This window comes from Sorghum bicolor, chromosome 7 (assembly GCF_000003195.3).
Source record: "Sorghum bicolor cultivar BTx623 chromosome 7, Sorghum_bicolor_NCBIv3, whole genome shotgun sequence".
Lineage (NCBI taxonomy): Eukaryota > Viridiplantae > Streptophyta > Magnoliopsida > Poales > Poaceae > Sorghum > Sorghum bicolor.
Window position 1 is genome coordinate 55,908,390 of NC_012876.2, and position 123,177 is coordinate 56,031,566.

The following is a 123,177-nucleotide window of genomic DNA, read 5'->3' on the forward strand; positions in this document are numbered from 1 at the left end:
GATGGAGCAATCGGCTGCGTCGACACCTACGTCGGGGATTCGCCAGATCCCCACATCCCCAATCCCACCCTTGACTATAGAGACCGCCAAGGGAGCGTGGACATGACCGGGAAAACTTATTCCCCTGCGCCACCGCCGCCAACGCCTCGCCAGCGACGCCAGGAAGACAAAGCCGCAAGAGGATGACACCTCCCCAGCAAACCCTAGACCTAGATAACACACTACCTAGTCTATGCACAGCCGCACGGTGATTCACCGGTCCATCACGCTCTCTGACACTTAAACGGCCGCCGGAGAGGGAGATGACCGGCGAAATCGCCGCCGGAAACTCACTCCGCCTCCTTTTCGCCTCGATGTACTGTAGCAGTGTGGAAGAGACGAGAAGGAGGAGAAAAGGGGTGGCTCACGTACTCTCAAATTGGTCATGCATGATATAACTCTACCTATTTTTGAACAATTGAGGATGAGAGGTAGGCATGCTCTCCCATCCTGCATGCAAGACTGGCCCCACATACTTTAAATAGATGAGCTCCAACCACATAAGCACATACCCAGAATAGCAGAAGCTATGAAAGCCTGCGCTCTCACCGTGCATGCACACATGCAGCTCTTTTTTTTGTGACTGCACACATGCAGCTCCTTTGCCCATCAGAGCACACCACCGCTTGTTGTCCATCTTTTGAGCCAAACTTCATCTTCTATTTTTAGCAGTAGTCACCATGCAGCCGTTCTAGCTCCTTTTAACTGATTTCAACTGGTTGTGACTCCTTTAAGCTTCTCGCAATTGCATTCACTTGCTTGCTCTGCTTCTATCTTGTTTCAGCTACTTGCAAAATCTTTCCACTTGGACAGCAGTTCACCTCCTATGAATTTTCAGCACTACTTCAAGTCTTTGTCAAAGTTGCTAACTTTACCAAAATATTCCAAAATAAATTGGACACTTATGTTAGCTTTTATAAATATTTTTTCTGTGGCTTTCTCATGTATCTTACCATATCACTAAGTGCTAGGTATATGCAAATAAGACTCATACTTAGTGACACTAGATAACCATTGCAATTAAAGATTCCTCTCTTTATAGTATGGTTATCTACCCTAAATCAACTCACACCCTCTATGGTGTCTTGAGTGGCAAAATAAAATGACCTTTTTAAATATACCTTTGCCTTGAGCTTATTTTGTTTTTATCTTTCTTCTTTTCTAAGTTGGAGCACTTGAATATTATCTTTTGGTTGACTCCATCACTATGACTATCATCTAGCTCCATCACTTGATGTGTACGAACTTATCTTTGTATTTCACTTATGACAAAGGTTAATTAGTACACTTAGATTTTATCAATTATCCAAACCAAACTAGGGCTTTCATCGTGGGACCACACATCCGAGCACAGTAAGGGCACTCCTAATGCAGGAATCACTATAGCACAGTAAGGACATTAAATATAGATAAAAAAATAACTAATTGTATAATCATGTTTCTTATTTCTTTTTCATTTTTTATTTTCGCACATGATGTTCTATTTTTATCTTTTTTTTCTTTTGATTTATGTTTATTATTTTCGTTTGTATCTTTATTAATTATGTTTTTCTTTGATTCTTTTTTTATTTCTTAAATTTTTATTTTCTTTTTTCCCTTTTCTTGCATCATTATTTTTTGTTTTATTTTTTATTTTTATGTGTTTTTTATTATTATTATTAGTATTATTATTATTATTATTATTATTATTATTATTATTATTATTATTATTATTATTTATATCTTTTACGATTCTTTAATTTTTTGTTTTCTTTTCTTTTCATATTATTTTTATAATGTTCTATGTTGTTGTTTTATGCTCATGTAGTAATGTTCTATTTTCATTATGTCCACGTGGTATATATGTAATGTTCCATGGTATATATAGTGATGTTCACTTAGTACACATATGCATGGTGTTCTATGATGTATTTAGTGATGTTCACGTAATATATATGCGATGTTTTGTAATATATTTAGTGATCTTCTATGGTGTATTTAGTGATATTCACTTACTACACATGTAATGTTTCATAGTATATTTTAATATGCTTAAAAAGTATCTATGTTTTTTAATTTTTCTCTGTTACATGTTTTTATTTTTTTCCTTATATTTTGCTCTAGATTTTACATCATATATTTATTTATTTTTGTGTATGTTATAGTACAAATTTCATGAATCTAAAACTAGAATATTGTTCTTCTAAACCGACAACATTTTTTATAAAGCCAAAACAATATTCTCTGAACTTAGAATATTGTATCTGCTCAATAAAAGAAAATATTCTATCTTTATGAGATAAATATTCATTAATAATTTTTTATCTATGTGAGATCTTGTTTTGAAGGATTTGTTGCAAGAAATTTGATGGTATAATCAGAATTTAATTTTAATGTTTAGCTTAGAAGTTATATCTTTTTTAATTCATTAAAAGTTATTTGTATGTATGCATGAGTAGGACCCATGTGATGGGACAGTTGTCATCCGTCTGTGCGTACGTCCTATTCTATTTGCCAATGCGAGTTTTTTAGTTCCCAAAATTTTTTGGGTGAGATCACTGTAGTATTTTTGTTTTTATTTGACAAATATTGTCTAATTATGGAGTAACTAGGCTTAAAAGATTCATTTCATGAATTACAGACAAATTGTATAATTAGTTTTTCTTTTTGTCTATATTTAGTACTCAATGCATGTGTCGCAAGATTTGATTTGACGAGGAATCTTAAAAAAAATTTGATTTTTGAGTGAAATAAGGTGCCCGGGGGGGCTCTTCGCGTCCGGGCGGCCCGACAGAAACCAGTCGCGGATAGAATTTTTCATTTCCCAGAGTGCGATGTCGTGTCGGAGAGAGGAACCTCCGCCATGGCCGCACCCTCCATGGCTGACTTCTCGGCCCCAGGCCTATGCCGAATCCGCGCGTCAGGGGAGGGCCTCATCCTCTTCCCCACCGGTCAGAGACGAAGCAAGTAGAGGTGCGACGCGTGGAGATGAGGAGGGGGCGAAGATTCCAGAGCATATTCGAGGGCAGGAGGAGGTGATAGAGGAGTTTTTTGGCCAGCTGTGGGTGGTCGACATGCCGCCGCTGCGGAAACCTAGGTTTCGACCCTCCTCCACCAACAAAATCCCCTCCTCCAACTCCGACAATCGTCTCTTCTAGATCCGGCGTGATCTGGTTGAGTCGAAGCGCGTCTCTCCGACGGATTGTTTTCCAGTCAGCAGCAAGGATAGGATCTATAAACTGCCGGTCAAGCTTAGCTTCGCGAGAGATCTCTGGGGACAGGGAGGTGGGCGGGAATCCTTCGTCGAGATCCTCAAGCGTCCGATGGCTGAAGGTGGGAGATGGGTGTGGCAACCGGAGCCTAAAAGGCCCCTGCAAGGTCCACGTCCCCCTCCTACCCGACCTACTGGATCGCAACATCAACGATTCCCGCCGTACCAGGGGTAGAGCTCGGTGGATCAGGGGCGAGAGCATCAGTTTCGACCCCCACCACCTCGGCAACAAGGGGTTCCACAACGCCAGCAGCAACCTATCCAGCGCCTGTAGCAACAACCACAACAACCTCGGAGGGGAGCAGCGTAGGGAGGTGGCTTGATGAATCAACATCAGGATCAAGCACCGATCTTGGATCCAAGGTATCGCAAAATGACTTGTTACAATTGTGGGGAACCAGGACATTTCGTAGGAAATTGTATGAGACCTAAGATTTGTTTCATATGTGGAGTCGCGGGTCATCATATGAATGCTTGGCCGTCCTGGAAAGTTGATCATCCGATTGTTGCTTATGTGGGAACTCTAGTCATGGCTTAGGTTTTTATCATGTGGAGATACCTTCGGTAGAGTCTACTCAGTGGTTAAATTTGACCAATTGTGGTGTGGTAAGAGTCAAAACTGGGAATATTACTTTGTCAGAGTTAGAGGCTGAGCTTTCTGAGATTTACTGCAAAGAGTGGTCGTGGCAGATTAGGGAGCTTGAACCTGGTAAATTTTTGGTGCGTTTTCCTGCTCACAAGAAAGTGTCTGATATTAAAAACTATCCTTCATTCAACCTAAGGAAAGATGGGGTGCAAGTGGGAGTCTTAGAATGGATTGGTGACCTTGATCCTTTTGCTACTCTATAAGAAGTGTGGGTGCAAATTCTGGGGATTCCCCCTAGGTGGTGTCACTGGAAGGTCTTTGCTCAGATTGCTTCAGGTTTTGGGCTGATGGTAGATGTGGATTGGACAACTATCTTCAAAACTTTCTATGAGGTGGTCAGAATCTAGGTAGCTTGCAGGGATAGCAGTAAGATACCTCAAGATAGATTATATGAGATGAACAAGGAATTGTTTGTTGTGTCTTTTGAGGTAGAGGGGTTGAGGAAGGATGATCCTAAACAACCTGGGGATGACAATGGAGGTGATAATGGTGATGACAAGAAGAAGGGTAATGCTGAGGATGATGATGATGATGACCTGTTGGATGATGAGGATGGTCATGCTAGGAAGGGTATGCAGGATAAGGGACATGCACCTGCTACCAATTATAAACAAGGGTCTGTTTCTGGAGCTAGAACAGTTAATATTTGGATGGATTATTCTGACGTGTTTGGTCAGGAGAAGCAATTGATTGCTTGCATGACTAATATAGAAAATGGGATGTCAATACTGGAAGTAAAAGATGTGCAAGACCATCAAGCTACCATTGATGGGGAGCAGATGGTTGCTGAAAATATCTTGAATGATAGCAACACTTGTGGGGTCATTGATGATACCTCTCCTGTTGCTGAAATAGATAGCTCTCAAGTTGGTTTTAACCAAAATGTTGTTAATATGGATATTGAGAAAGAAATCAAGACAAAAGAGGTTAAAGATGGATTGTTCCACACACCTGAAGCTTATCTGAGTCAGCTTTCTGATTGTCACTTTGGAGGGAATAAGTTCTACCAGCTGCTTAGTGAAGAATCAAATCACTCCAAATGGGAAGAGTTTAGGAGAAGAGCACAATCAGAAAACATGAATGATGAATGCACAAATCTGCTAAGGAGAATGGAGCTTGAGGATTCTGAATCTGAGGAAGAGTCACAATCTGGAATATTAACTGAAGGGGAAAAAATCTCTCTGGAAGAGCTTATAAATGATACAGGAAGGCAGATTTCTGATGGGAATCAAGAAGATTACAATGGAAAAGAGGGACACAAAACCTAGGGACTGGAAAATCTGAATGAAGAAGGAGGAAATTTACAAGCAAAAAAGAGGCAAAAAAGACAATGGGGTCCTACCATCAGGGTGGACCGTCCCAGAAGAGTTCCTTAGGATGGGAGGACTATTATGCAGAGAGCACAAGATCTCAAAGAGAACAGAAACACGATCAAAGGTATGACACAAAAAACTTCTTTTGCTTTTGAGAGCAATGAAGTGTTATTAAAAAAGAGGAGTCTGTAAATTTGTCCTTTGGTAACGATACTAAAAAGGTTAGTGAGATTTTGGATAATTTGAAAAACAAAGAAAAGAGGGATAGGGAGAATTTTGTAAATAGCAATCCGGAGGTTAACCTCCCTGATAACTTAGATATTGCTTTATCAGTTGAAGATTTTCCTCTTCTGAATGGGTTGGCTACTGATCCTTTAAAGGATAGAGCTATGGATAATGCTAAAACTTGGGTGGGAGTAGCTTCTGAAAGCATAAGGAATAATTCTGAATGTGTGAAAAATGATAGGTGCATTTTCGAATATTAGGGGCCTCAATAAAGAGGGTCGGCTTCAGTGCCTAGCAGATTTTGTTAAAGATAACAGTTTAGATTTTGTGGGTATCCAAGAGACAAAAAAGGAGACTTTTAATGAGTCTTTTCTTTCTTACATCCATAAGGATTTTTTTTGGCATTCCCTTCCGGCAACAGGTTCTGCTGGGGGGATTTTGGTGGGTTTGAATGATAGAAAATTTGAAATGTTGGCCTGTATGAATGGGGAGTTTTGTGTTTCGGTAATGATTAAGAACTCTGTTGATAAGTTTGTTTGGAGACTAATCGTAGTTTATGGTTCTCCATATGAGTATGGAAAGTTGAGGTTTATTCAAGAGTTGGAAACCTTCCTAGCTAACTGGGATGGTCCTACTGTTATTGGGGGAGATTTTAATTTGGTTTCTTGCTGTAAGGAGAAAAATAATGGCGTAGTGAATGTTAAATGGGTAGATTTATTCAATGAGTGGATTAATAGGAATGGTTTGATTGAGTTGAAACCTTCAAATAGAGTCTATACTTGGACTAATAATAAAAAACAACCAATTATGGCTGCAATTGATAAAGTTTTCTGTTCCAGTAACTTTGAACAAAAATTCCCGCTTGCTTTTGTTTCAACTAGGGCTAGGGGACATAGTGACCATGTGCCTTTGATTTTGAATCTGAATTGTAGTGAAAGGAAGAAACCTAGTATCTTTCGCTTTGAAAAGTGGTGGCTTGAGCAACCAGATTTCAAGGATTTGGTGGTTAAGGTGTGGAATACATCTTGTGCTTTTACTGATCCAGTGGATGTGTGGCAATTCAAACTAAGGCTCCTTAGAAAGAAAACGAAAGGTTGGTCCTGGAATAGGAATGCTGAAGTAAAGAAACTCAAACAACAACTCCTTAAGGAGTTTGAAAATTTAGATATTAAACAAGAAAAGGGTTTTTTAAACCAGTGTGATAGGGATAGGATGGATAGTATTAATAAAGACTTAGAGGCTTTGTGGAGGCTAGAGGAAATTAAAGTGAGACAAAGATCTAGGGAAAAAAGAATCAAGGAAGGAGATAGGAACACTGCTTACTTTCAAGCAGTGGCCAATCAAAGACATAGGAAGAAAAGGATTCCAGGATTGGAAAGTCCTGAGGGGTGGATTGAGGAGAATGAGGACATGCTTAAGCATGCAGTGTCTTTTTATAAAACTTTGTTTGGAAAGGAAGAAGAGAATGGAGTTACACTTAGCCATGACTTCTGGGATGAAGGTGAGAAAGTTTCTGAGGAGGAAAATGTTATGTTACAAGCTCCTTTCTCTGAAGCTGAGGTTAAAGTGGCAGTCTTCAGTTCTTATTCTGATGGTGCTCCTGGGCCAGATGGGTTTCCTTTTCTGTTCTACCAGGTGTTTTGGGACACTATTAAAAATGACTTAATGAATTTAGTTAAGAATTTTGAAGATAACATGTTAAATCTAGACAGACTAAACTTTGCTATGATTACCCTTATTCCTAAGGAACCTGATGCTAGAATCCTGAAGAAATTTAGACCTATAAGCCTCCTGAATTGTAGCTTCAAGATTTTTGGAAAACTTTTGAACAATAGACTGATCAAGGTTGCAAATCGTCTGATTGCCTCTAACCAAACTGCTTTTATTAAAGGTAGATACATTTTAGAAAGTGTGGTGGCTGCCCATGAAATAGTCCATGAGGTACATAGGAAGAAAGATTCAGGTGTTATTCTTAAACTTGATTATGAGAAAGCCTATGATAGAGTGAGTTGGGATTTCCTTGAGGAAATGTTAAAATCCAGAGGTTTTGGTGATAAGTGGAGGTGCTGGATTTCAAAAGTAGTTTGAGGTGGGTCTATCTGCATTAGGATTAACGATGAGAATAGTTCCTTTTTTAAACCTGGGAAGGGGTTAAGACAGGGAGATCCCCTATCTCCACTCCTTTTCAATTTAATTGTAGATGTTTTTACTAGAATGCTCATGAGAGCTGCTAGAAGAAATTTGATCTCTGGTCTACAACCACAAACTGAACCTGGTGGTATTCTAAGCTTACAGTATGCTGATGATACCCTGCTCTTTCTTGAGAATAGTTTAGAAAAAGCAGTGAACTTGAAATGGCTCTTAGTTTGTTTTGAAAATTTGTCTGGTATGAAGATTAACTATGATAAGAGTGACCTTTTGGTGTTAGGTATGGATGATGAAAGAGCTAATGAATTTGCCAAAATTTTTTGCTGTAAAAGGAGTGAGTTTCCTATAAAGTATTTAGGAGTTCCTTTGCATTTTACTAAGTTGAAAAGAGAAGACCTACAACCTGTGATAGATAAAATTATAAAAAGGATTGCTGGCTGGAAGGGCAGACTGCTGAGCTATGCTGGTAGACTGGTCCTACTTAAGTCTTGTCTAGCTAGCATCCCAATATATCTTCTTTCAGTTATTAAGTTTCCTAGATGGGCTATTGACATGATTAATTCCCACATGGGACATTTTCTTTGGAACAATACTGAGGAAAAACATAAGTATCATCTTGCAAACTGGCAGTTGGTGTCCCAGGAAAAAGATATGGGGGTTTAGGAATACCTGATGTGAGAAGTTTGAATTTGGCTTTGCTAAGTTCCTGGATTTTTAGGTACCATCTGAATAATGACTCTATTTGGACAAAAATTGTTGATTTCAAATATAAGACTAAAAAGCCAAATATTTTTTGCTACTCTGAGGTAGGAACTTCACCTTTTTGTAAAGGTGTCATCTGGGCTATGCAGGCAGCACATATGGGTGTGAGATGGGTGATTGGGAATGGAGATAAAATTCGTTTTTGGGAAGATCGGTGGCTTGGTAATACTTGCCTTGCTATCCTTTTCTGGCCTCTATATGTTATTAATGAGCAACATGGAAAAACTGTTAGGGAAGTTTGGAATGGTGAAGAGTTGCAACTCTCCTTTAGGAGAGATGTCTCTGAGAGAATCATGGGTATGTGGGAAGAATTAAAAGCAGCTGTGCAGAGTATTACACTCAATGAGGAGGATCAAATACTTTGGACTTATAGCTCCTCTGGAAAGTATTCTGTACAATCCTTATATGCTATAGTTAAGCATAGGGGTGTGGTCCCGATCTTTGTTCATGCTGTTTGGAAGCTGAACATTCCTCCGCGAGTACAATTCTTTCTCTGGCTTTTATCTAATAATAGAGTGCTCACTAGAGATAACCTAGCTAAAAGAAGAGAGGTGAATGATCCTACTTGCTTGTTTTGTAATGAGAAAGAGTCTATTACACACTTGTTCTTTCAGTGTTGTGTTGCCAGAAATGTTTGGGAGTACATATCTGGTTGTTTGAACAAAGTAGTGGGGGCTGATTTTGAATCTGTGGCGTCTTTGTGGATAGCCAATAAAAAGTATATGGTGTGCAATATTGTTACTTCAGCAGTTATCTGGGTAATTTGGAAATTGCGTAATTCTTTGTGTTTTCAGGGAATACCATGGAGTGGAATGAAAAAGGTGTTTGTTATGCTGGGAAGGTTGCTGAGAAACTGGTTGCCGATGTTCAAACTGGAGCTTCAGGAAAAGGTGGAGCGGGTGATCTGTTTGGTGGAGAACGAAGCAAGCTTAGCCCCGCGGATCAAGTGGACTGTGGATTCATCAGGGTTGGATCAATCAAGTGCTCAGCCTTTGGTGGTCTCAAGAGATATGTCAACTCTACAATGTAATAGGAATTAGATTGTGGAGTGAGAGTGTTTTGTTTTGGCGACCGCTGTTGGATTGCTTTGTGCTCCTTGAGTAGGGCTCTGGAGTTTTTGGATTCGCTTTTGTGCTGTTGAACGCTTTAAACTTGTTAGCTTTATAATAATAAAGCTGGGGAGACCTTTTATTAAAAAAAATTCATTTCCCGCGCGTCCAGATATGCTCCTGCGCGCTGGTACTTTCAGCTGACAGCATGGCCCACTGTATATACATATGGTACCTAAACTTAAAAAGTTTTAGCGGCTCAACTGAATATTTAAATTATATTCTGATTATGTCATCATTTTTTTTACGATAAATTCTTTAAAACAAAATTCCACATAAATATATTTAGATAAAATTTTATTAATAAACATTATTCTGTAACAGTAGAACATTTTCTTTTATTGTTGAAAAAACGATGTTCTAGGTTCAATAAATAATGTTCCACCTTCACAATAAAAATGTTAAGTATTCTAGTTTCAGGGATATTATAATATACATAAAAATAAATATATAATAACATAAAATAAAAAATATAGAGCAAAAACATAAGAAAATTTAAAAACACATAATTAAAAAAAGCATCACATAGATACTTTTCAAACGTTCTAAAATATATTGTAGAACATCACATGTGTACTAAATGAACATCACTAAATATACATACACCGCATATATCTCTCCTATATAAAAAAACGTCACGAGGACGCGTCTACCATCGCATGGTGAAGCCGTGATGAAGCCTTCTCCTCTCTCCTTGCCGAATCAGTCTCCGCATCATCGATCTGGTGGAGCTCTCCTGCCTCCCCAACCCCAATGGGCAGCTCATCCCCACGCACCCCCGTCCCCTCCTCTGCTCCCAGTCCAGCACACCAGCAGAACACCATCACTGGACGCCCTTGAGCCCTCGCCTGCCGAGGATGTTGCGTGCGTCGCCGCTGGTTGAGCGGGAGGGCCGAACGTCTCCCATTGCAACGCCCTGCGCCGCCGCTGCCCGTGCACGCCCTGTGCCGCCGCTGACGCCCACGTGCGCCCCTGCCCCAGCCAGCGAGCCACCGCCGGACCGTGGCCGGCCACCGCCCACGAAGCCTCGGGCCTCGGACGGAACCCTAGGGCCCGCTCATCCTTCCTCCACGGTGGCCGACGAGGAGCGGCCGCATTCTGTGGAGCAGCAGCAACAACCGGAGGACGCCTCGTACATCCATCTCGACCCCTTGCCCTCTGCAACTGCTCGAACTTGCTGCTGCAATTGTAAGGTTGTTGTTCTGGCCATGTATGTTCATTGTACTTCGCAATTGTAGCCTTTCTTCTCTCAATGCAAGACACAGATCTCATGCGTGTGCTTCATTTCTGAAGTAGTATCAAAATCATAGAGAATTCCTGTTGATTTCTCATTCCGTTAGAAACTCTAGTTGCCTGTTAACAAACAAATATCTGCCAGGACCCCCAACCTGTTGATTTCTCAATGCAAGATATTTAAGTTGTTCCTTTTCTACCAAGTTAATAATATGGTTGGTCTTACTATATGAGTGTTGTGTAGAAGGGAAGACATTGCCGTAGCCAGGAGGTGTGGAGGGTGCAGGTTGGTCCTATCCTGTTATCGTTGTCCCTTTGTTCATATAATTGTCTCCATTAATCTCATCCTGCACATAGTCAGTGGATGAATCGTATCTATTTTCAGTGGATGAATTGATTAGAAAAGGTTATCTTATCTTCAAACGTTAGCTTGTCTTTTTGATTTGCTTCTGTTCAGTTCAGTAACAATTTCATGAACCGAGTCACATTTTTTATGGCCAAATTCAGATAAATATTGTCTTTTTCTTCATGTCTTTAGCTTTACAGAGGACAACAATATTATGAGTATGGTCCATTGTCACTTTTTAGTTCTTATTATTACTACTGCTTGCGGCCTGTTTTCTTAGACCAAATGAGCTAACTCTATTTGCCTGCAACTTTCCAAACAGGTGATCTATAACAGCATAGGAAGCACATCCTTAATGTGATGCACAATAGGGAGATGAATCCCGGGCCTGGCCAGAGAACATTAGTAAGTCTGCGGATCACTCTTTTTCTATGCTTTTTCACAATGGCACAACGAGCTGCCAAAGAGCTTACTTGAGCTTTGACCGTGAAAACTAGCCTATTTTTTTAGGTAGGGCTGGCTGCACTTAAAGAAAACCAAGCTTCAAATGATTTGCTTCATTTTGAGATTGTTTGAGATCGATAGGTGCGCCAACTCCCATCTTTTTTCTGTTCCAGCAAGGAGAAGCAAATGGACGAGGATTGTTCCTTCTTTCCCTGCATAGTTTAAGTGTTGAAAGGGGTAACAGCACGCCAGCGAACCAATCTGAATGCACTGTGCAGCAGGAGGCAGCCGTTGAAGTATATTCTGCTATCTGCATTTCGGTGTTGCCTTGATATTTTAGCCCTGTATCTTCATACAGTTGCCTTCTGTTGTCTACATTTTGGTGTTGCGCTTAATGGGACCTGCTGTTGTTACACAGGAAGGTCAATTGACATAAGGCAATGCTTGTCCTTACACACGAAGTTGAATTGACATTGTCATCAATAGGCGCAACTCATTTTCTTTATAACTTAAAGTTCATTGACATTAAGCTATACGCCCATCCATGTGTTCTCCTATTCACCATGATGCTGTTGGATTAAACAGCCATAGAGATGCCAACACTAAACTTTTACATTAGATTATTTGTAATGACTCAGTTCATGCACTGCTTGTGCTCCTTGGCGTAAGTATAATTTATTTTTTGCATTAGGCAGCCGAGCTTACATATCTAGCACTTACAAGATTTTTTTTGTTTCTTATCAGGCATGCACAATATCTAAGATATCTTATGGCTATTTGCTCCCTGCAATAGTGGCACTTGCATTGATATGTAGTCTGTAGTACATACACTTGCTCAAATCTTGCAATCTCTGAAAACATAATCCTACAACCAATAAACTCCTGCAATGTGACAAGCAGAACAAATTGGTACTCGATAAAACTAGATGTGTTCCACACACTGGACTTTATTTTTGATGCTATATGATTTTCTAGAAACTTAACATGTTCCAGACCTATTTTTTTCTTTAATTTGCAAATAAAGTAGTGTCACAAGTTTAAGATAAAGACATAAAGTGCGTATTTTTTTGTTTGGAGAGTTATCTTTAATACTACTACCACCACTTGCTTTTCTTTTCCTGCAAATCGTTTTTTGAGATGCTTTGTGATGCCTGAGAAGAGAGTTTAGAAGAGAAAATAAGTCATGTGGCAAGGCACTTGTCTTTATAAAGGATTTAATGTCTCTTTTGTATTGTACTCCCTCCATCTAAAGTTGAGCATGCAGCCGCAGGCCAAAGGCACGGCTAAAGCACGGTGATTTGGCCCGGCCCGAGCACGGCATGGCCCGATCCTAACCGGGCCCGGGCTGGCCCGAAGCACGTAGCATTGGGCCGACCCCTCGGCCTGTCGGGCGGCATGGCTCGACCCACTTTTAACAGCAGGCACGGTGTTGGCCCGGTATTAGGAAATTTGTAAAACTTGAAGTATCAGGTTCTGTGACGTGTGAGACTTTTAACTTTTGGTAAGTGAAATATAATCTGTGAGTATATTGTGTTATGTGAATTGTGAAGTATTAATGTCTGTGACTTGAATGTAATTGACTTATGCTTTGTTAAATTCTGTATTAAATTTGGTGTTTTTCATATAGCAGGCCATGGGCCGGCTCGAAGGACTATTGTGCCTCGTGCTTTTTGGGCCGGCCCGGGCCGTGCCTGGGCTGTCAGGCAGGCACAGTGGCCTGTAGAAGCACGACCTGGTGTCACGCGGGCCATACGGGCCTGTGTCGTGCCGAGCTAGGCCGGCCCGTTGCTCATCTTTACCTCCACCCCAAATTATAAGGCCAAGAATTTTGAAAAGTTAAAACATCTTAAGTTTGACCAAATTTATATAATAAGATAGTAACACTTATGATATCATTTGAGTATCATTAAGTTCTTCATTTATTATATTTTTATAGTATATCTATTTAATTTGATAAGTCTTTATAACTATTTCTGTAACTTTGGTCAAGGAGGTTATTTGACTTTTCAAGATTTTTAGAATGACTTATAATTTGAAATGGAGGGAGTATGATACAAGTGCTTGGTGATCCGTGTCTTTGTGTATATACTATCGTGTGATATTCACCACGACAGAGCATTCTAGGATTAACTCACAATGGTAAGCCAATAGAGAGCTCGACTAGTTGGATTATTCATTGAGATTATATGAACATTGGGTTTGTCGTATGTTGGATTATTTATAAAGATGAATTATTAGACTTTAAAATTTAAAATATAAAGATGTTTTATTTTGTGTAATGACTTAGGCCTTGTTTAGTTCCTTTCCCAAAAGTTTACATCATATCCTATCGAATATTTCATCATATGTATGTAGTATTAAATATAGACTAAAAAATAACTAATTACACAGATTGTGACTACTTTATGAGACAAATCTTTTAAGTCTAATTAGTCCATGATTTAATAGCAAATGCTATAGTATTGGAATATTTGCATCACAATTGTCCATTTGTATTAGAATATTTTGCTTCCGTTGCAACGCACGGGCATTTAACTAGTATTATATAAACATCACTAAAATACATCATAGAATACCAGATGTGTACTAAGTTAACACTATTAAATACAACATAAAACATCACTAAATAAATTATAAAACATCACATATATATTACGTATATATCATAGAACATCACATGTACACTAAGTGAACATCACTAAATATATTATAGAACATCGCATATGTCACACGCGAACTTTGCAAAACATAAAACATTACATGTATACCATGTGAATAAAAAAACATCACCAAACATCCTTTGTATGATAGGAGAACATAAAAAAATCACATGTATACTACATGAACATAAAAAAAACATAGAACATCATAAATAAATTCAAAATAAAAAATGAATGATGCATGAAAAAGAAGAAAGAGAAAAAATAAAATAAAAAATAAAATGAAAAATGAAAAGCATAATGAAAAATCACACGAAACAAAAAAGAAACAAAATTAAAAAAAATCAAGATTCAAGATAAAAATATTAAAAAGGAAAGAAAATAAAATAAAACAAAAAATAAAAAAACATTAAATGGAAAATTAAAATAATAATAAAAATCACTTAAAACAAAAAAGAAATGTAAATAAAAATGAAAATATAAAATAAAAGGAAAATAAAGAAATGAGAATAAGAACAAAATGGAAAACAAAAGAAACTAACTTACCTTCCACATGAAGCACCAAAAGAAAAAAAATAGATATAAAAAAAGAAAAGAAAAGTTAAATAAAGAAGAATAAGAAAACAAAGGAAAGTAACGTACTACGTGGGTGGTGGCGTCGACTTCCGCGCCGTATGCTACTCATCCCCCGCGCCTTATTTTTCCAGCTGCGCGTCGTTTGGCCGATGCATCTGGTACGAGCGTTCAGACGCGATGGTTTCCCGTTAAGGAGGATGTAGTCGGATTAGCATTGGGCCTTGTTTAGTTTAAAAAAATTTGCAAAATTTTTCAGATTCTTCGTCACATCAAATCTTTAGACGTATGCATAGAGTATTAAATATAGATGAAAATAAAAACTAATTGCACAGTTTGGTCGGAATTGACGAGACAAATCTTTTGAGCCTAGTTAGTCCATGATTAGACAATATTTGTCAAATACAAACGAAAGTGCTACAGTATCGATTTTCCAAAAAAATTTGGAACTAAACAAGGCCTTAATCCACATGTGTTGGGGTGGGTTGAAACTTAAATTAAATTCCACTTTAATTCACTCCAATACATGTGGATTAAGATGAATACGACAACATCCAAACAAGACCTAAGGTGGGTAGTTATATATGTAGGCGGGAAAAGTATACAGAAAATATAAGCAGTAAGTTATGGTCAGATGGACGGACCCTAACACTCCATGGGATTTCCGCCAATGCAAATAAAAGCTAGCACAAGTCTTCGGTCTTTCATTAGTTTGCCTAAAAATTATTCCCTCCATCTAATATATATTATATACACACAAACTTTTTATATTTAGATTTAGTCTCGGGCAAATTTTGGTCAGGGAGCGATAGGAAATTTAGTCCCCTACCTAGCAGGTTTTTACAGCTGTTGGGGACCTTTAGTTCCGGTTGCTGATTCCAACCGGTACTAAAAATTGCATTTCAATCCCGGTTAGAAGACCAATCGGGACCAAAGGTCTAGCCAACCTTTTTGTCCCGGTTTGTGGCTCCAACTGGGATTAGAGATTTATTCTTTAGTCCTAATAAGCTCTACCAACCGGGACTAAAGGTCCCCACCTGTATATATACCTGCTTACACTGTTCCCCCATGACGAGACTAGGTGGTCAAATCTCGGTTGCCTGCTTGTGTTCATCTTGTTCTTTCTTGGGGCTAAGGCTAGACAAAAAACTCGTAACTCGCTACCTTGCTCGTTAATAGCTTGGCTCGAACTCAACTCGTTTTATAATAAGCTAACTCGTTTTATAACGAGCCAGCTCGTGAGCTGTTTGCGAGCCATAATAAGCCAGTCAATTATCATTCTAGCAACTAAAATTAGCTCGTCTATATGTCCAAATATTTCTCAGTAGCTCGACCTAGCCCATTCGTGAATCCCTAACTTTATCCATCAATAGATGATGCTTAAACTGTATGAGTATGACTATCATATAGTCACAGTCGTGGTCGTAGTGGGCTGGCTGGACAAAACTCTAGTTTGTTTATTGAATTGTTAAAGCTATAAGTATTTTGTTTAGTTCATTTTAAGTATGTGTATTTGTTGCTCAATTTTTTTTATACATTTATAGTCTCTTTGTATTATGTTTTTATGATTTGGCTCGCGAGCCAAACGAGCTGCTCAAGCTCACTAACGAGCCGAGCCGAGCCAGCCTTCAATCTCGTTTGTATAACGAGCTATAACGAGCCGAGCTATAACGAGACGAGCTATAACGAGCCGAGCCACTAACAAGCCGAGCTGGCTCGATATCCAGCCCTACTTGAGGCAGCAAGTTCTTGCTCTCGATCGTCACTAGCTTCATCTCCAAATCTTCCAAAGGTTAGCAACTTCATCTTCTAATATAATATTTCATTGATAATAATGTAGATCGTTTGATGCTTCTGTAATAAGCATAGAAATATTCAAATATGTGGTTTTTAATTGTATAATGGTGGATTTTATTTTTATTTATGCATCATTTGTAGATCTTTGTTTCCTAGATTATGGATATGTGGTTGGTTTTTAAGATTATGAAATATTCAACTATATGTGGTTATTTTAGATTATGAATAAGCATAGAAATATTAAAATATGTGGATTTTAATGTTTTTTAATTATGAATAAGCATAGAAACATTTAAATATGTGGATTTTAACGTTTTTTAGATTATGAATATGTTGTTGTTTTCTAGATCTTTGTTAGCAATATTATTTCTTCACGAGAGTTAATAATCATTCAAAAAATGTGCAAAATGTTTAAGTTTACTTGGCATGCATATATCTCATGATGATTTATTGTTTATATGTTTTTCTAATATATAATATTGCATGATATATTTATATGGGGGTTCTATATTTATTAAGATGTTTTTTTAGTTTTTTTAGTTATGATGAATGGCAGTGGATCACTTCCCCACCCACATGCACTAGGTTTTCACCCTAGCGATGTTCCATTCGAGTCATCAGTAGAAAGGGTCCTCCGATCCCGCATAACCCAGACCCATCAGTTGTATGGAATATTATAAGTTTTTGTATGTTAATATACTTTTTGCTTATATACATCTATTCAGTATGATTATTTAATATATTACATACTATAAAAGAAGTGAAGTGGACCATGCACTATGGTTGCTCGGGGTGTATGACATCTTCGAGAATATGATCTGTCAGGAGGCGAATGGAGGCAAGATATGGACGTGCAGTCTCGCCTTCGACATCCCGTTAGGCACAATAATTAGGTGCACCAGCAAATCGGCCAGGTTGGACGACCATTGGTGACCAAGATTGGTGCCTAGCTCGAAGCCGTGCATCTTACTTTGCAGGCACTTGAGCGGATTGAGAACCGTATTCCTGGTCCCAAATGAAGATACAAGTTTTAGTTCAGCATACTTTGAATGTGCTGCTAGTAAGCGAGAGGCAGGTGTCATTCAACTTTATGGATATATGGCCTTGTTTAGTTCATCCCGAAATTCAAAATCTTTTGAAGATTCTCCGTCACGTCAAATCTTTTGGCACATCCACGAAGCACTAAATATAGAAGAAAACAAAAACTAAATGCACAGTTTGTTAGTAATTTACGAGACGAATATTTTGAGCCTAGTTTGTTTATGATTAGATAATATTTGCCACAAACAAACGAAAATGCTACAGTACCAAAATCCAAAATCTTTTCGGAACTAAACAAGGCCGTATGGCATGTATGATATGAGAGTAATGCTTATTTATTTTTATTATTATATGAGCGCTTCCTGATACTTTTTTGTTTGTTCGCTTGTAGTATTTGCTCCATGACTACACCTATGTTGTATGTGGTTTGCATCCCATTCTCGTACAAGCTCTGAATTGATTAGGGTACTGCTAGAACTTCATGGAAGTGGTGGGCCAGAGCAGTGGCGGACGGACGGGGGGCTGGGAGGGCTGCAGCCCCCCTCGTGGGCCGAATTTGTTTGGAGCGGGTCTTCAGTCCGGCCCAAAAATGGTTAACCCTAAAAAAACACGACGCCACGCTCCCGCAGTCCCGCTCGCATCCCTCACGGCCGCTCGCCCGCTCCCGCTCGCATCCCTCGCGGCCGCGACCTGTGACGCCCGCTGCGCTGCCCCCGCCCCGCTCTACCGCCGCCACCATTGCTGCCTGGTGCCCCGGCCGGCTCTTCCTCTGCCCCTCCCCTCTCCGCGCGGCCGCCACCGGCCACCGCTGCTCCACCTCCACGCCTCCGCGGACCGCGCCGCCGCGCCGACCGCCGGGAGCCCGGGACAGCGAGGGAGGCCAGCCCCTAGCCGGCAGCCGGCCAGCCAGCGCCCAGCGGCCACCGGCCAGGCCAGGCGCGGGGCGCCCACTAGTGCGGCCAGGCCAGCCAGTGGCCAGCACCCAGCCAGCCAGCCCTACTGCCCTAGGGTTACGCAGTAACGCAAGCAAGGTGAGAAGATCCCTCTGAATACTGACTAGATTTAGATTGAGGCCATTACTGATTTACTGATTGGTTTGAATTTATAGAATGGAAAAATATTTTTCTAAGAAAGATGATTCCAGTAAAAGAGTCGAGTTGAGCAAAAAAGACCCCGTATTGAGCTTGATACGAATGATATAGTTGCTGATCCAGGTCTTAGAAAGCCAATTGATGAATTTCATCCAGATATTAGGGATGATGCTAGGAGAGCATACATACATATGGGTCCATATCAACCAAATTGTGAGTATGAAAAAACAGGGGTAAAACTCAAACCAGAGGTTTTGTTAAATCATGGTTTTCTCAATTTGATTGGTTATAGTACAGTCCTGCCAAGAATGCAGCCTATTACTTTTATTGCTTCCTCTTTAAGCCACCAAAAATAAGTGATTTTGATAATGATGCATTCAACAAAGTAGGGTTTAGGAATTGTGAAAGATCCTTGTTTGGTTTTGGTAATTGAGTGACAACTTAGGTGGACTAATAGTGTTTATGTGAGATATACAGGAGATTAGTCCACAGGTGATGATGTGATGATGGAGGAGCTCATTGCATATGAGACATGACATGGAGTCATGTGACCAAGGTGGAGAAGATCAAGATGAGGATTGGCTCGATGGACCAGTTGCAAGAGTGAAGGGCAAGTCAGAGCAAGACTTGGCGCCGATGTACCGAGGCAACAGTGAAGAGCAAGTGAGGTCAAGATCGATGAACCAATACGGTTACGTGATGATATGAAGTGGATCATATCATTTGGTGATTGGTTGGTGCATGTGTTGCATCAACATTGGAGGAAATGGAATGGAAAGCGCAAGGCAAAGGTATAACCTAGGGCATTTCCATTTCACCGGTCATAGGTGTGTAGAGAAGTTTATGACCGGATTTAGGATAGATGGCCGTACTATCAAGAGGGGCAAACTTGTTTGCATATCGGTCATCTAGTTCCACTTGAGCGATCTAACTTTGCATACGTGTTAGGATCGAGTGGCATGGCAAGTTGAGAGGCTAACTTCTTTGGGAAAATGTTTATGAAAATGCTAACACACATGCACATGGTGGTGTACACTTATTAGTGTTGGCACACTTTACAAAGGAGGTGGAGTTCCTAGGGTTGAGAGGCGTGTGGGTTCCTCTCTCCGTCCCGCCGAGCTGCTTTTGAGAAAATTAAGTGCATATTTTCTATTGCGCCGGTGGGAAATTTGGAGAAGTTGCGGGAGTGCACTCACCGGATGCTGGTGTTGGCAGCACCGGACGCTGGTCCAGAGCATCCGGTGTGGTGTCTATGGCGCAGGTGTGCAGAGTGCACCGGATGCACCGGAGTGAGTCCGGTGTGCGGGCGGTTTAGCGACCCTCGCTGCGCATGAGTCCGGTGAGCACCGGACGCTCAGGGTGCGTCCGGTGGCACGCGTCCGGTGACCCTTCGAGTTAGCGGAGCTCTCTGCGCACGGGTCCGGTGTGCACCGGACGCGTCCGGTGTGACGCAGTAGAGCGTCTGGTGGTGCTGTGTAGGCGCGTGTGCGCAGTAGCCGTTGGCGGCAACGGTCGAGTTCAAACGGCTAGTGACATGTGGCTGACGTCTGAGCACCGGACGCTGGGGGTTGAGCGTCCGATGGCTCCCTGTGAGCGTCCGGTGCCCTCGTGTTTTGCACAGTGAAGGGGCAACGGCTAGTTTAGCCCTTGGGGCTATAAATAGAAGTGGTGGCCGGCCTTGGCTGGTGTTGAGCACCCTTGGGACTTAGTGTCTATGCTTGGGGAGTGCTAGGAAAGCCTCTAACTCACTTGTGCTTGCAAGAGTGTGAATCAATAGCGAGTGAGTGATTCTAGTGCGTTGCATTGAGAGATTGCATCGAGTGGCACTAGGTGTTCGTGTTGCAAGTCGATGGTGCTTGTTACTCTTGGAGGTTGCCACCTCCTAGACGGCTTGGTGGTTTGTGACTCCGTCGAAGCACGCAAGGAGATTGTGCGGTGCTCCGGAGAAGAGATTGCGAGGGGTACGGTGCTCACCCCGCGGGGATCGCGAAGAGAAACTCTAGTGGATTGCTTGTGGCTTGGAGGATCCCCATCTTGAGAGTGGATGTGCGGCACCCGTTGAGGGTTTGGCTTTGGAATGCCAATTAGCTCGTGATCCATCAAGTGGGTGTATCGCCACAACAAGGACGTAGCTTGGTGGCAACCAAGTGAACCTCGGTAAAAATCATCGTGTCAACATTGTCTACTCTTCTCGGTGGTTTGCATTCGCTATACACGAGCTTGTATTTACATTCTTTATATACTTGTGCTTGTGTAGTTACTTTTGTAATTAGTTAAGCTTGTGTAGCTTGCTAGTTACCTTCTTGCTTGTGTAGCTAGAAGTAGTTTCCTTGCGTGGCTAATTCGGTTTGTGTAACCTTGTTAGTCACATTGCTTAGTTTGTGTAGCTAAGTAAGTTGCGCTCTCTAATTTGGCACTAGTTGCCTTGTTATTGAGCTTGCTAGTGACCTTAGGCTTTGTGCGCTTTGCCTCACTAGTTTGTGTAGGAGCTCCCCCAGTTTGCAAAGTACTAGTTGCATAGGTTTGTGTGACCATGCGTCTTGAATTGGTTAGGTGAGCTCTTGCTAAGGTAGCACCTTGTTTTCTTGTTTAGGATCTTTTACAAGGTGCTAGAGAACTTAGATAGAGGGGTGTAGTCTTGGCTAGGCCGATAGATTTAATTCCGCATTTATTTCGGTTAGCCGGTGCGATATTTTTTAGAAAGGACCATTCACCCCCCCCCCCTCTAGTCCGCCATCTCGACCCTTCAAATTAGAAAAAGGGAAAGGCTTCTTTGCTCAATCATGCTCAATCAATAGGTGGCTATCATAGTGCAGCAAGAAAACGAGCAATTGATTTCAACAATCAGAGGCAAAGTCTACAACATGTCTGGACAGTAACAACTACAGCAGAAGAGGAGGCATATAAAGCTTGTTTAACCATAATGTTAGGCATTGCTAGATTTCTCCTTTTACAAGCTCTAGCATTTCGTGGACACGATGAGTCTAAAACATCAAAAAATAAAGGGAATTTTTTGGAGATGCGATTGGTATAGAAAGAAAGACAGTAAAGCTGCACTTGTGACCGGTGAAAATGCTCCAGGGAATAATCAAATGAGTTGTCCAACAGTTCAAAAAGATTTGGTTAGGGCTTGTGTAGAGGAGACAAGTGAATTAATTAAGAGTGAAATTTGAGATCGTTGGTTTGCAGTGCTCGTCGATGAAGCCCGTGATGCATCAATTAAGGAACAAATGGTTGTGGTTGTGAGGTATATACTATATGTTTGTGTATTTCATTTGTTCTTTTTTGTTGTATGTAATTAACACTATGTTGCTTTTTGTTTAATAGGTTTGTCAATGATAAAGGAAGTGTGATTGAGAGGTTCCTTGGCCTGCAACATGTTTCTGACACCACATCTTCTTCACTTAAGGAAGCATTAGTTTCTATGCTTGGAAGATATGGGTTATCTATAGCTAAGATTAGAGGACAAGGATATGATGGAGCCTCAAACATGAGAGGGCAGTTTCATGGGTTACAAAGGCTAGTATTGAATGAAAATCCATTTGCTTTTTACATCCACTGTTTTGCTCATCAATTGCAGCTTGTGGTAGTTGCTGTAGCTAGATGTTGTGCTTCAACTGATGATTTCTTCAATTATGTCACTTTGGTTGTCAATACTGTTAGTGCTTCTTGCAAGAGAAAAGATCAACTTCTGCAAAAACATCATGATAATCTTGTTGAGCAATTAGATAGTGGTGAAATAACTCCTGGAAGAGGGAAAAACCAAGAAACTAGTCTTGCTAGGGCTGGTGATACACGATGGGGTACACATCACAAAACATTAGTACGTCTTATGCTCATGTGGGAATCTGTGCTTGAGGTGTTAGAGAATATTAGTGATGATGAAACTGATGGAGAAAAGAAAACTTTAGCCTCCGGATTGATAGAAAAAATGGAGTCATTTCAATTTGTGTTCATATTGCATCTTATGATTAAAGTATTGGGGATAACTCAGGACCTATCACAATCTTTGCAAAAGAAAAATCAAAACATTATTCGTGCAATAGGATTGATTGGGGCTGTATTATTGTTTACGGTGATGAAGATTTTGACACTTGTATTGATCTTGGTAGCCTTGCCGAGAAGATGGTTTTAAGTGATAGACATACATATTTTCCTTTGGTGTATCGCTTCATTGAGCTTGCATTGATATTGCCCGTGGCAACAGCAACTGTTGAAAGAGCCTTCTCTGCTATGAATATTATCAAGATCGATAGGAGAAATAAGATGAATGATGATTGGATGAATGATAGCATGATATGTTATATTGAGCGGGATTTGTTTGTATCTATTGAAGATGACAAAATTTTAGAGCGCTTTCAGGGCATAAGAAATCGTAAGATAAACTTGCCACGCAAGGTCCCAAGGTGCGTATTGTTTTAATACTTTTCTTTTTGCTTGTTATCTTGATTATTGAAGAAGTGTATGACATTTGCAAATTATGTAGCATTGAGGGTGGCGGTTCAAGTCGTATTAGTTCAAGTGGTGTCAATTCTTAAGCTGGAAGACTCCTTGTATTTGGTACTTTTCTATCCTTAATTCTATGTATCTTTGACTTTAACTACTTTGAATCCATATCACATTATCAATCTAGGTTATATCTACTAGTATACTGTGTCTACCGAGCAAAACTTTTGTTCGCCTTGTTCTTTAGCTCCCCTGGTCCGTTTCTGGATCCGCCACTGGACTAGAGGATAGCTGACATCCAGCATTACGTGAGAATGACGCAGGCCCCTAATATCGTCGGACAGAGATTCAGTAACTTGCCTTGAGCAAGTCACGACGTAACTTACCTTCTTCATCCATTCTTCCAAAGTCTTGTTTAGTTCAAATTTTTTTTATAAAATTAAAAAAATTCAGATATTTTCCGTCACATCAAATTTTACAGCACGTGTATGGAACATTAAATATAGATAAAAAATAATTAATTACACAGTTTGTCTATAATTTGCGAGATGAATCTTTTGAGCCTAGTTAATCTATGATCGGATAATATTTATCAAATACAAACGAAAATGCTACACTATCTATTTTGTAAATTTTTTTTGGAACTAAACAAGGCCCAAATCAGATCCAGTGGCTCAAAACAGATCCAGCCCTTCAACTCATGAGACTTGGTTGTATTTTCGGACATAGATAGTAGATAGCAGCATAATTCATAGTTTCAAAAAAAAAGAAAAAAAGTCAATAATTTAGGTCCATAATTCAGATGGACATATACATAGCAGTTTAACAAAGCACAATAAAATACAAGTCCAATCGTAGACTAACTAGACTCAAAAGATTCAGTGGCTCGCAAAATTATGTAATTAGTTATTTTTTATGTATAATTATTTTTTATCTATATTTAATTCTTCATGCATGTGTCATAAGATTTGATGTAACGTGGAATTTCTGAAAAATCTAAAATTTTACAAAAAATATTAGGAACTAAATAAAGTGTTGGAGGAATGAATGTAGGAGGTAAGTTACATTGTGACTTGCCCAAGGCAAGTTACTGAATCCCTGTCCAATATCGTCGATAGTCCGTCAGTAGGCTACATCTATGGGATACCATCTCCTTGGCGTTGTGAGGCAATTGAGAGTGCTATATATGGTCCGTGGTTACACCATCCAGGACATGCGCTACTTGCAGTGGAGAAAGGATAGGTTCGCAACCGGTGATATTTAGGATTCTATGTGTTAGTTTAGTTTTACGGTTACTTTAATTCGAATGGTTATGTACTTTAATTAGGATTATTCATATGGATATTTTAAGGCAACTGCTCTGATACTCTCTTTTTTCAAAATTTGTACGGATCTCAAAGCACATAATTGAAGAAATTAATTGTTTTAATATTTTATTACATCCCGTCTGGGCTCAGCCCGTCCAAGCATAGACCGGGGTCCAGCCCATCCAATCCCATCCTCGTAGCTCCGTTAGCCATTGCAGTGGACGGCATAGGGCAACACAGGGTGTTCAAGAGATCGCGAGCATGGACTGCAGCGCCGCCGCGGAAGTCGTTGAAGACGCCATGTCACCGGCCAGGGGAGGCGCCAGCCCTCAGCCTGTTGTGCCACCGGTGGTAGGAGGCGCCCGGCCGCGGCCCACTGCGACACCGGCGGCTGGAGGAGCTTGGCCGCGCCTCGCCAAGACACCGGCGGGGGGAGGCGCCGCCCCTCACCCCGCCGCGCCACCGGCGGCAGGAGGCGGTCGGCCGCGCCTCGCCGCGACACCCGCCGCGACACCGGCCGGGGGTCCCTCTCCCCGCCGCGCCACCGGTGGCAGGCGACTGATATGCTACCACTGGATGTGAAGAGTACGCTTACAGCACTTCTTGTAGTGGATGTTTTAAAAAAAATCTTGTACTACCGAGACTTGCAGTGCCATTGCGCGATGGTCTTTTAGTCTGCTTCTAGTTCAGTAATAGTTCCGGGTTCCTGTGTGATAATAGGTTCGGTTTAGCCTTTGAATACATATATGTTCTTTGGTTTGAAGTCTCGGCCTTCCCTTATATTGTGAGGAGATACTCTGCTACTGGATAACTGGTTGTCTATCACTGAATTCTCAGATTGCTGAACTGTTTGCACGCAGCATGTTTTATCCAAGGTCTTTGCTTACATATCATCACACAGGTGGAGATGATAGCTGTGTGAAAAATAAGTACGAGCAATACTCATCCATTTCTTGCTGAATCAAAAAACATGACACCATTGCACTGCAGATGCCTTGCTGTGTTTCATTTTGTGTCTTCCACCGTTGTACAGTTTGTTTCAGATTTCAGGATTTTAGCATATAGTTCACTGAATATTCAGAGTTTGAGTTTGTAAATTTTGTTCTCGTACTGCATCACTTGACACAGGTTTCATTTTGTGAATTGTATTTTTCGTGCAACAGTGAGGAATCCACTCAAGAAATCATGAGAGCAACAGATATAACTTTTACTCCAAACTGAACACAAATGAACATTTCCCATACCAACTTACATCTGATAAGAGAAAAAAAAAAGATGTTACTCCTATCTACTAAGGCAAAGATCCATGGTACTGAATATTAGGAGAAGCTGAAACTAATAGTTTTGTTACAGATCATGGAACACAAACAAATCACAAGTTACACCCAGAGGTGAGCAAAGCTTGCAACAAGCATGAGTCGATAGAATAGCATTCCATCTGCATACAGAGCTAATTGAGGCCTCGTTCGTTTGCTTGGGTTTCTTTCCAGCCCCTGAATCTTTCCAGGCCTGGATACGGTGGATTCAGGTGTGTCACTCGTTCCAGGCCCAGGATAAACAACCAGGAATTAATTGTCACGGATTTGGCACAACAGCCGTTCGTTTCAGCCAGGAATAATTGCACGGTTCTGTTCGCCCTTTACAGCCTACTAGGACTGCAGGCTATGGCTGGTTTTCTCTATGCATTCCCTACAGATTAAAAGCAACATCGTGGTTGTAAAGAGCAGCTCAACAGGCTCAATAATTATAACTTGACGTAAACACTTTGACAGCAAATCAAGGTCACTTGTTTGACAGCAACTTGACAGTATACATTAGCAGCTAGTTTGACAGCAACTTGACAGTAAACATTTATGTACATGCATGAAAAGTAAGGAAAATGAGAGAGAAGTAGTAGACAAGTAGCAAACAAAAATAGAGTCTTTATCAATACAAAATAGCAACATCCTTTCATACTTCCAGTCTTGATCAAGACATAGACCTTAGCCTCCTGCACACTCAAACCTGGTAGCCAAAAAGTTCAACATCAATTCCAGTGACACGACAATAGTATTTGGATTCATAATCAGGAACAGTGACAAATCTGGAAAATGATACTATGCATGGAAATAGAAATATGATACAATGTCCAGGTTAATTTATCTTTAGTTCTTTACCATCAGTTATGCATTGCTAAATGTAGAATAGTGAGCAGCATACGAAACCAAAAACCAAACTCTTAGTCTCAGTTGCTAGAATGCACATGGCCATCTATTGCCTAGAAATTTAAAGCCACGCTGTGTGCTAATAAGGCCGGCATAGATTCAGCTCGACCATATCTATGTATATTTATACAGAAACCAAGTTCAATCAGCAGGTGTTCAGTTCAACTATATCTATATATATTTATACAATATCTAATATCACTAGCTCTTTCTTAAGTAAATAGTAAGAGGTAAATAATGAGTAAAAAGGCCACACAAACCATCAATTTTTTCCTAGCTAATTCGTCGAACAAAGCTACAAAACAAATAATCTACCAACAGTAGCACTGCTTCTAGCACTGCCTCATTGGTACAGGTACCAATGATATTCTTATAGCAGCACGACATGGAGCAATAGTGCCTCTTATATTCTTGGTACAAGAGTGGATAGTAGACTATGCCTACTTGCAAGGTCCAACTTCAGTCATCATTTACACATACTTGCCCCCTGAGATAGTGTACATAAGCATGCACAGGAGCACTAATATATATCTAAAAAGAGTTTGAGGAGGGAAAGGTTAAGCTCTGCAATGCACACTTTGTGAAGCAAATGGTTGTCTGTCTGAAATATAGATTCTCTGAAGAACTAAAAATGAGCAGACAGACAATTCTTCTGCCCTTCCCACATTGCATCCCTGCTGTGCAGACTGCGACAAACTGAATATTGGACCAGAGATCCTTGTATTCTACAGTATGAGCAATGTAATCAAGTATAGTATATGCTAGCATCCAGGTCTCTCTGCTGCTTTGTGATGACCATCTCATCAGGAAGGAAGCTTAGCAAGCACAAGAAAGGGACCATGCCCCATCCTGAATCCTGATGAGATAAAAATTCTCAGGAAATGGTTGTTTTCTTTTTTCTCTGTGTATTTCCTACTCTGTGCTTGCTAAGAATTTCCGGTGAAAGTCTAACTGCAACTTTCACCGGTTGCATTCAATGACCAATAGCTGACTATTTGTTTAAGCAATACTGAACCATATGTACGTGTACGTATTGGATTGGAGTAGAGCTAGCTAGCAAAGCATTTGAATTGCTATTGCACCAGGGCATGCCCAAACTGAATCTATCCTCCTACTCCTACGTACGGTCCTACACTCAATCACGATGGACATGGTCGCGACAAGGCAGGGGTCTACGAGGAGAGCCACTATGCCGACGCGTTGGGTAGCCGGCTGGGCACAGGCTGGAAGCTCCACCTCCTCATCGGGACGGATCCACCTTCTTGTCAGGTTGGCACCGACGAGAACCCTAGCGTCGGGGAGAGGCAAGGGCGATGAAGACAAGGGCGATGCCTTACCGGCGAGAAGGTGGCGGAGAGCGAGGACCTTCGATGGGAAGTGGTCGCCGTTGCCTTCGCCTTTGTGCCGTGCTGTCTCATCCCGTGCTGTCTCATCCCCTGATGCGCCGCGTCGTCGCGTCCCTCAAATGCGCCGTCACCTTCCCTTCGTGTCGCTCCCGTCGCCCAGGATAAGTTCCGGACCTACGAAGGTCCGTCTCCGTTCCGGGCCAAAGAGGAGGAAGAAAGATCGGGATTGGCCCATTTTTATTCCGGACCATACACAACCGAACGTCCAATCTTGGCCCGACCTGACTTCGAACCGGGCCATATCAATCCAGACGGATCAAGCCACATTCCAGGCCGTTCCAGGCCTAAACGAACGAGGCCTGAGGTGGAAGGAATTCTGCCGCGAACCTTGCTGCAGGAATCTGCAAGGGATCAGCGATCGTCGCCATTCTGCAAAGCCGACAGCAGCCTAGATACCGGGGCGATCTACCAGTTGCTGAAAGCGAAGGGCCAACCAAATGATGCGAGAGCGACATTTATCTGGCAGAACTCAGCGCCGCCAAGGGTCCAATTGTTCATGTGGCTGCTACTTCGGGGCCGTATCCAGTGCCGCACCATCTTACTGAAGAAGAACGTGGTGCAAGATGCGGTTTGTGAGGTATGCAGGGAAGCAGAAGAGACCCCCGAACACATAATCAGTGGGTGCACAATCAGCAAGCAGTTCTGGGAAAAACTGGGGTTCACGGTAATAATCGGAATGCCTGTTGACAGCATCCACAACTTAACACCCACAAGCACAATCCCTACTCAGGAGTTCTCAACTTTTGTTGCCTTCGCCTGCTGGCAGCTAAGGAAGGCCAGGAACGCCGCAGTCTTTCGGAACGAGCTCAAAACACAGGCACAAGTGTTCGCCGAATGCAGAAACACGGCTATGCTGTGGCGGGCTAGAATGCCGAGACGGAAAAAAGGAGTTGCGGATCAATGGTGCCAACTTTTCGAGATGGCTAGACAGCCATAGATGAGGTTCATAAGGTCCATGAGGTCCACAGCTTGCCAGAACACCAACTGCGTGGCTCGGCAACTTTTCTTTCCTACTATTTTGTAATATTCTCCGATGTCATATGTAAAACTATTCCAATGGGCCATTTCGGGCCAATAGTAATATTCAGGTGGGGAACGCCCGTGACCTTAAAAAAAAGTAATCAATAGAGTATGAGTAATTTAACTTAGAGGATATGTTACCAGGGAACGTATCATGTGCCACTCAGCTTCGTGTACAACCTATGCAACTATCAATTAAGGCCACAGAATCTAGATCTAACGTCTAAGGTTTTTTTCACTTAAACCCTCCCATTTGCATACACATGGGTTTGATTTAAATCCACATGTGGAGGGGTTTAAGTGAAAAAAAACCTCAGACGTTGGATCTAGATCCTGTGGTCTTAATTGGTGGTTGCATAGGTTGCACACGAAGCTAGGTTGTATATGATACGTTGCCATGTTACCAAACCAAAAAGTCATCAACGGTAAGTTCTAGTCCAGTTCATTCATGGTTGGCTTCAAAGTTCAAACTGACGGTAATAATAATTCAGTTGCTCTTATGTTTAACTAAACTCTAGGGACACATCAGGCTTTCATTCTTCTACTTATTTGGTTTCTGGCATGACTAGAAATTCATTATGGAGTTAACTTGTACCTATAATGGATCTAGTACGGTGAGCCTTTAGTCTTAGCCTATGCTGCTTCTCGTGAACAAGGTCTGTCACGGCCAGTAGTAGCCGCCGGAATACGTAAAGAAAACAATTTGCCGGAATACATAAAGAAAACAATTTTTCCATGGATATGAAAGATTACTTTGTTCCCGGAACTCGCCCCATCTGTAACAATCACAACTACTTTGAATGGGGCGGCGGCATTGGGTGAGCGGAGAGAGGCTTGGATGGCCTCGGCGACCTGGAGTTGGAATGCGAGGTCGAGGTCGGAGGCGGAGATGGCGGCGGAGGATGCGAGGGCAACCTGCTTGTGGAGTGTGGCCAGGTCGTCGCCGCCGGCCATCATGTGGACTGGTTCGTGCGACGGGAGATCAGGATGAGTAGCGATGGCTGCTAGTGACACCATCTCGGAGGCACTAACGGAGCCAAGCCGATGGGCTGGACCCGGGTCTTTACTTGGACGGGCTGATTCAAGTTATTAAAATAATTAATTTCTTTAATTATGTGTTTTGATATTCGTACAAATTTTGAAAAAAGAGAGTAGCGGAGCAGTTGCCATATTTTAATTATATTTGTATGGGCAAGTTATTTATGTTTTATTAGGTTTAGTTGTGTGTGTACTTCATTCATAATTGGGATCCGTTGTTGTTCGTTTAATTTTTCTATCTATAAATATGGCCACTCTATGGGAGAAAGCCCTTCACATACAAATTTTATTACACGTGGTCAACAATAACCTACTCAGATAAAGGTCTTTGTTATCGTATATGTAATCTTATTGTTAGGTCTTTGTTATCGTATATATGTACTTTTCTCTTATACTTTGACAAATGAAGAAATAGCCAAAACAAAAGTTATAGATCTCGAAAGGTTACACAACTTTATAGTTGGCAATTTTTGCATTTGAAGTCATCCTTTCAAGGAAAACTATGTTTCAATTTCTCGATTTTGAATTTTGAATTTTAAAATGGCCTGTGCAATTATTTATGAAGCACAAGTTAAGTTATTTTCAACTTGAATGTCTATAAATAAATACTTATATGTGTGGTGTGCAAGGTGAGGGAGGATAGTTTGTTAATACATAGGAATAGGGATGAAAACATGATAAGAAATTCCATGTCGATGGACACCGTTTCTCTTTTTCTTTTTGCTGATTGTTTTCATTTTGTCGGTGCTTACCTAAAATAGGGTAAAAACGGGAAGAACATGGAGAAAACAGGATCGAAAACAATTTGGAGTTTTGCTGATTTTCTGTTCTATCCAAAGCTTAGGAAATTTGCTAGTGATCGACACCCTGGCTAGTGGCTAGCTTTGTATATATCTGACATTTCAGTTGGCTGAACAAGGTGGGACAGACCGTTACTCTCACCTTGGTTCATTGTGCCGCACTGGGTGGCAAAGCCAGCACGCCATGTGGATAGGAAGTGCTGGATGGTCGACACTTCTTTTTTTCCTAAGCAGGATGGTTGGACACTTATTGGGACCTGCTCGGCCACAAAATTTATTTTCTTTTATCGAGTTTGTTTCGGGTTCGCGTGTATTGATTAGGCACTATAATATTTTATTGTCTATTATGTCAGTTTTTCCAAGTAACCGTCTTCAGCCTATTCGCTTGGCAGATAAGCCATAGCTAAAAATATTGTTCGCTGATTTATTGTTAGAGATTCGGCAAATAAGCTCAAGTGTTTCCTCCAATATTTTATCAGATGAAACTCAAACTGGTTGGGATGATGGTTACATTTCAGTCTCTTTCTACTCTTGAGGTATGCTTTAATTAGTATGTTGATATATCCATTTCTTCTTCCTAACACAATAGTTATTGGTCTTTGCAGCCCAATGAGGAAAGTGGTGTCATCAAGTTGAAAAGACCCAAGCAATCACTACCATGCGTACATATTTGCTCTACAATCCCTTCTGACACAGTCTCATATTTTTGTATGAACCAATTGCGTTTGTCAAGTGAGCAAAACGTCGACTAAGATTCTGATATAGTACCGCTTTTCTTTTCTGGACAGCTTGTGCAAATAATAAATATTTCGAGTCAAGATATGTGATAGTCTCTAGCCTATGTATTCATGTGATGCCAATGGATGTAACATTCCTATCTTGGTGCTTGTTAGTTTAGCAATGTTTTAGAGCTTACTGTGCGGAAAAGAATGGCAAAAAAAAAAAACGCACTCACACGCCAACGTTGTCCAAACCCAAACGTTGTAGAGTCTCCAGCAGGTAGCTCCAATTGACCATGCATGTCAAAGGATTTCTAAATGTCCAGCATCATGAATAAGGCGAATGTTTTTTATTTATTTATGTAGCCTCCTAACATTGTCCTAGTCCGAGGCATATAGAAAGTTGTCATGTACTCCCTCCTTCCCAAAATAAATATCATTTTCATTTCTCGAGAAACAACTTTGATTAAATATATATATTAAAAATATTAATGCTTATGATATATAATTAGTATCATTGGAAAGATCTTTGAATCTAGTTTTTAAAAAATTTATTTGGAGATATAAATATTGCACATATTTTCTATAAATCTAGTTAAATTTGTGACACGAAAATCTAAAACGACAGTTATTTTAGGACGGAGGGAGTATGCTTTGCTTTTTACTTAATGCACTTTGGCATTTTGACAACAATGTGTCACTACCGAAATGGTAGAATTCTCCTAGTATTTTTAAGTAGTAATAAAACAATACCACTAGTCATAGCATATGAGAATTCTCACTAAGAGGCACTTAGTAGAAAAGTTTATACTAAATTTTAAATAGTAAAATATTAGGAGAACTCTACGTTACTAAGAGAATTAAAATTCTGGTTGTGCATCATGCAGAGCCTCCAACTTGGAGAAAATTTTGGCCACGCTTTGAATTAGGTTAATTGGCCTATTGTCATTCATACGCAAGGCGTCCAATTTCTATGGAAGGACCATGAATCAAGGAGCTCAAAGGTGTCCAATTTTCTAACACTTGGTCCGGACCTGCCGATTTGTCTCTAGGCATGGATCAATGGATAGATCTATGCAAAAGTTATTATGTGATGGCTACGCAATCGTGCACGCGCATGTGCCTGACGAAGAGGAAGAGGAAGCAGGTTGTGCCACCATTAGGAAGAAGAGGAGGGCTCACCAGCGCCAGGTCAGAGACGTAGAAGATGACGATGGCGCGGCTAGGGTTTTGGTGGCCGCACCCCACTCTTCTCTAACTCCAATGGCCTTAGAAGAGAAGGAGGCTCCAGAAAGGCAGATCGGCTAGGCGATGGGGACAGCAAAAAGCGGCTTAGGGGCCCTAGCGATAATGGAGGCGGCCAGTCCAGGAAGGGGCTAGGGCGCCATGGCCAGACCTCACCATGGCGAGAGGGGAGGGAAAGAAGGCGGTCGTGACAGGAGCGAGGACGATGACGGTGAAGCCGAGGCGGGGATGGGGGTGAGGACAGCGTCGGGAAGGAGGAAGAAGAAGAGGGGCGTGTGGAAAAGAAAGACAGGGCAGTGGAGACGACGGGCACGAGGTGGGAGGCGGGGTGCGCTACAGAGATGATGGGGGTTTCCTCAACGTAGGTTATCTTCATCCATATATTTAGGCCTCGTTTGCTTCGTTTTTGTTACTGTCTTGGAAATGTTCTAGGCTTGAATAAAGTGGTTCTAGGTGTGTCATTCGTTCCAGGCCTGGTTATGTTCCAGACTTAGGAGCATCCGTCTCCATTCCAGGCCAAAGAGGAGGAAAAAAGTCTCAGATTAACCAGTTTTCATGCTGGGTCGTATCTAACCGAACAATTATTTTTTATCTGTCCTGACTTTAAGCCAGGCCTATTCGATCGGCGTGGAAGTTTTGGAACAGGCCAAAACAAACGAGGCCTTAAGAGCATCCCAACCGTTTGGCAAATAGGTTTTGCATTCATGTATTTGCAAAAAAAATTAAAAAACACCTATCCAACGGTTTGGCAATTGGGCTTTGTAATTTTGTTAACTTGGCAAATAGATGGGAATGACTCCCATATATGCCAAGCCCCTCCGCGCTTGGCATCGTGTTTCTCGCGCGAAATCTATCGCCCCCGCGCGTGGTCGTGAGACTACTCCCTCCTCTCGCCGACAGATTTTCTTTTTTGCCAAGTGATTAATACCAAACTATTAGGATTGCCTCTTTTCACCTTTGTCATATTTATTTAGGACTTGGCAAACTCCCTCATTTGCTAAACAAACTATGCAAAACGGTTGGAATGCTCTAATCTCTTCTTGGGAGAAAAAGGGTTTTCCAGCGACGATAGGTCCGCAGGCAGGTGCCCAACCGATGATCAATCAAGAGTGAATGGCCAGGCTTTTGTTGTGGACTTGTGGTTGACCCAAGTGCTCCCTGAAGTAATCATGTGTAGCCGTGCATCGAGTGAAGGACAGGGGAGCCAAAAAAACAAAAAAAAAGCACAGAATACAGCACAAATTTGTCCATGGGAAAATATTGCTGAAATACTGAACGTCTCTCATCTACTATCTCTGCACAAAGTTCTCTTCCCGACTATTTTAATTTGTTCCTTGCCAAATTAAATAAGCTCATACAGAAAATTTTATGATGCCTAATGTTGCACAACTTATGCTTATTCCACGAACACTATATATAATAATTGTATAGTAGGCTTCTCAGCCTCAGATTTGCACGCATATCAGTATTCATTCAGGAAGTCAAGCACTCCGTGATCAGTCGGTGGGCTCTGTCCACTCCGCGATAGCCAGGGTGTGCCGCCCGCCACAAGCCACGTACTTGGCCTGCCACTGCCCGTCGGGGTTGCTGCTGCTCTTGGGCGGCGGCAGGTCGATGGGCACTTCCATGGGGTGCCCCGTCGTCACCTTCCTGCCGTAGCCCAGACGGCCATGGTCGCCCCTCCCATACTGCCAACACCAAAAGAGATTCACCATTAATATGCACGGCAAAACTCCATAAAACTATGCGTAATGCAGAAAACGTCAATAATGCCTCAACTGGGGTTAGTGAAACTTGGGTAAAATACATACAGTTGATAACAGTCATTCTTAGAACATAAAGCGATGCATCGTGTTGTTTAAAAGGCATATCCAAAATCTTCCAAGTATTTCATATGTAAGAAAATAGAAAACCTGGTCTGTTCATCCTTGTCTCAACTATGGCCATGTTTTTTCCCTCAGGAAGAATGTTCTATAGCTTGGCTACTGACCACAAAATCAACAATGTATGTGATCATGCTTGTATGGATTCAGACATCCTTGGGTTCGCTCCAGTTAAAATTGCTTTAATGCACTTCAGGATTTTGCATAAATTTTAGATTTTTCTATTGGTGGTATTCTACTGCAAAGACCATAAAAATGGTCAAGTGGCCAGGATCTTCATTTTATATGTTGGAGCCCTGAGCTAGAAAAGATAATGGCAAGGCACATGGTAGGATTGTAGGGAGTAGAAGACAACTTCTACTTACAGAAAACATCCGGCCATCTTGAGTTAGCGCAACTGAATGTGTTCCTCCACATGACACCTGCAAACATGCAAAATGAGCTCTGCTGCGCAGCTTGGAGAAGAAAATTGTTCAACCACTTCAGGACCACAGTCCACAGGAAAGGCTAATGCAGCTGAAGCCAACAACATCCCAGTAATACCAAGGTCTATTACCTGAACAATATTTTCTCCAGCGAGGAGCTCAACCTTTAGGGGCACCATGCGACTACTCTTATCATCTCCAAATCCAAGCCTCCCATGCTCTCCTCTCCCCCAAGCATACACCTAGAGAGACCAAACAGCAACAAAGACTTTTAGTCCTAAGAAAGTTGGTGCAGGTTAAGAGAATAAAAAACAAATTATTTGTGTTCAAGTAGAAAATGATGAGTGCCAAAAAAGAATATTTTACAATGCATCGAGATTGGATCAGGTTGATTTGTGCAACTCATGGGCCTGCTCAGCTGTGCTTTTGAATCAGCTACAGCAGTTGTTGCTGCTTATTTTCTACTACAAAGAATAGTAGATGCAGGCAGGCTTGCTGCAGCAAGCAGTTCTGATCAGTCTGACATATATAATAGAGGCACCTAAGTGCATATCTGCTTTGCCCAGTACAGCATATATGTTTGTCACATGATCCATCTTTCTAAATAAACAACCACAAATCCTCAGTATTGTCTATGTAAGGAAAACCCTGGAAACAATCCTAGTTAATTTCAGATCTCAACATACACCTCAGTATGCTCCCCATCACTGTCTACCCCTATGCAATACAATATCTAGCCTGCAGTGCCTTCGGTTATCGTCTTGCCATTTATTGTGTTCAGTGCCAGTCTTACTGCGTTAAAGCACATGTTTCCATGGCATTAATATTCGTTTTTAGAAAATGCAGAATAAGGTACAGATGGATCTGAATCAATGGAACTCAAGCCAAACTTAGTCTGTGCCTTTTTTTGGAACAACTGCTGACTCTGTATTCGGTTAAGATGAGCTCAACACGGTCAACACACTCCTCTAGGTTACTTTCATTGTATAATGTGTATATTTCCGGTGCTCTCTAATCTGGACATCTTTAAAGCATGCCCTGAATAAATAGCAAGAAAATGAACTTATCTGCAGCCCAAAATAATATGTCAACAGCTTTCATGAAGTTAATTTCCTAAGCACAAAAGAATAGCCTGTCCCTCAATATATTTGTGTCAATCTGGTGGCTTGGCAGGATAAAACAGCATATAGTAAGATGGTAACCCTGAATTCAAGAATCAAGATAAAGGAAATACCTCTCCCTCTATAGTTAGTGCAGTTGAATGCCAGCCTCCAGCAGCAATGTCAACCTGCAAATGTAAGATATTGGAGTATATGCAACAAGTGAGAAATCAGGAAAGCAGTGTGCAGATAAATTATCAATTTATGCCCATGCAGTGGTGTCCTCAAATAAAGAATCGGATGCCATTCTTTGCATAAGCAACATCAAACATTCAAACATAGTATTCCAATTGTGCAATGATTATAACTGGATGTCCCGAAAAGGATGAAGCTTGTCAGATGAATGAAAGCTAAACCAATGATAGATCGAGCTCAGGGAAAAACAACTAAAAGTTTAATTTCTTTTTTATCTTGGTCTGTCATCCTTACATAAGCTCATTTGGCAATGGCTTGACAAACTTTTTTTTTAATAAATAATGCCTTGAGAAACTCACTGATGACAAACTAGTTTGAAAATGTATCAGAAAATCAAAGAGAAGAAATCAATCCAACTCACCAGTGAGAGATCAGATAGTCCTTCGACACGTATCGGCTGTGATCTTGGTTGGGTATCTCCAGTCCCCAGCTGACCATACTCATTACTACCCCATGCCCACAAAATTCCATCCTCTGTTAGTGCCAAATTATGGAATGCACCTACAGCAATGACCCTCACTTTCTCAAGCCCTTGCACACGTACTGGTTTAGATATTTGCTTGCTGAAAGAAGACCCATGCTCAACATTAGAATCAAGGAGATAATAGAAGAGTAAACAAAAAAAAATATTCATCATAAGGCACCATACATATCGCCAGGAGGCCATGGCTGTCCCCATGACCAGACGTGACCTTCTTGAGTCAAAACCACTGAATGTGTCCCTCCAGCAGCTACCTAGAATTAGCAAACGAATAAGCAAGCCAAAAGCTAACGAACCGAAATCACGAGTGCAGCACAAAAAAGTTGCAGCATCCTTTCACGACAGGAACATGCGAGAGACACTATAACTACTCCAGTTCCATTATATAAACTATCCTATATGTGGTTTGTGATCAGACTACTACTTTGGCAACAAAGCATATGCCAAAGTGACAACACTATCCAAAAATTGTTGGATTCCCTGCAACCAATGCACCGAACCAAAATTGCTAAAGTTCCAAGAACATTCCCACTGGTGCTAGCTACTTGCACAAAGCGGGAATCCAATTCCACTCACTTGCCGGACTTTGAGCTTGGGCGCGCAGCGCCTTGGGGTCGGGATGTCCCTCCAGAGCGCCCTCGTCCCGTCCTCCGTCCTCTGGGGCTCCTCACCGCACTGCCCGTACTCGTTCCCCCCTGCACACAATCCACGCACATTGCATCAAAGCAACCAGAAAATCAGTCACGGGAATCGCGGTGAAGAAGCGGGTGCCCCTACCCCAGGCGTAGGCGCGCCCCTTGTCGTCAACTGCGAGGCAATGCCACCCGCCAATCGCCGCCTGAATGAACCAAAGAAACCATAGGCCTCAGAGAGCTTGTTTCGTCAGCACAGCAGCACACAGGCACGAACCTCGCAGGTAAAGCGGAAGAACTGAGGCGCACCTGGACGATCTTGACACCCGCGAGGTCGTTGACGGGGCCCGGGGAGCTCTCCGTCTTGGTCTCCGGCGGGTGCCCGAGCGTGCCGCGCTGGTTCCACCCCCAAGTGAAGAGCTGCATGCGCGCGGCAAGGAACCCCAAGCAAAGCAACCGGGTCAGAACAGAACAGAACAGAACAGAAGCTCGCCAGGAAATGAACAACAAAGCAGCGGCGGGTCGGGGAAGGGGAAGGGGAAGGGGACGCACGCGGCCGTCGTCGCAGATGGCGAGGGAGTTGCGGCTGCCGGCGACGACGGCGGTGACGGCGTAGGGGGCCAGCGCCTCCACGCAGTGGGCCCAGTCCTTCTCCTCGTTCCCTCCCATGCCCAGCTGTCCGTCCTCCCCGGAACCCCTGCACAGAATGAGAAGGAGAGCAATCAGTTCAGCGGCCGCCCCGCCGCGTCGGCGTCGCGAGGAGAAACGGAGTTCCCCTCGCGCGCGCGCGCGAGAGAGAGAGAGAAGAGAACGCGGGAGAGAGAGAGAGAGAGAGAGCGCACGCACCACGCGAGGACCGCGGTGGCGCGGGGCGGGGCCGCCATGGCTGCGGTGGGAGTGGCGGCGCTCGGTGTCGGCGGGGGCGGGCAGCAAAGCAAGCAGCCGACGCACGCGGGTGCGGTGCTGCGGCGGATGGAGGTGGGTTTCCGTGCGCCGCGCAGGACAAGCGCTGAGCCCCCCGCGTGCGTGCGTGCGTGGCTTTTGTGCGTGGCCTGGCCGAGTGGCCGTGCCGTGATTTGGGCTCTTGTGCCGCGTGCGTGATTTGTGCAGGAAAGGAAAAGGATGGGTGTGGCGGCAGTGGGCAGGCCTATCTTTCTGGGCGAGTGTCCGGTCCGGGCCGGTCCGGTGCGGTGTGACCTGCGGTTCTGGTTTTTTGTGCTCGGCGCAACAGGTTTTCCATTTTCTTTTTCTCTTTTTTTTTGGATCCTGACGTGGAATCCACCGTTCCATCCACGTCTTCTCCTTTAAAAAAAACATTGTCCCTGAGATACTTCTTCAGTCCTACTACCTTGGTTTCAAATTATAAATTATAACGTGTTTTGTCTTTTTCAGATATATTATTTTTACTATATATCAAACATAGTGCATATTTAATTGTGTAATAAGAATTATAAATCTTGAAAAGCCAAAACATTTTACAATATGAAATTAGAGCAGTACAAAAAAACATAATTTGATAAAAGAGGGTAGCGGGCCATAGAGGTGTAGCCATTGCTAGCTTGGGTGGGTTGCAACTCAAGATCTAGACACTTAGATATATCGACGAACACAGTCCTTGAGAAAAAAAATGTGGGAGAGAGATGTCTACAACGAATCGACGACGGCAGACGTTATGGGGGAGAGGATGCCACACAGCCACCATATGTGTTGCGGAACGATGATGGACGAGAGAGTACAATGTTGACTGTGGCGTGAGGTGGTGGAGGAAGTGGAGTGTTTGCGTACGTGTGTTCATAGAGGTGAGTGTGTGAGCGTAGTGAGTGTCTGTATTGTACTATGTAATTCTCAATAAAAAGAAAGAAAGAAAGAAATGTTGATTGGAGTAAACTAGAGCAAAAAATTCTATTAAACCACATGTGTGGCAAGTATTTGAAACCTTTGATATCATATTTTGCAGACAATTGTTTGTACTATAGCTCAAGCTCTGATTCTGTCAATAAATTTGTAAGAATGGTAAATATATTCTCGTGCAGGTGTTTGTTCTCCTCCATCAAAAAAATCCTCCCATCTTTCTCCTTAGCTTTCTTGACAATATGGAAGAAACAATTGTGATGATTAGTGTTTGACAATGTTTTCCTTATAGCATCCCTCATTGCTAAATCTTCATCTGTGATTGTAGTTTTAGGATGCTTTCCTCCCATACAAATCAGCATTATCTCAAATAGCCATTCAAAAATTTCTGTAATTTTGTCCATTATGAAAGCACACCTAAATAGACAGTTGTCTTCATATTAAGTTATGCCGACAATTGATGCAAAATTCCATACTGTACTTGTTAATGTTGTTTGTTGTATCAAAACTTATAGTCTTTGTTTCCAAGCGGATGGTTATGCTCAAGATTGAGTCAAGTAACCGTACATACTCCTTTCTTTAGTGTCACAACGATTGTTTTCCCTTTATTTGGTACTAGATTGGGCGTGGGAGGTGTACCAGAATTCTTTGTCTTATTTTTTTGTACTTTGCATTCCTACCAAACTTGTTAAACTTTAGTGTCACCCTTGTTACATTGCCATTTTTGTCATCTTTCTTATCCTTGTATGGATGCCATCTCACCATTGAAAATCCTACTATATATGCATAGTCATTGTAGAAAGTATACGCGTCTTCTGATTTTGTGAATGTCATACCTAGCCAAGGAACTTGTTTGCTAGCATGTCCTTGAGACAATTGCTCCTTCAATACTAATTGCCCTTGGTTCTTCTAATTCGCTAAGTTTGAGTCATTGCCTTCACTATCTCAGCTCATGCATCTTGATCTCCTTCATTTACTATGTTTTTCTTCATTGTCCATATCATTGTCAAATAGTGTTACTGCTTTTGTGTCCATATCACTGCCCCCCAGGCCTCCCTTGTGCCTGTTGGTGTTGCTCCATGACACGGCATGTGCGCCCTTCTCCGCGACCATTGAAACCGGCAATGCATAGTGCCCGCAACCCACTGGCTTCTCTCCGCTAGTGCTAGGAATTCTGTAGTTGAGAACAGTGCGTTGGAGCTGTGGTCATGGCCGGAAGGAAGAAGCGACAATGGAGCATGGTGTTGTTGTTCAGGCACAAACGGTCTTCGCAGCAAGCTGCACAAGCACTCGATTTCAGATGCCTGAGCTAGGCAGTTGCTCATGGCAGTAACCAAACACACCTCAGGCGTCAGTCAGGCTTGCTCCTGGCTAGGCAGATCATAATGAGGGCAGCAACCAAACATGCCCAACAGGGGCGGATCCAGGATCATAGAGAGGGGGTGCTCATATTCTTCCTTTCTCTCATGTTTCTTTTTTTCCTGCTCTTTTCTCCTTTTCATTCATAGTTAGAAATTCAAAAGATGCTCCATGGAGGTTCTATGGACAACATGGGGATAGGGAGTGTTCAAGCACCCCCTAGCCCCCACACTAATTCCGCCACTGATACCCAAGTGGTCCATTATCTCTTTACTTTCTCCTTTTTCGTTAATGGTTGTTTATTTAGTGTAGCATGCATTTATTGCGTTTAGAAGAAAATGTCTTGTTGGTTCACATATATTTTTTTGTATAGTACACGGTTTTTTTGCATGAGTCAAATTGTTTTTAATTCGTTTGTGCATATTATTTTTAATTCGTTTGTGCTATATGCAGTGATCTTCTTAGCCAAAACACTGATTATATACAGTAAATTAAAATTAACCAGATTACTTCATGTTCATTCTCAGAGCAAGACTATGCCATTTGATTTAGTAGATAGTTAATTATACTTGCTATGATTACTGTAGGTGTGGAGGCAGTGTAGACTGTGTAGTTATAAGGTTATTTTTAGTGAGGGTTTCATGATCTAGTTTCCAACACATCTATATAAAAGAGTTTCATCCCCATAAAACTCTCTCTACTCTTATAAAACTTTTATCATCTCTTTCTTTATTAATATGGTGTCACATCAACGTATTTAATGTCTATAAAACTATGATAAAACACTATTAGAGCAAGTTTAATAATACAACTCACTTGCTGGCTGTAAGGTTCCTTACAGCCTTCTCCCAGCTCACTCATACAATAGTTAGCTATTCGCTATTAATACATGGCTCACTTATCTCTCACACAAAGTTTCTTGGTTCTTGTGCCTAAGCTGGTTGTAAGCTTACAACCTGCTTCTCCTCTCTCTCCTCCCTTCTCTCCTCCACCTCAGCATTTAGCCGGCTTACAACCCGCTATAATACTTACTCTTAAGACTGGCCTAAAGGAAGGAGGGTTTGTCATTTATACGCTATACAGGTCTATTTGGATCAGATCCAGGCAAACTTGCCTAGGGCGAGCGCGGCTCTCAAGGACGCCTAGGGTCAGGATGGCTGCCTAGCCGAGAAGTTGCCTTGGAGGCCACAATCCAAACAGGCATGTAAGTCAATGTTTTTTTAGAAAGACGCAAGAGCTTTGCCGTGTTTTTATTAGACGAGAAAAAAGAAAAACAGAACAGATTTACAATAGTTTATATGGCAACTCGACTTGAAACTACTATGACACACATGCCAAAAAACCGAAAGACTACTGGAAAAAAAAAGAGACAAAAGAAAAAGAAAGTAACCGGTTCCAAACCACTGTATTGCACTAGCATAAACACCTACTCAACAACATGCTAGGTCTTGTTGTCATTTGGTATTATTGAATTTCATCCTTGCAAGGCTAGGCTACTTGGATCGGTTGCAGATGTTTTTTGTTGGAAAGTTCTTCTATTGCGTTCCTTCCAGACGTTCCACCAAAAATAGATCATGACACCATCTATCTTTCTACGCTCACTTCTATCAAACTTTGCTCGGCATTTGCGCCAGTAACCATGTAAGGATCCATTCATTCCAACTGAGTTTAGCACATATAGATTGAGCCATTGTTTTAAATAGGACCAGACTTGCTTTGCGTAGGTGCAATCTTTGCAAAGATGAGTTGGCGTTTCTGGGTCCATTCCACATAGTTTGTAAATGGGATCATTTGCCCAATTACGTTTCATCAAGTTGTTGGCAGTTAGAATTTTTTTGTGCAGAAGTGTCCATGCAAAAAATTGGCATTTAGGTTCAGCTTGTGCTTTCCAAATTGGTGTCAATTTTAGCTTGCTGAAAGATCCTTCAAATTGGATGTTGTATGCACTTTTGGTTGTGTATTCTCCATCTGCTGTCCATCTCCAACGTATTGTGTCCTCACTATTTTTCTGAAGTGTAGTTTCTTGTACTCATAACCATAGTGCGGCGTACACATGCAGCTCTTGAACTGTTTGCAGCAGCAGGATATGTGCCACCCACCGGTTATATTGAAGCGCCTTCCACATCGTAATCTTTTTTCTCTTAGCTTTTCTGAATAGGTTCGGTGCAAAGCTCTTTGGCGATGTTCCCTCAATCTAGGACGATGTCCAAAAATTCACAGTTTTACCATCTCCTATTGTTACCACTGTGGAGGCCGCAAAGAGATCACCATCACGCCAATAGGCAATTCCAAGCACGCTCCTTGTATTTCCACTTGAACCAAAGCCATCGTAGTCTTAGCGCACGGGAGAAACATTCTAGGTCCAGCACCCCAAGCCCCCCCCCCTTTCTTTCGGTCGACACGTCGTTGGCCAATTTACTAGGGAGTGACCGCCAAACACTTTGTTCGGGGTCTCACCCCTCCATAGAAAACTCCTCCTTATGTGATCGATCTTATGTACTAACCATTTTATTTCTAGGAAGGCGGTCATGTGATAAATTGGTTGTGCTGAGAGAACCGTCTTGAAGAGTTTCCCTTCCGGAAATAGATAGTAGCTTCCCTTTCCATCCAGGCAATTTTGCACCTATCTTATCTATCAAAGGTTGTACCTCGATTTTGCGAAGCTTTCGAATATGGAGTGGGAGACCAAGATATTTTCTAGGAAATTTACAAATTTTCTCGGGGAAATTTTGGAGAAGTTGTGCTATGGAGTTACTATCCACCTGAATGGGAAAAACTTCTGTTTTGGAGATGTTGATTTTGAGTCTGAGCAATCTCTGAAGAAGTTCAGTAATGTGTATAGATGATCCAGTTCCAAAGCTAATGGGTCTGCAAAGATGGTCGCATCATCGGCGTAGAGGGAGCATCGGAGGTTTGCCGCCTTCGATAGGATTGGCCTAAGAATGCCTTTTTGAGTAGCAGTGGGTCAATTGCCAAAATGAATAGCAGTGGGGATAGGGGGTCTCCCTGCCTCAGTCCGCGGGCGTGTGTAATCTCTTGGGTCGGTTGGCCATTCACAAGCACCTTTGATTTTGTTGTTCCTAGTAAAGATGATATCCAATCTCTCCACTTTGTACTAAATCCCAAGCCTATGACCTCTAGCAGAAAGCTCCATCCAATGGAATCAAAGGCTTTTGAGATATCAAGCTTGATGAATAAGGCTGATCTCTTATTTTTATAGAGGAGTTGTATAATTTTTTGGGCATATATAAAATTATCATGTATGCATCTTTTCTTGATGAAGGCATTTTGAGCATTGGACACTAAAGAATTCATGTGGGGTGCGAGACGGTTTGCTAATATTTTTGTAACAATTTTGACCACGTTGTTTATAAGGCTAATCGGCCTATAGTCTGTTATTTGTGATGCCGTTTTGATCTTCGGCAAGAGAACGATGTTTGCCTCATTTATAAACTGTAATCTTGCCGTGTGATGACTGAAAAAGCTCATAATTGCTTTTGGATGATATCTTGTTTCACAATACTCTAGCACTTCTTGTAGAATAGACCTCACCTTTGCTTTTGTTGTCATTTTTTATACACTCAACCGATATCTTTGATGACACTGTAGAATGTCGCTCCTTCTAATGAAGTTGCCATAGGTCAGAGGGGTTACACGTTGGGTGCCAATGCATAACATTGAAATCTTAGGGTGCTGTTGCTTCTTCTAATGAAGTTGCAAGTACGTATCGGTCATACGATTGCGACAATACAAAGGCGTTGCCTTTTTCTGTTTTCATTGGTTATTTACTTATTTGTACATGAATTCTAAATACTTCTGTGTCAGTAGAATGAATGTCATTCTGACAGAACTGTAAAGCTATTAGCTCTTAAGCACTCAATTATATGACACTGATTGTGTGTGCATTGAAAGATGGAAACCGAGACATATTTTTGAGTAATTTCTGTTAATCTCTTTTTACGTGCATGCCTTTTTCATACAAACAGCGTGCAACGGCGCAACGGCGCATTTCTACTAGGTGATGAACTGTATTGGGCTGATGGGCCAAGGCGAGATCGCTGGGGGCTGATGGGCCCGATAGCTGCGATGAGATCAAAGCTCTTGTCTAGGGTACGCTCCTGGATCCCCTCTTCTTCCGATGCGAATTCGTTTTATTTGGTCACGAACAAGGATTGATAAGAGACCTCGTGTTTTTTCGAGACCGAAGGAAAAAGTTTACTTCACCTACTACAACTATAAAAATAGACTACTTGACACTCTCAAACTAGACTGATGTTCACCCCTTGAAGTTTCCAAAACCGCTTAAATAACCTCCTCAAGTGGTTTTTGACTAAGCTACAGTCATCATAGTTTTGCTATAGTGACAGCGGTTTTATCTTTTTCTTTTATATTTATTTCACCTAAATCTTTGAAAAAATATAGTAAATTATACAAAAATATAAAATAAAAAATTCAATTTTGTTGGACTCCACATGAGTAGATTTACACAGTGAATATATAATATGACATACTTTAGTATAAAGTTTTTATTGTAGATTTTACAGAAATAATATATCAAAATCTTCATATTATTTTCTGTAAAATCTATAGCAAAAATTTTATACTAAAGTATGTCATATTATATATTTACTGTATAAATCTACTCATGTTGAGTCCAACAAAATTAGAACACATGAGTGTATATATACTTCATAATTAGAGGATGAAATAGACTTTTTCTGAGACTGATCTATACGGATGACAAGCCTAGAGAAGAGCTGATCGATGGAGCAGAATCCGAATCATAAGACCAACAACGGGTCTTCTGTTGGCACGCCGTCCTACATCACAGATCCGAGTGGCAAGGGAGTTCCTACTGCTTCTGTACGCTACTAGATCCCCTGTTCGTCTGATGCGATATACAATTCGTTTTGGGTCCTGAACAAGATTGAAATATCTGTGCTCTTATTCGTGTGTTCTTGGTGGCGGTGACGGTGGCGGCTTAGATGGGACTGCGGAGAAACTCCGAGACCTCGAGGCTCCAACTTACCTAAACTCCAAGAGCCGCGTGATTCCGAAATCTGCTTGGCCTTTAACCAAGAAGATGGTGGTGAGTGCAGATTCCACAATTATGGAATCAATCATATAGCTTTTTCTTCACATCACCTTTAACTAGCTCGTAATGTGATGTGACCCAGAAAAACCATTGATTTTTCTTAGAAGCAGTTTGATATAACCTCCTTAAAATGGGATCCCATAGAATGGGACTTGTGTGAGTGAGTGCAATCCTCAGTTAAGAATTAGCACAAACTTTTTCTTATTTGTCGGCGTCTTAACTCATGGCTCGTTTTGCTCTTATGCTGGATTTGGTTTGATGCATAAAACCAAAACCTTTCTTCTTTTCAGTTTGTGCTGGCAGCAGGGCCACACAACCAACAAGTAGTGTCGACAGCTTCAAGAATGGGGACATTAATGTGCAATGCAATGGCTGCAGCGGCAAGAACCATCAGCCCTCTCTGGAGAATGAACATAGTGATAATGCTGCTGGGAAGTTCTTCTCTGACTTGCCTGAACTCTGTGATTCCAGAATCGGCTTGAACTCTAACCAAGAGTGCGAGTGTAAAGCCATCTTCAGGAAAGATTTTGCTCTTGTTATACTTAGAGCAAAGGCTGCTTATCAACCTCATATTAGTCAATGGCTAGATCACTTTGTGTAATTTTGTTTGTTTTTTTCCTCTCTTTCTTTGTGACATGATCTCAGTTGTAAAGTTTTTACCTTTGTTTTAATAAAAGACAGTAGGGGGAAACCCCTCCTGATTCCATCAAAAAATAATAATCCACTATGAATAAATCACTCGTCATAGCCTTTTTTGTCACCTCTTTACTCCAAGGCATCTCTTTTTAGTTGGATGTGACATATAATCTAAACCTTGTTTTCAGCTTGTGTTGGTGGCCAGGGTGATAAACACACAAGTATCGGCGATGGCCGAGAGAACGGGGACATGGCTGCTGGGAAGACGCTGCTGCCCTTGAATCCGCAAGGGATACCGCGGAAGATGTTTAGAGTTGATCGTCGTGATCAAGACCTGCTTTTACCGAACCTATCTTGGGATGAGAAAGTAGTGTTCACCAGTTGCATATCCAAGCACCAGCTATTTGTTTAGCCTTCTCTTGTCCTTATTTTACAGCGGATTTTAAGCGCGAGCCACGGTTTAGCAAAATCTCTAACTCTTATTGGCCCTTGGATCCATGAATATTATCTCAATCAAGGTTTCTGAGTCTGATGTGCCTTATCCCATTAACATATATGGCAGTGGCGAGGGATCAGGTTGACTGGATGTGTTTACTTATTCAAGCGCGGCAGGGACAATCCCCAACGTATTACAGAAGAATATTGCAAATGTTAGTAAGATTTCTAATTCTAATTAGCTGAGGTATGAACTATCAAATAGATCTACAAATAGCAGAAATATCAGTTAGCAAATAGAATACTGCTACGACGAGCCATCTATATATGTTGTCTCTAGGCACCATCTAGATCTAGACGGCCCAGTATCGCTATGTTGTGCCTAAGGGTTTGGTTTTGGCATAGGGAAGGCTGCTTGGGCCAGGTAGGTGCATCCCACCTCTAGGCAGACGAAATCAGATGGGTCTGGGAGAGCTGCCTGGCCAAGCTATTTTGTCAAGCCTCCAATGTATTTGGAGTGAGAATCATATTCACACAAACGGAGTTCTTATGTTGCCAAAAAAAAAAGGTACCCTAATGCCATAACCTGGTTTGCTCTGGGCAGTGTTTAGTTCCTGAAATGAAAAATTTCAGGACACTGTAGCACTTTCATTTATTTGTGGTAATTATTGTCCAACTATGGACTAATTAGGCTCAAAAGATTCGTCTCGTAAATTCCGACCAAACTGTGCAATTAGTTTTTATTTGCGTTTATATTTAATACTTTATGCATACGTCTAAAGATTTGATGTGACAGAGAATCTTGAAAAAAATTAGGTTTTAGGGTAGAAGTAAACAAGGCCCTGATTCACATTTCTGACTCATGGGTTGGGATTGAAGTCAGGCTGTCTAATTTATAATTCTTGGATCTTGTGCTGATATTTAAATGAACTGAATTACGTTTGACTTGTCGAGCTTTATTTTTCTGTTGTTGTTCTTACATGTTTCTGCTGAATCCCTTCGCAGGATGATACCTTAACTATGACTGGCTCGTATCGAGCTCTTGCTGGCGATGATATTATGGTTTTTGAACTCTATTTGAAGATTAATAAGGGTGATGAAGAGGCAGCTGACCAAGAGTTCAGCAAAGGTTTGATGCAACGCCATACCGACCTGTGAATCGCTTCTCCTGACTTTATCTCTCAATAGTTGCCTGAGTCAAGTTAAAATGGAGTTTAATAATATTCCAAATGCATTGGAAGCTTCCGTTGAAGTTAATATATTGAATGAGGAATCTTATTTCCATCGCAAAATAACTGCTGGATATAAGAAAAATGGAATCCTTCTGTATGACAGCAAAACTTGGTTGTGGTGGCTCCTTTTCTGAATTGCTGGCTAAGCACATTGTATAATTTAGGATATTAAACAACCTAATATATGACCTTTGATAACCCGGAATCCTTTAATTTTGTCAACACGTCTTGGAGATCAAACGCTGTGCTTTTATGGTTAAGAACAGTTTTTGTCGAGCTAATGTCAGTCCCATCTCAGCATAATTAGCAAAAATGGATCAAACAGGGGACAACAAATGATCAAGGGCGCCATTCTTTCTAGTCGCGTATGAATGCTCCTTTGCTCGGGCCCTTGGGGCGCATGATATACTACTGCTAAGAAACACAAGTTTTCATGTTGTCAATCATTCTGTGTGTGTATATATATGTGCATGTCTAAAGCCTATGAAAATTTCATGCTGTCAATCATCCTTGTACCACGAGTGATTTGCTAGCTGTAATCTAAAATGTTGGATTCCACTACTGATTCGTTTTTGAAATGGTTCTCAAAATGCTTCTCCACTTGCTGGTACAGCGACCTTGCTTTCTTACATAGACTAAACCCAACTTGTTTACCTGTGAACTGTTAAGAATCTGATATCAGGTTTTGCAGTCGAAAGACTAGTGATTCTTATTATCAAACTAGTAGTTGGTCGACTAACTTCACTATGTAGCAGAGAACTGCCCTGGTTGCATAAAGCTTCAGTTCAATTTTTACCTTTTGCCTTGCTTTTCTAATGTTGACTGGAGCAGATGTCACACCGCTGGAGTAATTTCAGTCATGACTTTTCAGACCATCTAACAAAGTCGACCTACCGAATGAGGCGGCCACTGCATGAGTATGAGCAACAAATGCTCCTCCCGATTCCAGTTGCGGGAACTGATCCAGCGAGGAACGCCGAACGCGGCGGTTAATCCGAGAGGAATAGAGTGGATTAACAAGAGCCTGTTGGGATAAGTTTACGTGTCGAATTTGCCAGCCATTTAACAGTATTTTTCTTGAACAGGACAAGCAAAACAGGCTCATTGACGAATAAGCGGACAAGCCTGTAGAGAATGCAGAGACGCTTGAAACGCAGTCCATTCTGGCTGAAGGGTACATCATCGTCTCGTGTAGTAGATATAGGTTACCATGCACTGCATGATGTGGATGCTGTGCTCTGCTACGCAATAGTAGCCCTTCCTCGACGCGGCGCTGCCGCTGCCTCATGTTTCGCCATCTCACCACCGATTCGATACGATACGACCGCCCAATTATCTCACAACCTGTCAAGACGAGAATTGAATCATTGGATGGATGATGAGCGGCGACTCAGCGAAAGGGGCCGCCGGGCCGGTGAGAAAGAAGGCAGTGGCCGAGACGCAATACCATGATGGTTCATCTTCGTTCATCCTGCTCCTGCTAGGGATGAAAACGGATCGGATCGGTGCGGATAATGTCTTTTCCATATCCTAATCCGATTTTCTTTGTCAGATTCGGTGCGGAGCGGATAATACACGGATGCGGATGTGGATACGGTTTTTTCGGTAGTCGGAATTGGTACGGATATGGAGCGGAAACGGATCGGAGACGGATTTTAATAGTCGAGTAACATGTGCATACATAGAAAATTATATGCTTGTCAAAAATTTATTTAGTACATAACAGGAATAAGCAATAGATAATAATCTTGCATTGCATTCCATGTTGCTACTCTCACACTAATAATTAACACTTAACATGATATCTTCACTAAAGAATAATAAGTTATTAGCCAATAAATAATAGCATCTAGCGAATTTCTTAATTTAAAAATTAGAACATTAAACAACTACATCATAAAATAAAATTCCTCAGCTAATAAAGTTTTTAAAATCCTAAATTCTTTAGTCTTGGAAGAGAAATCTTTGGATATCCTATTTTAAACATCGGATAATCCGCATAAAATTTGCGGATAATCCATATCCGCCGGATTTTACCTATTCCATATCCTACCCCGTATCCGCAGACAATCGGATTCGGATTATCCGTATCCGCACGGATGTTAAAAGTTCTTCTCCATATCCTCAAAATTCGAATTCGGATCGGATCGGTTCGGAGAATTATCCACACCACTTTCACCCCTAGCTCCTGCCAAACGAAACGATTGATTGATTCTCTGCTTGTTGCTCGTGCTCCTTCTGTGATCTTTTTCGTTCCTAATCGTCTCGTCTCCAAGTAATAGAGCCAGAGTAGCGGGAGTATCTCGTTTTCGTTTTGATTCCGACGCGCCCAAGAAATATCTCCGGACCGGTGTGCATGCTTCTTTTTTTTACGAGTAGAATGCAAGAGTACAGGAATGAACTCGGGTATTTCTTTATTCATTGATCACAGGTATTTATACAGTCGGGGGGAGAGGAAACTCTCGCCCCAAGTAAACTCGAGCCCACGATGAGTCGTGGGTGATATCACGGAGGTGGAACCGGTCTCGTAGTCGTGGATGATATCCCGTAGACGGTCGTGGGGGGATGTCGTAGTTAGGATAGATCTCCCGTAAGGGGATCCGAGGAGATGAGATCACCCCGGATAAAATATCCGTAACACTCCCCCTTACACTCCCCCTTGATCGAATCACTTGTTGAGATCAAGGAATCGTATTGCTCCTCCAAAAATTCCTGTAGGATAAAAATGAGAAAAAATACGTGTGTATATGTGCTATAGTAAAACTCCTTAAAACCGCTTGGGAAAAGAAGGAGAAAGTTATAGCACTTAATGATTGCCTCATTGTAAACTAATATGAGAAAACCTTTGCAGGAGAAAACTCATGTTGTAGTTTAGAGGACAATATGTGTCTTTGATACTCCCTTAAAAACCCCTGTGGGGAAAACAAGGAATATGACACTCTTGTGTTAATATTATCTCATTAAAAAAACTCCTTATGAGAAACCTTGTGAGGAAAAACTCATAGAGAGAAAAGAGTATAATATGATGGTGTAGACAGGCCAATGTCTAGGAGATTTCTCCCCCTGAACTTTGCAAATCCCTAAGTCGTCGCATACCAATTTCTTTGACACATTTTTCAAATGAGGAAGCTGGTAGGGACTTAGTGAATAGATCAGCGAGATTGTCGCATGATTTGGTTTTCAAGATATCAATCTCTCCTTTTTGTTGTAATTCATGATGATAGAACAACTTTGGAGAGATGTGTTTGTTGATATTGCTCTTGATATAGCCTGTCTCCATCTGTGTAACACAAGCAACATTATCTTCATAGATAATGGTTGGAGCTGTGATAGCTTTAAGACCACACGACTGCTGTATGTGGTTGATCATTCTGCGAAGCCAAACGCATTCACGTGAGGCCTCATATAATGCGACTATTTTAGAATGATTCGTGGACGTTGTTGCCAAGGTTTGCTTGGATGATGTCCATGATATGGCGGTTCCGTTTTGTAAGAATACGAAACCGGTTTGTGATCTGCTATTATGGGGGTCTGATTGATATCCAGCATCGGTGTATCCTATCATCTCAGAATTTGTTCCTCTTTGGAAGAATAATCCGAGATCCCTTGTGCCATTAACATATCCGAGGATCTGTTTTACTCCTGTCCAATGTCTCTTGGTAGGAGCGGCACTGTGCCTTGCTAGCAAATTCACTGCGAAAGCGATGTCAGGCCTGGTGCTATTGGCAAGGTACATCAGTGCTCCAACGGCACTAAGGTATGGGACATGAGGTCCTAGGATTTCCTCCCCCTCATCTTGTGGTCTGAATGGATCAGTGTTTAGTCCTAAAGACCGAACAACCATAGGGGTTTTGGAAGGATATGCTTTGTCCATATTGAATCTCTCCAATACTTTTTGGACATATGCAGATTGATGCACAAAGATTTCAGTTGAAAGATGCTCAAGCTGTAGGCCTAAGCAGAATTTGGTTTTACCCAAATCCTTCAACTCGAACTCCGTCTTAAGATGTTTGCATGCCTCATCAATATCTTGTTTGTGGTCGATGATATTTAAATCATCAACATACACCGATATGATGCAGAATCCTGTTTGGGATTTCTTGATGAAGACACATGAGCAATCATCACTGTTAGAGTAGCCCTTCTGGAGAAGGTACTCGCTGAGTCGGTTATACCACATTCTTCCCGACTGCTTTAAGCCATAGAGTGATTTCTGTAGCTTTACACAATACATGTTGTGATTTGCGTTTTGATTCGGTATTGGGATTCCGTCAGGAACCTTCATGTATATGTCCGAATCGAGTGACCCATAGAGATATGCAGTCACTACGTCCATCAACTGCATAGATAGACGATTTTGTACAGCCAGAGAGATTAAGTATCGAAATGTTATTCCACCCATTACTGGAGAGTATGTTTCATTGAAGTCAATGTCGGGTCTCTGCGTGAATCCTTGTGCTACAAGCCTCGCTTTGTATCTCACCACCTCATTGTTCTCGTTCCGCTTTCGGACGAAAACCCACTTGAATCCCACAGGGAATACTTGTGGAGGTGTAGGTATTACTTGTGAGAATACCTGTCTTTTTGTGAGCGAGGATATTTCTGCTTGGATTGCATCCTTCCATTGGTTCCAGTCCGAGCGCGTTTTGCACTCTGCCATGGTCTTAGGATCTGGATCATTTTCAAGGATTTCGGCAATCATTGCGGAGAAATATGAGTCGACAATTGTAGTCTTTCTATCAAATGACTCTCCAGTTTCTGCATAGTTGATGGAAATTTCATGGACCCTTTCCGATGCATCATCATTTCCCAAGATGGTCGCATCAGGGTATTCCGATGTCCCAGCATCAGTAATTGAGTGCACTGTTGATGTGGGATGTGAAGGTTGAACCTCCACTGGGTGTTTCTCAACATGAGGTTGAGCTGCATTTACTGGATCAGAAGATTTTGTCTTCCGTTTCCTTTGCTTGCTAGAAGCTGTATCCGTGGAGATAGCCGTACTTCTCCCCCTCTTACTAGGGAGTTGAGTAGTTTTGTTTGGTACCTCTACTCTTTCCGGTACATTTCTCGCTGGATTATAGGATTTTGTAACACCCTTATAATCAGTAAATGCGTCTAGCACGTTGTTTGTAATGTGTTGAAATTTTATGATTTTCTGAACTTGGAGTTCAGATTCTGAAGTACGTGGATCTGAGTTGGGTATGTCTGGGGCACCCCAATTGATTTCCTGGCATTGTTTGTGATGTGGTAAGTCTCCCCCTAATGCTGGAAAATGATCTTCACTGAAGATACAATCAGCGTACCGGGCCGTAAAGAGGTCCCCTGTGGTGGGCTCCAGATACTTTATAATCGACGGAGATTTGTATCCCACATAGATCCCCAGTTTTCTATGGGGCCCATTGTTGTACGCTTCGGTGGTGAGATCGGTACGTATGTAGCGCAACCGAACTTTCGCAGATGGGAAATGCTTGGGGGATTTCCATGTACTAGTTGCAACGGAGACGTTGCATGGTATGCAGTTGGTCGCAATTGAATCAGTTCAGCAGCGTGTAAGACTGCATGACCCCAACATGAGGTTGGTAGATTGCAATTCTGCAATAGCGGTCTAGCAATGAGCTTGATTCTCTTGATGAGAGACTCGGCTAACCCATTTTGTGTGTGGACATATGGGACAGAATGCTGTACTTGTATTCCTAAGGCCATACAATAGTCATTGAGGGCACGAGAGGAAAATTCAGCAGCGTTATCCATCCTAATGGATTTTATTTGATGTTCAGGATGTTGCGCTTTGAGTTTGATAACTTGCGCAATTATTTTGGCAAAAGCATGGTTTCGTGTCGATAGCAGAGACACATGAGACCATCGTGTGGATGCGTCTATTAGAACCATAAAGTACCTGAACGGCCCCGATAAAGGATTTATCGGGCCACATATGTCCCCTTGAATGCGTTCAAGGAAGTTGAGTGGTTCAACTTTGATTTTGAGTTAAGAGGGCCTCAAAATTAATTTCCCTGTTGCACATGCGGTGCAAGTATAATCTGAGGATTGGGAAAATTTTGCATTGGTTAGCGAGTGACCAACAGAATTGCTAGTAATTTTTCTCATCATCCCTATGTCAGGGTGACCAAGGCGATCATGCCAAGTTTGGAATGCATTGACATTCTGAAAAATTACTTTGTACGCAACATGTTGTACGGGTTTTATGTATGAATAGTACAATCCAGACGAAGTTGAGGGAATTCTTTCGAGAGTATCTCTGCCATATCCGTTATCCTTTGTAATGAGGAGGAACTCCTCATTATTTTGGTGATGGGTTTCGATATGATACCCATTTTTGCGGATATCTCTATAACTCAATAAGGTACGAGTTGAATCAGGATACAGAAGTGCATCCTCGATTGTAATCGTTGTACCCATAGGGAGCGTAATAATGGCTCTACCAGAACCTGCTATTACGGCATCGCATCCAGCGATTGTTAAAACATTTCCTTTGCTCTTTGTGAGAGTTTGGAAATATTTTATTTCCCTGAGTATAGAGTTAGTGATGCCACTGTCCACTAGGCACATTTCCTCATCCATCGGATTGACTCCCGTACAATCTATGAAAATAGAGAATATAAAAAAGAATGAAATTCTCAATATGAATATATATGAAATATAAACATTTATTGATGTTGAATTGTGCATAAGTCAATGAACATCAAACAGAGTGCAGCAAAAACAAATTGTCAATTATTACAATCCCGAAGGCGAATGATGAAACTAAAATCTCAAATGACTATCAATCTAGTTGTAGTCGCCGAACAGATCATCAGAATTGTATTCAATGATCATGTTGTTGGTGGAGTCATTTGCCATGCCATCAGGTGGAAGAGGCGCCATTGTGTTGCTCGGTCCCGCTGGGACGGGGTCGGAACATCCTGGGGCTGCCAGATCGTTGAAGTGTGCTTCAGACGGTTGTCCACCTTGGTTGGAGCGTCCTTGGTTGGAGCGTCCTCGTCCCACGGAATGCAAGTACAGTTCCACAAGGTGCTTAGGGGTGTGGCATTTCTTAGTCGGGTGGTTGTAGCAACCACACTTTGTACAAGTTGAGGACTTGTCTTTTGACTTAGAGTTGTTGCCTTTGCCCTTAGCACCTCGAGGCTTACGGGGTCCCTTGCGCTTGTTTTTGCCTTTGGAGGATCTAGGATTGCCATTCTTGTTGGCATCCTTTGGTGTCTGTTTCTGAGCATTTGCATGTACTTCGGGCAAGGGCTTGGCACCGACAGGGCCTTGATTGGAGTTCCATATGAGGAGCTCATTGTGCCTCTCAGCCTGAAGTAATGTTTTAATGAGATCAGAATAGACTGTGAATCCCCTCTCACGGTATTGCTGTTGGAGGATCATTTGAGCGGGAAGCATGGTAGACAAAGTATTTTCAATTTTCTCCGCATCAGATGGCTCCTTTTCACAAAACCTCAGTTTGGAACTGAGTTTGTGCATGGCATGGTTATATTCATTCACAGATTTGAAATCTTGAATGCGGAGGTGGTTCCACTCATGAGTGGCCTCCGGGAGAATAACTGCCTTTTGTTGCTCATACCGTTGTTGCAAAGCAAGCCAGAGAGCCCGTGGGTCCTCTTCCATCAGATATTCAGCTTTGAGATCTGAATGGATGTGGTTCCTTATTATGTATAAGGCATGGTACTTGGATGGTTCAGACAATGGAGCATCTCCCTGTTTGGGAGTGTCAATTGCCCTATACATTCCGCGTAACGATAGACTCACTTTGAGATCCATCGCCCATGTAGGGAAGTTGTGTCCATCAAGAGCTAGCTCGGCAAATTCCTTCTTAGAAGAAACTTGGGCATCTGACTCTTTGGTGGCCATTGCCTACATGTTTATTTGCATAAACTTAATTAATTGCGGGATTGTAAAATTAACAAGGATGTAATTGCATATCTATATAACAATGTAAATTGTGTATATAAAAACAATGTAAAATTGTATATTTAAGGCAATGTAAAATTGCGTATGTAAGACAATATAAAATTGCGTATGTAAAGCAATGTAAAATTGCGTATGTAAATAACAAGGTAGACTTGTTTATGTGTAGCAAGGTAAACTTGCATATGTTTTATGGTATTTTGATTTCTCATTTTGTGGAACATAGGTAGTCACCATGGAGGTGTAGACCGTTTTATATTTTCACTTTGGGATGTAGTCCTTGTATGTTTATTATTAAATTTGGGAGAGCACTTTGAGGAATAAATCCCGCAGTAGTATGAGTACTACCTTGTGGTCGCCAAAGTAATAATAAAGTAAGGTGACATCTAGTGAAAAATAATATTCCAAATAGGGAGAAAAATTGACCATAAAAATATTTACATATATACATGTGATAGGGAATTGTAAAGACAAAACACGTTCGACATGTAAATTTTTTTCATTCATAATATGATTGTGGAATGTAAAAATATTTACAATGCAATATATACATCAGTGTCTAAATTTACAAGAAAATTAGACTAAAAAGTTGATGTAATGTTAGGGAATGAAAAATGCTATGTAAATAAATAAATAAAAATTAGCTAATGCATAAAAATAAAAAGCCAATGATAACTGGCCCAGGCTGAAAGCTCGCAGGCCCCAACCTGGGCCTGGGCCACCAATTTGGCCCAATTGGGGAGGGGGGAGGAGGCCATATATAAGCCAGGGGCTAGGGTTTGCAAACCCTAACCCCCAGCCCCCAAGTCGCCGCCGCCAGCAGCCAGGGCGGCTCCAACCGCCGCCGCCGGGAGGGCGCGCCCTGCGCGTGGGGCCGCGTGGGCCCGTGGGCCCCACTTCGCCGCGCGGGCGACTGAGAGGAGTGGTGCGCGGTCGGGACGCCGCGCGTGGCCGCGTCGTGCGGCGCGTGGAGGAGCCAGGCCGTCGCGCTCGGTGGCCACGGCCGCGGGGGCAGCCGCGTCGAGCCCGCGCCGCGGTCTCCAGTCGTGCTCACGCAGAGGTCCGGCGAGCCGCTCGGCCGCCGCGAGGTCGCGCGGGGCCACGGTGGCGCCCTTCGACGCGGGCCGTTTCGCGCCGGGTTGGGCCGCTGCCGCGTCAAGGCGGCCGGAGCTGCGTCGAGTCCACGCGCTGGGCGGTGCCAGAGTCGCGAAGGCAGGCCGAGCCACCGTGGCCGCGAACCGCCGCGTCGAGTGAGCCGCGAGCGTGCGCGCCCGCGATGCTCTCTCGTGCGAGGTGCCGCCGCGCGGGGCGCCACTCTGAGGCCGCGTTGCTCGCTCGGTTGGGAACCGAGGCCGCGGCCGCGTGGTAGACGGCCGAGCTGAGCAGCCGCAGCGCCTCCTCCTCCCCCTCTCCCCCAGTGACGTTCTCAAGCCGGAGGAGCGCGTCCCCGAGCCGAAGGCCCGTGGGGGACGCTGATCCACGTGCGGCGAAGACGCGAAGGAGGAGGTGGTGGCGGTGGTGGTGGAGCAGCGAGCGCCGGGTCGACGATGTACGCCGGCAGACGAGTCGGCGCCGACATCCGCGCCGCGATGGTTGGTGGAGATGGACGGCGCGGAGGCGGGCTGTGCGCAGCCTGCTCAGAAGACGGCGTCGGCGTCGGGTACCGAATCGGCGACTGCGGCTCTATGCCCAGTGACAGCCATTGGCTGGCCACCATGGATGGTGGCGGTGGTGGGCACGGGCCATCGCCGTGGAGCGGGCACCGAGGCCGGGGTGGAGTCGGCAAGGTGAGGACCGGCGCTGGAGGCGCTGGTGGAGTTGGTGCCCTCGACGGTGGCGCCGCGGGCGGAGCCGCGGATGGCGCCGCGGGCGAAGCCGTGGACGACACCACCGAACGCCGTGACGGAGGGCCGACGTTTGCATGTCGGTTTCCCCCGAAACGACGTCGTACAGGAAAACGCCCGGGGTTCCTGTTGAGATCACGGCGTTTGCCCCGAAAGCGATAGCCGCGAGCTTCTCCAAGGAGTTCCCGGATGTCCTCCAGTAGTTCCGCCTGAAGGCGGTTGTTGCCGAAGTGTGTGCCCAATGTTCGGGCACGGTTCATCGCCATCCAGACGATTTGAAGGATGAGAGAAGCCATTGAGGCAGGATTACGGCGAGGGAAAGGCATGATTCTACCTTGGGGTGATGCCCTGGGCGAAGGTCGATCCCTCGACGATGTTCTATCCAACCGAGATATTCCCCTCTGGGGTAGGGGAGAGCGATGTGCTGATAACGTGTTACGAGTAGAATGCAAGAGACGAGAACAGAGAGGAATAGAATGAACTCGGGGTGTTTCTTTATTCATTGATCACAGGTATTTATACAGTCGGGGGGGGGGAGAGGAAACTCTCGCCCCAAGTAAACTCGAGCCCACGATGAGTCGTGGGTGATATCACGGAGGTGGAACCGGTCTCGTAGTCGTGGGTGATATCCCGTAGGCGGTCGTGGGGGGATGTTGTAGTTAGGATAGATCTCCCGTAAGGGGATCCGAGGAGATGAGATCATCCCGGATAAAATATCCGTAACAGGTGCGGCTGGCGTGCGCGTGTGAGAGAGACAGACGCGGCTTTGCTCGTTTACATGCGAAAAGGTTTTGGATTTCGCTGTTGTAGCACTTTCGTTTGTATATGATAAATATTGTTTAATTATTGGCTAACTATGATCAAAAGATTCATCTCGCGATTTACAGTTAAACTGTGCAATTAGTTTTTATTTTTATCTATATTTAATGTTTCATGCATGTGCCGAAAGATTCGATGTGACAGAGAATCTTGAAAATTTTTTAGTTTTTGGAGTGAACTAAACAAGGCCTTCTCAGCTTGGGACTTGCCTTGTTTAGTTCCCGAATGAAAAAAATTCGCGATACTGTAGCACTCTCGTTTGTTTGTGGTAATTATTGTCTAACTATAGACTAACTAGGTTCAAAAGATTCGTCTCGTCAATTTCGACAAAACTGTGCAATTAGTTTTTATTTTCGCCTATATTTAATACTTCATGCATGCGTCTTAAGATTCGATGTGACGAGAAATCTTGAAAAAATTTGGGTTTTTGGGTGGAACTAAGGCCTTGTTTAGTTCGCAAAAATTTTCAAGATTCCCCGTCACATCGAATCTTTGGTCGCATGCATGGAGCATTAAATATAGACGAAAATAAAAACTAACTGCACAGTTTACCTGTAATTTGTGAGATGAATCTTTTGAGCCTAGTCACTTCGTGATTGGACAATGTTTGTCAAATAAAAACGAAATACTACAGTACCCAAAAACAAAAAATTTTGTAAACTAAACAAGGCCTAAACAAGGCCCAGCTGGAGTGGGCTGGGATTTGATCATCATCACAAAAATAGCTCAGCTGCGGCCTGCGGATGATTGGTGAGACGAAAAAAAAAAAGCAGGCAGTGATGTCGCATCCCTGTTCTGCGACTGCGACCAAAATGTTTGTGTTCCGGCGCGGCAAAGCCGTCCTTTCGAAAGAGGGAAAAAAAATCTGGGATAAGCACACACACTTGTTGACTCGGGCGACGACTTAGACCTTGTTTAGTTACAACATTTTTTTAAAAAAAAATAGGCTCTGTAGTATTTTTATTTGTGTGTGATAAATATTGTCCAATCATAAACTAAATAAACAATTATATAATTAGTTATTTTTTATTTATATTTAATGTTCTATACATATGTCGTAAAATTTGATGAGACGGAAAATGTAAAAAGTTTTGCAAAATTTTATAGAAACTAAACAAGAGGGTTCGTTCGTTGGACGGTTACAGCGTTTTATCTTCTCATGATTGGATATGATTGAATCTTGGTTGTCAATCAAATAAAACAAAATATTTTACAGTAAAACTCGTTTTTCGTATGGTCTCTCTCGTCTCGGCCCGGAGCCGCGGACGGACACAGCACATGGGCGTCCGTCATCGCGTAGGGCATGGCGCGCGGACAGGCGGACAGGCGGTCAGGCCTGGGCCTGGACGATGCCCTACGGGGTACGGGCCTCGCCGCCGGCAGGCAAGAGACAGGCAATCCAGATCCGTGCCATGTTGCTTGCTTCGCATTGAGTACGGAGGAGGAGGGAAGAAGGGGACGAGAAGCTGCGAGGAGGCCAACTTGACACGCGAGGCGAGGCCGAGGCCGCCAAGAATGCGATGGATGGAGTCGCTCGGGGTCGGGGGCCGAGCAGCTTCCGGGCGCCTGCCTCCGTCGCTGTCTCGGCGGTCGATCCACTGTTTGGACTCCCCCCGCGCCGCGCACGCGGGCTTTCTCACGCCACGTTTAGGGCCCTTTAGATTGGTAACGAAAAATTTTTAGTGTCACATCGGATGTGTCGGAAGGATAACGGGAGGGGTTTTTAGAAACTAATAAAAAAACAAATTACATAGCTCGTCAGGAAACTGCAAGACAATTTTATTAAGCATAATTAATCTGTCATTAGCATATGTGGGTTACAGTAGCACTTAACGCTAATCATGGAGTAACTAGACTTAAAAGATTCGTCTCGCGATTCTCAACTAAACTGTGTAATTAGTTTATTTTTTTTATCTACATTTAATGTTCTATGCATGTGTTCAAAGATTCGATGGGATGGATGAAAAATTTTTGGGTGGGGAACTAAACAGGGCCTTAGTTACTTCCAAAAAAAAATTTCAAAATTTTTTAATTCTCTATCACATCGAATCTTTAGACACATGTATAGAGTATTAAATATAAACAAAAATAAAAACTAATTGCACAATTTGGTCGGAATTGACGAGACGAATCTTTTAAGACTAGTTAGTCCATGATTGGATAATATTTGTCAAATACAAACGAAAGTATTATAGTGTCGATTTCTAAAAAAATTTAGAATTAAACAAGGCCTTAGCCAGTAGTCCCTGAGTCCCACAAATAAATGTATTTGTTTCACTGTTACCATTTATGTTTGACAATTCGTTTAATTTAAATTTTTATACAAATAATAAAATAAATAAATATTATAAAAATTATCTAATAATAAAATAAGTTATGAGAAATAGATAATATTTATTAAAAAAATTTAAATAAGACGAACGTTGAAATATGAACTCAAAGAAATATAATTATTTATACAAGTCAAAGAAATATGAACCTTCTTGATATGGATTTGACGCTCACTGTTACTGTACTGCATGACGTAATATACTAGTACGTACTGTACACTAGTACTATACTTTCTACATCCAGATCAGGCAGCGTAGTCTGGACTCATACTCTACAGACAGGGACAGGTCAGTCATTGCCTCCCGGTCTCCGAGCTCCAGATGCCGTCAGATCCATATCCAACGGCTGGAACCAACCGACGAGACAGACGCTTCTAGACCAACGTCACGTGCGGCGCTGAGTTTAACCCTCACCCACCCTCACCCTCCCGGTCAAACCAACGGAACAGCGGGAAGCCTCGCCGCGTACTACGGCCCCCCTCCTCTCCTCCCCCCGAGACGAACGAAGGAAAGCCGGGTCAGAACACAACACCCCGCCTGATGGATTCCTCCTCATCGCATCGCGCCCTCCGCTGCTCTCCACCCGCCCAACCCCTGCTCGCGCGCGCGCGCCCACAGGCTGAGCCGTGGGGCCTATTCTTGCTGGACCCAGCTGTCCGTGAATGCTGTGGGTGCGAAGCGGCCAATACTAGGGCGTGCGTGGCGTTTTCCTTTTTTTTTTTTTTGGCCGTTGTGGGAAGGCGGTGGTGGGGTGGGTGAGCTGGATCCAGCTGCGATGGCGGCGACTTTGTCGCTGGGTGATCATTACGCCCCCCCGGGGCCGCGATCGTGTTGCTTGGGACGTGCGGCCATTTTACGGTTTTTTTTCCTTTATTAAAAAAAACGGCTTTTTTTTAATCTTTTTGCTCGAGCGCATCCGTGATCCCGTCCGCTCAGCAGCCTGCAGCAGGGGCGGCCGGCCTGCCGGCCCGCCGAGCAGGATCTCCTGCGCTGCGCCGCTCTGCTTCCGTGCCTGTGGTGAGCCCGTGATTGCGCCACTCAGGTCTTGTCCAAAAGATTTTTGGATTTAAGTACGGCAACATTTTAATGTGTATATTTGGTAATTATTGTCTAATTACGAATTAATTAGATTTCAAAAATTCGTCTCATAATTTATAGATAAACTATGTAATTAGTTTTTTATCTATATTTAATGTTTTATGTGTCACAAGATTCGATGTGATGAAAAATCTTGAAAGTCTTTTGTTTTTTTTTGGTAATCTCATTTCGACACGCACGAGATCACACTCTTCTCAGCCTTCTCTGGAAAAAAAACATAGAAAAAAAACTAAGATAATGGCTGTGCTAGTGCAGGCGTGGTAGTGAGGTGATCGTGCCACGCCACTAAACTCGTGGAGTAGGATCTTAATTAATTAATCGCCCGTGACATCATCGTCTTTACCAATCAATTGACCTTCAATGGTAATGCATGCGGTGCATCGTCACACAGAATACTACCACTAATCTGGTAATGAGGTGATCCACGCATTGTTACGATTTTTTTTTCAATTCCCATGGCCGACAGCCATGAAGCTCGGCTACGTTCTCAAGGCTGTCAGCTCAACTCATCAACACATGGACCGTCTAACTAAATACCAAAGTCTTGGTTAGGATCAGGGGAAATTTTTAAGTGCATCTAAGGCTAACTAGATTTGAGAAAAAGTGGATTTGTTATATTGGGATTTTTTTTAATGGATCTAGGGCTAACTAGATTTGAGACAAAGTGAATTTGTTGTTTGCTATTTTTTTAGAAGGGAATATGGTTTGACCAATGTTAAATACAAGGATTTGTTTGGATATGGATTTTGGGTAAGTGTTTGTGTTAACTAAAAAACGGAAGACTTTTTGCAATGACTCTTGCTTTAACTTGTACAACCTTAAGGCACAAACAAGACTTTTTGCAATGACCTCATGTAGTGAAGCATTATCGTTATGAGGTCTATACCTTAGAGCTTGAGAGGTTTCAGTGTTTGGATGTGTTGCCCTTGTAGTTTGGCGATCTTGATTGCTTGAGATCTTTGTGACCTTTCGATGAAGGCACGATGATCTTCGAGTTGATGATCGTCCATTCTCGGTTAGAGCGGCAATGTGTTGGTGTGTTGAGACTAGTAGACCCTCGCCCTCGTGTGGAGAAACTCTATAGTGGTAACGACATCACAGTGACCACGATCGAGTGGAAGTGGTGACACTACGTGACTCACATCCACATTTGGTTTGTATTTGATACCATGATTGAATTAGGTGTTATTGGTGGTAACCGCGAGACTTGGTGACTCGCAGCATTGTTTTTTGGCGGAGGCCTTGTGTGGTGGTCTAGCGTAGTAGTATTGATCGGGTGGCCTAAGAGACTTTGCAACTTCACTTCCTTTGGTCAACGTTGTGCTCGAAAACTTTGTTATTGGGAGCGTACCTCGGTGTAGCTTCAACATGGAGTAGGTGTTGCGATCTAGCAACCGATACCACGGGATATATTGTCATGTCTTCAGGAGTTTGCCCTCTCTATCCTTAGCTCTTTACTTATTGTGTTTATTGCTTCCGCATGTGCTTTGCTTGTGTGACCTTTGCATTCACATATTACCTACACACTAACTAATATGATTCGCTCCAGATTGCTGAGCTTCTTTTGGATTGATGCTAAGTTAAGAGCATAATAAAAAAAATTTAAGTGCACATCCCGTTAGAGTAGTTTATGGTTTTCTAGTGATTATTTAAATTGATCTCTAGGTTTTTAAGTTTGTTTTAGACACCCAATTCGCTCCCTCTTGGGTACACACAGCTCCTTTCAAATCTAAACAATGTAATGATTTGTATTGCCAATCTAATATTAGCTTTAATAAGTATTTTCTTTGAATGTGTGCTTATGAATATATTGGATCTTGAAATGACGATCATGGTTGTATACTTAAAAAAACTCACACTCACTTGAAATCCCAACTACAATAAACTGCTACTATACTACCACTAAAGAGAGTGTAATGGAGAGCTTACGAGCGGAGAGGGGTACCCCATATTTATAATCTAGAGAGTTGGTAATTATAACCCAGGCTTGCTCACCCGCCACGTCCTGATATTTACCTTCTCTGCTTCCATTGCCCCTACACAAATTAAATCGGTCAAACAAAAGGATACACTACAAAGATGCTTTCTCAATCAAACTAGCTACGAAGAACAAAGAACATATACTCCTTGGTCCCTGTCTGATGCCGGCGATGAGGCAAAGGGCAAGCTATAGAGTAACTTCTAGAAGATCTAGTCACCACCGTTATTGTCATCCTCCTTGTTGGCTTGTTCCATTTCCACACACAACAATTGCATTGCCACCGTCGTCGTTGCCACTGCCACCTTAGCACCAAACATCATTGTTGCCATCCCGATCTTGGATGTGATGGGGGCAAAGAACCCACCCTCCTGACCTGGATCCACGTTAACATTCCTCTTCCCATCCTTGTCACGGGACACCATAGTTGCATTGACCTCGCTGCCACGATTGGTCCCAGACATCGTCGCACTAATCTTGGACGCCATGGTGCTTAGGAGTCTGCCTTGCTCACCTGACCTTTATTGCAGCCTCCACTACTTCTTGATGTGACTTATTCAAAGACATCGTGCATGGAAGAGGGATCAGGAACAAAGATGGCGAGCAATGGCAGTTCGAGGATTGTATCTTGCGATTTTGTCAAAGACAATCATGAGAAAAGAGGAGAACGATAAACATAGATTTGTTGTATGTTTTTTATCGCTAGAGCTAATAAACCATTGAAAAGGGAATACAAACTCTTATAACATGGGCAACCGATCGACCAAAAGTAAGTGTTTTAAGAAAATCTTGAGGTTAAACTAACAAAAATACTCTAACATAGGCAACTGATAAGGTGGTTATTTGTTAGTCACCCGCGTCCAAGCTTTCTCCCCGCACACGCTCTGTCTGCGTAGGCGACCACATCTAATCCCCACACGACGACTAGATCTAGTACGTGGCTTCAGATCTCCTCCTTGCATATGCGTGATCTCTCTCTCACTCTCTCCCGCCCCTTGGTGCCCATTGAGTTCCTTTCGGTGAGCTCCTCCATGCGACATGAATGACGGATTGGGGCGAATCCGACGGCGGCCATGGTAAATCCGACGATATAGGCTTGCTCCTCCTTTTTCTCCTCTTCTATCTTAGAGTAAGGATCCGACGAGCTCTTTATATCATCTTTCAACTTTGGTGAGCTTAGAAAGGAAAGGCTTAGAGGGAAAAAGGCTGACCCGACGGTGGGAATAGTGGCAGGATAACTAGGGGCTCTGGCAGCAGCCAGGCTAGGTCGGGGCAAGGAAACTCCATGGCTGGAGCTCAACACGGAAGGAGGAGGGGAGGCGACCATCATGAAACCCTAGTGCAACCCTAGAACACTATGGTGGGGCGGTGGACGGTGGCGAGAGCGTGCACGAGGCGGAGGGCACGACAATCACCTACTAGGCACGAGTAGCAATAGGAAGAGAAAATATCCGAAAACACTATCCATTAGATATTGATCCAATGGTCGAAGATGGTGAAACGGAAACCGACATCAAAGGCCTTGTTTACTTCTAAATTTTTTTTACAAAATAGGAATAGTAACACTTTCGTTTATATTTGATAAATATTATTCAATTATAGACTAACTAGGCTCAAAAGATTCGTCTCGTCAATTTCGACCAAACCGTGCAATTAGTTTTTATTTTCATCTATATTTGATACTTTATATATACGTCTAAAGATTCGATGTGACGGAGAATCTGAAAAATTTTGTAAAATTTTTGGAACTAAACAAGGCCAAAACTAACCCTCCATTTTCTTCAAAACCTGGAGTCCCCGTTCTCCATTTCTTCGAATCAAAACCTGGGCCTTGTTTAGTTCTAAAAAATTTTGCAAAATTTTTCAGATTTCCCGTCATATCGAATCTTTAGACGCATGCATGGAGTATTAAATATAGATGAAAATAAAAATTAATTGCACAGTTTGGTCGAAATTGACGAGACGAATCTTTTGAGTCTAGTTAGTCCATGAGTGGACAATTTTTGTAAAATACAAACGAAAGTGCTACGGTGTCAATTTTGCAAAATTTTTTTTGAACTAAACAAGGCTCCCCTTCTTCTCCCGTTAAAAAAAAATTTTCCGTTCAGAATCCCATGTACCTTCACTCCCCCGAATAAGACCAAATCCCTCCCCGTCCTCACCCTTGCCCACCCCACATTATTCTCTCCCCAAATCTGACCCTCCCTCGTGCGAGGTCTCACCTCTCCTGACGCGACGCGAGACGCACCACACGCGAGCCCAAGCCCAGCCTCATCTAGGGTTAGCGTTCCACGGCGGCGGCGGCGGCCATGGACGAGGCAGCGACGGCGGCCCTGGCGGCGGCGAGGGCGCGGTGGACGCAGTGGGAGGAGGTTGTGGTGTCCAACGACCGCGGCAGTCGCCTCGTGCACTACTACCTCCGCGGCAACGGCGAGGCGAAGGAGCTGGCGGTGGTGGGGCGGGAGCGGAGCCCGCGTCACATGTCGTACGCCGTGCAGGGGCGGTTCCTCCGCGCGCTGGCGGCCGCCGCGGGGGCGGTCGCCGTCGCGCCGTCGCCGTCGCGGTCGCCCCTGGCGGCTGCTGGGGCGGACGGCGGCGCCCCGAGGAGGTGGCGGTCCAGGCGGGAGGTCGTGGACTGGCTGTCCTCCCTCGTTTCCGGTGAGATTTCTGTGCCCGGGTTGTGCTTGTTGGAGATTTGGTTGTAGATTTGGATGATTCTGAGCGGGGCTCGGCGCGTTTGGTCCCTGTTTTTTTTTGGCTCGATTTGGTGCTATGTTTTGCGTTGAAATTGCGACTGTTTTTAGTCCGAATGGAGGCTGTTCATGTTCTGTCCCTCTTCTCTGCATGTTTGGATGCGTTTTATGCCGTGAAACATGAGAGTTTATGGGATTTACAAGGATCTCTTCGGCTGATTTGCGTGCTGCGTTTGTTAGAAGTCCATGCCTGGGATTCCTTGGCGGAACATCGGCTGATTTGTTCATCTGGATTCGGGCTTGTCTAACTCCCCGCTGCAATCCGCGTTTTTTTTTTCATATTTGCTCGTTTGTACCCGATGCCGGATGGATGGTTTCTGTTTATGCAATCTTGACGCGATGAGCGAATCTGCTGTTCTATGGACGCGATATCTTTACGGAACTATCTGTTTTCTCATCTCTATTGGCGCTTGCAGCTTCTAGGAAACCTAGGATTAGGATTAGATTTCGGTTAAGGAACGCGGATGCTTTGCCTTCGTTTCCTGCTGTGTCTAGCCTGATCTGGGCAAGGAAAACCGTAATCTTCCTCGTATTTTTCTATTTCGCTGTTTGGGGATTCTGTAATAGGGGCGGCTGGAGACACTGATGCTTTACTTCAATGTCCTGCTGTGTCTAGCCTTATTTGGCTACAAGAGGCACCGTGTCTAGCCATATTTGGCAAGAAGAGGTGTTGCCTTCCTCGTATTTTTCCATTTGGCTGTTGGAGGGAGCCGCGGCTGCGAAACACAGGTGCTTTACTTCCATTTCCTGCCGTGTCTAGCCTGATTAGCAAGAAAAACCGTCTTCATCGGTTTTTTCCCGTTTAGTGGTTAGACCAATAGAGGATTCCTCCACTATGGTCTGTTGTTTCACCAAATTTGTTCGGCAACTGAGGTAGTGCATTTCGCCCTCTCTTGTTTGGCTGTTGGAGGGAGCCGCGGCTGGGCTTCACTTCCATTTCCTGCCGTGTCTAGCCGGATTGGCAAGAAAAACCGTCTTCATTGTATTTTTCCATTTTGCGGTTAGACCATTAGAGGATTCCTCCACTATGGTATTTTGTTTCACCAAATTTGTTCGGCAACTGTGGTGGCACATTTCGGCCTCTTTCTGACGTTCAGGAAGACTGTTTCTTGAATAGATCCGGACGTATGTCTCCTAGTTGGGATTTCTCCGTATGTTTCCTTAGCTGTTCATCGACTGAGTTTTTGTTTAGACAAATTTGTTTTGGGTCGCTTTACGGTTCTTCTAGGAATGACTATGATCTCGCCCGGTTTGTTCAGTAATAATTTGGTTGCCTGCGAAACTCATGCCTTCTCCTTTTCCATAGGAATATGGAGAATACAGGTGTGTCTCAGTGGAAGCAGCTGCTGGCTTCCTTTGGGCCAATTGTGTAACCTTGGCATTTGGGAATAGAGATAAGCGAAGCAGCAGCATGAATGTATGCTCAATCAGGTGCTGTTTTGATCTTCCCTTGTTATGGCCTCACCTGGTGCCTCTGTGGAGAGGATCCACAAGTCCATATAGTGTGTACTTCGACTGTACACTGAATGTTCATGCAAAAGAAAGCCTCCATTTCTTTGAAAAGCAACAAATTCTAGTGCAAATAAATCAACGTATTCTAGTGAAAATGATTTGTCTGGCTATGTGTTCAAAGCTTTAATATAATACAATGAAGTGGGAAATCTATCTGATATTTGGATATTTAAATAGGATCAGATTATACCCAAATCACGAGAAGTTATTCTCAAGTAAATGCGTTTTCCATCTTCTGTTTGCAGTTTTTGATTGTCATTATTCCTTTTCTTCTCTTCTGTTCCGTTTCTTTTAGTTCTTCATTTTGTTTTGCTATGTTGCTTTTGCCTAGGTGTAGAATTGTCTACTTCGTTCCATGCTTCGGTTTCCATTAAAAGGTTTCTTTTGTGATTTTCTTATTGTGAATGCTTCATTTGCAGGTTATAGTTATGGTTCCTCCTCAATGGCTAATAGGTGCAATGTGGATTCATATGATGACAATGTTACGGCTTTGAAGGTACAGTAATGTTTTGGTACATCATGTTGCCTTTCTTATGTCTTGGAAGCACCATTGGTAATTCTCCTTCTCTAATGCATTTTCTATTATGCCTGTTCAGGATGTTTCTTCTAGGGAAGCTTCAAATGATTTCACATGGTTGGGAGCTCCTTGGCATTGCCAACAACGTCTGAAGCACTACAAATCTTTCTGCCGTAGAGGAATTACTATCTCGGTATGCCCACTCGCTGTCGCTGGCTACTTTCATTGTCTTTTTAGCTATGTGCACCTCTATTCCTTGCTCTTTGTCAATCAGCTATAACACTTACATTTCAAACACCATACCTAGGCAAACAAGAAACTGAGCCCCCAGAAAAAAAATGCCAGTGTCCTGAATGTTACTTGCACAGTTTCATGAGGTAGAAGTGGATATATTTTGTTGAAAATAGGTTTCTTTTACTTTGACGAATATTTTTTTTCATTATTCCTACTTTGACATGATATTAAGGAACCTTTTGGCTTCATAGAAATACATAGTTAAAAGTAGATGAAGATTGAATGCCAATATTTTCATGTAGTAAACTTTTGTAGGTTGAACCTTAGCTGATACATTCCTACTATACTTACAGGTGCATAGTTTTGTATACATCATGAGTGAAGAGATGAAGAGACTTGTTGCTTATGTGGAAGATCTCTACGAGGATACAAATTCATGCAACATGGTCAAGGTACAATGGTTCGACAAAGTTGATGAGGTTGGTGTTTCGTTGCCCATGGATTTCGATGACAGAGAGATTTTCTTTTCTCTGGGCCGTCAAGATCTCAATGTAGAATGCATTGATGGGTTGGCTGCAGTCCTGAGTGCCCAGCACTACGAGAAGTTCAAGAGTGATACCAGATGCAGCTTGTGGCAACCTTATTTTTGCTGTCGGCAGATTGATAATGGTGAAGTCAAGCCTTTTGATGTCACACAGCTGCAAGGCTACTGGAGCCAGGAAATACTTAGGACCATGTTCAATGCAACTTCCTCTCTGAAGGTGCGTTTCAAGGTCCCTAAATCGGGACCCAGTTCAGATGGAGGGTTGAAGAGGAAGCGTGATGCATTCAACAATGATGCTAATCCACAGAAGGTCATTTGTTCTGATGCTTCTACTTCTAGATTTTATGGTGGTGAGAACATCAAACACTTGTGTCCTGGTTGCCATGTGGAAGTACTATCTCAAGATAGTGGTATAAGGGGATGTTGGTTTAGATGTTTGATTCTGAAGAGGCATAAAGATAAAATCAAGGTGCGGTACCTAGACCTTCAGGATGCTGATGAGACTGGAAACTTGGAGGTGTGTTATGTTCAGTTTACTCTCTATAATTTGTTTCCTTTTGTTTCATGCTGTTGAATTTTAGAACTGGAGTTTGACCTAATCTGATGCTTGCAGGAGTGGGTTATGCTAACAAGAGTTGCTAAACCTGATCAACTGGGTATACGTTTCCATGGAAGGCCAATGATTCGTCCGCAGCACGTGGAAGAAAGCAAGGCCTCTTGCTTTGATGTTGGAGCCATTGTTGATGCATGGTGGCATGGTGGCTGGTGGGAGGGAATTGTGTTGTGCCAGGGAGGCAGAGGGCGTCTACAAGTATATTTTCCAGGTAACTTCACATCCATGATTATGGGCAAAGTCTTTTATGCTGTGTGTTTTGTGAGCAATTAGTGTATTAATGAAAACACAGTATCTTACCCTTTTTTTGTCATTCATCACAGGAGAAAAGCGAATTGCTGAATTTGGTGACGATGAGCTGAGGTATTCCCTTGAGTGGGTTGATAACAAATGGAATCCTTTGAAGGGAAGAAAAGATATCTCAAGCAAGCTGACCTCCACTGCAGACTGTGGAAGTGGATATTTGATTGGGAAACAAGATCAGCTCGATTTTGATGTGCCTCCAAAACCAGAACCTCAACAGGGACTTCGATATGACAAGAGGGGTATTGAGAAACCTTCAGTCTGCACTATCTCACGAGATCAGAAACGTGTCCTCGCCGACCTGACTAATGATCTGAAGTTAGATAATTTGAGGTGGAGGCCAAGAAAGAGGAGTAGAAGATTTGGGTCAAGAAAGCAGTCGGACACTAGCAGCGGAAGCAGCAGTGGGGACATGGACTTGTCCAGCCCCAGTGGAAGCTTTGGTCAACCTAATCTAGTGCCCGACGAGGAGGCATGCAAGAGCAGTGGAGAGCAGCCTTTTATGGGTGTGCCTGTGCAGGTTCCAAATCTTGTGATGTCCAGGTGAAAGCCAAATTCAGCAGCACAGGTTGAAGGGGTTAACATGTTAGCTTCTTACTTTCTGGAGTTACACCGGCCTTGGCGAGATGTAGGTTTTGTGCATCCCCAGGTTTTTTTTGCCAGCACAACCCAGATCCAGGTTTTGACAGTTTTTTTGAAGGCTCATCAACTAGTAGTCAGTTAGATGTGCAGATGTGTCACCAAGAACCAGTATACAGTTTGTATGTACTGACTGACCTAGATAAGTTTTTTATCTGGTCCCTAAAATGTGTAGGGTTGATAGCTTTGTTAACATCGTCTAGGAGGGGAAGAAGGTCCAGTTTGGTTTCTGGTTTTAGAGCTTTCATTTTTTTTGGGCAATCGTAGTCTTTGTTGTTTGTTTGTTCATCTAGTCTTAGCTGTGGCTCGCCTACATAAAGTTATTATGCTCTACTAAACTCAGTGAGATGTCACTACTGAAATCAGTGAAATATCACAAGATATAGTTGCTTGTTGCCAATTTCTGTGGTCTAAATCTCAGTTAGGGTACTGAATTCTGTTTTTGTCATCGCGGTGGACTTTACTGTGCCTGCTTCTATCTGTACCACCACCGCCCACGGAATGGTGGTGAAATGTGAATTGTGCGGTAGCAAGTGTGGCATGCTGTTGTTGCCTGTTGGAAAAATGGGGTAATTGGTTGGTGTGAAGAATCCCTAGATCGTTCGGTTGGTTTGGAGAATTCAAACTCTACCTCGGACAGGTTCGGCAACGGTAGGCTTTGACAGGCTTGGCTTCGCTGGTGTTCCTGGTTGCCCCTACTGCCTGCCTACCTTACTGCCGGGGCCGAGCGCCGTTGCTGCTGCGCCACCGCCACCTCTCGACGGTAACGACACGCACGACAAGTTTAAGGAACTTCTCGTCTTCTCCCGCCGTGCCCAATCCTAATTGATGTTCACATCACGTTTCCATGTGCCGTCTGATAAAGGCGTGCAAGTGTCCCATCTCGACAGGGTAGAGGCCGTGTCAAAAGCTTCGTGGCAAGTCGGGCAACGGGCAGAGGAAAGGAAATGCCATTCCGATCCATACGTGCTAGGCAGCCTGCGTGGTTGGACCAGAATCTGATTCGACTCGGTGAGATGAGAAGACGATGCCTGGCCCTAGACACAAGCACAAAAGCTAGGTATGAATCGAAATCTTCTTAGCCCCACGCCCCCACCCAGCTGCCACGGAGAAGGCCCTGCCCGGCTCCTCCTTCTGCCCTTAAGGATCAGGACCACCCCTCCTCTTTGCCGGCGTTGAAACCGACCGGATCCGCGATCGCCGCTAGTCGTCGTCGAGCAGCAGCAGCAGCAGGGAGATCGATGAGCGGCAAGGTAATAACCAGACCACCGCGGTGGCCAACTGTTTCTTTGCTGCGGGGTGTTCTTGTGACGTGGGTGCAGCAGCAGCTCTACTGCATGACGGGTGCTACCAGAGGATCAGGAGACACATGCAATGCAAGACCTGGACGGACAGCCACCTGATCGACCGGAAGCAGCAGCGGGTGAGCGTCTGCGGCGCCTTCGTGCCGCGGGACGTGGCCATCAAGCTCCGCAACAGCACCAACCGCCGCGTCGAGATACTCGACATCAAGGAGGTCGTCGACGCCGGGGCCGGAGGCGACCGCAGCGGCGGCCAGCAGCCGTCCGGGAAAAAAAAAAAAAGGGAAGGAGTCGCCGACGCCGTAGGACAGGACGACGCAGCCACACACGTTTGCCTGTCGACCGGCCGGGCTCTAATGTAGCGCGAATGTTACATATAATCTCTGCTCGATTGAAACAGATACGATTTATGGATTATCCGGCAGCAAGTGTTTTGTTCATGCACGCCAAAGGTACCAATAACAACGCTACCAGCACTGAGCTCTCAAGTCTCAACTAACCAACCACGAGGACGAAATCACACACAGATGCTAGGTGATGACACTTATATAGACTCACTCACCGTCTCACAAACACGATGCAAATGGTCTGCACCCCTGCAGCAGCCAGGCTAGAGAGTCTTCTGAACCTGCACATGCTTGGTGCCCAGCCTTCAAAGGCATCCAGTCCAAACAAGGTAACCCCGGCAAACGTAAGAGCAGCAGCAGGGCTGCCTTCGAGTGCAGTGCAGCCTCCCGAAGGACAAGCAGCGCCAACCATACACAACACAGGGGGAAATGATCCATACATCAACAACTCGCTTCAACAAGGTACTCACAGATTATTGACAGTTAACAGGACACAGTAGCCTATAACAGATTTTGTACCGCTGCTGCTGGTACCGTGACAATGACAGCGTGGCCCTGTTCACTTGGCTGTTCGCTGATTTATTGTTTGAGAAAAACATTGCCGAATGGCTAACAAGTTCGGCAGATAAACTCAAGCGAACAGGTTGTAACCATTGCGACAACCTCTCAACATTTGTGTTGCTGCGATGAGGTTCATCACCAAGTTAAGATTGTTGCCCACTGCCCACCAAACCATAGCACACCGGACCGAAAAAGCCGGCCTTGGTAAGTGAGGCGGATGCAAAAGAAGGTGAAAAGAAGGCTCTGTACCTGTACTGTACATGAAGTAGCTCTTGGCAGGCACCGGCACCAGCACCAGCCACGCATGGTAAAGCCAGGGTTTCCTTGGAGTGGCGTTAAAGCCTGCAGAGGTGGATGGGCAGCAGCAGAGCAGAGAGAACAACGAACGAGCTCACCGTTCGCTGGCCAGCTTTTACGGTCCGGACAGCAGCAAATGTGAAGTGTCCGTCCGCACACACGTACTCCCCGTCCTGTTGTTCCTTTTGCCACAGCCATTGGGAGCTCGTTGTGCGACAAGGAGAGCTTCTCCCCCCCTCTCTAGCTGCTAACTCATGATCAGCAGCTGAAAATGGGCCTGGCGGTGAAGCGCGTCTTCCTCCTCACCGCCTCCCTTGTCCTCCTCCTGCTCAGCTTCGAGCTCCTGCTGCAGAACGAGGTCCTGCTCCGACGTGTGAGCCATGGCTGCAACGAGGTCAGTGCCGTGGCAGTGACCCGTGACGCCGGTTCTGGTTTCCTCTCCAGGTTCAGGATGCTGGCGGTAAGCCTGGATCATCATCATCGGTCGCCGCCGCGACACCCACACCGGAGCCATCAAAAGAGTTCTGCAGCTCCAGCTCCAGCACCGGCGATTCAGGTTCATGAAGCTCTTCCCACTCCGACTCCGACGCTGGCTGCTCCCGCTCCTGCTCCTCTTCCCCATGAGAGTCATACAAGGATGCCACTCAGAAACCACAGCCGCATTGCCCCAGCGAGGAGTGTGGCACGCAAACTGGGAGGTGGAGGAGGTCACGCCAGGCTCCCGACACCCACCATTGTCGGCCTGGCTGTGGCTGGAGCATGTCTGCTTGTTCTCGGGGTTGCAGTGGCAGCAGCAGCCTCACTCAGGAGATCAAGGAAGCTTCAGAAGAAGCCTTTCAAGCTGTTTTCCCATGGATCAAGAGCTCACAGGTCAACTTGCGCTACCATCAAGGTTAGTTCGCATCCCAGCGCAGATCTGCTTTACCCGGGTTCTGCTGTGCAATGCCAGGAGGACTATGCGATCATCAAAGAATCTTCAGAGTCTAAGAGCTTATCAGTTCTTCTCACTCCATCAATAAGTAGTGCAGAGTTGATCATAAGCGATTATGCTGTGAAAACCAGCACCAGCTTGCAGTCTGATGAAGCTGACTCTTTCCGTTCATTGCCCTGCTCTCATTCATCAGGTGGCTCCATTACAGAGTTGCCGCTGCCAAATTGTGATAAATCTATTGCAGATCCTTCTCCATCTTCTCGACATAGGGATGATTCACCTTCTAGTTCATCATATCAATCACTATCACCAGATTGTAGATCTCCCTTCTGCCCAAAGACTCCACCTTTCACAGCTTCTGATCAAGCCCATGTGCAGAAGACCTTTTGCCATCTTCCAGAAAATCCAGCTGAGGAGAAAACTGAAGTAATAAACCACCAAAAGACTGCAAAAGCTACCAACAATTCAGGATCCATGGGACATCCTGAAGCTCCAAAAGTAGAGCAGGTCAATGCAAAGCTCAGGTATCTCTCGTCAGGTTGCAATTCTAATTCCTGTGCTACAGAGATCACATCCTCCGAAACAAACTCAGCATTCAGGGTGTCAAATACAGACATTAATTTGGATCCAAAGGAATCAATACGGAACTCAGCTGAAGAAGCCAAGCTAAAACCATCTGGAGCAACAAGTATACCAAAAACACCACCACCCCCTCCACCACCAATCAAACCTACTTCAAGTCTTAAAGGGCAGAACTCTGGCCAGCCTCCATTGCCACCTCCATTACCGATTCAGTTACAAGTTGGCAAAGATGGGTTACCACTTCCAAGGTTGAAACCTCTGCATTGGGACAAAGTAAGGGCAGCTCCAAACCGCTCAATGGTGTGGAATGACATTCAGTCAAGTTCCTTCGAGTTTGAGTAAGCCACAAAATGATTCCCATCACCAGATTGTCATTTTTTCCTATTATTACATCTTACAACAGCATACATTATACAGATTTGATGAACAGATGATCAAGTCATTATTTGCATACAACTTTCAAGGGCAAGCAAAAAATGAGGACCCCAAGAGCAAGACTTTAGCTACCAGCAAACATGTCATTGAGCACCACAAACTTCAAAATACTACTATACTCTTGAAGACCTTAAATGCTAGCACTGAACAAGTCTGCAGTTCTATAACAGAAGGTATATTATCTTGCTGCATTCGGATTTAAACTTACCAAGTAAATGATGGCCAGATGAACCTACTGTCATGTCTTCAATCACAGGTACTGGACTGTCCACGCAACAACTAGAAGCGTTGGTCAAGATGAAACCATCCGAGGAGGAGGAGAAAAAGCTACTTGATTATGATGGGGACATCAACATGTTGGATCCAGCAGAGAACTTTGTCAAGGTGCTACTGACAATACCAATGTCATTTTCAAGAATTGAGGCAATGCTGTACAAGGAAACTTTTGATGATGAAGTTGCCCATCTCAGGATGTCCTTTGCACTGATTAAAGTAAGTAGAGATATTCAATCGATTTAGAAGATATAAACACTCTGTTCAAACTATAACTAATTCTTTGTTTACTAGGGAGCCTGCAGTGAACTCAGGTCCAGCAAATTGTTTTTAAGATTACTTGAAGCAGTACTCAAGACCGGAAACAGAATGAATGTTGGAACTATAAGAGGAGGGGCAAGTGCTTTCAGACTTGACGCACTGCTGAAACTGTCAGATATACGTGGAGCTGACGGGAAGACAACCCTCCTGCATTTTGTTGTCCAAGAGATGGAGCGATTACAAGGATCAAAGGCTTCAGATAAGCTCAGTGGAACTTCTGGACCTTGTCAAGCCACACTGGCAGAAAGAGAAGAGTATCCAGAAATAGGTACAGAATTTGTTTCAGAGTTAAGTAATGAGCTTGGCAATGTCAAGAAGGTAGCAAGTATAGATTTAGATACCTTGAAAAGCTCAATCTCAAATCTATCACATGGACTGGCTCAACTGATAAGGCTTGTCGGGACGGAGCTTACCAGCAATGACAGGAACCAGAACTTCCTGCAGTGCATGAGATCATTCCAAACTCATGCAGAGAATACCATGCAGGAACTCAAGGTTGACGAAGCCGAGGTCCTACAGCAGGTCAGAGAACTCACAGAGTATTATCATGGAGAGGTTGGCAAGAATGAGTCCAACCTCCTCCATATATTTGTCATCATGAGAGATTTTCTTGGTTTGCTAGATAGGGTGTGCCGAGACATGAGGGGTTCAAAGCACATCCAACCTCCGAACATAGTCTTTCCGCTCAGGTGAATATGTTTAATGATCAGACTTCACATTAACCAGTTGGACATTAACAAATTAACTTTTTTTTGTGTGAATGTGTGTATAGTTATTAGCTTGAGATGGGTTTGTATCAGTTACGGAGAGTTTGTATACATGCAGAATTGTATTAGAATGATGGTGTGTTTAGATTGCATGGTTTTCGATTTGTTGAATACACTCACAAGTCACAACTTAATGCTGACCATGTTATTGTTTTGGAGGGTCCTATATACTCCTGTAGTCACTGGTAACTGCCAAACATGTCCTCTTGTATATTTTCATTTTGCTAATAATCTTTAAAAATTTCAAACTCCAAAGACAGCATGCCCAGGCCACTGTTGCAGTACACGTCAGAACAGTACATGTCCATTTACATGCCAGTCTAAGGACAGCGAGGAATTTTCCCAAGATATATTCAGGGAAGATGGGATCTCTACCACTTTACAAATTTCAAGAAAATATACTTCCCAGAAGATAAATGAAAAAGGGATATAAACCATATTTTAGAGATAAAATCTGCAGAACTATTCTACAGTTTATAACTTATTGCTCTCCAACAATTCCATAATATCAACAGTATAATTTCTCCAACAAGACCCACAACATTGAGAGATAGGAATTGGTACAAAAAAGATCAGACAAATCCTGTTGAATGCTCAAAGATACAAAAATTGGAGATCAACAATAGAACTCCAACTGCAATCAGACTACTTATGGGTATATAGATAACTCTTCAAGAGATCTTACAAAGTTAAGCTCTCAGGATCCTCAATAATCTTTGCAAAAGTTTGTAGGAATGCTGCCAAATCAGCACCATATACAATCCTGTGATCAGCAGTGACATTGACCTACAAAAAGGAATGTTGAAACAGCTTAGTTAAATACAAATCCCCTGATGCTGTAATTTCATACTCTATGTCCACTATGCCATAGCCATAGTTTCTGGCAAAATATTGCCATTATTGTCCTGTACAATCTGTTCAACAAAAGAACTATTGCTGACACATTCCAAGTGGCAACCAACCAAAGAGGTCCTAACTCCTAACTGGCAGCAACAGCGATACATTCACACACTAAAACCAACATATACACAACTCAAACGGACTTTGATGACTAATGAGGTATAGTTGTGGTGCTTGGTACCGATGAATTGTATATCTTCCATTGCAAAATTACTCATTTTAGGCCAGCAAATCTATTTCAATGATTTAGACAGAACCATAGAATAACATCTACTCCCTCTGTTTCAAAATGTAAGTCATTTAGTATTGTCCTATGCCAAACTTCTCCAACTATGACCAAGCTTACATAAAAATATATTAACATCTACAATATCAAATAAATGCATTATCAATACATATTCCATGATAAATTTAATCAAACTAAATTGCTCTGAAACAGAATGAGTAGTTATATAAATAATAACTGTAATTATGCAATATTGGGCATCTTATCATCATAATTAACTCATGGAATTAAACAATGAAACACACTTCACATAATATATCTGACAAAATCTTCAACATAACAACTACATGTCATGAATATATTTTAAAACAAATAGGATATAGAACTATTAACATTTCACCATACTGAGACATTATATGCAAACAACAGATGCCTTAAACAATCAGGTGCACAACTAACCAGCATTTTGCTCTTGACGCTAAAGAAACCATCTTTATCAGCCACGACTGTAGGTTTGGAGGCTCCAACAGCCATAATAGCTCCCTGCACTCATTGATACTCAAATATTAACCCTCATCCATAAGTGAAGCGTACATATTACAACTTATATAGACTAGGAAGAAAGGGAATTAAGCCCACCTGGCCAGGCGGAAGGATCGCATCAAACCGATCTACACCAAACATACCCAGGTTGGACAGTGTAAAAGTCCCTGCAAATAACAAAATCTTCAGGTAAGCATGTTCATATAAGATTTGCAAAAGCAATCAATACACTATGCAATGCTATGAGTTCCATACCAGAGCTGTACTCATTTGGTTGGAGCTGTTTTGCACGTGCTTTCTTGACCAGATCCTTCCAATTTTGTGAGAGCAAATATATATCCAGCTACAGTGTAACATTCAACAAGCTGTTTGGTGAACTTGTTTGCTATATAACTACGAGGCGAAGCCAAATTGATCACAAAGATAGTATGTACCTTGTCAGCATCCTGAAGGACGGGTGTAATAAGGCCGCCATCAATTGCCACAGCCACTGCAATGTTGATGTTACTGTTGTATGTGAAGCTCTTTCCATCCCTGCAGCTAGCATTGACAACAGGGTGCTGCACAAGAGCCATGGCTGTAGCCTTCGCCAGCAGCACTGTCATTGTCACTCCCTTTGGCTTAACCTGTCAAAATCAAATAAGTCTAATAGTAATCAGGAAGCCGGCTAAGAAAAACAAAGGAACTTCAAGTGCACTCAAGCCTGCATCAAATCCTCACCTTTTCATACAGCGCATCGAGCTTATCGGTTACAATGGGGTAGCCGACGCGGAATGCTGGCACTGCCAGGCTCTCCACCATGTTCTTGCTCACTGCAGCCTGCATGGTAGTGAATGGAACAATAGTGGCGCCAGGAACCGGTGGTAGCACTGCCGCCTGAGGCACTGCACCCACTGAAGGCGCAGCCACAGGTGGTGGCGCAGCAGCAGCAGGGGCGGGCTTTGGCTTCGGCTGGATTCCGGCAGCCGCCTCAATATCTGCCGGCGTAATTCGACCATACGGCCCGGTGCCAGTCACCTTGGCAAGGTCCACCCTGTGCTGCTTAGCCAGCTTCTTAGCGTGCGGGCTGGCGATGCCCTTCGTCCCCGCAGCCACCGGCGCGGGAGCAGCCGCCGGAGCCGGAGGAGGAGGGGGCGGCGCCGCTGCGGCATCCTCCGTCGGAGCAGGAGGCGCCTGCTGCGGCTGCCCGTTGCCGTTGGAGAGCTCCTGAGCCTTGGCGACCGCGAGCGGCACCTCCTCCTCCGACTCCGCGAGCAGCGCGATGGGTGCGCCCACCGGCGCGGACTCGCCGGCCTGGACGAGGACGGCCGCCACGATGCCGTCGTGGAAGGTCTCGACGTCCATGTCGGCCTTGTCGGACTCGACGACCACGACGGCGTCGCCCTTGGAGACGCGATCACCCTCTCCGGCGGACCAGGAGACGATCTTGCCCTCCGTCATGGTTGAGCTGAGCGCCGGCATGAAGATCTCCCGGATCTTGGCGCGCACCACCATCCGCCCGCGCCGCGGCTGCTGCCTCCAGCGCGCTCCCGCCGGCACCGCTCCGGCACGGAGCCGCGCGGGCAGCGTGGAGGCGGAGAGCGAGAGGGGTGCGGGTGCCGTCGCCATTGGGGGAGAGGAGTGCTCGAGGTCGGAGGCGGAGGCGATGAGAGGGGGGAGGGGGCTTTGGCTGGTTGGCCTGGGTATATGCGGGGTGGGAAAGCCGTGAGGAGGGCGGAGAAAGCGAGGCGAGAATGGCTTTGGAAACTCCGATGACGCTGTCGTGGACTGGGCCTTATCTTACTGTGGGCCTCTTTCGTCATTAACAAGGGTGCCCATCGACGGAAGTTGCGAGGGATCTGGCCCATGTAAGTCCATATTCATTATGGGCCGATTCCTACGTCAATTTATAAGGATGGATTTGGATTTGGCCCATTTACTGGAATGATGGGCTTGGCCCATTCCGGCTTATTTCGTTAGGCCCACAACTTCTAGCACTGTGCACTGAGCCGAGGAGGGACCTATCCCGTAGGCCAAACAACGCTCGCATCCAGCTCCTCCTCGCGACCCCAAATCTGCCGTCTCCGCCGCCGCCGCCGCAGCCAGCATCACCGGAGGGATCCGCGGCGCGCCCTGCTCCACGCGATGAATACGGACATCACCGCGTCGACGAAGCCGGAGTACCCGGTGGTGGATCGGAACCCGGCCTTCACCAAGGTGGTCGGCAACTTCTCCGCGCTCGACTACATGCGCCTCTCCACCATCTCCGCCGTCTCCGTCACCGTTGGCTACCTCTCCGGTGCGCCTCCCATCCCAAACCGTGTCTCTCACTTCGCCTCCATCGGTAGCTCAGACCCGTGCTTTGTCGTGCAGGGATCAAGCCGGGGATCCGGGGCCCGTCGATGGTCACGGGCGGGCTCATCGGGGTCATGGGAGGGTTCATGTACGCCTACCAGAACTCCGCCGGCCGCCTAATGGGGTTCTTCCCCAACGACGCCGAGGTTGCGCGCTACAAGTACAAGCTGTAGTGAGGATCCAGCTCCACTCCGTCTCTCTTTTCGCAACCGTTGCGCCTTTTCCTTTCCTGACCTCCGTGTTAGCTTCTGTACTTGATCTGGGCACTCTATGGCCTTGGTTGAATAAACGCTGTATGCTGTTGCACAGTTATGAGGATTCGATGATACAATTCACCTCCTCCTCTTGATGTTGTTTGGTGAGAATTTCGTCGCCATTTCGGTGAATTTATGAAATATTAAAGTGATTTCTGCTCTGATCTTGTTATTTGTTGTGTAGTCGTGTTTGTGTATCTTAGCTTGTCAGGATTGGGGTTTGTGACTTTGTTGCCTCACATGGTAAGTTATGGGGTTCATTTGGCTCATTGGCTGCCTGTCAGGGAAGATTTCAATGTTTGTTTGTTCAGACGATCTTTGTATCAGGTTTTACCTGGTTTCCTCCACATGTGAATTCACTGCACATTTATCGTCAAGAATCTCATGGAGGTAGACAGATGGTAGTATTAGAGAGCATACACAAATTTTATTTGTGCTTACTAAAGTCCTGTTTGTTTTAGCTTGCAGACTGCAACTTACAAGCTCAAACGAATAGGTCTCTGATTGCAACAGTCCATAGGCCAGATTGTTACAATCCAACAATTTGCTTTCTCCCAGCTTACAGATTGTAGCAGTCTACAATGTGCAAGCTAAAACAAACAGGGTCTAGCCTGGGATGTACATAAAAATCTGTGGATATAAATTTGACCCACCTGGTCTTTGTGGTATTGGCATGTGCCCAACCTTTTAATTTGAGTCCTGTGAAGCACATCAAGCTATAGTGAGAATTTAGCTCCACTCCGCCTTTCCTGCATCAATTCTTGCTCCTTTGTCTTTGCTTACCGTATCTTAGCTTCAGTTGATCCAAGCATGAATGGTCTTTGCTGAATGAATTTGGTATGCTGTTGAAGAGTTGTGAGGATTTGGTGATACAATTTAGCCTCTTCGTGTTACTACCGGTTGATAATTTTTGTCTCTGTTTCAGTAAATGTATGTATTTGAAAGTAATTGCTGTCCTAAAGCTCAGTAACTGTTGTGATTACCTTGGTAGGATTAGGGGATGTGATTCTACCTCGTTGTTGTCTTTGGGTAGGATTAGGGGATGTGATTCTACCTCTCGTTGTTGCCTTTGGGGTGGGTTTGGCTGGCTCTAGCTGTTGGGAATATCAAAGAGTGCTTATAGGGGATAGTATTATGAGGGAGAATACATCAATTTATTGCAGATTGACTTGGGAAATACACAAAACTATGTGCAAATTACTATTATCTACATGGTTGTTAGTGGCATAGGCAGCCGTGTTTCAGTTTATTTGAGTTGATTGATATGAAGTCAGTTATTCTCCCTGAGTTTTGTTACTTCTCTTAAACCTCCAGCATGTATCATTTTAAGATATGATGGAAACACCCATGTTGGTCTTGTTGTATTCATTCTATTACCTTGGTCTGGACGAGCTTACTACTTACCTCTCTTGGGTAAGTTATGTGTTATAAGTTGCCCTGATCATTTCAGATGCAGGATGATCCATGGTAGGTCTCAATCAAATAGAAATATTGGCTTTGCCGCTTTAGTTATATGCTTAGCTTGCTGCCTCATACTGCAATGAAGATTGTGCTCTTTAGTACTCCCTCCATCTCAAATTGTAAGTCACTCTAAGAATCTTGGAGAGTCAAAATATCTTAAGTTTGACCAAAATTATAGAAAAAATTACAAAATTTTATGGCATCAAATAGATATAATATAAAAATATAATTAAGGAAGAACCTAATGATACTTAGTTGATATCATAAATGTTATTATACTACTATATAAATGTAGTCAAACTTGATATGTTTTAACTCTCCAAGATTCTTGGAATGACTTACAATTTGGGATGGAGGGGTAGTACCGTGATGTGTATGCGGCCTTCCACAGAATGACATCACCATAGTATTTCGCTCATATATATTTACAAGAAATCATTTGAAATTGGATGACCATTTCTTTATAATTTCTTAAAAAGAAAAGAGTATTGTGTCCACCAGCTAACCTCCTACAAAAGGTTACGTATCTGGTTATGAACAAGTCCTTTTAACATGATTCTGTCCTAATATTACAATAATTGTCTCACCCTCCCGTGCTGTATCTTTGGGCTGTGGCTGTAAGAAACTAACCTCTTAGGCCTTGTTTAGTTCCCAAAAAATTTTACAAAATTTTTCAGATTTCCTGTCACATCAAATTTTTAGACGCATGCATGAAGTATTAAATATAGACAAAAATAAAAAAACTAATTGCACAGTTTGGTCGGAATTGACGAGACGAATCTTTTGAGTCTAGTTAGTACATGATTAGATAATATTTGTCAAATATAAACGAAAGTGGTACTATTCCTATTTTGCAAAATTTTTTGAAACTAAACAAGTAGACGTAATTGAAGAAATTGCATTGTATGTGGTTGGAGCGATACAGAGTCTCAACTCCTGGGTAGGCCTTTTACTCTGCAGGATCAACAACCATAACAATCCTAGAATCTTCCTGTAAATCCATGATGTATGCCCCTTAGACCCTTTTACTTAGGATTCCGACAAGAGGAATGTATGAAGGGGAAAACCTTATTGCATTAGGATTTTGCCAAATTTCAATACGGACCTTTGTGTTGACCTCCATTCCCCAAGTTTGTTCGATGAATTTTTCTTATTGATTGAGGTGATTAGACCTTTACAACTTAAAACTAGGGCAGGATTCATTTTTCATGCTTCTGGCAACAGATTTCGGATAGTAGCATATCTAACAACACATGAGGAACTTGGTCGCCTCTTCATGTACATTTATAAATCTGTTCAGCACCAAAGGCAATTTGCATAAACAGATCTTGATGGCTTGCCAAATAATTCAGAAAAACGTAGTTATTGAAACTTCCGGTATGCTTGTATTTCTCCGCTCCACTGCTGATATCAATGTACGTGAAGAAGTGGCATTAGATCTGTGGTTTCCAGATGCTGTAATCTCTTTTGTGTTTGGCTGAAGGCAACCCTTAAGTTGAAATGATTTCACAATTCATGTTCAACAACAAAGTGAAAGATACGGGGGAAATAGGGTGTACTCCCTCCATACTGGTAAAGAAGGTCGTTTAGGACATGATCACGTTTACCAAGGAGTGCCAAAGAGTGATTAATTTAGGTGTATTTTTCCATGTCTATCCCTATTAAATAGCGCTGCGGTTGCCTCTTGTACACACGAATCAATGCTTGTACAACTGGTTAGGCGGAGGCGAATGAAGCCAAGTAGCCAGGGTTTGAACCTCAGCAGCAACCCTTTTTTTCATTTTTGCTGTTTGCATGGTACTGTGCCGATTTTGCATGGAGGGAGTATCGCTTAGCGCTCGCGCCTTGGCCACAAATTTTCACCGTTCGCGCTCCTTTGCGCTTTTCTTTTCGCGTTTCGTTGCTGCGCGCTAATTTTTCTTGCCGCTTGGACTGCCCCTGGCTGCTTGCTTATTTAAACGCTTGGACTGCCGGCTGCCGCAGTCACTTTGCTTGCTTGCTTCTGCACATCACGCTTGCTTGTTTTTTTTCTCTATTTCCATGCTTTCAAGCTAGTGCGATGGGTGATTTTTTCTCTGGCTTTGATCTCAACGTCCGGTTAGAAGAAGATGAGGATGAGAACCTTCCATTCGATGTCAACGACGGCAACGGTAATGCAACAGTAACACTTTGATTTTGTTTTCTAGTCTTGTGAACTACTCTCATATTAGTACGGTTTCAAAACGCAGAGCCTGAAGACGATGACGGCAACAATTTTTTTGATCTCGACGATCCACCGTTGGGGCATGACAACGGTATGAACAAAGTAGTTTGCAGCAGTAGCATGCACGTTAATTAGCTCTCATTTTTTTCCCATAAATAAAACATACCGTGACTAATAATAGATTGATGTTTCCCTGTTTCTTTTGGATGGACAGGATTTTTTGATTTAAATCTCCCATTAGATGAATTTGGTGCCGTTGATTTCAATCATGTTCAAAACCACGCTTATGGTAAGCTCACCAGTCACCACGTTGATTTCAATAGATCCGTGATGTTTGTTTTTTAATCTTCTAGGTAGATCTTGCCGTGAGATAGTAGTACTACTACCAATATGCTTCTGCACGTTATTTTTTCCTTCTTAGTAGATCTTTCATGCATGCCGGCCGTGAGATAGTAGTAGTAGTACGAATATGCTTCTGCACGTTATTTTTTTTCCTTCTTAGTACATCTTTCATGCATGCCGTGAGATAGTAGTAGTAGACCTGCTTACAGTGTTCTTTTTTCCTTGTAATAGAACACACAGTTCACCGGAGGAAAGACATGACTGAAGATCAGAGAAAGCGAGTTTACCAAGCTTTGCTAGCTAGAAGCAACAATGGTACACTGCACAAGAAAGACACTGCATTTGTTGCTGCTCAATTTGGCATTCATCATCGGACAGCTCAGCGTGTTTGGAAACGAGGTAAAACACAGCTTAGAAACGATGTACCAGTTGTTGTTTCTAGTCTAAAGAAGGGTACAGTTGGACGTAAACCCATACCTTTTGATTTGGAAGCATTACGTGACATTCCTCTTAAGGACAGAATGACTATAGAGGAGTCCGGCAAAGAATCCGGCGACTCCATGGAGTCCGGCACCATGGACAGCAGGTCGTCGGAGTCCATGGACAGCATCGGCGACTCCATGGAGTCCGGCACCATGGCCAGCAGGTCGACGGAGTCCGCGGCGACCTCCTCGGACTCGTGCCCGACGTCGTGCGCGGCGACGGTCTCCACCGAGTCCGGCACAGCGATCTCCTTGGACTCCATGACTTGGGCGAGCGGCGAGCCTGCCGGCGGCGAGCGCGAGTGGCCGAGACGAGCAAGCGAGACGAGCGGCTCAGCGCAGATGGCATGCGGCGCTAGCTTTTAATCTGGCGTGCGGCCGAGCGCAGGAGGCGAGGCGCAGCGTGGAGTCAATGCACAGGAGCATGCACGCTAGCTAATTAATCTTCCAAGTTCCTTGCATGCTAATTATTGCACGACACAGGAGCCCAAGCAAGCAAGGGGTAGCATGGTCTAATTTTTTGTACGTACGCCAGAACGACTTCCTTTGCTCGGTTTCAAACGGACTCCAGAACGACTTTTTTTTTTGCAGTATGGAGGGAGTATTAATAAAAAGCATCTTAAGCTGCCAACTGTGGCGTTGCTGATTTTTCTGGTTGCTAATCCTGCATCCATGAATCTGTTGTTTCCGTAACCCTCCAATCTCAGGATTTCGGGACTAGTGCGGCCGTTTTGGTGTGATCTCAGTTTGGGTGCAATCTCAGTATTTGCTTTGAGTTGGTTTATTTGTCCCATCCATGACTACGGGTGCCATAAGCCCATAACTTTGCCAAGTATGGCATGGCATACAAAACTTTTGGCAAATTTGAGCAGTTCCCAATGGCCATGATTGAACATTGTGATAGAGAAGCAAATCAAGTAGTGCATGAGCTAGCACGGCAAGTTTTTATTTCTAAAGATTTTTGTACTTGGGGTTGATTCACCCCCTAGCTTTATTTTTCATGCTTTATCAAATGATGTAACATTGTTATCAGGTGATTAATAAAGTTTGCCGTATGACTTTATAAAAAAAAAACTTTCTTTTAACCAACAAACTAAGTTTATTCCAGACAGACATAGTTCTTTTGTTTCTAGTGAAGCTACCACAAGTCCACAACTGCAGCAAATTTGACAACTAGGCTAATCTACGCGCTGCACCTTAAACTTTATTCAACGTGTCATCAGCTTCAGCTTTTGGCAATAATTTTATTCCGGCGAGCTGCACAGAAAAAAATGGTTCTGAGAGTGCACGCTGCATATTTTTACTTAGTTACTGCCACCATAAATAGCCTAAATTATTGTTGGTAACGAAGCAAGACCCATTTTTTTTTATTCTGGTGACCAACACATAGTTAAAAATATATAAGATGTTTGCATGCAACTAGATACTACCTAGCAGTATTTTTTTTTTAAAAAAAAATCCAACAAGCCGCACAAGAGTAGAGTTGAATAAAACCATACAAGAATCTTTTTATTCAAGCAAATATATTTTTTCCTGGTAATCACATAACCATACATATGTTAGGCGGTGCTAGCTCCTCCTAAAGTTTATCTATTGGACTCGATTGGCAGTAGATATACTAGTGATGTTTCCCATAGCTGTAAATCAATCAATCATAACTAGAGGTAATCATGCTAGTTCTAAGAGCAACTTCAAGAGAAGAGCTATCCATGTTGTGTAATTTATATATGAGTATTTTAGGAAGAAAAGTGAGTTTAACAGCTATTGTATCTGGTTTTCTAAAATATGAAACGATCTATCCCGAAGTTCTCGCATGGTAAATATAGCTTGCATATGCCGCTAGCCATCTACCTTGCTATACTAGAAAAGGCTATTAGAGGTTTCTGTTTTTTAGTAGGGATTTAGTCATCTATTTTTATCAACTCTCTCTAAGTAAAGTACAGGTTGGAAAGTTATTACTCCTTCTATTTCTAAAAGGATACAATTATCGATTTTGAGAAGTCAAAATAATTTAAAATTCAATTAAAATATATAAAAATACTAATATTTATGATACTAAATAATTATCATTAAATGATTAGTAAAGTACATTTTTATAATAAAATTATTTAAATTTATAAATATTAATATCATATTCAATAAACTTGATTAAACTTAAAAAAATCAATGCATGCCAAAGGTAGAATTGTATATTTTTTGGGACGAAGGGAATAACGTTCTGTTCCTTGAGCTTATTAGCTAAATGTGTTAAGTTAACAAATAATATTTTCTGCTATGGCTTTCGCGAACAACTTCTAACACTATATTTACTTTGATGCATCCTGCAATAAAAATTGGAGGCTCACGGCCTGAGCCTCTGTGACTTCTCATCCATTATGGGTGTGTTTGGTTTCTGGCCCAAGTTGGCCTGGCTAGCCCAAGCTGGCTTGGCCAGCATTGGCCCGTGCGAATGGAGCCAGAGCCGCTTGTTTGGTTTATGTGCGAAATGAGCCAGGCCCGACTTAGTTTGTGTTTGGTTTTGTATCCAGACTCGCGGCCAGCCCATTTGTAGCCAAGTCTCCGTTGTTTGGTTTTGTGGCCACACTCGGTCCAATTACCAGGCTGGCCCAGCGGTGTTGATTACCACCCAAAGCCGTACAAAAGCCCCGCCTCCTCAACTCCCCGCAGCGGTCACCACCGAACCGCTCACCCCCCTCATTCACTCCCTCAAACCAACTCGCACGGCCGTTCTTCTTCCTCACTCCCACTTCCTCCCTCGCCCTCGTCTCCTTGTTGCTGCCGCCATGAGCGACGAGTCCTCCGCTCAGCGCGTGATGCAGGTGAAGCTGGAGCCGTGCACAAGTGGTCCTGGATGTGAGTGCTGCTCGGAGCCTTCGGGAGCTCCGTCGTCGTCGGCGTCGCCTTCGAGGAGCGCGTCCTCGACGATTCCTCCTATGACCTCCGGTGACACCTCGACTTTCACGGAGGACTCTCACTCCAGTGGGGGAATGGGAGAGAGCGAGAGGAAGGGGAACGGGAGAGAGCGAGAGCGAGCGGCGGTGCGGTGGGGGTGAGTGAAGCCAGGGAACCCTAGCCGGGCGGTGACTGGCGGCTTATATACGGTGGCCACCGGGGGCAATTGGGCTCACGTCCGCGAGCTCCGCTGGGCTGGCTCGGGCCTGGCCAGGATTGAACGACCAAATCGGTCGTTCGAGGCTAGCCAGGCGTGGAGCGTACGGCTGGCTCCATTGGGCTAAGGGAGGACCACATGCCAGCGTTGGCCAAGGTTCCAAACACGCCCTATATGTTTCTTTGCATGGCGCTTGTCCTTGTCCGCCCCAGCACCCCTTGCTTAGCACCCCTCTACCCTCGTGCTTGGTCGTCCTTGGCGCGGTGCGTGGCTGCCTGGCCGGGCTGCCTGCTCTTAGGTCTCATTTGGAACACAAGATTTTCTTTTTCCAATCTTGCATTTCTTGTGAAACTAAATTGATTCTGTCGTGAGATTTCTACATTCCCTGACCACGAGCAAAGCCACAGTGCAGTGGCAGGCCGATAGATAGCACAGCTGGATGATGCATCAAGCCAGCCAGCCATATAGTGAACTTATTTGTTACTCTCTTCATTCCAATTTATAAGTTGTTTTGGTTTTTCTAGGTATATGGTTTTTGATATGCTATGTCTAGATAAATAGTAAAACTGTATAGTTTGAAAAGATAAGATGACTTATAATTAGAATCAAGAGAGGATTGATTATCTCAACCTGTCAAGCTAGCTTTCATTATTGAATGAACTTCAACTGGATTACTCAGCCCTTGTTCAGTTCCTAAAATTTTGGTTTTGGGCACTATAACACTTTCGTTTTTATTTGACAAATATTATCCAATTATGGACTAACTAAGTTCAAAAGATTTATCTCGTGATTTATAGGCAAACTGCGTAATTAACTTTTATTTTTATCTATATTTAATGCTCCATGCATGTGCCGTAAAATTCGATGTGACAGAGAATTTTGAATTTTTTTGAAAACTAAACAAGTCCTCAGCCTGTCAAGCAAGCTAGCTATCAACTTCCACCGGATTGCTGTTGCTTCCTTGCTTTGCTGGTTGTTAACTAGACTTGTCTTAGACTTGACGCTTGCTTTGCGTTCAGCAGGGGCGGATCTATGTGGATGGTCAGCTGACCCCGATAACTTGCTAGAAATTCACTTAAAGCTCTTTAATCCACCTGTAAATTATTCTTTCAAATAGAGAATTAATATATGTTTGACCCTCTTGACCCCAGTGATATAAGGGCATGTACAACGGGGCGACTTAACCCGTCTGTGTGATGTGCTTTTTGTAGAAAGGTCCCTGATAAGCTAGAGACAGGGCTTGCTCGTCGTCTCACCAGACGACGGCATCGGCTCGTGCTCCGAAGCTAAATCGACGCTGCGCCTCCCGTTGTACCAGCCGCTGCGAGTTGTCGCCGATGTCACTTGATCCGGTACTCCGCGGGCCAAATCCGTTGTTTGAGGAGCGGAGGGGCAAGCCCCCGATCCTCATCGCAGAAGGACGCAACGGCGTCGAGCCCTGCAGACGCAGGAGCAGTGGCAGCACCGCAGCAAGGAAGCACACATGATATACCTCGTCGAGACGTCGATCATTGGTCGGGCCTTGAAGCAGCAGTCGTCGTTGCCCCCGATGCGCTTCGCGCCGCCCTGCGGGCCACCGGACCCATACTTCTCAATTTCTCATGGCCGCGGGAGATGCAGCTTGCAGATCTCGCGTATGGGAAGCTGCAGCAGCTCACCTAGCGTGCTCGATTGGAGGCTTCTATTTGCTCCCAGCTCTCTCTGCCTCTCCACCCATCATACTCTGTCTAGACTCTCAGCTACATACAGGGGAATGGATACAGGGGAATAGATAAGATTAGACGTAGCAGCAATCTTTGTGTTTGTTTTTTATAACAAAAAAAAGAGAGCGTGTGGGCCCTACTTGAACCCAAACCTTTTTTTTGACGAGAGAACCAAAACTTTATGTGTTTTAGAACGTTTTTGTGATGACCATAAAATGGTATATGTGATGAACTAGCCACACAATGGTATATAGAAATCATATTTATACTTGATTATTGTTGTACAGAAGTATTAAATAGTTTACAGACAGGCAAATAGACAACTCATTGTATGATCTATCTATTTAGCGGATTCTAAAAACTTACAGACAAATCTTTGTCTATGGGTTGTACATGCCCAAGGGCACTCACAATGCAGACTCTATCATGGAGTCTAAAGTTATTTATTACCTCGAACAATGTGGACTTAGAGTCTAAATAAGACTTGAAGTCTTATTTTTTTTACCTCTTTCTTCAATAAATATGCTGCCACATCAGCAAAATACCATAAATAATATGTAATTAATTGTCTTGGACTCTGTGATAGAGTCTTGTATTAGGGCAGTCCCAATGGGGGGTTTCTAGTTGTAGTTTCCAAGAGAAAAAATGAACAATTAATATCCAGTAGAAACTATATCTCCCAACCCATGGTTTCTACAGTAGAGTTAATACACAGGATAAATTAAATGCAACACAAAAGAAGAGTTGATCAACTGCGGCAACCAACCATGTAGCCTCCAGAACACATTTTCAATCGAATCAGGTTGTGTAGCACTACAGAACAAAATAACATGATCTCTATTCTCCACAAGTCATCAGGTCGCACAATGCTAGAAGCAAAAAAGCACAAATTCTAGTCTTCAGAAACCACTAGGTCTAAAAAGGAGACACCAGGTGCACTCCAGAAGACATATAGTTGATAACAAAAGAAGTCTTGTCTCCTGAAGCCATCAGGTTCACTCCTGAAGCCAGTTCACACAGGTACTCGCAACCTGTTTGCAAAAAAAAGCCTGACAAAGAAATTTGCTGCATTCCAACACCATTTCCAGAACCATATCTAATTAAATAGCAACCAATATATGTTTCTAGTAGAACCCATTAAACTAGCAGGTACCATCATCGACCATCTCATACATATATAGGTAGCAGGATACATATATAGATAGCAGGTACCATCATCGACCATCTCATACATATATAGTTAACAGAAGAAGTAAAGTTCATGATATGCATAGTACTAAATTAAATAATAAGGTTGCACGTCGGCATCAACTCCATTGCACACCATCGTCTGAGGTAGGTTCAGAAGTCTTCCAAAAGCCATCAGCTTGCAAAAGTTCCCCAAAAGGCATCAAGTCGACAGCATTATCTACAAGTTAAAATAAACATTGAATTTCAGAAAACCATATAGAATAAAAATTAACATGAACATGTATATCTCTACAAATTGATCTACTATAAGATATGTACCTAATTATTTTGCCTATATGAATTTCCAAACTTTTGCCAAATATGTTCAATCAAATCAGATTGAAGTTGTCTATGCGCTAGACGATCATGTAAGGCGGTACGCCTGTCAAGCACTTCCTCCAGCTCTGGGTTTTCTCCATGAGTGATTGTAGCTTCTTCAACAGTGTATGTGCTGCCTTCCTCATTCAAATCAAATGGAACCTGCTCTATGTCCTTTTCATCTTCAATTATCATGTTGTGGAGAATTATACAAGCAAGCATGACATTCTGAAGATCACCTTGCTCAAAGAGACGCGCTGGTCGACGCAAAATGCACCAGCGAGACTGCAAAATGCCAAAAGAGCATTCAACATCCTTCCTTGCCTCTTCTTGCTTCTGTGAAAAAAGTTTATGCTCATCTATTTGTGGTCTCTTTATAGACTTCACGAAGGCAGGCCACTCTGGATATATGCCATCACCTAGGTAATAGCCCATATTGTATTCTCTTCCATTGATATAGTACTGCACCTTAGGATTTTCTCCTCTCAAATACTCCACAAATAAATCTGACTGGCTAAGCACGTTGATGTCATTGTTGGATCCAGCAACACCAAAGAAGGCGTGCCATATCCAACGATCATGACCAGCTACTGCCTCTAGAATGATTGTAGGAACACCGTGATCACCGCGGGTATACATCCCCTTCCACCCATAAGGACATTTTTCCCAGTGCCAATGCATACAGTCAATACTCCCTAGCATCCCAGGGAATCCACGACGCTCACCGATCGCCATTAAGCGCTCAACATCTTGTACTGTTGGTCGTCTCAAATATTCCTCCCCAAACTTAGCAATCACTCCCTCCACAAATAATTTCAAGCACTCTATAGCAGTACTTTCACCAATCTTAATGTACTCATCAAGCTGATCTGCAGGACTACCATTTGCTAACTGCCTTATCGCAGCAGTACACTTTTGAATTGGTGATAGCCCAGGGCGATTAAGAGCATCATATCTTAAAGTGAAAAATGGAGACCACTCACCAAGGGCACCGACAATGCGGAGGAACAACGACCTTCTCCTGCGGTTAACCTCAGTGCCTTTGTTGTATTCTTCAGTGACATCAGCCCAAAATTGATCTCCACTCCTGTCAGTTCCATCTACTGGGTCCTTTGACTTCCGTAGCCAAGCAGAAGCCTACATTCACACAAAAAAAGAGCAAAGTTTATAAACCAAACCGATTTATGCACATATAGTCCAAGCTCAAACTTCACAAAAATAAGAAAATGTGCTTACCAATCTAATGTCCTCATCTTTCCTATAGTTCAATCGCCTCTCAGTTCTCTCATCTTCATTTGTTTCATCTGCTTCAACAACAATTGGAGCATTTGGTCGGGTCCTTTTCAAACTTGGAGCATTTGGAGAAATTGTATTACTGCCTCTTGTATTGCCAACTAAGTGAAAATTTTCTTCAGTAATATTTGAGTTCAGAATATCAGTAAACCCTCGTGGTGGGTATATCCTAAAAAACAGAGAGATGTTCAATGCATAAGACACAGCCTAAAGATAGTAACAGAGAGATGTTCACTACTATCAAGTTTTGTTGCTGTCGGTTACAATCAAACTTACTGACTTCACTACTACAAACAATGACTACTTTGCCACTGAACTTTCATTTACAAAAAACAGCTTTCTCGAAGAATATTAACAGCTACGAAATGCAGTGATTGAAATTGAACACTATAACTGTTAATTTAACATACCCTTCACTTGAGCCCATGGGAGAGGAACTTGTCCACCACGCAGGAAAATTGGAAGCTTGAAGACTAGGAAGAGTTGGAGATGTTGCTGCTGCCACAACGGCGGGTTCACCGGCAGCCTGAGATCCAACATCACCACCGGCGGCCTGAGATCCATCATCACTACGAGCTGCAGCAGCGCCTGTGACCGAACCAAATCGGCCAGCGAGGGCGGCGGCGGGAGCACCCCGGCCTTGCCATGCCGTTCCCATCACGGACTTGCCTTGTCCTGCCGTAACTTGCCTAGACTTTGTGGATGGCGGCCGAAGTGGGTTCATGGTCGCGAGATTGGGGATGGATTGGGGCAGCACAAAGCATCGATTTGGAATTTAGGTTTGGACTTCACGTATTTCAAGCGAGCACCGCGGGAGCGCGCGGGAAGATGGCGGGCGCAGGCGCGAGAGCGGGAAGGGGCGATGGCGGGCGCGCGCGCGAGGGAAGGAGGGAAGGTGGGCGCGCTCGGTACCAGCTGCGTCGCGGCGGCGGGGAGGGAGGCCGCGCGAGGGAGATGAGCGGGAAGAGGCAGAGCGCGGGCGCGGGAAGAGCGAGGGCGCGGGCGCGGGAAGAGGCCGAGCACGCGCGCGGGTGCGGGATGAGCGGGCCGCCGCCGCCGGCGCACGGGATCGCCATCAATCACCATAGACACGGGTGATTTCTCCCCAATGGCGTTTTTGCCGTTTCCACCCGCCTCGTTGCGAGCGTGGACGTGGTTTCGCAGAGGAGAAACGATTTCTCCAGTTTGCACTCTCTCTCTTCATTAACTCTACTGCCACATCAGCAAATTGGTGAGGTGACAACGTAATTAATAGAGATAGAAACTGCTCATTAATTGCTATCGGGACTGCCCTTAGGAGTGCTCTAGTATCTTGGATTCCCCTCTAGCGTTCAGCATTGATTATCTAGACCATTGTTTGCTTCTGCGCTTCTCTCGCAGCTTCGTGCTGCTTGGTGTGTGGTTGCATCTGCATGCAGGCCACGTGCAGTGCAGCTGTACAATGCAGAAACCAGATGCAGACAAAGTGCAGGCGTATTCGGGCTATTCCAGCCTTCCGTTGGTTTGTTGAATTTTCGCATGCATTGGTTATTTCTATATGTTATTTTGAACCTAACTTTTTTTAGAAACTCGGTCCTGTTTCTGAAAAAAAGTATCATTGAAACAGATACATATAAGAGCTGTTTTCCCGTGCATTTTTGTTAATTTACGTTAGTATATTTCAAGATTGGTAAATTTAATATAGATGTCTTGTTGTTGGGAGACATATCACCTGTTACCGAAAAAATAATATAATCAAATTTTAAAGTAAATCTAGAAAAATACAAAAATCAACAGTTGACAACTTAAACCTGAATAAATAAATTCCCGCCTACTATTTATGTGTATATTTGTTCTGTTATTTTATACTACTACTAATACATAATTTTGATATTGGCCTATCTGATTATCTCTAAATATGCAACTACTTCAGCTCATTTTTCTATAAAAAACCGCCTCTTTACCTATACGAGAGTAAATATAATCTACTTCCTCTGTCTCTAAATATCTATTGTTGTTGATGTACATGCTACAAATTTGACTCTATTTATAAAAAATACACATAAAATTTATATCTCTAAATAAATTTATTAAAAAACTAGTTATGTAATATTAATATTTTCAATATATATTTATTCAAAAAGTTTTCTCGAAAAATAAAAACGACATATATTTAAGAATGGAAGGAGTAAGTCTCTTTTCTGCTGGAGTAAATATTTTTTTTCTAAATTAGTTTTCTTGTTTAGTTTCCATATATTCGGAGGTATTCCACGTGCAGGCTTTGCCGCGTGGTCAGGCCGCCCGCCGCACGCATTGACCTGCTGGCTGCTGCCGTGCCCTCGCCGGCGCACGACGAGTTTCCGGCGATGGAGACGTACGCTGCGGTGGACGAATGGGTGCTGCCGACGTACCGGATTCGATCCGGATCGCCCCGCCCGCCGCCCTGTCCTATCCAGTCCTGCCTGCTTGTCGTTTCCCCCCCGTGCGACGACCCGCGCTCACCGGAGCAGTCGACTAGTCGAGCACGGCAGGCAGCTGGACCACAACACTGCGCACATGATTGGGACCTCTATTCTTCGATAACAGACAGCCCTGCCTAATCGACGGTTTCAGCCCAACGGACCAATTATTCACATCAGCTTGCTTGTTGGGTACACCCAAGAAACTTGGAAGTTAGCAACTGTAGCCGTTTCGGGCAACGTTTTCAAGATATTTTAACCTTTTTAAGATACACATTTTTGCTATACACGTAGATTTAAACTATGTCTAGATACATAGCTAAAACAATGCATTCAGAAAAGCCAATACATATTATAATTTGGAACGAAAAGAGTATATATATAGGTACCACGTGTATACAAATCCTATCTTTATGACAACCTTTGAAAAAACTGAGTAGGCAGGTATCGAGATTTACATAGTCACCATAAACATCTCACTCTCGGTGCATCGGAAAATATTGCCAACAAGAGTATTTGGACTCCAACATCAAGTTCCTAGCATCAAGATGACAAAGAAATTTTTTTGGAAAAACCAATTTGGAGTTCAAATAAAGGAAGATCGTTTTGGAAGCAATATACCAAACCTAGTTAGGCCAGTTTTTGTTTCGAGACCGGGTTGAATCCAACTTAGTTAGATCTATTTTGGTCACAGCAAACTCAAAGATTGGATCTTAAGATGTTTTTTACTGTGATAAGATCACTCCCTCTATATAAACAAGACAAGAAGATCATGGCCGATTGAGGAATCAACTTTTTCAATTGTAAAAAAAATACATCTACTACTTCTTTTACCCTAACTCTTCCAACCTCTGTTGTGTGTCACATCTCTCGACGAGATTTGCTGGCGTTCTAGGTGGCCTGCAGCCAATCCTAGAGCAACCTTGTTGTACCCTTCCGTGACGGGTCTTTTCTCGGAAGGTGTTCATGGGTCTACCATGTGAAGAATGGGTCTCAAATCGGCTTAGATCTGCTTGCTAGTCGGTCTAGCTGATTTACTACGTTCTTGCTGTGAGCTAGGTCACCATGAATTAGAGAGGAGAGGTATGGCATATACTTAGAAGAAAAGAAATATTTTTTGGTTTGAGAGAGAGAGAGAGAGAGAGAGAGGGGGGGGGGGATAGAGAGGAACTGAAGACTTATGTTTTGATATAAATTTTGAACCCTCAATTTTTTATATTTCAGAGAGAGAGAGAGAGAGAGAGAGAGAGTAGTTGAAGACTTGATAAAAATTAGCACATGTTTAGAGGCATTGGAGCTAATTTTTAGCTAGCTGTATCAGTTAGTCATCATTGTATATAAACAAGCCCTAATAAATTGAACAAGAGCACCATGTTCTTAATTTTATAATAAGACCTTACATACTACAGATCTCTTACCAAATTTAGCTACTATAGATCTCTTGCCAAATTTAGCTTTAGTGATTTGTTAATCACCTCCAACATCGAGAGAGATATACTCCCATGTGCAACGACATCGTTGCCACTTTCACAATAAAAACAAGGATATGATACCGTATGATCGGAGGATGTTGAATGCTCAAGCTAGCTAGGAGCACAGTTCCTGTCCACGGAGAACAAAGAGAGCCACAGGGAGGATGCTGAATGCTCAGGCTCAGGCTCAGGCTAGGAGCACCTCGTCGATGAGCCTGTCCACGTTGCGCATGGATCGTCCGTCGGGCCTCGCCGCGGCCACGGCGCTTTCCTTGAGCTCCGTCACTCGCCGGCGCATCTCCCGCCCTTTCTCCCCCTCCATGGCCTCCCGTATGAGCGCCTCCACCTCGCCCCGCCGGACGTCGCTGCCGATCTCCATCCCGATGCCCCACTCGGTGCGCTTGTACCGGCAGTTGGTCTGCTGCTCGGCGAAGAAGGGCCAGCACACCATGGGCACGCCGCCGCAGATGCTCTCCAGCGTGGAGTTCCACCCGGAGTGCGTCAAGAACACCCCCACGGCATCGTGCTCCAGCACCGCCGCCTGCGGGCACCACGTCGACAGCATGCTCCGGCCCTCCGTCGCGGCCGCGAACTCCGACGGCAGCCCGCCGCCGCCGCCGCCGCCCTTGACGAGGTCCGGACGCACGTTCCACAGGAAGGCGTAGCCGGTGTTGGCCAGCCCCCACGCGAACTCGGCCAGCTGCTCGTTGGACATCACCGTGATGCTCCCGAAGTTAACGTACACGACCGAGCGCGGCGCGCGGCCGTGGAGCCACCGGAGCGGCGCGTCCTCCTCCTTCCACAGGTTGGACGCGATGGCCGCGACGGGGCTGTCCGCGGGGACGTTGTTTCGCACCGTCAGCGGGAGCGGGCCGACGGTGTAGACCGGCCGCGACAGGAGCTTCGCCATGGCGTGGAGCGGTGTCGCGTCGAGCTCGTCGAAGGTGTTGATGACCACCGCCGACGCCTGCGACATCCCGGCCACCTCGTGGATGAAGTAGTTGAGCATGATGTCGTCCGGGTCCGTGGTGCGTACGAAGCTCGGGAAGTCCCGGAGCCGCAGGTCCTTGGGCGCCGCGCCGTCGGGGATCCAGTCGACGACGGTGTCGTCCAGGTACCCGTCGGTGAGCTGCGCCTCGTTCTGGAGCGGGACGATGCCCCGCTCCACGAGGTGGCGGTAGTAGTAGTAGCCGATGAAGCCGCAGGCGCTGGCGGTCCAGAGCGTGGCGCAGCGGAGGCCGAGCTCCCGCGCGCCGCGGAGAGCGAAGGTCATGACGCTGTCGGCGACGACGCACGTCACGGCGGGCCGTCCCTGGGCCTCGGCCTCGGCATTGGTCCGGGCGACGAGGTCCTTAAACCGGGGCAGGCAGGTGGTCATGGTGGAGTAGCAGAGCGCGGGGACGTCCTGCGTGGCGTCGGCGTCGGAGCGTGGAAGGCCGTCGTCGATGGCGACGAAGCGGAACCCCGGCGCGCCGTCGAGCGCTCCAGGCCCGCGCGCGCGCAGGTGGCGGCGGTGGTTGAACTCGTTGTTGACGAAGGTGACGTGGAAGCCGCGCGTGTGGAGTAGCTTGGCCAGCTGCAGCATCGGCGTGACATGGCCCTGCGCCGGGTACGGGACCATCACCACGTGCGGCGGCTGCTGCTGGCGCCTCTCCCGCTCCTCCGTCGGCAGCGACCCCATGACTGCTCTGGCTACTGGTGTGGCTACCACCCCAAGCTCCAAGGCTTTGCTAGAATTGGTGGTTTTGCCTATGCTATGATGTTGCCTGTTAGTGCTCCACTTCTGCCAGCCGCCTTATATGTAGGAGTACTAGTGATTAGCAGTAGCACGGCTAGCACCTATTTTTTTTTTGAAAATACAGCTAATTATGATAACGACGTACTCCATCCGTCCAAAATAACTGTCGTTTTAAGTTTCCGTGTCACAAGTTTGGCTGAAATTTATAGAAAATACATATAACAGTGTATCTCCAAATAAATTTATTAAAAAAGTAGATTCAAAGATCTTTTCAATAGTACTAATTATGTATCATTAATATTAATATTTTTTAATATATATTTAGTTAAAGTTGTTTCTCGAGAAATAAAAATAACAGTTATTTTGGGACGGTACGAAATGAAAAGGCACATAACAGAGCCCTTGATTTTTACATAGTAGTCTGTTGCTCTCAAGAATGTCACTTCAACATATGGCCCTTTTTTTTCCGAATGAACATATGGGCTTGTTTAGTTCAGCCTGAAACCCAAAAACTTTTCAAGATTCTCTGTTATATCAAATTTTGCTGAACATTAAATATAAATAAAAAAGTAACTAAGGCTTTGTTTAGTTCAAAAAAATTTTGGATTTCGCTACTGTAGCACTTTCGTTTTTATTTAACAAATATTGTCCAATCATGAATTAACTAGCATCAAAAGATTCGTCTCGCGATTTACAGACAAACTGTGTAATTAGTTTTTGTTTTCGTCTATATTTAATGCTTCATGCATGTGCCGCAAGATTCGATGTGACGGGGAATCTTGAAAACTTTTTGGATTTCGGGGTGAACTAAACAAGGCCTAATTACACAGTTTACCTATAATTTACGAAACGAATCTTTTAAGCCTAGTTAGTTTATGATTGAATAATAATTATCAAATAAAAACGAAAATACTACAATAACTAATTTGTTTTTCACTTCTCCAACTAAAAAGGCCATACTGGAATATCATTACACAAGCATAAACTGAGCTAGGAGTGGTAATAACATCAATCAAGTAGGACAAAAGCATCAAGGTCTGTCCGGAAGTTGTGTCCAAGAAGCAAATATCATCAATCAAGTAGGATAAAAGCCTTAATCTAGGATAATTAGTAGTCTGTAAACTGAGCTGTGGCCATGACAGAAAGTATTGTTGCCTGATTTGTTCTGATAGAAAAACACTATAATAGCTGACAGATTCGGCTAATAAGCTCAAGCAAACATGCTATCTTACATGAAAGGACCCTTGTTATCAAAGTAGGAGCGTTCAAATCACTGAAAAAAGATGCAAGTATTGAAATTTCTGGAAAGAGGAATAAGTATCTCAGAAGTCTGATGAACACTGATTTTTTCCTTTAAATAAATAGGAAACTACTTCAGGAGCCATGTAATAATTAAGTGTAACTGTTGCACCAAACATATCCTTTGGATAGCAACGCAGGAATCAGCAATCTAATGTTTTGTTGTGTAGTAAGGAGTTTGTTTTCAGTTTTCTACGTTCTGGCATACAGTCTAATTCATGAGTATACTGGGAGAAACTATAGGTTCAGTACCTCCTTGTCAGGCTTAATGCCCATGTATTGGAACGGGAGACATAAGATTTGTTTGACATAGCTCAACTTCACTAGTAAATCTATTTTTTTAGAAAATAGTTTCATAAGCAATTTTATAGATAAAGTTGAGCTATTTTAGAAAAAGTGTTTGGTACAATAACTTCACCAACTACTTTATGCATAGATGAGAGAGAAATATGGGAGAGAGCTGCAATAAACTATTTTTTTTAGCTTCATTCCAACTCATGTCTTTGTGAAAGGAGATAAAAAACAACTTTATCTATGAAACTGTTTTAGAAATAAATGCTCGGCCAAAAAAAACAGCTCACAACTCATTAAACTGTTGTGAGTTGTACCAAACAGGCCCATAGAATAGCAAGTGGTGGAGCTCTCACGGCCATTTTCCACAGTAATGGTGATTTCGCTACTTAGATCCCACGGGCTGGACAAGGTGATTTTAAGATGTGTACATATAGTTGCCATTTAAATTTACATAGGAATTTCATGCATGTTCGCACAAATAAATAAATAAATAAATAAAATAAAAAGGTCCTCACCCATACAATGGCATGAAAATGTCAAAACAAAAGGCTAAGTAGCTACCCAGTTTGAAATTACGGTGGTAGTAACATCTATCACCACCGTCAGACTTCCAAGTACTGCTTGGCTTGCACCAGTGCAGCACAACAAAATTGAAACACACATAAGATGCAGGTTCAGTTATCTGAATAAAACAACATATTAAAATACAATCTTTCATACCTAAGCTAGCTAAAGCTACCGTTGCCTGGTAATTAACATTCAAAAACAAGCATCCACCTATGGTCCTTGTTTAGCATGATTAAAACAAGTAGCAGTCTTATTTTTCGGGATACTATATTGTAGCCAAGAAAATGAACTTGTCGAACAATGAACATATCTTCACTGAAGTTTCAACGCACTGATCAGGAAAAATGCAAGTGACCAAGCTCTACATCATTTCCCATTCATTTCAAGAAAAAAATTCGCAAGTAGCCAAGCATTGCTACGAAGGTATTTGGCCAGTTCCTGCACTCATTAATGTTAGCTTCTTTTTATTCAGAGAGTTGTAGACTCCAGTGAGCAGTTTATAATTGCATTAGATTCGTGGTTCTTGTAAGTCCTAGAGTGGAAGGCATCTGTAGTGACCTCAAGATCCAACTGTTCATTGTACCCTCTTCTATGCAGATCACTTACAAGCCAAACTGGTAGAGTTCTAATTGGTAGCAATTGGACTTCATCTCCTATTTTGGCTGATTTTATATTTTGGTACAGTGATTAGTTTTATTTTACCACCAGATTGTCACTGCTAGTGGGTGATGGTTATTACAACATCATGGTTAGGCAGAGAAGAAAATGACTGCCACCAGATCACCACCAGCTCACCACCAGCTCCTTCGGCAGATAAGAAAATGACTGCAAAGAGAAGAAATCATTTTATTACAAAATATAGAACATCATGGTTAGACAGACGTCACAAAGTGCCAAGATATCCACCATCTTAGTACACATTCAGGCATGAGCCACATGAGAAATATTTGATAGTTCTCCTAGCTACTTCGATATTACTTTGTAGTATTCTTTTTATAAAGAAGAAAATATATTCGTTGTATTCCGCAAACTGAGGAAGCATACACCAAATGCAACAATTGAGCTGTCTGCAATTTTACAGAACCATCGCTACAAACTACAAGCCATGAGAGGTGAAGGAATGTTCATATAATCTAATTGAATATCGGCAAGGACAACAAATGACCAAATCCAGATAGATCAATGTGCCTAGAACTTGTTTCGAAGCTTTAACCACCTAAACAATAGACACTATATCCCTAAAAGATTAGAGCTGTACATAGCTACTATAAGTTTAGATGGATGATCTGAATTTTGGTTAATCATGCACTGGTAAACCCGTTGACACACAACACACACACACACAGTAGCTTTACATTCTGTCGCTGGATGATAAACAAACAAATGAATGCTCTCTGTAGCACAAAAGTAACATTTCACATGCAAATCAAACGACGAGCTACAGCTGACCTAACTAAAGATCTGAACGATGATGCAGCCAAGCTGCTGATGACTGAAACCTCCCTGCTCCTATTCTACATACGCTGGTGGTGACAGGTTGCCTGCTACTAAACTGATGAAAACCAAATACATTTGCTGCTAATGTCACCTGCAAATGGAGACTCAAACTGACAAGCTACTAGTCCTATTTCAGAATCAAGTGATTTAATAGGTAGTGCTGATAGCTAGGCAAAAATAGCATAAACCTCTTCCCGGACCTTGCTTATCAATGAATTTAGCCACTGTCTTCTTCATGCACAATAGTTGCAGTGTGAAAACATCAAATACAGAAAAAGTTACCAATCTCTAAGCGTCGATTTTATTCCTGAAAGCATAGTGAAGACATCATCTTTAATGGACAGTATACCAACCTGAGTCAGGCTACGTGGTACTCCACCAAATCTACAGTTATAGTGCTAAATCCCTCCTAAAATACAGTGAGCATGTGGATCATCCTCCTGCTCTGATAAAGCAGCAGGCACCAGCAGGCTTATAACGCAGTGACAAATCTGATACTTCAAGCTTGTACAGCAGGCCCATGATACCAAACATGGATGATGCATTCTCCTGTAAAAGAATATCATATCACCACAACAGCTATCACTATCAGGCACAGGGAACAAAAAAAAAGACCATGATAAATTAAGTTTGTAAGCTTATAGTAATAATCCAAAAGTGATGTGTTTGAGTATGATCTTCACATCATTCTGTTGTAGCTTATAGTTGGGGCTAATTTGGTTAGTTGAGCGAGCCTGATTCGATGTTGATACGTCGAAAAGAAGTAAAATTAGAAGTCAGTTACCTATGTGACCCCAGTGATACGATGTTGCAATTTTGGGTCGGTACAGGTTAGTGATACTAACATACTATCAAATTAATAAGAAAGATTATTAATGTTCCCCTGCCCTGCTTATGCATAGCTTTGATAATGACACAGGCAGCTCATGGCGATACTTACCAATCACAGGTTCAACAGCAGTAGCTCGGACAAGACAGAACAAAACAAGCAATGGTGAGAAGAATGCTTCTGGCAGGCATTACCTGAGCCGGTCCTGTACATGTAGGGGATATTTACAGCTCCTTCCGGGTGACAAGCGCTGAACTTGCCCTTGCTTCTACAGTAAAAGGATTTACGAAGGAGGCCTCATGAATTGGGGGCAGGTTAAAGTTTCTGCAAGCGCAACACGGCAACTCCAGATTCACCAAAGAATCTGACCAGTGCTACCCATGTGAATATCACTTGAGTGAACATTAATCTTTCTCTGGATCCTGATCTTAGTGAACCGGGACACAAGAACACTGAAACACTTGAGCAAAAAAGCAAACATGTGCAAGGCATGAGGGCATGATGGTAGGGAACTTCAGACCTTGGGTTAAAACGGAATAAGTTGATAATCACCTAGCAAAGCACGCACGAACAGGTTGCTCCCATCCGTCACTGGTAGCCATGATAGGAATGCTTGGGTTGCCCAGAGCACCGATAACAGGTGCTGCCTCTGACACCGTAGCAGCACTGTACCGCTGGCGTCTCAGAGCAGGGTTGGGCAGGGAGGCGGTGGATGGGGCGAGCAACCGCCTCTCTTCCCTTCCCCAGTGGTGGGCTTCACCGGTGGTGCAGCAGTGGGCTTCACCAGCGGCGCTCACAGCGCGGCGAGCAACTGAGTTTCTTCCCTTCCCCGGCAGCAGGCTTCACCGGTGGCGCGGCGAGCGGTGGGAGTTGTGTGGCATGGGAGGGAGGCATGACGTAGAAGCGTGAGGAGGCAGCAGGCTTTATTATTCCAAGTTTTGCATGGCTTCTTTCCACAGTTTCTTCACATAGTAGAAAGGACCATGCTTATGTTAGCATTGGTGCAAGGCATAAAGAAAATTTGCAGCACAATCTCAGGCACTATGTTAGACTGACCATTCTGATTGAATCTTAAGGGGCCAGACACTCAAAATATCTCCACTGGCAATATGATCAGGTACATCAATCCGGCACACACCTTTCTAAAAAAGCATCAACTATCAACCTCTTTCTGAAAAAGGGAACCTACAGCAAGGAAAGATTGCAATGTAGTTTGAAAATTTGTTCTATCAACATCATAGTAGCCATATGCAAATGCAATTCAATAAACAATAGATGAAATATCATTTACTTTAGATAAATAGTTTTCGCATGGCAGAAAATCATGAAGGCATTTTTCTTAGCATGGTCATTGGAGCACATGAATAAAGCACCAGATCATTCCAAAAGTCTAAATCATTCAGCTACCTGACTACCTGAGCAAGAATACAAGGACCAGAAACTGAATACCTATACACCAAAGGCAAGTAAACATGATCCAAACTTTATAAACCTTATTTTTATTGATAGCTTTCACCTTGAACTTGCTACATACAGTAGAGAAAGAACCATTGCAAGAAACAATGAAGAGGCTGCTCCTGAACTTCTTCGAAAGCCTGTAACTGCAAGCACCAAAACACTGACAAACTTTGTATTTGTCGACAACAAAGCATTCTCAAGCACACGCTCTGGAAATTGAAGAAGCAACAATAACTCAGGTGAATAATAAACAGATAAGATCGTTAGTAACTGGCCTCTACGCATATACTATTCATGTGCACATACTGGATTGAACCCATTTCATATCTGAAATGGAAATAGTTCCATACTACCATATACAATTCCTTCTTTATTTGCCTGCTGTTTTTTTTACTTTTTCGTCCTATTTGACTTCTGTGAGCAAAAATGCAACAAAAAAGATGGCAACTGATAATTCTTTTACAAATGAATCAATACCTTTGACACTGCCACTGAACATTATAGATCTTTATTACCAAAAAAAAAATATTGATATATGCATGAGTAGAAACAGCATAGCACATGCCTCATGAAGTGACCATTAAGGAACACAAGGAAAACTGCAATTAGAATGTCTTAAAACATCCTTGTAAGAAGCAGGAAATGAACATTTCAACATTGGGATGATGATGCAGGTATTGTACATGTATATTAATTTTGACATAAAAGACTTTCTTTAGGATATGAATGTGCTACCATGTTTAATAATCCATTGCAGTGAGCCAAATAAAATTGGAAAGAGAGCAAATGACAGAGGGACAAAGAACTTACCAACGAAATCCATTCTGAAGAGATGCCAAAGAACGAACAATGTGATTCCTCCTTTTCTTTTCGTCAATAAGAAAGAGAAATCCTACAGCCAAGAATACAACTTACAACATAACAGAAAAAAGCAAAAGAACCAAAAGTCAAAAGAGAAAAAAAGAGAGAATTATAGAAACAAACATTAAAATGAGAAAGGAGAGGTCAGCCCAGGCGTGCCCAAGTTGTATAAAGTAATAGGAAACTACTGATTCATAAACATTTTCTATTTGCTAAAAAGAGTATGAAACTACTGGAACATTTGTGCATGACACAATAATAATGCATCTATGTAGATAGGAACAAAAATAGACCACTATTCTAACAGTTAGCTACTAATATAGCAAACCAAAGAACATAATAAGGCACTGAGTCACTGACCGTTGCAGGACCTGAGGCCCCATGATCCCTACGAAAGCTTAGGATCAAAATGAGGAAAATCTGCAAGGGACAAGAAACATAAGCAACTCCCTGACGTCATGATTCCACCAGACATTGGAAAGCACATGTAAAAGGAAATAAACAAATACAACAAGGCTCTCTAATTAAACCAGTGCTAGAAAGCAATGAAAAGAAGAACCTACTAATCCATCCCTCAAACCTCAGCAGTGCACCATAAACAAGAACAGCCCCTCCCTTTGCTCAGCACCATGGCCTCTGTGTTCAATTCCTTTGTATCTGGTATATGAAAATGTATTGTTCTATCAAGCTAACTAACTCCAAAATCATGGAATGTCCATTGTAAATTAAAATTACCTGTTGTGTACCTCAGTGAGAACCTCCAGCAGGAAAAGTGTAACATAATATTAAAGGGATCAATTTGGCTCCCTATTCCTAGGAAATTCCAAATAGACTTTGCTCGGCCACATGTAAACATCATATGCTTAATATCTTCACTGCTTGTCTGGCACAAGGGACATGCTGCATTATCGATCATAGCAGCGGCAAACAAGTATTCTCCTCTAGTACTAGATGCTCAAATGGCTGAGACATATGCTTTGAGAGAGGGTCTAAGATTAGCACAACAGTTAGGCTGCAGCACAATCATAGTACAATCTGACTGTTTGGAAGTTGTCCAATCTATACAGGATGGTAATTTTTCGGCGATGGCTTCAGCTCCAATTTTGGATGAATGTGATAATTTGTTGAGGGAATTTACAAAAATTTCTACTGAGCATTGTGATAGAGAATCCAACCAAGTTGCCCATGAGCTAGCTCGGCAAGGGTTTATGTCAAAAGTTTCATGTATTTGGGTCGACGAACCCCCTAATTGTATTATTCCTCTTTTTATCAAACGATGTAACAATGTTTTCAGATTAATAAAGCTTGCCGGATGGCTTTTCAAAAAAAAATATTAAAGGGACCAAACTGGATGGACAAGATGTCAAAATGCATTAGGAGCTATCTAACCTTTGCCTAGACAATATCACAAACACATAGTATGCTAGAGTATAAGCCAAATCAAGCCAAACATTATCATCAACCTGTAGGTCATGCCTCATGCCAAACAAATAAAAATAGATCAAGATAGAAATCAAGCGAATGGTGGTACGGCAGCAGAAAAACTTATAATAATTGTGCCTACAGAAACACAATCAACAACATTACAGCCAGGCATGTTGAGCACTGCGCACCGCCTCTTGGGTCAGCCCCTTCACCAGCGCAGTACTGCCGGAACCCGTCCGAGAGCCCCCTCACCTAGTGGGGGAGCTTGAGGCGGAGCTCTGGGGCAGGGCCCTGCCGCAGCCAAGCCGCCGCCGGCGAGGGTCGCCAACTCGCCGCTCGGCTCTCGGCTGCCGCGGTCAAAGACGTGGCTTAGCCTTTGACTGGGCCCTCATACCTGTGTGAGAGAATAACGGTCGGTTGAGTGTCAAAAGAATTGACTGGATTTTACCTTTTGAATTTCTTTTGTATTGAAAAATAATGCAAAATTGCAATATATCTAGTTAATTCCTGTAGAGTCCAAAATTGATGAATCAATTTTTTCTAAGCTTTTGCTGATGTAATCTAAGCATGAAAAATGTGAAAACTGTTGTTTGACACTTTCGTAAAAGCAGCTTATTATTTAGGTTATTTTTAGATTTTAAAAGCAAAAATTAAAGTTCAACAAGTGTGTTATCTGGTTTGCTAAAATAGTATGTTTGTTATCCCTAAAATCATCTCCAACAAATTTTCATCCGTCTTTTCCATTCTTAATTTTTTTGGTAAAATAAGAAAAAGCTCTCTCCAATTTGTCATCTTCCCTCCCCATCTTTCCTAACCTCGCAATTTTTTTTCTCGAGCGTGCATCTAGAGTTTCTCGGCCCATCTAGTAAGCAGGAATAAAGATAGGATTGCAGGTGAGAAAAATACAAGAGAGATACAGAAACAAATTCAATTTCCTGATAAGACCGGGTCATAGAGGAAAAATGCCATGAAAAAATTAGGATAGAAATATAAGAAACTCTTAGAGATGACTTTTTTTTCTTCTCATACTAATTTAGGAGTTGGCAAACACCATATTTTGAGGAACAAAATATGAGGATCTCTTAGAGATGCTCTTTAATTTTCGCTTGCCATAAATAGCACGCTGCCCGCACTGACTATATGTACAAAGGCTGTTGTGGAATTGTATGCTTTGAATAAATTTTTTATTTTACACAATAGCTAAAATTTATAGTTTAAAATATAATTTTACCTACTCTCTTGGAGCCTTTTCTAAAATCGTACTTCATATTATAGTGTGTAGCTTAAAAAAACATAGGGCATGCTTTTAGGAGGAAAAAAACTCTAGAACCGTGTTCATAATTTTTTGGGGGTAGAACAAATTTTCTTATGTTGGTTTGTATTTATGAATTTTTAATTGCATATTTTTTTAGAAAATATTTGATTACTTTTAAAAATTATGTCTATAATTCTTGGATAAATTATAATCGATGTTTGTGTCAGCCTAGTCCGATTCATCTCTCTTGTAGCTGATGTGTACCGTTTCATGTAAGGGCTTGTTTGGCACAGCTCAATTTTACTAATAAAGCTGTTTTTTTAGAAAATAGTTTCATGAGTGACTTTATAGATGAAGCTGAGTCTCTGTGAGAGGAGGAGAAAAACAGCTTCACCCATGAAGCTTTGTAAATAAGTGTTTGATAAAAAAACAGCCTCATGAAGCGGTTGTGAGCTGTACCATATTGACACGCTACAAATCATACAATGCTAACAGAAACCGCTCAAGAGGTAAATCAGATGGTTTAAAAATTTTAGAGAGTCAAAAAGTCCGCTTTTCTATTGAAAGCAATGGTCAGGTGGACTTTTCCGCTTACTGATCCTAGACCAGATAAACCGGTGGGCCGTTAGGACCAAACGACAGGGCCTAAACCACAAATCTTGGTGGCCAGTTTCAAAGGCTGAAACTAAAATGGCCCATGGGCCACGGCTAACGGAAAATTCTCAACGGATCAACAAAAGGTAAAAATTCACTTTAGGTCCTCAACTTCCTTCCGTAAAAGTCTTTTTTTTATCCTTAAACTTCAAAACCAATTAAAATACATCCTTCAACTTTTAAAACCATATATATTATGTTCTTGAGATGATATGAGCAGTTTTGAAGGCAGTTTTATCTTTCTTCTTTTTATTTATTTCAGCTGAAATTTTGAAAAATCATAGTAAATTATATAAAATTCATAAAACAGTAAATCTAATTTCACTGGACTTGAGATAAGTAGATTTACATAGTAAATATATAATATAACATGTTTTAATACTAAATTTTTATTATAACTTTAGATCTATATTTTTCTATAATTAATTAGAATAATTTAACTACAGTTTCTATGATCCAATTGTACTGAATTTTTTATATCGGGCTAATTATTGTATGTTTTTTTGACCGAAGTCAACAAGGGAAACTCTAGCCTTTTTTTATTTTTTGATAATACAGATCTGTTTAAATTCGCTCTCACGGAAAGTCGAACTCAGGTCTGCTGGTGCTACTCAGGGGCTCTAACCACTAGGCTAGAGACCCTTTCGCAATTATTGTATGTTTAAATTGTGGTATATTCATGTATAACTTAGTTATAAATTTATTAGTATTTAACAAGCATAAACCTAAATAAATCTATAACTAAGTAATAAACAATCCAATGAGTATTAAATTTTTACTACAACTTAAGAATAGAATAATTAGCCCACCATATAAATTTCATCACAATTGGATCATAGAAGTTGTAGCTATAATTATTCTAATTAATTATAGAAAAGCATAGATCTAAGTCTGTAGCAAAACTTTATACTAAAACATACTGTGTTGTATATTTACTGTCTAGATTTACTCATCTAAAGTTTAGCAAAATTAAATTTTCTATTTTTTGATTTTCATATAAAAAAGATAAAATCGCTTTCAAAACTAGATAAAAATGTAATATGTGCGGTTTTAAAAATTAAGGATGTATTTTACCTGATTTTATAGCGAATGAAAAGACTTTCACGGAAGTTAAAGACGTGAAGTTGACTTTTTCCGCCAACAAAACAAACCGCTCCTTTGTTGCGACGCCGACGGTGGCGGTGGCCAGTGGCGCCGCCGCCGCCAATCAAGATAGATTTTTTTTAGATAAAGGCCAATCAAGATAGATAGAGGCGGGCAGAACAGCCTTTGGAGTTCGTTACATGGAGATGGAGGCGCGTAAACCCCAACCCATTCAGAGAATTTCCCCCCTCGGCTGTTAGCTGAGCTTTGACCAAGAATCGTCGACCACCGCGCACATCACCTGTTCGACGAAACGCTCCCTAGGACAACTGATGTGTTGGACCGGTCGACAAGGGCGACGGGTCAGCCGCTGGCCGCCGCAAGGTGCGTGCTGATCCGCGAGCTGCACCTGGTGGCATGCCTCTGTGCTCTGCCGCTGCCGGCAGGCTGCCATGCAGCCGTGGAGATGACACTGGCAGACGCGTGGTCTGTGTACCGACGGATCAATGCAAGGGTTCGTATTCGTAGCCACCCTCTGTTTTCTAGGAAAAAACCACCCTCTGTTCAGTGTTTACTTTTGATGCCCACTTTTTTTATTGAAGCCCTTTTGATGCCACTTGATCTGGGGTGCTTACTTTCTGCCCATCTCGTGAAATGCGTTGCCGACAAGAAAGGGCGCACGAAAATGCACCAAGATGGCAAGATGCTCCCGTAGCTTTACCCCTTTTTGCAGGTTGAATGATGATGGCACAGGGTCATAGGGACGATGGGAAATAGTTGTTTAGGTGCAGATCACCAGTTGATCACGGATACAAGGACAATATTGAGTTGTTTAGGTGCAGATCACCAGTTGATCACGGATACAAGGACAATATTGTTGGTGCATGAGTTGTTGCCTACTATAGCAAGCTCCCCGATCGAGTTACCTCCACAGCTCCACTGGAGATATTATACAACATCACCAATCATACCAGGAAGAAATGGAGGGGCGGCTGAGTTCCCACTTCCCAATGATTCAACTTGCAAAACAAAATCAGGTTAGTTCCGTTGATTCATCCGGAAAACCTGCTACAAAATGAATACTGAAATGTGTATCTTACTAGCTTAGCCAGTTAGGTGGTATATGTAATAGAAATAAAGGTGATAGTTCTGAAAATTCTGAAGTGCTTAGCAAGCCCATCTCATTTTCCAAATCAGGAGAAGCTTTCAACCATGTGTAGTCATCAATCAACCACTTGCTAGTACTCAGTCTGTCTGTACTGCCCTAAAGTTAAGAGCTTTGATTTATCATATTGTCAAAAAGCTCCCCTCCTTTGCTTAAATTAAGGTGAGGATAGAGAATGTCTTGGGAGCACCAAACACTCTCTCACATCACCAATAATGCACCATTAAAAATTCATGCAATTTGAGTTGGCCCTATACTAACGCAGCCTTGCATATCATTTGAATCAGGCTTGTGACGCGGCTGCAGAAAATTATAATAGCTTGTTGGTGTTGCCATCTCAGTTGCTCAACTGATTATCAGTAATATACTGGTATGTATATGTGCCTTTCTGCCGACAACTTTTGTTGTTTACTTGTTAAAGAGAAGCAGTCCTCAGAACACTGGCCATTGATTCATGCATAGATTAAGCCACAACGTCATGGTAAACAGAACTACAAATGATTCAACTTTCTGATGGTGGGAAATGATAAATCCTTACGAAGTGTTTGCTGGTTCACTTTGTTTGCGTGCCTTTGATTCTATGTTTGTGAGTTGTGACAGCTCATTATCCTAACAAGTTGCTGTCAGGTAGATTAACATATGCTTTAATATTAGGCGAATAACGGGGTCAAAGATCTGATTATCTACATATACGGAAAGCAAATAGAACTCAATAGTTTTGAAGCTAGGAGCTATTACTTTGAGGTGATACTTACACACTGGTGTCATTGATGTCTCCATTCCTTTTCCTTTTCCTAAATGGAATAATAATAGTAGTAAAGGTGATTGAGATTAGACCATCATATTTATATTTTTTCTTACCATTTTCTTTAAGCTCATAGCAGTGCTGGTGGGAGTGTAATCCTGTAATTTTCTTTGGTGATAATACACCCATGTTGAAAATATCTTAATGATGAAAAAGGAACATATAGATCGCTAATAGAAGGAACTTCACAAATTTGTTGAACGGGAAACTGGAATCTGATTGAATGGAGTTATGGAGATCTTACAACGACAGAACTAGTTTGGTGTAGTGAATATGCAGACACTGAGGCATGATTATGATTTGTCTTTTTTTTCAAAAGGACAGCTAAAGATTTGCCACAAGTTTTATTATTAAAAGAAAAAGAAACAAGTATTGGTCCAGTTTTTTTAGAGAAACCAGGCCCCAAAACCCAATAACATCTCCCCCAACACAATAACTAAAACAACGAAAGAACTCCATGGACAAACTCAACACCACTAGCCATCTAGCCGCTCAGAAAAACAAACAATGAGCCAACTAGAAAAGAAAAGATCAAACCACTAAACAACTCACACTCTAGCTAAACCGACTAAATAACTATCACAACTACTCACCCAGGTAAGTACATCTACCATGACTAAGAACCAAACATCTACCAAGGTAAAATGACTGCAGCTCGGACAACAACTACCAGGCTTCAATGGTCTCGCATGCTGTCTCTCCAAACCTTTTGAATGCTCCTTTCAATAAAAACCGGGCAAGTCTTTTGTCAATCGCCAATACAACGAAAGAACTGAAGATCTGAGTACACTATGGAGGTATGCTGATTGGGAACTTGTCCACCATGCACCAGGGACCAGGCTCTACCATAGGTGCTACCTTGATTTTAGTCATAGTCATATTTGACCTATGATGTTTTTGGCATATTGGTCCATATCTGCATTTCGATTATCCCATGCTAACAGGTGGTATTTCAATAACTAAGGAATTTCCTCCTACAGTGAAAACCATAGTTTCAGTTACACAGCCATTGTTTCCAGGAATCCTTGTAGTTTTTTTTTTATCTGTGCTCTATTGGGATTGGATCTTGCAACCTCTAACATTATTCTCACATGGGGTTTGATGTTGCAACCTCTAGCATCATCCTTGCATTTTCATGCTTTGAACTGATATTCTAGAAAATAATAAAAACTCAACACTCATTCAACCGTTCCAATCCTGCTCTTAATAGTGGCATTGAAGACCCAATGCAATGCACCATGAAGGAACAAGACTACTCAATAATTGTCAATCTTCTGTTACAGGTGCCATGAGTAATTTTCATCTGAGTTGTTGGGCTTGGCAGTCAAATTGCAGCTTAAAACTCTAATGACTGTTTTCCTTCTCTAATGAAGCTGATCAATGGATCAAGATCCAGACACTCATGTTTGAAGCCACGGCATAGGATGGTGAGCCTAGTTGAAGGGCTGCTGGATAGGCAGAATCCAAGAGGCAAAAACATTCGTGGCCTGGTGCCCCTTGCACGCAGCTTCGGCAAAGCTGCCTGTCTGACATAGATGAAATTGTTATTACCTGTTAACCATGTTCAAACTGTTATTACCAATTAACTATGAGTGGCAGCTGGATGTGTTTAGACAACTGCATTATACCATACACAGCAATCAGGACCAAAAACTGAGAAGGTATTCAGTGGCACTGGATTTTTTTTATTATATGCTCTCATGGTAGATGACACATGAGAGGTGTCCACCTGGCTGTCAGTTCTTGATTTTGATGATTTTGAAAGGCAATCTCAGTTTTTTTTTCTTTTTTTTTGGCAACCAAGGCTAGTGGTAATTAAAATAATATACTCATTTTACTTACAGGGAGGCATCCAATCAATGTTTAGCCGCTCCACGCAAGTTGGAATCTTTCTTGTCTGTAAATGTGAAGTGACATTGGTTGCCAGATTACCACTAACCCAATTTACAATCACGGCCTAATTATTTTGCTGACTTGTTTGTCCCCCTCCCCTACCCCCCACTCCCCACAAATACTGCTGTACTAACTCTTCTTGTGGCCTTGTCTCTGCCCCTTCTGGCTATAAAAGTACACTTGGCCTCCCACCCCTCTTTGCACCAGCACAACTCTGTTTTCCTAGTCCGCCTTCTTCTAGGGTTAGAAGTTATAATGGGTCGGACTATGCTGTGAAAAAGTGATCTCAGTGCTATGGTGTGGAATTAAAGATCTGATCTAGATATCCAGGTAACTAACTGAACTTGTTTAACATAAGTTTCATCTTGAACCTTTTTTTCTCATTTTGTTATGTATATGTATGAGCATATATACACCTTCACCTGTGAATCTTTCAGCTTTCTTTGTTGAAGCATGTGTAGTTGTGTTGATGATCTCATAGATCCCATGTCACAGCAAGGGACTGAATGGATAAAAGCCTCTTAGTTTTTTATCAGCTTTTCTTTTCTGTTTGATTTCAATGTTTTAATCCTTTTGGAACATAAAATACAAGAGTCAGTATAGATCTTGTTCTGTCCTGATTGCAGTGTGCTTGATCTGTTATTCTAGCTTGATGAATATATGTATATCTTTCATCTTCTTGCTTCCAGATGCATGCAATCTGTATTTGTTGAAGATCCCTACATAAATTTTATAAAAGGTGCCGCTAAAGATGAACACTTTGCCAGTGATAACGTAGCAAGCAGTAATTATTTCTTATGAGCAACTGTTGATACTTCACGGAACTGATATTGATGTGTTATTTTTGTAGGTTTTGCATTTGGGGGCAGCAAGCTAGAGGCGGCAACTGCATAACTTGCGATAAACTTGTAAGAATTCATGACAAGCTGTGAAAATAAATGTTGCCCATAATTATCAGAACTTCCATAGTGATTAGACACATAGGCCGTGTTTAGTTCCTCAACGAAATTTTTTTGGAACACTATAGCATTTTTGTTTGTATTTGATAAATATTGTCCAATCATGGACTATCTAGGCTCAAAAGATTCATCTCGCAAATTACAGACAAACTGTGTAATTAGTTTTTAATTTCGTCTATATCTAATACTCCATGCATGCGTCTAAAGATTCGATGTGACGGGAAATCTTAAAAAAATTGGGTTTTGAGGAGGAAGTAAACAAGGCCATAGTTTATGATCTCTTCTTTGGCCTATTCACCTTAAAACTTATTTGCACTATCAGCTAGGGAATGTCTAACAGAGAAACTAAACTGTCATTTGTAGGAAGGTTTTAAGTAAAAGTAAAACATCAATTTGACTATTTGTACATTTTGCAGTGCTCTTCTCTGAAGCCATTTTGTCACTTAAGTTTCAAAATTCCCGAGCATCAGCATTTGCTCTGTATGATAGCCTGATGAATTACTGGAGTACATTACTAAGTCTTAACTAAACAAGCTATGCAATGTTCAAACAATGTACTATCAAATGGTATCCATATATAGATTTGGTTCTCATAATAATGTGATGGCAATTTGTAAGATCTCCACATGTATTGGAGCTCTTGCTAACTATGAGTACATGAACCTAGCTCATATACACAATGCATAAAGGAGTGATAAAATGGAGTCCTATCTGATATGATATGCACTAAAGAAAATCAGTGACATTGAACTTGTGATGATGTTGAGCCTCTGATATATGATGCTACCAACGATTCAAGCATACTATCAGAATAGTTGCAGCATCATGCTCTAAAGTTCATATTGAAGTAATGAACTATAGATAACGTTAATGATATACTGTATGCATGCTTCTTCCTAAGTAACATATTAACTCCCATTGGTTAGTCGAACCTTGCAAGTGGTCTACATCTATGCATGAGAAATATATCTTGAATTGATCGTGTTCTTAAGGTATATCCAAGAGAGTGTGTTTATTCATGACAAGCATGATTTATTTGCTGCAGGTTGGACCATGGTGTGCTGATGATTTTACCGCAAGTTATGCAGTTGCTGCCTCAAGCTTGCTGCCTCCCTTTGCCAAACTTGTAGGAATAAGATGAAGTTCATCTGTATAGAAACCTTCCATAGCCATGTATCGTATATTTACCAAGAGATCAAACATAAGGAATGCAAGAATGCTATCTACTCACTCTGTTCCTAATTATAGGTCGTTTTTTGGCTTTTCTAGATACATAGCTTTTGCTATGCACCTAGATATAAGATATGTCTAGATACATAATAAAAGTTATGTATCTAGAAAAGCCAAAACAGCCTGTAAACTGGAATGGAGGGAGTACAATACATCAGATTGTCACTTCAAGCTAGCTAGCTGCTCATGTACGGTTGTGTTTTCCCCCATGGCCGAAAAAATAATGAAATACTTATGTTGCTGAGGTTTCCACAGCCAATATTGTTTTAGTTTTGTGCTCTATATACGAGCAGAAGACAGTGGATGAGATTGATTTTTAATCTTTGCGATTTAGTGATTACCAGATTTACCTAAGGCATATATTACTATGTTCAGTAAAAGGTAGACAGTGGTATTATTCAAAGTATCTAAACTACGAATAGAGATTGGCAGTTAAAATTATTTTGTTTCAAACCTGTTTATGTGATGACAGTTTATAGTTTATGGATCTACCGTCTCTGTTTACATAGTTGTTTGAACTGCCGTTTAACCTGATTAAATGGTCATTTTGCCTGATATAATTGGCTACATTGGTCGATTGTTTAGTCTTTTTAGACAAACACTGTTCATGTGTGTGATCGGAGAGTATGCTTCACAAAAGCTCTTCCTAGATGATGGGTTCAGCACAAGCACGCAACATCAAATTGGCTACTATAGCTAAAAAATTTGTGGTTTTCGATATATATAATGTTACCAATAAGGCAATAACACTACAAGCCATCAGTTATTTCTAGGGGTGAAAATGGTGGTGTGGATAATGGAGAAGAACTTTTAACATCCGTGTAGATACGGATAATCCAAATCCGATTATCTGCGGATACGGGGTAGGATATGGAATAGATAAAATCCGGCAGATATAGATTACCGCAAATTTTATACGGATTATCCGATGTTTAAAATAGGATATCCGAAGGTTTCTCTTCCAAGACTAAAGAATTTAGGATTTTAACAAGTTTATTAGGTGAGGACTTTTATTTTATGATGTGGTTATTTAATGTTCTAATTTTTAAAATAAGAAATTTGCTAGATGCTATTATTTATTGGCTAATAACTTATTATTTTTTGGTGAAGATATCATGTTAAGTGTTAATTGTTAGTGTGAGAGCAATAACATGGAATGCAATGCAAGATTATTATCTATTGCCCATTCTTGTTCTGTACTAAATAAATTATTGACAAGCATATAATTCTCTATGTATGCACATGTTACTCGACTATTAAAATCCGTCTCCGAACCGTTTCCGCTCCATATCCGTACCAGTTCCGACTACCGAAAAAAATCGTATCCACATCCGTGTATTATCCGCTCCGCACCGAATCCGATAAAGAAAAGCAGATTAGGATATGGAAAAGGCATTATCCGCACCGATCCGTTTTCATCCCTAGTTATTTCCCCTTTGATCAACCAATGCCTCAAAGCCCCACTTTGTTGATCTCGGTAGACTTTTTCAACCATTTAGGCCCCGTTTATGGGTTTGATTGTTATATATTCTTTTCGTGAATTTGAAACTCAAATTTCAAGTTCACATGATATATGGAATAATTTTGATAGTCCAGGGGATCTTAGCTTAAAGCAATATGACAATTTAATCGTTAAATCTTAATTTGTTGATTTGAGGCTCTATTTTTTTTTGCAATGGCTGAAAGGTCCTAATATAGCTAGAGGAGAGGTGAATAGCCTATTTAAAAAAAAACTACAAACTCACTAGAGCAAGGGGTTAGTAAATAACAAAGCGAAGCTTTTTGCTCTAGCTCTAAAGGGGGGTTTGCAAGTCACCTATCCAACAAATCTAGTTGATATAATTACTAGGCACACAAGAGCTATGTCACTACTTACACTAGAAAGCTACCTAAAGTTTCTATACAAGTAAGTAAGCTACTCTAGTTTGCGGGAATGTAAAAGAGATGGTTTGAACTTTATACCGCCGCGTAGAGGGGATGAACCAATCAATAATATGAAGTCCAATCACCGGGAGAAATCCAATGAACAATCACAATGGAGACACACAATTTTTCTCCCGAGGTTCACGTGCTTGCCGGCACGCTACGTTCCCGTTGTGTCGACCAACACTTGGTGGTTCGGTGGCTAAGAGGTGTAGCACGAACCTCGTCCTCACTAGGACACCACAAGAACCTACCCACAAGTGAGGTAGCTCAATGACACGAGCAATCCACTAATGTTGCCTTTGGCTCTCCGCCGAGGTAGGCACAAACCTCTCACAATCACCGGGAGATGGCCACGAACAATCACCAACTCGTGCCAATCCTCCTCCGCTGCTCCAAGCCGTCTAGGTGGCGGCAACCACCAAGAGTAACAAGAAAACCACAGCTAGAACGATCCCCAAGTGCCACTAGATGCAATCACTCAAGCAAATGCACTTGGAATCACTCCCAATCTCACAAAAATGTTTAATCTATGAAGGAGATGAGTGGGAGGTGTTTGCTTAGGCTCACAAGGATGTCAAGTATGCTAGAATGCCAAGAGCGTGAGCCCCAAGCCGGCCAAACACGTATTTATAGTCCCTCAAACAAATAGAGCCGTTGGCTCTTTCACTGGGCGAAATACGGGGTCACCGGACGCTCTTAAAGGGGCACCGGACGCTCAGCACCAGCGTCCGGTGCTCCAACGTCAGTCGCGTGTCAGAGTCTAACGGTAACCTGCAGAGCACCGGACGCTGAGCTGCACACCGGACTCATGCGCAGAGAGTTCCGCAAACCTGTGGGACACCGGACGCTAGCCACCGGACGCACCCTGAGCGTCCGGTGCTCACCGGACTCGTGCGCAGAGAGGGTCGCCAAGACGCCCGCACACCGGACGCGCACCACCGGACGCTCAAGCCAGCGTCCGGTGCCTATCGTCCGGTGCCTTACCCTAGCTGGGCTAGGCACTGTCTGCACCGGACGCTCAGACTTAGCGTCCGGTGCCTCAGTGGCCAGCGTCGAGAAACACTCCCGCGACTTCTCCAAATTTCCCACCGGCGCAATAGAAAATATGCACTTCATTTTCTCGAAAAGCGCCGAATCCCGCCTCGCAAGCTCGGCGGGAGGGAGAGAGGAACCCATCCCCTCTCTACCCTTGAAACTCCACCTCCTTTTCAAAGTGTGCCAACACCACAACGTGTGTACCAACGAGCGTGCACGTGTGTTAGCATTTTCACAATTATTTTCTTTGAAGGAGTTAAGTTAGCTCACTAGGTTCTAAATGCATGCACATGAACAATGACACCTAGTGGCACTTGATAACCGCTTAGCCAAAGAATTCCCCTCTTTATAGTACGGCTATCTATCCTAAATGTGATCACACCCTCTGTGGTGTCTTGATCACCAAAACCAAAAACCCTAAGCAATACCTTTGCCTTGATCTCCATAGGGTTTTGTTTTTCTCTTTCTTCTTTTCCAAGTTGAGCACTTGATCACCTTGTGGTCATCACCATCATCACCATGATCATCTCTTGCTCCATCACTTGGCATGTACCAACCTCATTAAGTCTACACATACTTAGCATAGAGGTTAGTACTAGGGTTTCATCAATTATCCAAAACCAAACTAGGGCTTTCAATGGCAAATAGCCAATTTTCTCTAAAGTTTCCTCCTTGAACCAGCAACAAAGTTGTCAATCACTATATGTAAGTAAGGAGGAAAACAAGATCCTACAACAAAGCCCAAACATGAGGGGTCACAAACTGATCGTGTCAGTGATTTTCTTTAAGTAAAGATTGTGTCAGTGATTTTTTTAACATAATGGTAGGAGCTCTACCTTTCAATTAAGAGAGAAAATAGAATTTTATATATAGGTGGAGAGGGCACGCCCCCTTAAGGGAAACAATTACAACTTTTCTTTATTGATTACCCCTACCAGCTAATGCCCTCTTTCTTTGTTGAATATCCTCTTTGACTCTTGACGCCACTTGCATTGCTGATTCATGAGCGTTGTTAAAAATTCTTCTATTCCGCTCCTTCCATAGGTTCCATAGTGTGAAGATCACCATTCCATTGAAACGTTTTCTTTCTCGCTTGGTTATCTTGGTTTCAGCCTCCTCTCACCATGAGATTAAATGGACGGGTTCCTGAGATGACATGATCACTTGGGCATCGAAGTGCTCCTAGGATAGAATGATGCTCTATACTACTTTGGTGAATGGGCAAAGTAGTGATGAGGATAGGTAACTGGGAATTAATTGGTCAATGTAAGCTCAGTTTACTCTAGTGCTTCGAATTGGGTGTACAGAGGACGTGCGTGTTTAGGAGCTCTCAAGACTCAACAAGTCCAAAAAAAAACCCTTCATAGTACTCCCTCTGTCTCTTAAAGCTGCAATTTTTAGAATTGTTCTAAGTCAAACTTTTACAACTTTGATCAAATTTATAGAAAAAAGCTAAAATTTATAGTACCAAATTAATACCATTAGATTTATTATAGAATATATTTTTATAAAATACTTATTTTATGTCATAGATATTGATGCTCTTTTTTATAAAGTTGGTCAAAGTTAAAAAAGTTTGACTGATACGGATTCTAGGAGTTGAACGGAGGGAGTACATACCAGCTGTCAAGAGCAAATCAACTGCAGCCCGCGGCTGTACCGAAGAGCTGCCGACTTGCACCACCAATTCTTCACTGGTCAAACTATGGTGCCATATTTAAAGCAACAAAAGTTTCCCAGTGCGCAATACTCCAACCATACTGAAATTTCATACGTACTACATCAACTTGCATCGTTTAGCTTGTACTTCAATATTCAGCGGCGGCGGCAGCAAAAACAGATTAAAGCTGTGACTGTGAAGAAACCAGAGGCAACCAAACGGGTGCAGAATAATAAAAAGAAAATCTCTGACCTTCATCGAGATGCATCTATGCCACTAAAATTGTTAAAGACTGGTCACTTTGTTTAAAGGAGTGGTTCAGCTTAGAAGCAGGTCACTGGGTGCGGCTGCAGTGCGTTGATTAAATAATCGCGATAGGGCACCATTAACAATTCATCACGTACGTTTACACTGATAAGTCATTGCTGAATACCTGACAGATTCGGTTGATAAACTCAAAGCAGCCGCGCTTCGAGTGAGACACATCTAGACATGTAGATGCATGACTGCTGCATCAGATACCTCACGTGCCTAGCCTAACAGGTACATACAGCCAACGGCGCGGACTATACGATTTTCGATTTGGGGTTCAGCTTTTGAACTTTGAAGAGACGACGACACAGCTAGATGTGCCGGCCGACATAGCGAAAACCACGGTGAAAGGTTTCGGCTGCAGAGTTAGATTAATTAGTGCACCCGTGCGCGGTGAAATCTGTTAACTCGGAGAGCTGCAGGTTACGTGCATCTCGACGAACTCGCGAGGTGCTGTGTCGGGCGGGTTGCTAGATTAATTAAGCGCAACTTGCATTGTGTCACCGATCGAGGATCAAACAAACGCATATACTATATGCGGTGCCCGTTTTAGGTGCAGTGTTTTTGGTTCAAAGTTGTAAACATATGCGTACTTTTTTATACAATAAGAAAGTATAGGTAGGAGTAGTAAGCAAGTATGGTTGGAGTACAAGGCCACAATGCAAGTTGCAGTAATAATATCTAATTAACCGCGCAAGTGCACATGTGTGCAGCGTACACCGCATTATGTGCCGGCTCAAAACCATGTAAATTTAAAGTAGTATGTGTACTCGCGCTTTGTAACTAACGCCTTAGGGCCTTGGTTATGGGCGGTAAACTTTATCGCCTATTATATCGAATGTTTGATACATATATGAAGTACTAAATGTAGATTATTTACGAAATTTAAAACATGGCTAGAGAGTAATTTGCAAGACGAATCTTTTAAGCCTGATTAATTTATGATTAGACAATAATTGTCAAATAAAACAAAAATACTACAATATCTATTAAACTTTAACAACCTCAACCAAACACCCTCATCCAAACTCAGCTTTGCTTTCATTTCCTTGTTATTATCCGCCTTTATTTGACTAGCAACCACAAACAGTTTTTTTGATGATTTGATTTCCCTTGAATATGTGGGGCGCAAAGGAGCTCTTGAAGGCTTGAACACCGTCCAAGTGTAAATTCTTCTTCTGGCTGTTATTAAACGATCGCCTGTGGGACAGCAGCAATAAGAAAACGTCGAGGGCTGTAGGACGAGGAAGTCTGCACTCTCAGCGATCAGGAACAGGAGACGGCGCAGCACCTTTCGGATGAACGTGTATTCGCTAGAGAGGTGTGGTACAGGGTGTTTGCTCCCATCGGCCTTGATCTCCTCGCTACAACATTAGGCGCCCTTCGGGCGCCGTATAATGATTTTAGAACAAAAGCTATTATCTATATCTACTAGTCATGGCTTTATAATTAGATGGAAGAGCTAAGATTCAAATACAAACATTTATATATACAGTCATTGCCACCAGCATCTAATTAAGATCTGGCATATCAAACCAATATATGCAGAATATAAATTATGAAGCAATTACATATCTTCAATGTCATGATAGTGCCGATATAGCATGGTCTGTATCAACAATTTTCAGCTGCCCGTGTGTTTCTATTTAGCTATCCCATTGATTAAGCAGTGCATCCAGCCTCTGTTGATTTGGTATCTCTGCCTGCTCCATAAATGGAAAAGGGTGTTAGAGACACACTCAAACATGAAATG

At 42.8% G+C, this 123,177-nt stretch overlaps 12 protein-coding genes and 2 long non-coding RNA genes across 41 annotated transcripts; 7 read left to right on the forward strand and 7 right to left on the reverse strand.

Annotated features, from left to right (window-relative positions):
• LOC110436853 (ena/VASP-like protein) lies at positions 10,158-12,048 on the forward strand. Of its 4 annotated transcripts, none has more exons than XM_021464434.1 (4): positions 10,158-10,685; positions 10,970-11,011; positions 11,394-11,476; positions 11,582-12,048. In XM_021464434.1, exons 1-3 carry the CDS (start codon positions 10,350-10,352, stop codon positions 11,430-11,432), a joined length of 417 nt encoding a protein of 138 aa, XP_021320109.1. In that variant the 5' UTR covers positions 10,158-10,349; the 3' UTR covers positions 11,433-11,476; positions 11,582-12,048. The 4 variants fall into 4 exon arrangements, with proteins under 4 accessions (XP_021320109.1, XP_021320110.1, XP_021320108.1 ...); XM_021464435.1 differs by having other exon boundaries at positions 11,689-12,048; XM_021464433.1 differs by having other exon boundaries at positions 11,394-12,048.
• LOC110437171 (ultraviolet-B receptor UVR8-like) lies at positions 34,094-38,681 on the reverse strand. Its single transcript, XM_021465507.1, has 11 exons — positions 38,485-38,681; positions 38,191-38,335; positions 37,948-38,058; positions 37,784-37,844; positions 37,583-37,701; positions 37,175-37,260; positions 36,887-37,088; positions 36,405-36,458; positions 35,302-35,412; positions 35,111-35,167; positions 34,094-34,550 (listed from the first exon to the last, which is right to left on the reverse strand). The coding sequence occupies exons 1-11, from the start codon at positions 38,520-38,522 to the stop codon at positions 34,359-34,361; spliced, it is 1,176 nt and encodes a 391-aa protein (XP_021321182.1). The 5' UTR covers positions 38,523-38,681; the 3' UTR covers positions 34,094-34,358.
• On the reverse strand, positions 55,033-56,115 carry LOC8075398. Its single transcript, XM_021465688.1, has one exon. It carries the CDS (start codon positions 56,113-56,115, stop codon positions 55,033-55,035), a length of 1,083 nt encoding a protein of 360 aa, XP_021321363.1.
• Positions 56,961-58,312, reverse strand: LOC8075655 (vegetative cell wall protein gp1). The gene is made up of 2 exons (XM_021465689.1): positions 57,644-58,312; positions 56,961-57,488 (listed from the first exon to the last, which is right to left on the reverse strand). Exons 1-2 carry the CDS (start codon positions 58,310-58,312, stop codon positions 56,961-56,963), a joined length of 1,197 nt encoding a protein of 398 aa, XP_021321364.1.
• Positions 66,390-71,756, forward strand: LOC8075656. 3 transcript variants are annotated; one of them, XM_021465088.1, is made up of 7 exons: positions 66,783-66,899; positions 68,301-68,425; positions 68,926-69,002; positions 69,103-69,216; positions 69,611-70,318; positions 70,415-70,625; positions 70,738-71,756. In XM_021465088.1, the coding sequence occupies exons 2-7, from the start codon at positions 68,410-68,412 to the stop codon at positions 71,262-71,264; spliced, it is 1,653 nt and encodes a 550-aa protein (XP_021320763.1). In that variant the 5' UTR covers positions 66,783-66,899; positions 68,301-68,409; the 3' UTR covers positions 71,265-71,756. The 3 variants fall into 3 exon arrangements, with proteins under 3 accessions (XP_002444382.1, XP_021320763.1, XP_021320764.1); XM_002444337.2 differs by lacking the exon at positions 68,301-68,425 and having other exon boundaries at positions 66,390-66,899; XM_021465089.1 differs by lacking the exon at positions 66,783-66,899 and having other exon boundaries at positions 66,925-68,425.
• Positions 74,134-75,628, forward strand: LOC110437293 (formin-like protein 9). The gene is made up of 2 exons (XM_021465690.1): positions 74,134-75,317; positions 75,589-75,628. The coding sequence occupies exons 1-2, from the start codon at positions 74,134-74,136 to the stop codon at positions 75,626-75,628; spliced, it is 1,224 nt and encodes a 407-aa protein (XP_021321365.1).
• Positions 75,585-77,097, forward strand: LOC8075400 (formin-like protein 9). The gene is made up of 4 exons (XM_002444339.2): positions 75,585-75,713; positions 75,793-75,983; positions 76,067-76,302; positions 76,378-77,097. Exons 1-4 carry the CDS (start codon positions 75,673-75,675, stop codon positions 77,095-77,097), a joined length of 1,188 nt encoding a protein of 395 aa, XP_002444384.2. The 5' UTR covers positions 75,585-75,672.
• LOC8075401 (dihydrolipoyllysine-residue acetyltransferase component 4 of pyruvate dehydrogenase complex, chloroplastic) lies at positions 77,585-80,531 on the reverse strand. The gene is made up of 6 exons (XM_002445491.2): positions 79,561-80,531; positions 79,275-79,466; positions 79,096-79,183; positions 78,937-79,007; positions 78,757-78,840; positions 77,585-77,957 (listed from the first exon to the last, which is right to left on the reverse strand). Exons 1-6 carry the CDS (start codon positions 80,446-80,448, stop codon positions 77,853-77,855), a joined length of 1,428 nt encoding a protein of 475 aa, XP_002445536.1. The 5' UTR covers positions 80,449-80,531; the 3' UTR covers positions 77,585-77,852.
• On the forward strand, positions 80,826-81,592 carry LOC8075657 (NADH-ubiquinone oxidoreductase 20.9 kDa subunit). Its single transcript, XM_002444340.2, has 2 exons — positions 80,826-81,118; positions 81,193-81,592. Exons 1-2 carry the CDS (start codon positions 80,965-80,967, stop codon positions 81,345-81,347), a joined length of 309 nt encoding a protein of 102 aa, XP_002444385.1. The 5' UTR covers positions 80,826-80,964; the 3' UTR covers positions 81,348-81,592.
• LOC110437388 lies at positions 83,690-86,820 on the forward strand. Its single transcript, XM_021465849.1, has 4 exons — positions 83,690-85,039; positions 85,118-85,183; positions 85,307-85,381; positions 85,666-86,820. Exons 1-4 carry the CDS (start codon positions 84,949-84,951, stop codon positions 86,280-86,282), a joined length of 849 nt encoding a protein of 282 aa, XP_021321524.1. The 5' UTR covers positions 83,690-84,948; the 3' UTR covers positions 86,283-86,820.
• LOC110437294 lies at positions 91,644-94,227 on the reverse strand. Its single transcript, XM_021465691.1, has 5 exons — positions 93,980-94,227; positions 93,513-93,738; positions 92,339-93,413; positions 92,053-92,136; positions 91,644-91,759 (listed from the first exon to the last, which is right to left on the reverse strand). The coding sequence occupies exons 1-5, from the start codon at positions 94,225-94,227 to the stop codon at positions 91,644-91,646; spliced, it is 1,749 nt and encodes a 582-aa protein (XP_021321366.1).
• On the reverse strand, positions 97,359-99,270 carry LOC8075402 (UDP-glycosyltransferase 85A2). The gene has a single exon (XM_002445492.2). It carries the CDS (start codon positions 99,158-99,160, stop codon positions 97,667-97,669), a length of 1,494 nt encoding a protein of 497 aa, XP_002445537.1. The 5' UTR covers positions 99,161-99,270; the 3' UTR covers positions 97,359-97,666.
• Positions 101,817-107,847, reverse strand: LOC110436735. 20 transcript variants are annotated; one of them, XR_002454552.1, is made up of 10 exons: positions 106,758-107,847; positions 106,586-106,679; positions 106,383-106,442; positions 105,972-106,053; positions 105,238-105,304; positions 104,760-104,888; positions 104,256-104,665; positions 103,898-104,163; positions 103,228-103,423; positions 101,817-102,202 (listed from the first exon to the last, which is right to left on the reverse strand). It is a non-coding gene; the product is annotated as an uncharacterized LOC110436735 (long non-coding RNA). The 20 variants fall into 20 exon arrangements; XR_002454540.1 differs by having other exon boundaries at positions 105,220-105,304; XR_002454546.1 differs by having other exon boundaries at positions 104,760-105,118; positions 105,220-105,304.
• LOC110436793 lies at positions 110,491-116,813 on the forward strand. Of its 4 annotated transcripts, none has more exons than XR_002454639.1 (7): positions 110,491-110,953; positions 111,042-111,476; positions 111,892-111,974; positions 113,620-113,692; positions 113,783-114,632; positions 115,153-115,210; positions 116,307-116,813. It is a non-coding gene; the product is annotated as an uncharacterized LOC110436793 (long non-coding RNA). The 4 variants fall into 4 exon arrangements; XR_002454638.1 differs by having other exon boundaries at positions 110,495-111,476; positions 113,783-114,070; positions 114,254-114,632; XR_002454637.1 differs by having other exon boundaries at positions 110,492-111,476.

Coding starts and splice junctions, on each gene's coding strand:
- LOC110436853 (XM_021464433.1), top strand. CDS start 10,350: ATGTTGCGTGCGTCGCCGCTGGTTGAGCGGGAGGGCCGAACGTCTCCC. Junction 10,686..10,969: donor CTTGCTGCTGCAATTGTAAG/GTTGTTGTTCTG, acceptor AGTGTTGTGTAG/AAGGGAAGACATTGCCGTAG. Junction 11,012..11,393: donor AGGAGGTGTGGAGGGTGCAG/GTTGGTCCTATC, acceptor CTTTCCAAACAG/GTGATCTATAACAGCATAGG.
- LOC110437171 (XM_021465507.1), bottom strand. CDS start 38,522: ATGGCGGCCCCGCCCCGCGCCACCGCGGTCCTCGCGTG. Junction 37,089..37,174: donor CCATGGCCTCCTGGCGATAT/GTATGGTGCCTT, acceptor GTCTTCTTTCAG/CAAGCAAATATCTAAACCAG. Junction 34,551..35,110: donor AAGATGGCCGGATGTTTTCT/GTAAGTAGAAGT, acceptor TGGTGTTGGCAG/TATGGGAGGGGCGACCATGG.
- LOC8075398 (XM_021465688.1), bottom strand. CDS start 56,115: ATGGCCACCAAAGAGTCAGATGCCCAAGTTTCTTCTAAGAAGGAATTT.
- LOC8075655 (XM_021465689.1), bottom strand. CDS start 58,312: ATGGCTTCTCTCATCCTTCAAATCGTCTGGATGGCGATGAACCGTGCC. Junction 57,489..57,643: donor TTCGCCGCACGTGGATCAGC/GTCCCCCACGGG, acceptor ACGCGGCCTCAG/AGTGGCGCCCCGCGCGGCGG.
- LOC8075656 (XM_002444337.2), top strand. CDS start 66,551: ATGGACGAGGCAGCGACGGCGGCCCTGGCGGCGGCGAGGGCGCGGTGG. Junction 69,217..69,610: donor GTAGAGGAATTACTATCTCG/GTATGCCCACTC, acceptor CTATACTTACAG/GTGCATAGTTTTGTATACAT. Junction 70,319..70,414: donor ATGAGACTGGAAACTTGGAG/GTGTGTTATGTT, acceptor TGATGCTTGCAG/GAGTGGGTTATGCTAACAAG.
- LOC110437293 (XM_021465690.1), top strand. CDS start 74,134: ATGGGCCTGGCGGTGAAGCGCGTCTTCCTCCTCACCGCCTCCCTTGTC. Junction 75,318..75,588: donor CAGGTCAATGCAAAGCTCAG/GTATCTCTCGTC, acceptor TTACCGATTCAG/TTACAAGTTGGCAAAGATGG.
- LOC8075400 (XM_002444339.2), top strand. CDS start 75,673: ATGGTGTGGAATGACATTCAGTCAAGTTCCTTCGAGTTTGA. Junction 75,714..75,792: donor TCAAGTTCCTTCGAGTTTGA/GTAAGCCACAAA, acceptor TACATTATACAG/ATTTGATGAACAGATGATCA. Junction 75,984..76,066: donor CTGCAGTTCTATAACAGAAG/GTATATTATCTT, acceptor CTTCAATCACAG/GTACTGGACTGTCCACGCAA.
- LOC8075401 (XM_002445491.2), bottom strand. CDS start 80,448: ATGGCGACGGCACCCGCACCCCTCTCGCTCTCCGCCTCCACGCTGCCC. Junction 79,184..79,274: donor TCCTTCAGGATGCTGACAAG/GTACATACTATC, acceptor GTTACACTGTAG/CTGGATATATATTTGCTCTC. Junction 78,841..78,936: donor CGATCCTTCCGCCTGGCCAG/GTGGGCTTAATT, acceptor CAATGAGTGCAG/GGAGCTATTATGGCTGTTGG.
- LOC8075657 (XM_002444340.2), top strand. CDS start 80,965: ATGAATACGGACATCACCGCGTCGACGAAGCCGGAGTACCCGGTGGTG. Junction 81,119..81,192: donor CACCGTTGGCTACCTCTCCG/GTGCGCCTCCCA, acceptor TTTGTCGTGCAG/GGATCAAGCCGGGGATCCGG.
- LOC110437388 (XM_021465849.1), top strand. CDS start 84,949: ATGGGTGATTTTTTCTCTGGCTTTGATCTCAACGTCCGGTTAGAAGAA. Junction 85,040..85,117: donor CGATGTCAACGACGGCAACG/GTAATGCAACAG, acceptor TTCAAAACGCAG/AGCCTGAAGACGATGACGGC. Junction 85,184..85,306: donor ACCGTTGGGGCATGACAACG/GTATGAACAAAG, acceptor TTGGATGGACAG/GATTTTTTGATTTAAATCTC.
- LOC110437294 (XM_021465691.1), bottom strand. CDS start 94,227: ATGGGAACGGCATGGCAAGGCCGGGGTGCTCCCGCCGCCGCCCTCGCT. Junction 93,739..93,979: donor CCCATGGGCTCAAGTGAAGG/GTATGTTAAATT, acceptor TCTGTTTTTTAG/GATATACCCACCACGAGGGT. Junction 92,137..92,338: donor GGAGGAAGTGCTTGACAGGC/GTACCGCCTTAC, acceptor TTTAACTTGTAG/ATAATGCTGTCGACTTGATG.
- LOC8075402 (XM_002445492.2), bottom strand. CDS start 99,160: ATGGGGTCGCTGCCGACGGAGGAGCGGGAGAGGCGCCAGCAGCAGCCG.